The 121,896-nt window shown below is 41.4% G+C and overlaps 3 protein-coding genes and 1 long non-coding RNA gene across 5 annotated transcripts; 1 reads left to right on the top strand and 3 right to left on the bottom strand.

The window, feature by feature from the left end:
• Positions 1–6,911: 6,911 nt before the first annotated feature.
• Positions 6,912–15,874, bottom strand: LOC117523842 (cytochrome c oxidase subunit 5B, mitochondrial). Its single transcript, XM_034185457.1, has 4 exons — positions 15,718–15,874; positions 9,454–9,524; positions 7,204–7,303; positions 6,912–7,104 (listed from the first exon to the last, which is right to left on the bottom strand). The coding sequence occupies exons 1-4, from the start codon at positions 15,815–15,817 to the stop codon at positions 6,992–6,994; spliced, it is 384 nt and encodes a 127-aa protein (XP_034041348.1). The 5' UTR covers positions 15,818–15,874; the 3' UTR covers positions 6,912–6,991.
• A 15,066-nt stretch (positions 15,875–30,940) lies between these two features.
• dnajc12 (DnaJ (Hsp40) homolog, subfamily C, member 12) lies at positions 30,941–58,073 on the bottom strand. 2 transcript variants are annotated; one of them, XM_034185490.1, is made up of 5 exons: positions 57,919–58,073; positions 51,525–51,603; positions 51,094–51,233; positions 39,074–39,218; positions 30,941–31,164 (listed from the first exon to the last, which is right to left on the bottom strand). In XM_034185490.1, the coding sequence occupies exons 1-5, from the start codon at positions 57,994–57,996 to the stop codon at positions 31,082–31,084; spliced, it is 525 nt and encodes a 174-aa protein (XP_034041381.1). In that variant the 5' UTR covers positions 57,997–58,073; the 3' UTR covers positions 30,941–31,081. The 2 variants fall into 2 exon arrangements, with proteins under 2 accessions (XP_034041381.1, XP_034041382.1); XM_034185491.1 differs by having other exon boundaries at positions 30,941–31,161.
• A 2,788-nt stretch (positions 58,074–60,861) lies between these two features.
• LOC117523184 lies at positions 60,862–62,639 on the bottom strand. The gene is made up of 3 exons (XR_004564440.1): positions 62,526–62,639; positions 61,302–61,304; positions 60,862–60,873 (listed from the first exon to the last, which is right to left on the bottom strand). It is a non-coding gene; the product is annotated as an uncharacterized LOC117523184 (long non-coding RNA).
• Positions 62,640–64,540: 1,901 nt separating this feature from the next.
• Positions 64,541–97,309, top strand: sirt1 (sirtuin 1). The gene is made up of 9 exons (XM_034184923.1): positions 64,541–64,862; positions 65,597–65,716; positions 69,254–69,489; positions 81,227–81,379; positions 87,169–87,316; positions 87,397–87,476; positions 87,812–87,995; positions 88,098–88,604; positions 95,753–97,309. Exons 1-9 carry the CDS (start codon positions 64,541–64,543, stop codon positions 96,034–96,036), a joined length of 2,034 nt encoding a protein of 677 aa, XP_034040814.1. The 3' UTR covers positions 96,037–97,309.
• The last annotated feature ends 24,587 nt before the right edge of the window (positions 97,310–121,896 follow it).

Genomic DNA, 121,896 nt, shown 5'->3' with positions numbered 1-121,896 from the left:
ATTTCATTTTGTCTTTAAGCATCAGTTTTATGATCGACCGTCTGTATTTTTTGTGGTTAACAGACCCAGAAACAAGCTCACTTCAAGCAGCATGTTACTTCAAAGAGAGAGATGGGGAATGTTTCTTTTGTATGCAGTCGTACAAATCCTTCCTGCTGAGTTGTGACTGAATGAAACGGCTGTTAATCAGTTAAAAAAATAACACTATTTCTTTGATTTGGTACCTTTGTGTGGTAACCACACCTGCTTCTAATCCATCATCAGTCTAGCTTCTACTCCCCATGCACCGTGGCAGACATGTCTATGGCATATTGCAAAGGCATAATAAAGTTAATTAGTAGTTTTATTTTTGTTCGTGGTCAGGAAATAGAACAGTGATCTGTAATTACCTCCTGTGTTTAACACTGGTACCAACACACTTAATGTCGAGGTCCAGTCAGAAGTCGTCTTCTCAAACACATTAACCATGAGATAGTGAGATGCGGTTTTTGGCAGACTGTTGCTCTCAGACTAACAGTGACATCACATAATTACTTGTACTTCAAGCAAAGTTGAACAATTAGCTTGCAGCAGGGAGACACTAAGACTCTGCCTGCCTCATTTTGTCTAACCACCACGTGGACCAACGGGAAGAACATGATGATGTTCACCAGCAGTTTGTGGGATCAGCTCTTCATGGGCATCATCTTGCTCACAGTGGACTTTTAGCAGGTCCAACATGCTGTCCATAGCTCGGTGGGTATCCTGCATCCTAAGACGATGGTGATGTAATCCCCCCCCCCCCCCCCCCCAACACAGTTATTATTTTTAGCCATTTTCTTTAGAATGTTTTATTCTTGAAATACTCATTCCTATTGTCTGCACAAGTTATAAAAAGATGTGCAGAATGGTCGTTGTGTGTTTTGTGTACGTCCATTCTTGTGTTGACTGGTGCCGTGTTGAGGTGTCCCCCACTGTACAGCAGTGCCTGGCTATAACTGAGGTGGCTGATGAGGGTTAACTCCTGAAACATGCTTTCCTGAGCAAAGGATCACCGTCTTCCACTGCTGTGGAGGAAGCTGGTAAAACTCCATACTGCAGTGACAGTGCCATCTTGAGGTGGGAAATATATTGTACAGTGACAGCGCTTCACTTTTCCTTTTTTTTTTTTTTTTTTTAATGTTACAGCCTTATTCCAAAAGGAATGAAATTCATCCCCCCCTCCCCCCCTTAAAATTCTACACTTCTTTTCCTTTCGGCTCTTCCCGTTAGGCGGCGCCACAGCAGATCAATCGTTTCCATCTCGCCCTGTCCTCTGTATCTTCCTCTGTCACACCAACCACCTGCATGTCTTCCCTCTCCTCCTCTTCTTCGTCATCTTCACCCAGCAGTAGCCCAATTTCCACCAGCACCCTGTTGGGCAACAGCACCGGTGGCGGACGTTGTTAACCCGGGCCTCAACCAATCCAGTATGGAAATTCGATTTTTATTCTGCATAGTTGGGTTGGCTTGTTCTATGCCGGATGCCCTTCCTGACGCAACCCTCCTCATTTATCCGGGCTTGGGATCAGCACTCAGAATGTACTGGCTGCACACCCCATGTGGCTGAGTTCTTAAAATTCTACACACAATACCCCATAATTACAGTGTGAAAAGGATTCTTTTTTTAATTTTTGCAAATTTATTATGTAAAAATTAAGAAATCACATGTACATAAGTACCTCCTGTTTCCACTGATCATCCTTGAGATGTTTCTGCAGCTTAATTGGAGTCCACCTGGGGTAAATTCAGTTGATTGGACATGATTTGGAAAGACACACACCTGTGTACATGTGAGGTCCCACAGTTGACAGCACAAACCAAGCATGAAGTCAAAGGAATTGTCTGTAGACTGCTGAGACAGGATTGTCTGGAGGCACAAATCTGGGGAAGGGTACAGAAACATTTCTGCTGCTTTGAAGGTCCCAATGAGCACAGTGGTCTCCACCAACCATATTAGTACTTTTAATGGTTCTCATAATCCCCCTGCACTCCCCAGAATGCACCACGGCGCCAGCAGAGTTCCGGTGTTTCAAAGCCATATAAACATTGGCTAGCGAGGATGTGGATGACATTGATTCAGCGAGTTCACGAGCGATTATGATAATGACACGGTCTATCTAGAGGAGGTGTAGCACCTGTGAAAAACTTCTGCTGTGCCCAGATGGTGCTGAAAAGGGCCTCTCGTGTAAGTCACGGACCACGATACAACTGCAAAACTACAAATGGAAGAAGTTCAAATCCACCAGGACTCTTCCTAGAGCTGACCACCTGTTTAAACTGAGAGATCGGGGGAGAAGAACCTGATGGTCACTCTGTCAGAACTGAAGCATTACTCTGTGGAGAGAGGAGAACTTTCCAGAAGCCACTCCTTAGTAAAAGGCACATGGCAGCCCACCTGGAGTTTGCCAAAAGGCACCTGAAGGGCTCGCACCAGGAAAAACAAAATTCTCTGGTCTGGTGAGACAGGTGTGTCTTATCAAATCCTGTCCAATCAACTGAATTTATCCCAGGTGGACTCCAAGTAAGCTGTAGAAACATCAAGAATGATCAGTGGAAACAGGAGGCACCTGAGCTCAATTTTGAGCTTAATGGGAAAGACTGAATACTTGTGATTTCTGTTTTTTTAATGCTTAATAAATTCACAAAAATCTGAAATAATTTACCTCTGCCAACAAAGTTGGAGATTGTTTTCACCTATGTTTGTCTGTTTGTGAACAGCCTGTAACCCACAATTTTTCCACGTATCATTATGAAATTTTTACTGATAGGCAACTGATTCAGTTTTCAAGGTCAAAGTCAGTAAAAATTTTGGAAAAATCCTTGTTTTTAGCATTTAACGAATTTTCAAAAAATAACTTGTCAAAAATCATCAAATTTCTTTCATATTTGAGAGCATTATGTAGGATGGTGTCCTTTATCAGCTGACAGTTTGATCCGGATCTGATTCAGATTATAGATTTTGTGGCCATTTAAATTTAACATTGAAAACCACATTTAATGTGTAATTTACATATCAAGTGTCTCAATCACTCATTTTTGATAATGAGGTGCAAACTGTCACTGTCTGAATAGACTGTTTGATCCGCATCTGATCCATATTGCAGATATTTTATTTCAACATTGAAAAGGATTCATATCCTGATAGGCAAGAAATGATTCACTTTACAAGGTCATAGGTCAAAGTCAGGAAAAATCTTGGAAAAATCCCTGGTTTTTTAACATTGAACTAATTTTCAAAAATTCATAACTTGCCAAACTGATCAAATTTCTTTCATATTTGAGAGCGTTATGTAGCTTGGTATCCTTCATCAACTGACCAAGTTTGATCCAGTGTCACCGACCAACCAGGACTCTGACCTGGAAAAGTTTTCCAAGGTAAAAATTTTGTGTAATTTGAAACAGGTGTTGGTGGCTGTGCTCTATTTTCACATCATTATGGGTTACGAGTAGAATTTGGGGGCGGGGGGTTTCAACCATGTTGGAATAAGGCTGTAACATAAAATGTGGAAAAGGTTCAGTGCTGTGAATATTTTCTGGACACATATTGTTGATCCCAGCTTTATGTCCAGGGTCAGAATATTAACAGCAGAATGAAAGATTTTACAACCACAGTGGTTCTTTTTGGCTTAAAACCAACATACAACCACATTGTAGTGTTGGATAAGGATATGATTCCTTCTTTGTGTTCTCCAATGCCATATACCAACACAGGGCAGAGTAGCTACCTAAACTCTGAGTGAGATAGATTATCTCGTCAATAGTTTTACATCCTCATTGCCTCAACACTGCATTTAATCTATTATTAGACTCTATTGGCTTTGCTCAAAAAGTAAATGAGTCCACCCACCACTTTAATCATATCTTAGATCTTGTTCTGACTTATGGTATGGAAATAGAAGACTTAACAGTATTCCCTGAAAACTCCCTTCTGTCTGATTATTTCTTAATAACATTTACATTTACTCTGATGGACTACCCAGCAGTGGGGAATAAGTTTCATTACACTAGACGTCTTTCAGAAAGCGCTGTAACTAGGTTTAAGGATATGATTCCTTCTTTATGTTCTCTAATGCCATATACCAACACAGTGCAGAGTAGCTACCTAAACTCTGTAAGTGAGATAGAGTATCTCGTCAATAGTTTTACATCCTCATTGAAGACAACTTTGGATGCTGTAGCTCCTCTAAAAAAGAGAGCTTTAAATCAGAAGTGCCTGACTCCGTGGTATAACTCACAAACTCGTAGCTTAAAGCAGATAACCCGTAAGTTGGAGAGGAAATGGCATCTCACTAATTTAGAAGATCTTCACTTAGCCTGGAAAAAGAGTCTGTTGCTCTATAAAAAAGCCCTCCGTAAAGCTAGGACATCTTACTACTCATCACTAATTGAAGAAAATAAGAACAACCCCAGGTTTCTTTTCAGCACTGTAGCCAGGCTGACAGAGTCAGAGCTCTATTGAGCCGAGTATTCCTTTAACTTTAACTAGTAATGACTTCATGACTTTCTTTGCTAATAAAATTTTAACTATTAGAGAAAAAATTACTCATAACCATCCCAAAGACATATCGTTATCTTTGGCTGCTTTCAGTGATGCCAGTATTTGGTTAGACTCTTTCTCTCAGATTGTTCTGTCTGAGTTATTTTCATTAGTTACTTCATCCAAACCATCAACATGTCTATTAGACCCCATTCCTACCAGGCTGCTCAAGGAAGCCCTACCATTATTTAATGCTTCGATCTTAAATATGATCAATCTATCTTTATTAGTTGGCTATGTACCACAGGCTTTTAAGGTGGCAGTAATTAAACCATTACTTAAAAAGCCATCACTTGACCCAGCTATCTTAGCTAATTATAGGCCAATCTCCAACCTTCCTTTTCTCTGAAAAATTCTTGAAAGGGTAGTTGTTAAACAGCTAACTGATCTGCAGAGGAATGGTCTATTTGAAGAGTTTCAGGTTTTACAATTCATCATAGTACAGAAACAGCATTAGTGAAGGTTACAAATGATCTTATGGCCTCAGTGGACTCATCTCAGTGCTGCTTTTGATACTGTTGACCATAAAATTTTATTAGAGATTAGAGCATGCCATAGGTACTGCGCTGCGGTGGTTTGAATCATATTTGTCTAATAGATTACAATTTGTTCATGTAAATGGGGAATCTTCTTCACAGACTAAAGTTAATTATGGAGTTCCACAAGGTTCTGTGCTAGGACCAATTTTATTCACTTTATACATGCTTCCCTTAGGCAGTATTATTAGATGGCATTGCTTAAATTTTCATTGTTACGCAGATGATACCCAGCTTTATCTATCCATGAAGCCAGAGGACACACACCAATTAGCTAAACTGCAGGATTGTCTTACAGACATAAGGACATGGATGACCTCTAATTTCCTGCTTTTAAACTCAGATAAAACTTAAGTTATTGTACTTGGCCCCACAAATCTTAAAAACATGGTGTCTAACCAGATCCTTACTCTGGATGGCATTACCCTGACCTCTAGTAATACTGTGAGAAATCTTGGGAGTCATTTTTGATCAGATGTGTCATTCAAAGCGCATATTAAACAAATATGTAAGACTGCTTTTTTGCATTTACGCAATATCTCTAAAATTAGAAAGGTCTTGTCTCAGAGTGATGCTGAAAAACTAATTCATGCATTTATTTCCTCTAGGCTGGACTATTGTAATTCATTATTATCAGGTTGTCCTAAAAGTTCCCTGAAAAGCCTTCAGTTAATTCAAAATGCTGCAGCTAGAGTACTGACGGGGACTAGAAGGAGAGAGCATATCTCACCCATATTGGCCTCTCTTCATTGGCTTCCTGTTAATTCTAGAATAGAATTTAAAATTCTTCTTCTTACTTATAAGGTTTTGAATAATCAGGTCCCTTCTTATCTTAGGGACCTCATAGTACCATATCACCCCAATAGAGCGCTTCACTTTCAGACTGCAGGCTTACTTGTAGTTCCTAGGGTTTGTAAGAGTAGAATAGGAGGCAGAGCCTTCAGCTTTCAGGCTCCTCTCCTGTGGAACCAGCTCCCAATTCAGATCAGGGAGACAGACACCCTCTCTACTTTTAAGATTAGGCTTAAAACTTTCCTTTTTGCTAAAGCTTATAGTTAGGGCTGGATCAGGTGCCCCTGAACCATCCCTTAGTTATGCTGCTATAGACTTAGACTGCTGTTTCTTTCTCTTTTTGCTCTGTATGCACCACTCTGCATTTAATCATTAGTGATTGATCTCTGCTCCCCTCCACAGCATGTCTTTTTCCTGGTTCTCTCCCTCAGCCCCAACCAGTCCCAGCAGAAGACTGCCCCTCCCTGAGCCTGGTTCTGCTGGAGGTTTCTTCCTTTTAAAAGGGAGTTTTTCCTTCCCACTGTCGCCAAGTGCTTGCTCACAGGGGGTCGTTTTGACCATTGGGGTTTTTACATAATTATTGTATGGCCTTGCCTTACAATATAAAGCGCCTTGGGGCAACTGTTTGTTGTGATTTGGCGCTATATAAATAAAATTGATTGATTGATTGACACCAAAGTTAAGCCCATGTGACTGTCCACGGTTCCTGAAACCTGCTCCCGCTGATCAGTCACGGCTCAAAAGGCTCTCCACATTCTGCCGTTTTGAGAAACAGATTTTCAAACTGCGTACAACCAGACTGAAGAGCCTGTGCTGAATCATCTGTGTGACTGGAGCCTGCTTCAGGAAATATTCACAGCATGCTGGTTTGAGGATACAGAGATGACCAAAAAGAGGTGGCGAGGGGTAACTTTAATTTTGGACCACATTTGTCAGGATTCTGTCAGTGTCTCCTCCTACAATGACTCCAAGCAGTGCAGACTACCCTCATGATGTGCTTCTGTTTAATTAAGACTTCAGACAGCTGAGGTTCATATTTTATTGACAGCAAATTGTACATGTGCACACGTTAAAGCAGGTATGTGACGGTGCTGCTCATGTCTCCTCAGTGAGGCAGCTCGTGATGGACCAGCTTGTAGTGGGACCCACAGGAAGGACAGCGCTGAGCTTCTCCCTCGTGGATCCAGAACCACACGATGGTAGCGTTGTCCTCCTCACCTGCACGGGATTACAGCATCACCAGCTTAGTTAAGCAGTTACATGTCAATCAGGGAGGGAGGGAGGTAGAGGACTCCGCCTTCCCCGTCCATTACTTACAGATGCAGCCCACCAGCCTCTTGTGGTAAGCTGAGGGGACAATGTGAGGGTCTTCCTTGGTTCCTGCACACGGCACAGGCTTCATTATACTGTAGGGGTCCTGCAGGATCAATTTTGAGACCAATTAGCACAGTGCCGTACTGGACACAACCATGGATGCTTAAGGTGCGTTTACACATAAGCAAGACGCGTTACGAATGTCTTTTTTCTGTCATTCGTGACACATTCCTGACATTCTTAATGTGACTTAACGCATCTGAATGGGTTTCTTAATAGTGCGTGTTGGTGCGTGATATTCTTGATATTCCTGGAGCATGTTTTTGTCTGTCAAAAATCTTCCACGAATGTCACACACCAACCTCATTTAGTCTCACGTCGTGGAGGTCGCAACTGAGCGTATTGATCCGTCTTGATGAGTATTGATCCTTAATAGAACGTGACAATGTTCATAGTGGTTCCTGTGATGGTTCTTGGAGCCCAAACTGTCACGCGTTATTACGAAGTGACACAAACTGTCAAGTTTTGACACAACTTGTAACGCGGCGTCACATTTCACTGCGCACCACGACGGATCAGTTTTCTGTCACATGCGCACAATTAAACTCAGCTCCAAATGTCGTTCCACAGTTCCTGCTGAAGCTCCTAAGGATGTTGTAACCGATGAGCGGGAGAACGAGTGTGAGCAACTAGAGGAGCGAGAGGAGACTCACATGCAGCCAGACATCTCTGCACCTCCTCCAGTCCGGCGGAAGTAGAAGCGCGCGCACAATTAAACCCTGCTGCACCGCAATCAGTTTGATTGCTGACACCAAGTCGGCTAAAAGTCTAATTTCAGTGCTCTTCAGCGCGCTCCTGCAAGTGTTTCACCTGCTGCATGTGCCTGATGTTTGGGAAAATCTGCGAGACAAGAGCCGCATGAAGCCACACATCTGGGTCTGTCCTCCTCCTCCTCTCTGCACCACTCCATGGCACAGAGCCCAACTATGCATGCAGTCACAGAGTTCTTCTGAAAAACTGGAGCGATCTGAATTTGGTTAGATGAATATGGGTGTGTGTGGAGACAATTCACCTCATTCACAACGTGACAGAACTTAACGATGCGCTGTTACGCGCAATAACGCGGAACACTATTCTTGCCCGTGCGTAATGGCTCCTGATAATTCTCCAGCAACACGTGCCATTAATCGTAACATGTGGTAACAGGTTGCAGCAGTTCCTGAGGACACCTGACGCCTCTGCCCTGAATCATCACATTCGTGATCAGCGGCCAAGAATGTGTACTTCGTGGCATTCGTGACTCGTCGTCGTTATGTGTAAATGCAGCATTAGGAGAAAAAAAAGACAGCAATGTGATTCACCTATAATATAATAATAAAATATAATCTATAATATTCAAGACAGCAAAATTTACCCTGAATGCTATAGGCGTTTGGAAGCCACTGTGTCTTTTTCCCCATGAAAAAAGTCTACATTAATAAAAACTCATTTACATTCTTGTGTAAATTCATGCAGCCTAAATCCATTCAAAGCCGGTCTTTTTTTCCCAATGAAAGAAAGTCGTCACATAATCTTTTCTAAAATCCTGTTTGAACAGCACAATGTTTATTTTCCAGAGAGAGAAAAATTCTTACCGTGTTCCCTGAGAGGGCACAGTTCACTTTTCCCGTTTCTTTTATCTTTCAGGTGTGTTGATGAAGCCAGCGATAATTCCACGGATTCTTGTCCTTATCAGACTTTCAAACCGTCTTTCTCACCATCTTCTCTCTGTCCAACGTCGGTCCATGACGGAAACATGCTGCACAAGTCTTCTTTTAAAAACTTTAGCACTCTAAAGGTTTGCAATGTCCACATGCTACCTTTAGCTTAAGCTACGTGCAGGAGACACACAACGTCGCCGCAGCAACCAACCACTCTCACTTTACGACAACTGTCACAACAGCCAGGCTTTTTTTTTCCTCCAAGTGTGCGCGGACTGCCACGGTCTTATAAAACTTGCACAATGTCGTTAAAAAAAAAAAGAACACTTTGCGATAGACATTTTAAAAACTCAGTGACAATCATGATTACAGAGTAAAACACTAACACCTCCCCCCATGATGAAATCTGCTGAATTTCGCGGATCCACGGATTTTTCACAGCCCTGCATTTCTTTTAGACGGCATGAATTTACAAAAAGACGTAAAACCATCTAAAGATGGCGAATAAGCATCCCTGCACAACATTAACCAGCCTACGTGCACAGTGCATTACCTTCCCCTGCTTCATGGCCTCCAGATTGTGTCGCTCAATTCCAGTGGACTGTTCCTCATCCGTCGGCATTCCTGAAAATGAGACAGTTCATCAAGAAACCAAAAACAAAGTCAACATTCAGCCACAGTCCCCGTGTTGGCAGGTCTGCACGTTACCAGCAACTGAAGGCCGTTTGTTGATGAAGTCACGGACCGTTGTTGACAAATGTTTACACGCTCCTCAGAACCTGTCTGGGAAGCCACTTCAAAACACCAGGAATGGTGAGCAGGTTTCTTCAGGTACAATCGGATTTACAATAAGAAGTTGAACTAAATCCCAGCACAGGTGAGCGGCCTCAAGCACAGGAGCGTCACCTGCCCTGTGAGGGAGCGTCAGCGTTGACGTTTGGACACAAGGCTTGTTTCGCTCTACATGATCCAACACACGGGTGCCTGAGTGTTGAGGACCCCAGTAGCTGGAGAAGACCATGGGGACGTCCATGTTTCACCTGGCTGTGGCAGACAGATGGTTATGTTAGCAATGTGGGAGTGGACCAGTTGTCTGCCTGGGTGGTTATCATCCAGGACACAAGGGGAGTCCGTGGTGCCGTGGATGCTCCCAGAGTTGACTTGTTCACTCTATTCTCCATCCAGTCAGCAAGTGACATTAGACTGTCACTTGCTGACTGGATGAAGAATATCACCACGTCCTTGTAAGTAGCAGCCCTGAAGGAACAGGTAGGGTGGACCCGCCCACTCAAATACAGGTTTGCTCGATGTTGAATAATGTCTTTGTTGGTAACTGGCATTGGAGGAACAATAATTCTTCCTGATCGAGAGGCCTGTGCTGCCATCTGATGTGTAAAACTTTACGTGTCACCACAATGCATTCTGGGAGAAAGGTCAGCATGCCCTGCTAATCTGGTGGGTTTTTAAAGGTGATTTACCCGGTACAGCATTGTTTTCAGACATGAAGCTGCAAAATACTTAATAGTGCAGCAGCTAAGAGAATATTTAGAGCAAAACTGTACAAATGGTCATGGTGAAGAGAGAGCTGAGTAGGGGGCAAAGCTCTCGTTTACCGATCGATCTACGTTCCGATCCTCACCTATGGTCATGAGATTTGGCTCATGACCGAAAGAACGAGATTGCGAGTACAAGCAGCCGAAATGAGTTTCCTCTGCAGGGTGGATGGGCGCTCCCTTAGAGATAGGGTGAGGAGCTCGGTCACTCGGGAGGAGCTCGGAGTTGAGCCGCTGCTCCTCCACGTTGAGGTGGCTCGGGCATCTTTTCCGGATACCCCCTGGACGCCTCGCTGGAGAGGTTTTCCGGGCACGTCCCATTGGGAGGAGGCCCCGGGGAAGACCCAGGACACACTGGAGGGACTACATCTCTCGGCTGGCTTGGGAACGCCTTGGGGTTCCCCCCGGAGGAGCTGAGGGAGGTGTGTGTGGATCGGGAAGTCTGGGCAGCTTTGCTTGAGCTGCTGCCCCCGCGACCCGACTCCGGATAAAGCGGAAGAAAATGAATGGATGGATGGATGGTACAAATGGTGAAACAAGCACCAAAGTTGGCACAAATACTCCTTAGACATTACTCTTTTGAAAAAAACGACTGGCCACTTGAATTTTCAGTAGGCAGCCAGGTCGGGGTCAACTGAAGAATTACACAGGGGTCAAAATTAAAAATGCTCAAATCATTTTGAAAACTAGAAGCACTCAGAGCGCAAACCTCCGCCAAGGCCATAGGGTCACTGACATCACATGGAATACCCTTTGGCAAAGAGACTTATTCCATATCATTTCACGCATCTACCGTCATGTTTCAGATTCAGTGGTTAACCCTCTGGGGTCCGAGGGCATTTTTTTGGACAGTTCACTCGCCTGGCATAAATGTTTTATTATTGCTGTTAACAGCTCTCCCTGCATCCCACAATCAAGTTTGTCTCTTTTTTCAGGACAACCTGTACTTTCAAAATATATATGCTATAGTTGTGTTTTATAAATGTAAAAGGTTTACAATCAGAAACAAGAAAGGAAAAAGTAAAGCGGAAATAATTTTCCACACATTTATTCAAAACACACAGCAAACTATAATAAACAACTGTTTTGACACTTTATAAAGGTCATTTGTGACACAAACAAAAGGTACAAACAATAAACACAAATGTACATTTTGAACAATATATACAAAATGGTCTACGCATTTTGTTTGTCTTCATCTCAAAGCAATTTCTGTCTGCTATTACACAAACTTCTACTACTAAGTTGACTGTGTGTTTGTTCTCTCCTGCTCTGAAAGCAACATTCACACTTCTAGGCTCATTCAGTTTGAGGAGCGGCCCCTCCCCCCTTGCTCCATTGATATGGTAAACAGTGCTTTACCCCGGAGCGAGAGAGCTTGCCACAGGCTTATCCAGTAACATTCACAGGAAAACTAGTTGAGCAGTCCTGATACTCACACACTGTTTGAGCATGTGAGATTATATGAGAGGCTCTCCGCCTGCTCACTTTCACTGTGCGTAATGGTGCAGGGCGCATTGGAGCCAGCAGCCAGGGGGCTATTCAAACGGGCCATCTAGTAACACATCACTCCTAAAAACAAACTTTGGTGTGTCATGTGAGGTGAATCTGCCCTACGATTGGATTTTGGAAAACCATGTGACAGTGATTCAATTCCGATTGGACACTCACATTGCTCACGTCATCACACAGCTTCTATAAGGAGTACAAAGATGGTGGACGGTGGCTCGAAAGTCCGTGGAGTTAACTTTTCAGCAAAAAGAAAAGTAAGTTTCTATCTCATATCATTAAAAAGTTATTTATAATTTAGTAAAGCTTGGTCTCAGCTGTCGTATACGACGGCGTCGGCCCCAGAAGATTAAACCCTTAGATCTTCAGCAAATGTATTTATAAAGAGAAACTGCATGAACTACACAAGTTTTTTATTTTCTAATAAGTTTATTTAATGGGAAGAAACAAATGCTAAATTATTGTGTCGTAACTTAATTTTTGTTCAGCCTTTGTGACCCGTCTTCATGAACTTGGATGCAAAAATGTTGAAATTGGCCCTATCCTGCAATGATAAAGAATCCTTAAAAAAAAAAAAAAAAAAAAAATTACTGGATCCGGATCGCCAAGATACATCCCTTGTAAAAATTTCATTGAAATCCGTTGAGGATTTTTTGAGTAATCCTGCAAACAAACCAACCAACAAACAAACGGACGCAACCAAAAACACAACCTCTTTGGCGGAGGTAACCACCACATTATTTGTCTGATTTTGTAAAGATTCCTAAAAGGTACAGTTTGGACTATCTATGAGAAGTTACGGGGGAAAAAAAACAGCAAAAATGTCAGTTTCAGTTTGTACAGGGGTCAAAAGTTAAAGTTGCTCCAATTTTGGTAAAAAATGATGAAATTATTATTTGAGTTAACAGGTTTTAAAAGGAATAGTTTGGAGCATGTATCACGCTTAGTTATCACGTTACGGCAGGGGTGGGCAATCGTGCCATAAAGGGCCGAGACACTGCAGGTTTTCCGTGCAACCAGTCACCTCAGCAGGTGATTTCATTAATGATCAGGTGTCTCAGCAGGTGATTTCATTGACAACCAGGTGTTTATGTTCAGAGGAGAAGCTCATCAGCAACCCACCTGCTGAGGTGAATGGTTGCATGGAAAACCTGCAGTGTCCCGGCCCTCGATGCCCACCCCTGCATTACGGAGTAACATGTCACGTCATAGAATCCAATGGACGTTGACCTTGTTTGACCTTTACTGGAGACCAAACGTTCAACACAATCAAAACTATTCCATTTATTAATCCTATTAGCTCGACCAATAATTTGCATCACTTTTTACCAAAATTGAAGGAACTTTAACTTTTGACCCTTGTACAAACTGAAACTGACCTTTGTCACCATTTTTGCCGTTTTTACCCCATAACTCCTGATCATTCAGTCATAGATAGTCCAAACTATACCTTTTTGTAATCTTTAGTTTTTTTTTTTTGTTGTTTTTTAAAGGACGTCACATTATTTAACGTCCCAGTTGGCAACACAAAGTACTCATGATTGTAAGTCTATCTGCGCACATGCAATAATAAGTGGTTGCTGTAGTATTTTATTGCTAATTATTCTTCTTGCTTGGCGACTGAGCAGGTGCATTTTAAGTGGAGGCTGAACAAGTCTCAGTCTGCGAGTCATAACCACAAGATTAATGAGTAAAAAGCAGAAGAATGAGTGACTGATATCACCCTCAGAGAGAGACACAAGTCGGTCAGGGACAGAGACGACAGCCGATGTCATCAAGCAGACACACTCAGTCTGATATTCTTCACTTTTGGATAAACACACCCAGTTTGAGCAACAGAGCTTCTGCAAATTTGACTGAGGTGAGTAGTAATCTGAAAATAAATGTGATGTTAGTGCATCGCTGACGTTTTAGCAACGTTAGCTAATGTTAGCAATGTTAGCTTAGCCTTTAGCTGCAGGATGTTTAATAATCGCAGTCGAGCTGAGTGAACATTTTGTATTTGTAAATGGTTTGATCTATTTTTATTTTTTACCAAATAAAGCTACAGTTTTTAATGGTTACTGTTCTGACTACAAGAAAAGTCTCAACTTAGATTTTTCTATTTTAAATTTTTTTTAACTATCTAGTAATCTGACTTTTAAAGAAAACGGCACAGCACTGTTCCTTTACATTTTAAGGAATATACTTCTTCACTTGCCCCACATCAGGAACATTTCAACATTTGCTGTGCAAAGAACCTTGTGAATACAGATGCACTTCCAAACCTTCCAGTGATAGAGCTGAACACCAAATGAATGAATCTACAAGACTTAAAAATGTACATATTACTTTTGTTAGGGTTGGGTATAGAGAACTGGTTCTTTTTGGGTACTGTTAAGATATTTTTCGATCCACCAATATCAATAGCCTTTTTGCTTATTGATTCCCCTATTGGTCCTTCAGAGCAGCCGTTGTTTTTGAGGGCATTTGTCGGGGAAATTGATCATTTCTCTACGTTGATTACAGACCCTGCAGCAGGTCTGTAATCAACAGTTTCTGCAGTGCAAGTCCAGTTTGAAGAGTGAACCAATGAAGCAGTGCTTCATTCCGCTGGCTCGTTGGTTCTTTGATTCGCTGCTCTTCAGAAGCAGCAAGTCCGCTTCTTAACCCCTCTCAAAGCCATTAAAATATGTCAATTGTGAGTCAGTTTTGTGTGGATTAAAGTCACTAACTGGGACTCTACAGTCAAGAAACGAGAATCGTCCTCCGTTCCGTTGGCACATCTCCAGACGCTGCACGGCTCTCTGCTGAGACAGAGTCCGGTCAAATTAATAACTTCAAAACGAATTGCCGCTTTAAATAAAATTACACCTCTTTCCAAACGCTGTAATACAGACAAACTACAATCGACTAACATGTTTTTTCCTCCCAAAATGAGGCGTCCTGCATTCTTTACAAATTACATCCTGACGTGCAGCACAGCCGACTGCAAGAGCTCAGCTCAGAGGTATGGAAAGACATTCATGCCAATAATGTATGACAGGAAATGCTTTTGAGAAAAACTACAGATCTTGTTTATTTCTATTTATGTCCAGAGTTTAAGGATCCAGTGACCAATTTCAGATTTATTTAAGACTCAATAAAATGTTGACATAGAAAACCTGTAAAGCCTATTTTTAGTACACAGAAAATTAGGATCGATAAGCGGAATCGATAATGGTATTGATAGATAATCTTAATAACCATCCCTACTTTTGATGCCATTTTATTTGTCTAAAAATAAATGTCCAAGGTTCCTTATAATGATAATCAAGAAATCATCTAACCTGAAACAACAACAACAGATAAGTTATGGTTTAATTTACAGATGGACATCAAAGACTTCTAAAGAGTTTATTATTTTAATTACAAGTGTTCTTTTGTAATTATGACAAAACAAAATTCAATCAATCAAGCAAATAGGAAAATGAGAAACGAGTAAATTTACGAAACCTGGCAACATGAAAAATGGGACCTGGCAACACCAGGGAGGCGGGGATCATGAAGGCCTCAACCCGAGCATAAACCCGAATGACCTTCAGCAAACAGTCTTCAATTCTTCAATACTAAGTACTGCACCAGAACACACAGGCAGCGTGACCGTTCATGTGAAATATCTTAGCTAAAAAGTATTATCAAAACGTAAAACAGCTCCTGTCGTAAGACTAAATGACTCAGTTAGGGCGCATTTCCTGCTAGTGTCCGGGCCTGTCGGAAGACGAACTCTTTCTTACCTTTGGTGCTCGCAGCCCGTTGAATCGGTCTGGCCGTTACACTGGACCTCATTAAGCTCAAAGTTGTTCTACAAGAGCGGAGGAGAAGACGAGCCGCCATTCTGCACTGACCATAAACTGTATCTCTGACTTCAAACTACGGAGAATGACCTGGAAGAAATCTGCCCGCCGACCAAAAATCACCCTGACAACACTTTGAGTGACAGTGAAATACGGCCAATAATATCAGGGGTACAGCTGCGTTTAACCAATGAAAATACGCACGCAAGACAAACCGGAAATTCTTAAAAAAAAAAAAAAAGCAAGCACATCTTATTCACGGATATTTGTATGTTTTCTTTCATTATTGTGGGTCTCAAAGATTGTTGCTATTTCTTTAATCTGGAAAAAACAGCGACAGACAAGAAAATAGTATTTATAGCAATTTGTATGAATCCCGTTTTTCTGAGAAAAATGTCTTCAGTTTTTAAGGAAAATTAGAGAACAAAATAAGATAATGGGTGATGATTTGAAAAACTATGGAGGAAAAGCTGTAAATTGGAGAGCTAGAAAGTGCAGTTGCAGATGTCTGATGGTAAATCACCTGGAACAGATGGTCTAACCGTTGAGTTCTATACATTTTTTGAAGGATATTAGAGAGCTGCTCTACAATGCCTTTATAAAATGCATTTCAACCAATAATCTTGAAACATCTTGAACACTGAAACAGGGTCTCATCGAACTAATCCCAAAACCAAACAAAGATATACTTTTATTGGACAATTGGAGACCAATAACCTTACTGCATAATGATTACAAATTACTGGCACATGCTTATGCAAAGTGATAAAATGAGGGCTTCAAGCAAATAATAGATGAGTGTCAATCAGCCTTTATGAAAGGTAGAAGTATACACAGTCATTCCAGGTTGATATTAGAAATGTTTCACTATAAAGTCCTTATTGATACTGATAGTTTGGTGTTATTTCATAACTTTTATAAGGTTTTCAATACTATTGAGCATTGTTTTTTTCTAGAAGCGCTGCACTTCATAGGCTTTGGTAAAAAATTTAGGAATATTATCACATCCATTTGGGAGGAGGCCCCAGGCAAGACCTAGGGCACGCTAGAGAGATTATATTTCCCAGCTGGCTTGGGAACAACTTGGATCCCCTGGAAGAGTTACAGGACTTGGCTGAGGATAAGGAAGTGTGGGTTGAGCTGCTTGCTTTGCTTCCACCGCGACCCGGACCTGGATAAATGGTTGAAAATGAATGAATGCAAACCTGGGCACGTAATATCATGAAGTACACTCCAGTGACATCTATTGGTGAGTATCTGCAGCTGTGGCTGTATGACTGTTTTTGTGTCTATTAAGAAACTATAAATAGCATCAGAAGAGAGAGAGAGATGTCAGAGTCCATGTCAGAGGATTGAAACAATTAATACATGAGCCCAAGCCAACTTTGACCTAATCGGAGCCCCTTTAAAATTGTCCAAACAGTGCTTACAATCCAGCCTGAGTGCACATGGCCTACAGAAAACTGTGGTGGCAGCTACAGCTGTAGAGGTCACTGAAGGATTACACAGGGGTCAACATTTAAAAATGCTCCAGTCTTGTTGAAAAGTATGCCACATTATTTGTGTGATCAGAAAGATTCCAAAAAGGTATAGTTTGGACTATATGGCTGAGTGTTATGGATAAAACCAGCAAAAATGCTGACAAAGGATAATTTCTGTTTGTACAGGGCTCAAAAGTTAAAAATTTCTCCAGTTTTGGTTAATAAATAAATAAATGATGCAAATTACTGGTTGAGCTCACAAAATCAGTAAATGGAATAGTTTGATTGTGCTGAATGCTTCGAGGTTGGCACGGTCACAGCAAGAAGTCCCAGGTTTGCGTCCCACTTGGTCCTTTCTATTTGGAGTTTGCATATTCTCCCCGTGTTTACGTGGGTTTCTTCCTGGTGCTTCGGCTTCTTCTCACCTCCAGTGACATGCGCGTTAGGCAAACAGAAAACTTTAAATAAACCGTAGATGTGAATGTGTTTGTTTGTGACTATGTGTCAGTCCTGTGATGGACACAGTGTCCTGTCCAGGGTGCACCCTGCCTCTCACCTCATGACCACTGGGATAGGCTCCAGACGCCTGTGACCCCTAACTGGTTTAAGTGGGTACAGAAAATAAATTAATGAAAGTTTGGTCTCCAAAGTAATAGTCAAACAAGGTCAACGTACATTGGATTCTATGACACGTTGTTACCTGTAACATAACACATGGTGCAAACTGTTCCTTTTTGAAAACATATTAGCTCAACCAATACTGTAATTTGGATCACTTCTTCTTTTTGCTTGGCCCATGGATTAAGTGTCTGGGCATGCTTTGAACAAGAGGGGTGGGGGGGAGCTATTTTATGTTATTTATTTATTTTTGGTAAAGATTTGTCAGCAAACTCTGATTTATTCATGTCATTGTTTGGTAATTTTTGATAACTGTACTTGTCTGTTCTTAGCATCAATAAGTTTAAGTTTATCCACAAACTTGAACCATATAACATCACATCTACCAAACTAAAAGTTTGAATGTTGTATGAGAATCATTGAACTTCTAAAGTTTTGATTGCTGGACAGTAATTGAGCTCATGCTATCAGGTAAAGTACAGTCAAAAAGTTAAAGGTTTTACTGATTTTAAAGTCACTCATGGATTTGATCCACCCACACCCCCAGATCTACTGGGAAAAAGTTGTACAAAATGTTGAATTATGTGATGTTTTAATTGGAAATGCAATTTGTTGAGAACTTTAGTTGTGAAAAATTCATTAAGGTGATGCACGTCCAAGTTGAAGCTCACCGATTTGAACATAATGTTTTGGTTGTTGTATAAGGGTCCAGACTTTACAATTCCGAACTATTGGCAACAGCACTCCGAGTTCAGGAGTCAAGTGTAGGAATTTGGGTTGATGATCAGCAGTTCCACTGCTTCCTGCTATACTCCACGCTAGAGCCCGACCGATATATCGGCCGGCTGATATTATCGGCCGATATAAGCCCTTTTCAAAGTACTCACTATCGGCCGAAATTTTGCAGATAGAACGCCGATAATTTCTCATAAACAGAACAGTTACTGAAATAATGTTTGTGTCGGCAATGTAAAATGTCCTTGCACCGTTTATCCATTAGATGGAGCTCTGACTCCATTCTACTGAGAGCTGCTTACACCCCTACTTAAATGTGTTCATCACCGGTCCCCGTAGTTCGCCATCACACTGCACTGATCGGCTGACAAAAGCATACAACTAAGTTTATAAGGATGTTGTTTGTAATAACTTTGCGATTACATTCACCCCACATTTCTCCCATTTCAGTTCAACTGTTTGTTTAACTCAGTTTGTAGTAATGTGTCAAATGTGCTTCATTGCATCTATCACACTTTTTATTAAGCCCACGTTGTGTAGACCTTATTTCTAGCATAAAAAAACTTTCGTTTACTGCTAAGAGGTTGAAACATTCAGATTCACTGGTCGTCCGGAAGGGTTCTGGGAATTACTGCCATTCGCCATTAACCCTCTGGGACCGATGCCATCGTATACGACAGCTGGGACCAAGCTTTACTAAATAAATAAATAACTTAAATAACTTTTTAATGATATGAGATAGAAACTTACTCTTTTTTTGCTGAAAAGTTAACTCCGTGGACTTTCGACGCACCGTCGGCCATCTTGGTACTCCTCATAGAAGATGTGTGATGGCGTGCGCAATGTGAGCGTGCAATCGGAATTGGTTCTCCATCACATGGAATCATGAAAAACAAAAAAATGCTCCAACACATCACTAGTATTTTGTTGCACCATCTCTGGCTTTTATAACAGCTTGCAGTCTCTGAGGCATGGACTTAATGAGTGACAAACAGTACTCTTCATCAGTCTGGCTCCAACTTTCTCTGATTGCTGTTGCCAGATCAACTTTGCAGGTTAGAGCCTTGTCATGGACCATTTTCTTCAACTTCCACCAAAGATTTTCAATTGGATTAAGATCTGGACTATTTGCAGGCCATGACATTGACCCTATGTGTCTTTTTGCAAGGAATGTTTTCACAGTTTTTGCTCTATGGCAAGATGCATTATCATCTTGAAAAATGATTTCATCATCCCCAAACATCCTTTCAATTGATGGGATAAAAAAGTGTCCAAAATATCAACGTAAACTTGTGCATTTATTGATGATGTAATGACAGCCATCTCCCCAGTGCCTTTACCTGACATGCAGCCCCATATCATCAATGACTGTGGAAATTTACATGTTCTCTTCAGGCAGTCATCTTTATAAATCTCATTGGAATGGCACCAAACAAAAGTTCCAGCATCATCACCTTGCCCAATGCAGATTCGAGATTCATCACTGAATATGACTTTCATCCAGTCATCCACAGTCCACGATTGCTTTTCCTTAGCCCATTGTAACCTTGTTTTTTTCTGTTTAGGTGTTAATGATGGCTTTCGTTTAGCTTTTCTGTATGTAAATCCCATTTCCTTTAGGCGGTTTCTTACAGTTCGGTCACAGATGTTGACTCCAGTTTCCTCCCATTCGTTCCTCATTTGTTTTGTTGTGCATTTTCGATTTTTGAGACATAGTGCTTTAAGTTTTCTGTCTTGACGCTTTGATGTCTTCCTTGGTCTACCAGTATGTTTGCCTTTAACAACCTTCCCATGTTGTTTGTATTTGGTCCAGAGTTTAGACACAGCTGACTGTGAACAACCAACATCTTTTGCAACATTGCGTGATGATTTACCCTCTATTAAGAGTTTGATAATCCTCTCCTTTGTTTCAATTGACATCTCTCGTGTTGGAGCCATGATTCATGTCAGTCCACTTGGTGCAACAGCTCTCCAAGGTATGATCACTCCTTTTTAGATGCAGACTAACCAGCAGATCTGATTTGATGCAGGTGTTAGTTTTGGGGATGAAAATTTACAGGGTGATTCCATAATTTATTCCTCAGAATTGAGTGAGTCCATATTTTTTCCCCTCTGCTTGGTCTAAAAACGTAACCGTTACTGACTGCCACAATTTTTTTTCCTGATTTCTTATAGTGTTTCTTAAAGCCAGAAAGTTAAAAGTGAAATGACTTTAGTTTTGTGTCATGTCTGTGATCTGCTTTTTTTCTACAAAATTAAACAACTGAATGAACATCCTCCGAGGCCGGTGATTCCATAATTTTTGCCAGGGGTTGTATAAGTCAAGTGACAGGGACGTCTCCGTGGCACTCCCTGCTAATAGCTGTTGCCTCCTGTGGCTGTAATTTGGTGTTAGATGTTTTTCCCCAACACTTGTCCTTCCTCCTCAGCCAGAGCCAGAAGCTGCCTTTTTCTGCCTCCTCTGCCAGTTTTCTCACTGCTTTCTTCAATTTCCATCCGGTCGCTCCTGCCTCCCTCAGTAGACGTATGGTTGACAGCCCCACAAAGCCTCGGTATCCCACCTTGACTGGGTAGATGGTGATCTTCCAGCCAGCCTCACGACATTCAGCAGCCAGCTCGGCACACTTGGCCTTTATACACTTGAACTCAGCCTCAGTCTCTTCCTCCTACTAAATTTTAGATGACCCAAGTGATTTTGTTTCAAGCTTGTTCTTGGAAAAGATCTTATCTACTGATCATCTACACTGTCTATTGTATACACTTGAATTTACACCGAAAACCTTTTTGTAATGATGCCACTGCGCATCAGCACAATACAACTGAAATGAAAGAATGTGCTTGTAGTGTAGATGTTCAAACTTTAATTCAGTGGGTTTAACAAAAATATCATGTTAGACATTAATGAATTACAGACATTTATATATAGAGTCCTTCCATTTTCAGAGTCCATTAGTAATGGGACAAACTCCTAAATACACCATAGGGATTATTGTTAATAAAAGTCATCATTTTACAACCAGTTTTCATTAGACAACTCAGGTGGACACATGAACATTTCTAAATCACTGAATATGTCTTGTTTATCATCAATCAAAATAATCTGATTTGTCTGCAACTTTTTCCTGTTCCACCACCAGCCACAGTCTCATGGTGGAGTCCCACACGGCAGGACTTTAACAAAGACAACAGATCAACATCATGTGCTTTCTGGAAAATGTGTTTGAAATTCAATCTCGACACTATGTCCACATAATCTGTTTACTGATCTTTCATGCTAGCAGTCCTGTATATAAGTTATCCTATGACAAAATTTTATATAAAATTACATTATTTTAAACATGTTTTAATGACTGTGTTCAATACAATAAGCCACTTCAGCATTACCAACATGTGTGCACTGTAACCGTGTCAAATCTTCCCGTCAAAGTTCACGATTACACACTTTAGTAAACAAAGCTGTGTTACTTGAATGTGTGATCCATTTATCTTTAGCCCTTAAAAGTTTAATTACTATATTTAAGCAGTGTTAAAACAGTAACCAGGTCCACAGTGTTCCGTGGCTGGTTGTCAGTACGTGTAGGCTGCACAAGTGGAAACAGCTAAATCACCCAGTACACGAGTGCAAACAAGGCACTGCACATTGTATTTGCGATCTGCCATACGTAATCACACCTTTTCTAGCGGAACTGCAAGACCTCGAAGGACGATGCTGAGTGGACTAAATTAGTAAGTTAGAATTATTATTTTTATTTGTTACATATCCAAACATTTGATAACGTCTATATTGCAGTACTATCGTATAGATCTGAAGATTCACTGTGTGTACAGAATATAGACTACGAGGTCTGTCCATAAAGTATAGGTCCTTTTTATTTTTTTCAAAAACTATATGGATTTCATTCATATGTTTTTACGTCAGACATGCTTGAACCCTCGTGCGCATGCGTGAGTTTTTCCACGCCTGTCGGTGACATCATTCGCCTGTGAGCACTCCTTGTGGGAGGAGTCGTCCAGCCCCTCGTCGGAATTCCTTTGTCTGAGAAGTTGCTGAGAGACTGGCGCTTTGTTTGATCAAAATTTTTTCTAAACCTGTGAGACACATCGAAGTGGACATGGTTCGAAAAATTAAGCTGGTTTTCAGTGAAAATTTTAACGGCTGATGAGAGATTTTGAGGTGACACTGTCGCTTTAAGGACTTCCCACAGTGCAAGACGTCGCACAGCGCTCTCAGGCGGCGTCATCAGCCTGTTTCAAGCTGAAAACCTCCACATTTCAGGCTCTATTGATCCAGGACGTCGTGAGAGAACAGAGAAGTTTCAGAAGAAGTCGGTTTCAGCATTTTATCTGGATATTCCACTGTTAAAGGAGATTTTTTTAATGAAAGACGTGCGGACGGGTCCGCGCGTCGGCTCGCAGCCGCCGCGGCGCTCCGCCACAGGAAAAACACCTCTGTTGGAAGCCTTAAGGACAAGTTGGAACATGTCCAGCTGTTAAACAATTTCTCATATACTCACTCCACTGAAAGCCATCAAAAGCCGCCTGGATTTTACAAATGGTTATCAACACGGAGGTGTTTTTCCTGTGCCGCCGCACCGCGCCGGCTGCGTCATTAAAAAAATCTCCTTTAACGACGTCCTGGATCAATAGAGCCTGAAATGTGGAGGTTTTCAGCTTGAAACAGGCTGATGACGCCGCCTGAGAGCGCAGCGCGACGTCTCGCACCGTGGGAAGTCCTTAAAGCGACAGTGTCACCTCAAAATCTCTCATCAGCCGTTAAAATTTTCACTGAAAACCAGCTTAATTTTTCGAACCGTGTCCACTTCGATGTGTCTCACAGGTTTAGAAAAAATTTTGATCAAACAAAGCGCCAGTCTCTCAGCAACTTCTCAGACAAAGGAATTCCGACAAGGGGCTGGACGGCTCCTCCCACAAGGAGTGCTCACAGGCGAATGACGTCACCGACAGGCGTGGAAAAACTCACGCATGCGCACGAGGGTTCAAGCATGTCTGACGTAAAAACATATGAATGAAATCCATATAGTTTTTGAAAAAAATAAAAAGGACCTATACTTTATGGACAGCCCTCGTATATTTTAAAAAACCTAGAAATGGACATGTCTCAGTCTGTTTTGTTCTTCTTTCCATATGAGATACTCGTTAATATCTACATACTTGCAGGGCGGCTGTTTGCTTGTTGCCAATGTTTTATTTTTGTCAACCATATTGACAGTTGTAATGGACTGAGAAAAGTGAACTGACAACCGTCAACTTCAAGCATCAGTACAGCCTTATAGTCTTTCTTCACATGCTCCCGATCATCATCTTTAGTTCATACTATGGTTTTTTTCTAGTGTGAGTGCATAAGCTAGGGCCACAAGTTCTTTCATATGCTTCCCACCTATTTTGTAGACCCATTTATGGCAAAAAGCTTTTAAAATATCGACTTCCCAGCTCTCAAAATCCTCAGTATTTCCGCTGCTCTCTGCCATTATCATGTGTAGTTGTGAATTTGACCCCGTCCAGCATGGACTGCACGTACTGAGATGCTGAATTGGCTTATTTATTTTCATTCAGGATCACGGGCAAGGGTGGTGGCCAAGTGGTTAATGCGCTTGGTTTCAATGCAGAATGTTCCGGGTTCAAATCCAACCCTTGCCACATTTCTCCATGTAATGTGGAGTTGCATCAGGAAGGGCATCCGGCGTAAAACCTGTGCCAATTCAACATGCAGATCCACCTTGGATTTGCTGTGGCAACCCCGAGTGTAAACAAGGGAGCAGCTGAAGGGACTTACATTACTTACTATTTTCATTCAGGATCACAGCAGATCCATTTCCATTTGTAGACACAAATGGAAAGTGGGGTGCAGGTCAGGTGCCCTTGAATCTTGAAATGTCAGTACTGAAGGCAAGTATACTACCACTGGCATAATGACATCACAAAAGTACTATATATCAACCTGCTTTGAAAGTGTTGCACAAATAAAACTATGAATTAAAACATTTATTTATTTAAAACTACCCGCCATGTGATCCCAGATACGCAGTTGAAGATGTATATATGTATTTAAATCTATTAATTTTATAAACTATTAACTATTATTAAAGTGTAGGTGACAATGTAGGTTAAAATGTGCACAAATAATCACTAAAAATTATGAAATGTTGGTATTTTAAAAAATCCCAAACAATAAAAGTCGATGGTAAGTGTGCAGGTGAAGGATAAACTACAGCTGTCTGAAGCCTGCGCTCTATTTCACCCCTCAGCCGCGGCCATATTGTTGCTATGTCATTGAAAGAACAGGACCTGCTGATTCAAGCCCAAATCAGTTGTAAACACGGTGGAGATCGAGCTGTTTTCAGACAATTCTTTTTCTAGCGTAGAGCTTTTTTTTTTTTTTTAAGATCAGTCTGAAGGTGTTTCTGAAGAAGCTGTGGAGGACACAGCCTTATGGTTTTAAGCCTTACTTAGCCCACAATGAAGGAGAAGAAACGTTGGAGGAAAACCTTCTGTTGTGTGGGCCGCCGAAGAGGAGGTACTGCTGGCCCACCACCACCAGAGGGCGCCCTGTCTGGAGTGCGGGCTCCAGGCACCAGAGGGCGCTGTCGCCTCACAGGAGCAGCCAGGGTGACAGCTGTCACCCATCACCTGAGACGAGACAGCTGATATCAATCAACAGGGAGGTATATCAGCAGGACGGCATCTCCACCTCATTGCCGAGATATCGCTTTACCAAGGAGGTAACGTATCCAGCCGATTATATAAACCTTAATTACCTTTTGCCTTTATACAGAGAGAGAGAAGAGCAGCAGGAAACAGTATTTGGATAAGTACTCACACTCCTGCACTTTAGTGTTTTCCTGACAAGAGGTGGAGGTGGTGTTCCACCCTGTGTGTTGCTGGGTGCAGCCGCACCCACACCTGACTTTCTGTTCCTTGCCAGCAGTACCGGATCCGACGAGCGGAGGCAGTGGCCACCTGGGGTTCGGGACTTGGCGGCTCCAGTATCCCCGGGGTTCGGTGGCAGAGGAAATCGGGTGGTTCCGGTTCGACTCGGACAGACGTCTCCTATCGTCGAGCCTGCCCACACGACACCTTTGGAATTCGGTTACTGCTGTATTTGTAATCTGTTGTGTTTGTTGTGTGAATTCACAACAGTAAAACTTTGTGATTTGACTTTCTCCATTGTCCGTTCATTTGCGCCCCCTGTTGTGGGTCCGTGTTCCTACACTTTCCCAACACCTTCAGTTTGACAACAGTGATGATATTGGCAGAGTTCAGAACACAGAATGGTGATTATAAAATAAATAATGAAGGCAATATCAGCATGCAGGTGGAGATAAACTGTTTTTGCCAGCTCTTTGGTCATAGTTGGAGTTGGAGAGAAAATGGCGTCTCACTAATTTAGAAGATCTTCACTTAGCCTGGAAAAAGAGTCTGTTGCTCTATAAAAAAGCCCTCCGTAAAGCTAGGACATCTTTCTACTCATCACTAATTGAAGAAAATAAGAACAACCCCAGGTTTCTTTTCAGCACTGTAGCCAGGCTGACAGAGTCAGAGCTCTATTGAGCTGAGTATTCCATTAACTTTAACTAGTAATGACTTCATGACTTTCTTTGCTAACAAAATTTTAACTATTAGAGAAAAAATTACTCATAACCATCCCAAAGACGTATCGTTATCTTTGGCTGCTTTCAGTGATGCCGGTATTTGGTTAGACTCTTTCTCTCCGATTGTTCTGAGTTATTTTCATTAGTTACTTCATCCAAACCATCAACATGTTTATTAGACCCCATTCCTACCAGGCTGCTCAAGGAAGCCCTACCATTATTTAATGCTTCGATCTTAAATATGATCAATCTATCTTTGTTAGTTGGCTATGTACCACAGGCTTTTAAGGTGGCAGTAATTAAACCATTACTTAAAAAGCCATCACTTGACCCAGCTATCTTAGCTAATTATAGGCCAATCTCCAACCTTCCTTTTCTCTCAAAAATTCTTGAAAGGGTAGTTGTAAAACAGCTAACTGATCATCTGCAGAGGAATGGTATATTTGAAGAGTTTCAGTCAGGTTTTAGAATTCATCATAGTACAGAAACAGCATTAGTGAAGGTTACAAATGATCTTCTTATGGCCTCGGACAGTGGACTCATCTCTGTGCTTGTTCTGTTAGACCTCAGTGCTGCTTTTGATACTGTTGACCATAAAATTTTATTAAAGAGATTAGAGCATGCCATAGGTATTAAAGGCACTGCGCTGCGGTGGTCTTAATCATATTTGTCTAATAGATTACAATTTGTTCATGTAAATGGGGAATCTTCTTCACAGACTAAAGTTAATTATGGAGTTCCACAAGGTTCTGTGCTAGGACCAATTTTATTCACTTTATACATGCTTCCCTTAGGCAGTATTATTAGACGGTATTGCTTAAATTTTCATTGTTACGCAGATGATACCCAGCTTTATCTATCCATGAAGCCAGAGGACACACACCAATTAGCTAAACTGCAGGATTGTCTTACAGACATAAAGACATGGATGACCTCTCCTGCTTTTAAACTCAGATAAAACTGAAGTTATTGTACTTGGCCCCACAAATCTTAGAAACATGGTGTCTAACCAGATCCTTACTCTGGATGGCATTACCCTGACCTCTAGTAATACTGTGAGAAATCTTGGAGTCATTTTTGATCAGGATATGTCATTCAAATCGCATATTAAACAAATATGTAGGACTGCTTTTTTGCATTTACGCAATATCTCTAAAATCAGAAAGGTCTTGTCTCAGAGTGATGCTGAAAAACTAATTCATGCATTTATTTCCTCTAGGCTGGACTATTGTAATTCATTATCAGGTTGTCCTAAAAGTTCCCTAAAAAGCCTTCAGTTAATTCAAAATGCTGCAGCTAGAGTACTGACGGGGACTAGAAGGAGAGAGCATATCTCACCCATATTGGCCTCTCTTCATTGGCTTCCTGTTAATTCTAGAATAGAATTTAAAATTCTTCTTCTTATTTATAAAGGTTTTGAATAATCAGGTCCCATCTTATCTTAGGGACCTCGTAGTACCATATCACCCCAATAGAGCGCTTCGCTCTCAGACTGCAGGCTTACTTGTAGTTCCTAGGGTTTGTAAGAGTAGAATGGGAGGCAGAGCCTTCAGCTTTCAGGCTCCTCTCCTCTGGAACCAGCTCCCAATTCAGATCAGGGAGACAGACACCCTCTCTACTTTTAAGATTAGGCTTAAAACTTTCCTTTTTGCTAAAGCTTATAGTTAGGGCTGGATCAGGTGACCCTGAACCATCCCTTAGTTATGCTGCTATAGACGTAGACTGCTGGGGGGTTCCCATGATGCACTGTTTCTTTCTCTTTTTGCTCTGTATGCACCACTCTGCATTTAATCATTAGTGATCGATCTCTGCTCCCCTCCACAGCATGTCTTTTTCCTGGTTCTGTCCCTCAGCCCCAACCAGTCCCAGCAGAAGACTGCCCCTCCCTGAGCCTGGTTCTGCTGGAGGTTTCTTCCTGTTAAAAGGGAGTTTTTCCTTCCCACTGTAGCCAAGTGCTTGCTCACAGGGGGTCGTTTTGACCGTTGGGGTTTTACATAATTATTGTATGGCCTTGCCTTACAATATAAAGCGCCTTGGGGCAACTGTTTGTTGTGATTTGGCGCTATATAAAAAAAATTGATTGATAGTCAACTGATAAAAAAGAAAAAAAATAGTTTGTTTTACAACCTCAGTTCCAATGAAGTTGGGACATTGTGTAAACTGTAAATAAAAACAGAATACAATGATTTGCAAATCCTCTTCAACCTATATTCAATTGAATACACCACAAAGACAAGATATTTAATGTTTAAACTGATAAACTTTATTGTTTTTGTGCAAATATTTGCTCATTTTGAAATGGATGCCTGCAACACATTTCCAAAAATCTGGGACAGTGGTATGTTTACCACTGTGTTACATCACCTTTCCTTCTAACAACACTCAATAAGCGTTTGGGAACTGAGGACACTAACTGTGAGTGTCATGAGTGGGTATAAAAGGAGCTTCCCCAAAAGGCTCAGCCATTCACAAGCAAAGATGGGGTGAGGATCACCACTTTGTGAACAACTGCATAAAAAAAAAAGTTCGCGGCAAGGCCGAAAACCAACATTGAATGCCCATGACCTTCGATCCCTCAGGCGGCACTGCATTAAAAACTAACATCATTGTGTAAAGGATCTTACCGTGTGGGCTCAGGAACACTTCAGAAAACCACTGTCAGTTAACACAGTTCCTCACTACATCTACAAGTGCAAGTTAAAACTCTACCATGCAAAGTGAAAGACATACATCAACAACATCCAGAAATACCGCAGTCTTCTCTGGGCCCGAGCTCATTTGAAATGGACAGACACAAAGTGGAAAAGTGTGCTGTTGTCTGATGAGTCCACATTTCAAATTGTTTTTGGAAATCATGGATGTCGTGTCCTGTGGACAAAAGAGGAAAAAGACCATCCAGATTGTTACCAGCACAAAGTTCAAAAGCCAGCATCTGTGATGGTATGGGGGTGTGTTAGTGCCCATGGCATGGACAACTTACACATCTGTGATGGCACCATCAATGCTGAAAGGTACATCCAGGTTTTGGCGCAACACATGCTGCCATCCAAGCAACGTCTTTTTCAGGGACGTCCCTGCTTATTTCAGCAAGACAATGCCAAGCCACATTCTGCACGTGTTACAACAGCGTGGCTTCGTAGTAAAAGAGTGCGGGTACTAGACTGGCCTGCAGTCCAAGCCTATCGCAAATTGAAAATGTGTGACGCATTATGAAGCACAAAATACGACAACAGAGACCCCGGACTGTTGAACAACTGAAGTCATACATCGAGCAAGAATGGGAAAAAATTCCACCTACAAAGCTTCAACAATTAGTGTCCTCAGTTCCCAAACGCTTATTGAGTGTTGTTAGAAGGAAAGGTGAAGTAACACAGTGGCAAACATACCACTGTCCCAACTTTTTTGAAACATGTTGCAGGCATCCATTTTAAAATGAGCAAATATTTGCACAAAAACAATAAAGTTTATCAGTTTGAACATTAAATATCTTGTCTTTGTGGTGTTTTCAATTGAATATAGGTTGAAGAGGATTTGCAAATCATTGTATTCTGTTTTTATTCACTGTTTACACAATGTCCCAACTTCACTGGAATTGGGGTTGTAATATCTTTGACATCAGAAAAAAGTGGACTTTTTATTTGTTTTTGTTTTTTCTTAGAAACAGGTACATACATTTAAAATCTGAAAAATGACACAAGGTACTGAAAATATCAGCTATTTTTAAAATAAGTCTTGTTTCCTACTTGAATACCATTAGTGTACTGTACATTAGTAGCGTAACATGTTATTATTAAATATTAAAATCATTCACACAAGGAGTAAATAATATAGTCTTCCCTGTCCGTTTCGGTGAGATCATCTTCAATCTGATGAAAACGTCTGAAAATAATGTAATTCCTTGTCCTGGCTGAAGAAAAGTCCATTTGTCACATGTGAGTTTTGTGCCAGGTTACAGTGCCGGCGGTAATCCATTAATTGCAGCTGATGGTTTGAGTCTCTGCTGTGAACGGAGCCTCCTCTTCTTCCACTGCGGACCGCTTTGTGCCGCAAGTTGAAAGACTCGCAGCCCCTCATCTGCTCATAACGTCTCCGTCTACATGCGATGAAATTATCCCATGAGTCACAAAACCTTAAAATAAAATAATGTAAAAATACTCAGTTTTGCCTCTGTGTGGAGTGAAGCTGCAGACACCGTGTGTGCATGCTTGTCAATGTAAATGTTCCTCCTGCCAAACAAAAGGATTCTGCTGGCGAGAATTAACCGTTCTGACACATATACAAACATCCATCACCGACCCAAACCACTCGGTGGAAAAGGGGCTGTCATTAGCCTGTAAAAATCCATAAATTAATGGGACTATTAAGATAATGTTCTCGTGCTGATGTCACTTCCTCCTTCTTCTCCAATGTCGGGACTCACCTGGACGTTCCTGGTTTTTAGTGGCACCCAGTTCAAAATCTGAATATTTATCTCTTCAGTAATTGCGCACCAGGAAAGGAAAAGGATAAATTTCAAACTGTTGTTATAGTCTTATAGTCTTTATAGTCTTAAATACGAAAAAAATTACATATCGTGTCACCTACACTTTAAGACTGCACAGATGTAAAATATATAGAACATCTCAGTTTTATTTCAAACAAGCACTCTGAAGGAAACAGAAAAACAAAAACAAAAAAAATCACAATCAGCAACAGGGCAACACAAATAAACATTCACATTATCCACTTCACAACTCACATTTTCAGCATTCTGAACGTGAAGCACATTTACTAATAGCAGTTTCAGCACATCACAGCTGTATTACAGATGGTAAAGTGACACAAACACCAACATTTCAACAAGCCTATCTGTGGCTGCGTTTAAATTTCATAATTTCTGAACTTCTGCAGCAGGCTGGGTGGAGACTCGGTAGTCCCGCGGAAACGTCGGTAGCAGTAATCTGCTAAGAAATAATCAGAAATCTCTGTTTAGATTAACAACAGCAATAAAGTGCCCTCGTTCATACGTAAAGAGAACATAGCAGAATAAGAAGAACTCATCTCCTTCATAACTGTTCAAATGCAAAGCAGCACCTATGCTGTAAATCCACATTTTGAGTCCTAGTGTGTTGGCTGGGTTTGGTTTTTGTTGCGATATTAAAGGTGATAGAGAGAGGTTGAATGGGGCATTAATCCTTGTTCTGTGATGTGATATGTAGCCCAAAAAAAATTGGTTGGGTCTGTAATGGCTCAGAACCTTCCTAAAAGGCTCTCTGAAACAGCTATGTTACTATGCTGGGTTTAGAATGCGTCATTTGCCCTTAATGACGTCGTTTCGGAGCTTATTTGGCAACCTCATTATGAAATGCACGTAGGTGTTGGCGCTGATTGGTTGCCGTTGTTTGATTGGCTGCCCTTGCTCTCACTGAAAAGAAAGCGCGGAGGATCAGCTGTTTTTAACAGCAGATGCGGAGCGGCTCGGAGAAAAAAAAGCATAAAAATGTCTTTGTAAAGCTCAGTGCCGTTACCGGCATCACTGGTAGTTGTTGGCGCTCTTTTTTCTTCTGGGCGAAAAGGTTCTTATAAAGAGACACACGCAGAACACAATGCGCGTGCTCTCCCTTCGCGGCGCCGCGACCGGCTGCTTGATGAGGACGTAAAAAAAAAAACATGCAAAATTGGACAAAAAAAAAAAATCCCGCGAAACTTCATTTGTTTTGTTTTACTACGGTTACTGTGACTTCCAAAGGTTATGCATTGAAATAAGCAAGCTGCCCTTTGCAGACTTACTTGCTGCCAGCATAATAATGCAAATAGCTAGCTGCTAAGGGGTTAGCTCATTCCCTTTAGAGGAACAAACCAGAGTTAACGTGTCATTCTAACGTGCAATTCTTACAACAGGAATATGGCGCAACACAAATTTAAAACAAAAGAAAATGTGATACTTACAGGCTGTACTGATTGCTGGGGTTGATTTTGTCGCAAAGTCGGAACTGACCCTCTGAGTATTAAATTCCGACTGAAGCCAGCTCGAAATTGTGCAAGGTTTGTGAAACAGTCCTCCGTGAAATGCGCAGAGCAAAGAAATAGTCGGTGGTTGTATGTCTTGGGGATGAGGTTAAAAATGAATAAAAGCCAGTGATCGCGTACATTGCTTTCCGTAATGTAAAGCATATGTAAAGATCGTAGTCCGCTATGACAGCCTGGGAAAGTACACCTGTAGCTCACCATTGCTCCTCTTCCAGTGGTAGGAATGGGTGGGCACAACCTTATGAATAATTAATTTCGAAGGGGCGTGTGTGAAAGGGGGTGGGTGTGGGTGTGTGTGTGGGGGGGCTATTGGTGAAAAAGTGACGTAAGTTTTCTCTCAAACACGGATTGGCCTGTTTTCTAGGGGCAATTCAAAAAAGGAGAAATACTTGAAATAGAGGTTCTGAAACTTGCTGGCACTTCGTGTGTTTTCCCCACAGCGGGGAGACTCTGAACTAACACCAAAAACATGAAAAAGATGATTTTGATTCTCTATCCCCTTTAATTAAAAAACAAAAGTCTTGCAGTGATAATTCAGATCTGAAGGTGCTGTTTTTCACCTGAATAGTTATAACAAGAGTTTCAGTCATAAAAACAAAGAAGAGTAGAAAATAAATGTCAGAACTACAGCAAACTGAAGTCATTGTGATAGCTATTCATGTCAGTATAAATAAATAAATGAAAATGGAACACAACTGCGAGCTAATCCAATCAGGGATATGACTTATGCTGTTGTTAACAATGCTACACACTTAACACTGTAAAATTCACTGGTTCATGACATTTGTTCATCACAAAACATGATCATATTTAAACAAAAGTAATCATTTTGACATTTTAATCAATAATTGGTTTACTCAGTGCTTGTTGTTTATCTTTCAGTTCCCAAATTTGTTTGTGAATGATTTATGTAACTGTTTATGTTGTTTGGTCAGGATCTCAGATTTGAATTTGCATGTAATCTGGGTGGACGACTTGCTGACATGGACATGATAAACGATCCTAAAGGAATGAGAGAGTCAGTCAATAGAAATCATATGTAGGCAGGCGGAGAGTTCACTGGAGTCACTGCTGTTCACAAAAGAAGGTGTGGTTTCACACCTGAACGATTAGAAAATACAGCAGCACAGTCTTAGGGCCCCTTCACACATAGTACGAATAAGTACAAATCAGGACCAATCATGGCGGAACAGCTTGTATGAGTGAAACACGAAAATATCAAGCCGACGGGCAGGCGTGAACGATCCCGCTGCAAGGGATCCCGCATTTGACAGTGTCGTGCACGCTCGTGCACTTAGACAATTTTCATATCCAGCTCGAAGGTGATTGTCTGCTGACTGTTTTTGTGCTGACAGCGCGACTGGCCACATATTTTCTAAGTGCCAAGCGAGCCGTGTTGGATGTTGTAGTGACAGCAGTACGAGGCGTTAGAGGCAGCTCCGATTTGTAGCAACAGCTGTATGTGGCATTACAGGCGGCTCCGATTTTACACAAATTGCATAAGTTTCCTGCTTCGTGCACAATTCGACCACATTCATACTATGTGTGAAGGGGCCCTTACTCAGGTAAATTTACCATATTTTCTAGTCTATATGTCATCTATTAAAAAAAAATACATTTTTAAAAACTAGTTGAGGTTCTGTGACATATTTTGATGGGCTTTATTTATGACAAAAAGCCGCACTATAATCTATGGCCACAAGATGGCACTGTCTCCATGCATGACAAGCTGTGCACTGACTTCGTACTTAAAAAAAAAAAAAAAAAAAAAGGACTGTGTAGTTCCTCAGTCAGCTTTTCATCTGAACAGCTAGCTCTTCAATGCATCCAGACAGCTTACAGCAGAGTGGATTTGTGTGTGTGTGTGTGTGTGTGTGTGTGTGTGTGTGTGTGTGTGTGTGTGTAAAACTGTGTATTGAATAATGTACTGTGATTCACACTCTGGAGCAGAAGGTGGCAGACTGGCAGTAATGCACAATTAAGCTGGATGCCAACCACCATAAAACAAGAAGAAGGAGGTGTGATTGTGATGCTGTGTCTTACAGAACAATTTAATAATAAATCATGCTCTCAAAATGAAAGTCCATACTCGAATAAAGAGAGAGAATATAACTTTCATACTACTCAGCACTCCACTTGTTTGGCCTGTGTGAGGCCAGAAGAACAGGAGAAAAAAACAGGACTGCTGGTCTAAGGTAAGACTATTGTGTTTTTATAAATGTCTTACTCAAGACTTTTCAAACATTTAATTATACATACAGAGCTGTTCAATGGCCACACCAAGCTGTTTTGTGCCTGATACAGTAACATCAATTAGCCTGTTAGCTTCTGCTCACTAACGCAGTGCTTGCATTTTAAACAAATAATGCAGTTTTCAAAAGTTTACTTATAGTGCATGTTTACCTCACCTATGACTGTTCAGTGGCCACAACAAGTAGTTTACTCAGTTTGTTTTTATGACTAGTACAATAAATTAATCATTAACTTTTATATAATGGCCGAGTGGATCCTTGTCATTTGATTGGTGTTTTGTATGTCACATGACATGGGTTATTCGTCCCATTTGCGTTGCATTGCACTTAGAGTGTGATCTGGTTCCATATGTTTGATACCATTGCACTCTGCGCGCGCGCGCGCACATACACACGCACATGCACATATGCATATGCACTCACAATACAAATCCACTGCACTGTAAACTGTCCGGAGGCTGTTAGCAGGAAGTTAGAATGAAAAGTTGGACTAATTTCTCTGATTTTTTTTTTTTTCCCGCTGCACTGAGGAAATACAGTCCATTTTTTTGGGTAGTGACACAAATGACGACGATTTGATTGAGCTAACTAATGGTGCTAATTCTTCCAACACACACACACACATAAATCCACTCTGCTGTAAGATGTCTGGATGCATTGAAGAGCTGTTCAGATGAAAAGCTGACTGAGGAACTACACAGTCTTTTTTTTCTTTTTTTTTTTTTTGAAGTACAAAGTCACTGCACAGCATCACCAGTTTGTGTTGGACTTTAGCAGCAGTGTAACACCAAAATGTAAGTCCCTTTTCTGTTGTTTATATATTAAATAAATATCAAATGACAAGGATCTACAACCCCTGGCAAAAATGATGGAATCACCGGCCTCGGAGGATGTTCATTCAGTTGTTTAATTTTGTAGAAAAAAAGCAGATCACAGACATGACACAAAACTAAAGTCATTTCAAATGGCAACTTTCTGGCTTTAAGAAACACTATAAGAAATCAAGAAAAAAATTGTGGCAGTCAGTAACGGTTACTTTTTTAGACCAAGCAGAGGGAAAAAAATATGGACTCACTCAATTCTGAGGAAAAAATTATGGAATCACCCTGTAAATTTTCATCCCCAAAACTAACACCTGCATCGAATCAGATCTGCTTGTTAGTCTGCATCTAAAAAGGAGTGATCACACCTTGGAGAGCTGTTGCACCAAGTGGACTGACATGAATCCTGGCTCCAACACGAGAGATGTCAATTGAAACAAAGGAGAGGATTATCAAACTCTTAAAAGAGGGTAAATCATCACGCAATGTTGCAAAAGATGTTGGTTGTTCACAGTCAGCTGTGTCTAAACTCTGGACCAAATACAAACAACATGGGAAGGTTGTTAAAGGCAAACATACTGGTAGACCAAGGAAGACATCAAAGCGTCAAGACAGAAAACTTAAAGCAATATGTCTCAAAAATCGAAAATGCACAACAAAACAAATGAGGAACGAATGGGAGGAAACTGGAGTCAACATCTGTGACCGAACTGTAAGAAACCGCCTAAAGGAAATGGGATTTACATACAGAAAAGCTAAACAAAAGCCATCATTAACACCTAAACAGAAAAAACAAGGTTACAATGGTCTAAGGAAAAGCAGTCGTGGACTGTGGATGACTGGATGAAAGTCATATTCAGTGATGAATCTGGAATCTGCATTGGGCAAGGTGATGATGCTGGAACTTTTGTTTGGTGCCGTTCCAATGAGATTTATAAAGATGACTGCCTGAAGAGAACATGTAAATTTCCACAGTCATTGATGATATGGGGCTGCATGTCAGGTAAAGGCACTGGGGAGATGACTGTCATTACATCATCAATAAATGCACAAGTTTACGTTGATATTTTGGACACTTTTCTTATCCCATCAATTGAAAGGATGTTTGGGGATGACGAAATCATTTTTCAAGATGATAATGCATCTTGCTATAGAGCAAAAACTGTGAAAACATTCCCTGCAAAAAGACACATAGGGTCAATGTCATGGCCTGCAAATAGTCCGGATCTTAATCCAATTGAAAATCTTTGGTGGAAGTTGAAGAAAATGGTCCATGACAAGGCTCCAACCTGCAAAGCTGATCTGGCAACAGCAATCAGAGAAAGTTGGAGCCAGATTGATGAAGAGTACTGTTTGTCACTCATTAAGTCCATGCCTCAGAGACTGCAAGCTGTTATAAAAGCCAGAGGTGGTACAACAAAATACTAGTGATGTGTTGGAGCTTTTTTTTTTGTTTTTCATGATTCCATAATTTTTTCCTCAGAATTGAGTGATTCCATATTTTTTCCCTCTGCTTGGTCTAAAAAAGTAACCGTTGCTGACTGCCACAATTTTTTTTCCTGATTTCTTATTGTGTTTCTTAAAGCCAGAAAGTTGCCATTTGAAATGACTTTAGTTTTGTGTCATGTCTGTGATCTGCTTTTTTTCTACAAAATTAAACAACTGAATGAACATCCTCCGAGGCCGGTGATTCCATAATTTTTGCCAGGGGTTGTATTTTAGCGGTTATTTAAAAAAGATAATGAATGTTTTTACATTCTTTCTTTTACATTCTTTCAATGGTATGAATATTTCATGAGGTGAAAGCTGGAACATACCATTCAACGAGGTGAAGCTGAGTTGAATGGTATCTAATGTGGTGTTTGGGTTATAAAAAATTACGCACTGATTAAAATAATTATTTTGCTTGTTGTTGCACTTCCATCAATTTGCTTCTTGCTGCATCACCACATTTCAAAAATAAATAGTGTGACTTGCATGCATTTTTCCTTCTTTAAGATACATTTTTGGACAGAAAAGTGTGGAAAATCCAGTAATTACATTACTGTTTGTTTCTTTTCCTCCTCTTTAATGGGTGATTACAACCTGTCTCAACTTCCTGTAACTGGTACGAAAGTCTAAACTCCAAGAAAACCAAACCAAGAAGTTTTTTTCACAATCCAGATCATGTTTCAGTTTGACCCGGACTGCGATCACCTCTTTTGGTCAGACCAAATTTTAATCCTTTGGTCTGGACCATGATCCTTCAAATGCTATTTTGGTTTGGACCAAATTGAAACGTTCAAAGGTCTGGACCCGTACTGTATTGGCCAGTAGGCTAGGGTAAGTGGTTTTGTACAACAGGGGTTGAACTACTAATCTCTAGAAACTGGAGTTTGGTGCCAGGTGTCCTGCAGACTGTGTTCTTGAACAACACACTTCATCTCCATTTGTCTCAGTCCACCAAGCTGTAAACAGCCACTGGCCTGAGCTGGGGAAGCAACTTGCAATGGACTGGAGTCCAATCTGTGGTTGATGCAGAGCTCAAGAGTGCAGAAAAGTAAATATGTAACAAGGCCACAGTTTATTAAGCACTCAAATATTACTGTGCATACAAGACAGTTTTTCCTACGTTTAAGTACTCGCACGCATAAGTATCAGCACTGTGCCAGTTTACCGTGCACAGACTTGAGACAGATGTTTCTAGCACTTTGATGAGTTTATGTAAGTAAGTCCCTTCGGCTGCTCCCTTGTTTGCACTCGGGGTCGCCAAAGCAAATCCAAGGTGGATCTGCATGTTGAATTGGCACAGGTTTTACGCCGGATGCCCTTCCTGACGCAACTCCACATTACATGGAGAAATGTGACAGGGGTGGGATTTGAACCCGGAACCTTCTGCACTGAAACCAAGCGCATTAACCACTTGGCCACCACCCCTGCTTTTGATGAGTTTATGTCATGATGAATTAAGGCAGCTAAGAACCTTCTAAAGGCAAAAAGGAGTCCAAACCAGTGGTAGTAAGATGTATTTTATTATTTTAATTAATTTATTTATTTATATAGCGCCAAATCACAAACAGTTGCCCCAAGTACAACTTGCCACTTACTGACTGCCACTTAATGTACTACATAAAGTGCATAATAACATTCAATGTTGGGGTTTTGGTAAAGCTATCTGCTCTCTGCATGCCCTTATAGTTAATCTTTACTTTTTAAAATTCTTTTGTGAAATACTTTGTCACACTGGTTTTGCAAAGCATAGGGGGGGTGATGGTCTAGTGGTTAAGTGTCGGGCTTGAGACCAGAGGATCCTTGGTTCAAATCCCGGCCTGACCAGAAAGTCACTAAGGGCCCTTGGGCAAGGTCCTTAATCCCCTAGTTGCTCCCAGTGTGTAGTGAGCACCTTGTATGGCAGCACCCTCACATTGGGGTGAATGTGAGGCATTATTGTAAAGCTCTTTGAATGTCTGATACAGATGGAAAAGTACTATATAAATGCAGTCCATTTACCATATTAAGAATTTCTTCTCTTGCTTTCTAAAGCTTTGTAAAGACTGGAATATAAATTATCTCGGCACAGTCTGGTCTGCTTGAGGCGTAATCCTACCACCAAAAAACACTGCTGCCAGTGTTCTTGCTGATGGGGTAGGTAAGGTCTAAACCTTACATTTGTGTGTCATGTCTTGAGGTGCCTTTGTTATGATGTGGCACTGTATGAACTGGACTAAATAGAAAAGCTGTGTTTTTCAGTTCAGAAACACAAAGTTTACACAGAGAGATGATGTACTTACTTGCAGTTGATGTGGATTCGTATGAAGAGTTTGACGGTGCGTCATCATCGCAGGAAGAGGCCTCTGCCTGAGAGCTGACAGGACTTTCTGCGCTGGCACCTTCCAACATCGGTTCCTTCTTGTTTCTCACAACCCAGTGCATCGACTGCAAAGACATTATACCCAAGTGTCACCAAATCAATCCAAGTACAGCGTAAGCCCCGATCACACGGAGAGAGCATATCTCACCCATATTGGCCTCTCTTCATTGGCTTCCTGTTAATTCTAGAATAGAATTTAAAATTCTTCTTCTTATAAGGTTTTGAATAATCAGGTCCCATCTTATCTTAGGGACCTCGTAGTACCATATCACCCCAATAGAGCGCTTCGCTGTCAGACTGCAGGCTTACTTGTAGTTCCTAGGGTTTGTAAGAGTAGAATGGGAGACAGAGCATTCAGCTTTCAGGCTCCTCTCCTGTGGAACCAGCTCCCAATTCAGATCAGGGAGACAGACACCCTCTATACTTTTAAGATTAGGCTTAAAACTTTCCTTTTTGCTAAAGCTTATAGTTAGGGCTGGATCAGGTGACCCTGAACCATCCCTTAGTTATGCTGCTATAGACGTAGACTGCTGGGGGGTTCCCATGATGCACTGTTTCTTTCTCTTTTTGCTCTGTATGCACCACTCTGCATTTAATCATTAGTGATCGATCTCTGCTCCCCTCCACAGCATGTCTTTTTCCTGGTTCTCTCCCTCAGCCCCAACCAGTCCCAGCAGAAGACTGCCCCTCCCTGAGCCTGGTTCTGCTGGAGGTTTCTTCCTGTTAAAAGGGAGTTTTTCCTTCCCACTGTAGCCAAGTGCTTGCTCACAGGGGGTCGTTTTGACCGTTGGGGTTTTACATAATTATTGTATGGCCTTGCCTTACAATATAAAGCGCCTTGGGGCAACTGTTTGTTGTGATTTGGCGCTATATAAAAAAAATTGATTGATTGATTGAAGGACACCAAAGCCAAAACGAAACAAGCAATCTGGACTTACGTTGACTTTTGGAGATGTCGTCCAGCTTTGTTTCTGTAGCTGGCACTTAATCAGAATTTTCAAACTGTTGAAAAATGTGAACGAATCCTGACGACAACCTCAATTTGTCTTTATTTAATTTAATTTTGCTTTCTGTCTTGACGGTTCCTCATCGTTTGCGCAGTTCCCATACCGTCAGCATTCCATTTGATTGTCGTCCAACTTTGTCCAACCTCCAGCCTATCAACGTCTCTTGAGTGCGACGTGCGTGTGCGTGCACACATAATACAGCTGCAGGTGGCTGTAGACAGCACAGACTCGCTGCAGAAATGATCACACATTCAGCCAGAAAGTCAGCTCTCTACCAATCACAACGCTCCGGTCAGGTGAAGGTCTTGGAAAATAAAGGAGTGCTGACTTATGGTTTGGTGTGAATACTGATAGAATAACTCCATTAATGTCAATTCTCTCATTTGTACAAAGTTAAAATATAACATATATCTTTTAATGTTGAATAATGCACTAATTCTGAGGTTTAGTAACAAACACAGACAGATCGCAAAGGATTCTGGGTAAAAGTGCCTCTGCTAAACACTGATTGGTTCAGTCATTCATTATGTAAACCGACACATTAATGTGATGTGTGTCGTGTGTTGGTGTTTACAGATAAATGTGCTTTTGTAAAATATTCCATTTTGTATTTGAAAAAAACAGGCATTTTTACGGAGCCCTGGAAGTGTCATCGCAAAATGTTTTGCATGTGGAGAGAATGTGCGCTCATTTTATTAGTTCCGTGCGCACGTTTTATGATGTTGTAAAATGTGCACTTAATATTGTCTTGACACATAAATGTTGGCTTTACACTGTGTGAGTTTTGGCCCTTTTTCAGATGATTTTTCATTCGTGCAAGAATTTTTTGGACCGCGTTTCAGGTTAATAGCGCGTCCTGCATCGTGTAGTGTACATGGAGTAACAAGCTGCGTTTAACATCTCACGACCACCTCCTGATCACCTCCTCCTATTCTGGTCGGCCGTCGTGAGGGTATCCTGCTGCTGAGGAGCAACAAGCATCCAACCGCTCGCACTGTGCATGTGGAAACACCGCAGACCTGTCTTGTTTTTTTTTTTGTCATTTTGTTTTTAAACTTTGATGTCTCCCATCGAGAGTTTTTGTAAATTAAGTTTGAAAAAACTTAACTTGTGATTAAAAATATCATACAGCGTCTGCTCAGCTTCAGGACAAATACTGCCATGAACTGCCATGAACACTACTGGCCAGTAGATGGCAGTAGAGGCCTTGAAAACCTGCCAAAACAAAATTCCAGATAATCCGTGTCTGCTACATTTAAGATGCATGGAATTTAACAAACGCAAATACAATAACGTCTATAAACCCAGAGAATATATTCACGAGAGTTTTAGGCACTAGAGTTTAATGCTGTTGTCCGTGGAGCCTGAACAGAGTGTCTGAAATGCATTTGTCCTGTCGTGGACGTACTGAGATTACCCTATCCTACCCATAATGCACTGCTGGGCACAGCATGTGCTCACTAAAACCTTAAGAATTAGCACATTACTTTAAAACTAAAACATATATCTGATATTTTCACTTTATAAAACTTCAGACATGACAGTAATTTTAAATAACTTGTCCAAAATTAGTTTGGTTAAAATTTGAACCATAAGTTAAAAATGTATGCCTCTGGATGACTTGGGTGATATTGGCAGCGTATCAGTATGGTGTTAAAAGAAATGTTTTTTGTTTTTTTTGTGACTGGTTCTATTTGCCTGCAAATGCTAGAGCAGTTTCTGACAGAAGCAGCTCTCTTCTGTTTGCAGAGGGTAGAACTATACATCTGTTAGGAAATGTTTAACAAGTAGGTGCTCAATGATTTTAAATTTTGAAAATGTTTGCCACTGTTCAGCTTTGTTTACTACGTTATCGGTCTAAAAGTTATTGGACAAAAATTTATCGGACGATAATTAGTCCGATAATGGTTTTTAAAGTTATCTAAAAAGATAATCCGATAGTGAAAATATTATCTTCGATAATTATCTGTTATCGGATTATCGGAACTGTGCCCACCACTGTTCAGGTGTGTTGGAGCAGGGAGACAACTAAGAATGTCAGGAAGGTAGATCTCGAGGACCAAACTTGGGTACCCCTGCCATAGACAAAATTCATTCACGCAGGAAGACCACTCAAATTCCACACAGAAAGGGCCAGGTGGGACGTGATCCCCTGACCTTCGTGCTGTGAGGCAACAGTGCTAACCACTATGCCACTGTGCAGCCTTAAATTTGAAATGATTCAAAATGATTCGTTTCAAAATGATTCGTTTCTCTTATGATAAAAAATCTAATCCACAAAAAATTTCTGCCGCTCGCCAAAAGGCAGATGGGAGACTCGAGTTTAGATTTAATGTGTTTTTGTCTTAAACAGTCCTTCTTTGTGCCATTTTACCATGAACCTTAACTGGTGAAGCAACAGGCAAAATTTCTCTAATCTCAATGTCTCTAATCACATACACAGAAGCTTGCATCTTCTGAGTTCCCATTTAGCATACCTCAAGCGACTCTGTTTGTGATGTGTACGCAGAAAAGGCTTCCTCTGCATTATTCTCTCATCCAGCATCTCCTTGTGCAAAGTGCGCTGTATAGTTGAATAATGCACAGCGACACTATCTGCAGCAAAATCATGTTGAAAGGTCTTTGGAGCAGGTTTGTGGGTTGACTATGACTGTTCTCACCATCCTTCGCTTCAGCTTATCTGAGATTTTTCTTGGCGTGCCACTTCGGGCCTTAACTAGTACTGTGCCTGTGGTCTTCCATTTCCTCACTATGTTCCTCACAGTGGAAACTGACAGCTGAAAACTCTGAGGTAGCTTTTTGTTAGAGGTGCACCAATCAGGATTTTTTTAGGCCGATCACCGATCACTGAAATTTTGATTGGCCGATACCGATCAAGGCTGATACCGATCAAGTACATATTTGGATCATGCCCAAAATAATAATAAATTAATATATAAACAAAAATAAATTTAAGAAATATTACAATTTGAAAACAAATGCACCCGAACGTGATGACAGCTGCAAATGCGTAATGCTAATTTTTAACACTGAAAATGCCATAGACATGCTAACGCATTAGCATCGCTCCCGTTTTTAAGTTATAAAATACATCTATCAACTGTATCAGAAGACCATAACAGGTCGGTTTAACATAGAAAAGGTAAATAATACTCACAGACACATGCTCTTTAGGGTTTTAGCGGGGGAAAAATTAAGCGAAAGAAAGAAAGTATAAACGAAGCAACAGGCTTGAAGCATTGCTTCAATCTGAGAACCACTGGTTTGACTGGTTCAAGGTTCAGAGCAAAGCCGTGTTGCAGAAAAGTTGATCACAGACCCGCTGCAGGGTCTGTAATCAATGTAGAGAAATGATCAGTTTCCTGACAAACACACCAAGCGCTCCCTGCGCTACTGCCTGCACTGTTGTGATCGGTCCTTCTGATCGGCGCATTTTGCCGATCACCGATCAAACCGATCAAGGTGTGATTGGCCGATAATGATCGGTGGCTGATCGATCGGTGCACCTCTACTTTTTGTATCCTTCCCCTAAACCTTGATGTTGAACAATCTTTGTTTTCAGGTCATTTGAGAGTTGTTTAGAGCCTCCCATGTTGCCATTCATTAGAAGAGATGCAAAGAGGAGAAACATTTCCAAATGGCCACCTTAAATACTCTCTCATGATTGGATTCATCTGTGTGAGGAGGTCAAGGGTCAATGAGCTTACCAAACCAATTTTGTTTTCCAATAATTAGTGCTAAATGAATTCAAATCAATAAAATGACAAGGGTGCCCAAATTTATGCACCTGCCTAATTTTGTTTAAATAATTATTGCACACTTTCTGTAAATACTAGAAACTTCATTTCACTTCTCAAATATCAGTGTGTTCATCTGCTATATGATATATTTAACTGAAATTTCTGATCCAGACAACCAATGATTTATAAAGGAAAATCATGGAAATTATCAGGGGTGCCCAAACCTTTGCATACAACTGTATAGACATATGTTAATGTAGAAACGAGATCTGGTAGAATCGTCTGTACCAGTAGAGATTGCGACGTCAAAGTAGTTCTCGGAAGAACATGTAACTAAAGTGTCATGCCCGGCCATGATTTAGGCTTTAATCCTTATTTTGCCTCTTTCTTTAGTTCATCTACATCTGCCCCAGCTTTGTTTTATTAGTTGTTATTTTCATGATGTGATTAATCTCTGTTCTATTTTGCTTTGTCATTTTGTTTCTTTGTTACTTTTATTCTTTGGCTATATGTTCAGTTCCGTTCTAGTTTTCTCCAGCCGGTTTGTGTTCACATTATGGATCATTTAGTTATCATCTGTTTAGTTTTGCTGTTTTCATTTCTGTCATATTCTGCTGTACTTTAATATCGGGTTTTGCTTTCTGTTTATTATGTAGTCTTTGCTTGGTTATCTTTATTGTATTCTTATGTCATTAGTCAGTTCCAGTTTAGTTTTGTCTTTGTGTTCACGCTCCTATTATTTTTCTGATCAGTTCTTATGTTGTTTTGTCTTTTGTACTTATTATCTCTTGGTTCTCTTTTAGTTCTCATGACTCATGCTCTGTTCAAGTTCCGGTTCATAGTTGTATTTTATTCTGCCCTGGGTTTCTGTTGTAGCTCGGTTCTCAGTTTTTCCCCATAGTCATTTGTCCGTTTCCACGCCTCACCCATGCACCTGCCATCATGTCCTCATCCCTCATGTCCTGCTGATTATGTCTTGTCTTTGTCTCTTTCATCAGTCCTCCCTCAACTATCTTGCAAAGTACACTATCCTGGTCCACTAGCCACACCCCCTTTCTAGAATCTTCCCTCCACACATGCACCTTGTTACCTAATCAGTCTGCACATGCACCTCGGTTACACCTCCTGTTATTTAAGCCCTCAGTCTCACAGCTCACTGCCAGATTGTTGTCTTTGTGCACTTTCAAGCCTTTGATCACAGTCATGAGTTTGCCAAGCCGTGTTCCGATTTCTGCTCTCTTCTCCTTGACTATGCGTCTTGCCTCTCCCCGGATGTCCGTGTTTGCTCGTGCCACAGAACCCTGCTTGTCCATTACTGCGTATCTGCCTGACCCTGCTTGTACCTCTGCCTCGCTGACTGATCACATGTGTACCGTAACAAAGCCGGGAATAAAAACCATGATTTCATTCACACCTGAGCCTAGTCTGGGAGTCTGTATTGCGGGTCCAGCCGCTCCTGGTGCCGGGCCGCCGACCACCCTGACATACAGTTACATTACTGAGTTTGAAACCAAAATTTTTGAAAATGCTCCACTTCACACTTGAAATATACAATGTTTGGTGATGCAGAACTACAACACTATTTTAATTGCTGTATATATCAAAATATGACTATGACTTCCCAAATGATATTTTAATACATTTCTATCAATGTTTCCTTTTTTCAAGTATAGTTGATCTCTGTTGTTGCAGTCTCTTCTGGTAAAATCTCTGATCCAAATGTTGTCATAGTAGTACTCAGAGTAATTAAAGGCAAAATGGAGTTTCTGCTGGTTGAGATTGTGATCACAGTCTCTACCAGCAGAAACTCGGATCACAATCTCTACTGGTGGAATTGCAGTTTCTACCTTGACACACACACATATATAAGGGCGCATCAAAAAATTTTTTTTTTTTTTCGAAACATTGATCTGTCTGGGTGTTGAAAGTGTTCCATTTCAAATGGTTATAATACCAGTAAATTAATTTGACAATCCTTGGTGATCTAGAGGTCCAACATCACATCAGATTGTGTGGCTCAGTGGATTACTAGCAGTATTAACTGTTTTGTGTGTTCCAAGGTTGGTGAACCATCGTTATGTTGATCTTCTAGTTTATTTTCAATTTGTGTGTCAAGTGAGCCCTCACATCCCTAGTATTCATTAGTAATATACTTTTTATATGGTTCAGTCCACACCTATGGCCATGGCACAAGATGAAGCACACAACGTCATGGTATTTGACAGGCCAGATGCTGCCCCTGGCACTGTTCACAGTATGACTTGGCATGCACCAGCTGCAGATTGATCCAGCATTCCTCTCGACAACATCGATAAACCTTGGATCACTAAGGGACTTCAGAATGCATGTAAAAAGAATATTTTTTTTTGTATAAGCAGTTTAAAAGTTTAGAACAAAAGAAGCTGAGAGAAGATAAGATATAAAAACAAACTAACATTATGCAATCTTGTAAAAGGCAGTACGATAGTGATTTATTGGAAAAAAATAAAACAAATATAAAGAGTACTTGGAAGTTTTTAAATGAAATCATAAATAAGAAAAACATTGTTCAAAAATATCCTGCTTATTTTTATATAAATACTGACACAATTGTGAAAGAAAACAAAGCTATAGCAGATCATTTTAATGGTTATTTTGTTAACGTGGGTAAAAATTTGTCAAATTCAATTGTATCTTCTAAAACGGGCTCTTTGGATCACAGCAAATCAATTACTACAGTTCTGGATTCAATGTTCATTAAAAGAACGGGTGAAAAAAAATTATTGACATAGTTCATAAACTTAAGGGAAAAAAAATCAACTGATAGTAACAACTTTGGCTAAAAATGTTATTGACTGTATTGTTAAGACTTTAACGTATATCTGTAATTTGTCATTAATGACTGGGAAGTTTCCGTTCAAAATGAATTACCTAAAGTGATACCGCTGTCTAAATCTGGTGACAAACATGTTATTTCAAACTGTAGGCCAATCTCCCTCTTATCACAATTTTCTAAAAATTTGGAAAAGGTATTTGTAATGAGGTTAAATGATTTCTTAACTAAACATCATATCCTTAGCAAGCAGCAATACGGTTTTAGAAGGAATTGCACTACTTCACTGGTTGTATTGGATTTCGTTGAACAAATTTCCAGCACGATTGATAATAAGCAATATACTGTAGGGATTTTTTTTTTTTTTTTTTTTTTTACAGAAATTTCATACTAGAGATCATACTTTACTATTGGACAAACTACAGAAGCATGTTATCAGGGGACTGGCACATGATTGGATAACAAGCTACTTACACAATAGGTATCAGTGTGTCCACATCGGTGGGACAAATTCTGAGTTCTTGAAGATTGCATGTGGGGTGCCCCAGGGTTCAGTCCTTGGACCATTGCTGTTTCTTTTGTATATTAATGATATATGCTTGGTTTCCACGTCCGTAAGTTGCATTTTGTTTGCTGATGATGCGACTGTGTTTTGTAGCGGGGATCATTTGGGATAGCTCCTGGACACGATGGAGAATGAATTACAGAAATGTAAACAATGGTTCGATTCAAACAAATTATTGATCCATTTTGGTAAAACTAAGTGTATCATATTTGGGAATACGTCCAGGAACCTAAGCAGAAACATATTATTACATGATACTGAAATTGACATAACAGATACAAAATTTCTTTGTGTTTATATTGATGATAAATTAAGCTGGAAAACACACTAATTATGTTCAATCTAAAATGGGACTCCAGCTACAATTTGAGAGGAATATTACTATTTGAGAAATTAAGGATCCGAACTACCATAAAAAGTCATTGTGTTTCCGTCAAAGGTGTTGAAATTTGGAATAATTGTCCTGATAACATTAAATTACTTGGTACCTTAGTCGGCTTTAAAAGGCTTTACAAAAACAATATATTTACCTGTTAAAGTTTGAAGAATTAGGTTTACCGATTTTGTTATTGTGCTTGGGATTGTTTGGTTGTTTTGAAATTTTAGTACAATGATTAAGTTATTTGGTTCATGCACATTTCTTTTGTATTGTTGTTATTGTTATTGTTGTTATTGTTATTGTTGTTATAAGTGTGTGTGTGTGTGTTATTTTTTATGGTATAAGGGGAGGGTATTTATAAGCTTTGCTTCTGCCTTCATCCCTTCGGCCACACAGATTCACTGTACGTTGTTCTTTTTATGTGTTTTGTTATTGTCTTTTTCATCTGTGTGGCGTAAAAATTCATTCATGACTGGTCTACCAGTGCCACCTTCCATGCAAGTGTATGCTTGCAATCAACCTCATCATTGACTCGGCCGAGCGTGGAATAAAACTCACATCAGACTTTGTGGCAGCAGCCAGGAGGGAGCAGCACCTGCAAAATGGGCTGCAGGTCACTCAGCACGAGCGCTCTTCACGGCCAAACCTTTGCTGCAGTAAGCCAAAGCAAAGCTGAACACAGACCAGGACTAAGACATTAAAATGTTCAAATGTTCTCCAGAACTATTTCTGAATATACGTTTTATCAAAGATTGGTTTTGTTTTCTTACATACACTTTCTTTTGTTTTATTTGCAAAATGTTTTTCTCAAAACATTTCTTGCTTTTTTATGCCTGCCTTATCAAACAGTTGGGAGTTAAAAATACCAGAAAATATCATTTTTCGCTAAATTCCATATGTCTGGTTGCAGACAACAAATTTTTCTTTTTTATATGGAGTGGATCAAAATGCCAACCCAGTTTAAAATGTTGACTTTAAAAATTTGCCTTATATTTTGATGCACCCTTATACTGATATATATATATATATCGAGGTCTATTAGAAAAGTATCCGACCTTATTATTTTTTTCAAAAACCATATGGATTTGAATCACGTGTGATTACATTAGACATGCTGGAACCCTCGTGGGCATGCGAGAGTTTTTTCACGCCTGTCGGTTACGTCATTCGCCTGTGGGCAGTCTTTGAGTGAGGAGTCGCCCACCCTCTCGTCGATTTTTCATTGTTTAGGAATGGCTCAGAGACTGCTGCTTTGTTTGATCAAAATTTTTTCAAAACTGTAAGGCACAACTGAGTGGACACCATTCGATAAATTCAGCTGGTTTTCGGTAAAAATTTTAACGGCTGATGAGAGATTTTGGTCTGGTAGTGTTGCCGTAAGGACGGCCCACGGTGCCTGACGGCGATCTGCGCTTCGAGGCTGCAGCGTCTCGCCATTTCAAGTTGAAAACTTCCACATTTCAGGCTCTGTTGACCCAGGAAGTCGTCAGAGAACAGAGAACTTTCAGAAGAAGTCGGCATGAGGAGTTTATTCGGACATTCCATTGTTAACGGACATTTTGTAATGAAAAAACGTGCGGGCAGAGTCGCATGTCGGGCCAGACCCGACCGCGGGGGGTCGCGACAGGAAAAACACCTCCGTTGGAAACCTTAACGGGCAAGTTGGAACATGCCCAAGCTGTTAAACAATTTCTCAGTTACTCACTTGTTGAAAGCCATCAAAAGCCGCCTGAATTTTACAAATGGTTTTCAACACGGAGGTGTTTTTCCTGTCGCGGCGCAGACGGATTCACTGAGTCGTCACGGAAATTACTCGGCGAATTTGCGCGCACGTCTTTCGTTAAAAAATGTCCTTAAACAGTGGAATGTCCGCATAAAGTCCTCATGCCGGCCTCTTCTGAATCTTCTTTGTTCTCTCACGACGTCCTGGGTGAATTAAGCCTTAAATTAGGATGTTTTCAGGTCGAAACAGGCCGATGACGGCGCCTGGAAGCGCTGCGCGACGTCCCGCTCCGTGGGAAGTCCTTACAGCGACAGAAACACCCCATAATCTCTCATCAGCCGTTAAACTTTTCACCGAAAACCAGCTTAATTTCTCGAATAGTGTCCACTCGGATATTCCTCACAGGTCCAGAAAAAATTTTGATAAAGCAACGCGCGCCGTCTCGAGCAGTGTGTGAAACAAAGGAATTCAGCCGAGAGGGCGGGACCACATCTCACTCAAGGCCTGCCCACAGGGAAATGACGTCACTGACACGCGTGAAAAAACACACGCACGAGGGTTCAAGCATGATTGGTGTAATCGCACGTCATTCAAATCCATATAGTTAAAAAAAATAAAAGTGTCGGTTTCTTATCTAATAGACCTTGTGTGTATATGTATATATATATATATATATATATATACACACTACATTGCCGGTAGTAAGTCAAACCTGTTTCCAGTGCACGTTGGCCTCTGCCAGGGCTGCCCTTTGTCACCGGTTCTGTTCATTATCTTTATGGACAAATTTTCTAGGTGCAGCCAGGGTGTAGAGGGGGTCTGGTTTGGGAACCACAGAATCTCGTCTCTGCTGTTTGCGGACGATGTGGTTCTGTTCGCTTCGTCAAACCAGGACCTTCAGCGTGCACTGGGGCGGTTTGCAGCCGAGTGTGAAGCGTCCAGGATGAAAATCAGCACCTCCAAATCTGAGGCCATGGTTCTCGACCGGAAAAAGGTGCCTTGCCCTCTTCAGGTCGGTGGAGTGTCCTTGCCTCAAGTGGAGGAGTTTAAGTATTTCGGGGTCTTGTTCACGAGTGAGGGACGGATGGAGCGTGAGATCGATAGATGGATTGGTGCAGCATCTGCAGTGATGCAGTCGCTATATTGGACCGTCGTGGTGAAGAGAGAGCTGAGTAGGGGGGCAAAGCTCTTGATTTACCGATCGATCTACGTTCCGATCGTCACCTATGGTCATGAGATTTGCTCATGACCGAAAGAACGAGATCACGAGTACAAGCAGCCAAGATGATGTTCCTCCGCAGGGTGGCTGGGCGCTCCCTTAGAGATAGGGTGAGGAGTTTGGTCACTCGGGAGGAGCTCGGAGTCGAGCCGCTGCTCCTCCACGTCGAAAGGAGCCAGTTGAGGTGGCTTGGGCATCTTTTCCGGATGCCCCCTGGACGCCTCGCTGGAGAGGTGTTCTGGGCACATCCCATCGGGAGGAGGCCCCGGGGAAGACCAAGGACATGCTGGAGGGACTACGTCTCTCGGCTGGCTTGGGAACGCCTTGGGGTTCCCCTTGAGGAGCTGGGGGAGGTGTGTGTGGATCAGAAGGTCTGGACGGCTTTGCTTGAGCTGCTGCCCCCGTGACCCGACTCCGGATAAAGCGGAAGAAAATGGATGGATGGATGGATATATATATATAAAGGCGATAGATAAGACAAAAATTAATACCTACTGTTTTTACTGAGTCCTGTAACACTTGCCAGTCATGGAATGGAATTGTAACTCCACTTCTCCTCCAAAGATCATAGTTTTTTCTTTTACTTTCATCACATAAAACCTCTTTGGCTTCTTGAAGCTTCTGGAAATTTGCCACTATCAAAAAAGAAAAACTATCATAAGAAATAACATCATCTGCATGTGCAGGTGGAAGCAGTCAACTGCCATAATGTATTTTTCCAAATCAAGAGAGGCACATAAGCTTTAATGGAGATAAAATAGTATAACTGTTTAAGAAACAGCTCATTTTTACTTTAAACTTTGATGTCAAATCATACTTTTCACTATAAAATGCCTTTCTTAGAAAAAAAATTGTCAAAGTGCCAGTATTTCAAATAACTGCAAAAACACAAAAGAAAAACATCAAATACACACACACACACCTACCTGCACTCGGACATTCTAAGTTTTTGTCTGGGTGACATGCCAAGGCTCGGATCTTGAATTCATTCAGAATCTGTTCAGTCTGCATGGAATAAAAAAACAAACAAACAGATCATTGTCAGGCTTAAATCCAGAGGTGATAGAGCCTTTTCTGTGGCAGCACCACGACTCTGGAATGATCTTCCACTGACTGTCAGGTCCTCAGAGTCTGTGGGACAGTTTAAGTCCAGACTGAAAACTCATCTCTCCTCCCTTCAACACTGGCTAAGTGGTGTTTGCTTTGCTCTGCTATTTTGCTTTGTATTTTTAGATTATTTATTTATTTATTTTATTCTTTTCCTTAAATATTTTACACTTTTGTATTGCTATTATTGTGAAGCACTTTGGTCAGCTGCAGCTGTGTTTTAAATGTGCTATATAAATAAATTTGAATTTGAATTGTCAACACACTGTTCTATCAATTTTTATCAGGACGGCTTTGAGATGGCGTTCAGACAGCTGTCGGTGGTTTTTCCATCGAGTGATTATCTGAGAAATTGTGGATGTGCCTGGACATGCCAGAACATGTCCCGTGAGGCTTCATCACGGCGTTGCTGTGCCCCATGCGGCACTGCCGCGACGTGTGGAATTCCTCCGCACGTCTGTCTCAATGTGCCGAAAAAGTGCTGATGTCCACGTCTTTTCACAATTCCTGTGCTAGTCAGACGACGTCCCGGATAAAACACAGCGTCCAGTCTGGAAATGAACAGCACATTCCACTGTTACAGGAGTTTTTGTCATGGAAAGAGGAGCGGAGGCTTTGCATGTTGCGGCGGTGCCGCATGGCGCAAAGCCACGCCGTGATGAAGCCTCACAGGACATGTTCTGGCATGTCCAGGCACATCCACAATTTCTCGGATAATCACTCGATGGAAAAACCACCGACAGCTGTCTGAACGCCATCTCAAAGCTGTCCTGTGAGACCAAAACGGAGGTGGTTTTGTCTCGCTCCAGTAGCGAATCCATCGTGATGCGCGAGCCTCCGCTCGGCTTTCCATGACAAAATTTCTTGTTAAAAGTGAAATCTTCTGGAAAATGGTTGATGTCCAGCTCTTGTGATAACCAGAGAAATGGGACACGATGGTCACGGATCCAGACAGCCATCCATTTAGAAATGAAATGGTCGTTCCGCCTGTCGATGGCGGCTTCGGAGCGCGGCGCGCCCCACAGCCGCTGGGGGCCGTCCTTAAAGCGACAGTAACACTCCTTATTCTCTACCAAGCCCATAACATTTTCACCGAAAGCCAGATAAATTTTTCTAATGGTTTCCAGCTGCCTGTCTCTAACGGTTTCTGAAAAAATTCTGATGGAAAAAAAAGCCCAAATCATTCCGCCATTTCCTGGCAATGAAAATCCGACGAGGGGGCTGGACCACTCCTCACTCAAAGCCTGCTCACAGGCAAATGACGCAACCAACAGGCGTGGAAAAACTCACGCATGCGCACGAGGGTTCAAGCTTGTCTGATGCAATCACACGTGATTCAAATCCATATGGTTTTTGAAAAAAAATAATAAGGTCGGATACTTTTCTAATAGACCTCGTATTCTTATAAAAAAAAAATTATTTGCACACTGGATATACCTCTTTCATTTGGTTAAATTTTGTTTATTTTTCTTTTCTTCTCCAGACCTTTCAAGTCTGCGTGTGGTTTACTTAGGGTTATATTTGCACTGTAAGGCTGCACCTTACCTTTTGTTGTACTTGTTACAATGACAGTAAAGAATCTGTATCTGCAGACCTTTTTTCTTGGGTTGGGGGACATTGGGACAGGAGTATTATTTGTTGTATTCAAATTCAGATTTAATCACTCGTCTATTCTTATTACATGGCGAGTCGTCTGTTGGAGTAGCAGTGGCCAGTGACCGCAACCCTTTCAGATCCAGAGGTCACGCAGCGAGGAAAGCACTACCTAGATCTGAAAAGTGACCAGTGGACTCTACTGGAAGAACTAGAGCATGACCTCAAGTCCTTTGAGCGGGCAACCGTCTTCCTGAGTGGAGATGCTTATCTTACCATCTCTGCTGTACCTCCATTGGTAAAGGGCCTACAAAGGTCCACACAGACAACATCATTTGAGTCTGCTCCTGTCAACTCTTTTCAAACAGCTGCTGCACAGGAGATAGCTTCAAGGTGGCAGGGTGAGACTGTACTCAGAGCAGATGATAAAAACACGTCATTGCTGCTGCCCTGGATCCCAGGTTCCGCAAGCTGAAGTTCCTGTCATCAGATGCAGAGGTGTCAAGTAACGAAGTACAAATACTTCGTTACTGTACTTAAGTCCGGTGGATGTGCGCTGACGCCTCAGCGCACATCCACCGGAAGCTCGAGGTGCCAGCGCACATCCACCGGCGCGGCTTTACCGAGGTGCCAGCGCGGATTTATCTGACCATGGGTCCGAAGAAGGCACTGACGGCGGAGGAGGGAGACGATATCAAGAAGTCCCTGGACTTTTTGTCTGAGGAAATCTCTGTTGTTAAAATGCAGCAGAAATCCATTATGGAGCTGGTGGAAGAAGTGAAGGCTCTCCGGATCCAGAATGCTGAGAAAGACCGGCGTCTGGTGCACCTGGAGAACCGTGTTGCAGAGTTGGAACAGTACACAAGGATGAACGACGTTATTATTACAGGAATTCATATTAAACCTCGATCCTACGCACGGGCGGTGTCAGAAGACAGCGGAGGGGAGGCCAGTGAGCAGGAGGCCAGCTCAGTGGAACAACAGGTGGCTGACTTCCTGCAATCTAAAGGTATTCAATTGGACTGTAATAACATTGAAGCGTGCCACCCCCTGCCCAGGAGAGAGGATGGAGACAAGCGAGCAGTTATAATGAGGTTTGTCAACAGAAAACAGAAAACGGCATTGTTAAAACAGGGACGGAAACTCAAAGGAACAAACGTATTCATCAATGAACATCTGACCAAAAGAAACGCAGACATCGCCAGGAAAGCTTGTCTCTTAAAAAAGCAGGGAAAAATTCAACAGACATGGACATCCAACTGCAAAACATTCATCAAACTGAACGGAACACCAGAACAAGCGAAGGTTATGGTAATCAGGAACATCAAGGAACTGGACAAATACGACCAATAAGGTATGAGGACACAAACACATCACAACACCATGACACAGACCAGAGGAACCTATTCATCTACTACATCATCTACATCTGGAGACAAGAAGGATATAACTCAAAGGATTGCTGATCATGGAAAACTAGAACTGAGAACATTTAAATACACAGACCACAATGTACTGGACTTGGAGCACGATATAGACCCGGACAATAATTTCTTCTCAAATATTAATGACAGTTGTTGCTATTATACAGATGAACAGTTTAATCGGATCATTAAAACGGATAACAAATTATCAATAATCCATTTCAACAGCAGAAGTCTGTATGCAAACTTTAACAACATTAAAGAATATTGAAGTCGATTTAAAAAAAAAATTAACATAATTGCTATATCAGAAACATGGATCAATGAAGATAAAGGAATGGATTTTGAACCAGTCGAAGCAGTGGTTTGCAGATTGAAGCAATGCTTCAACCTATTGTTTCGTTTATTCTTTCTTTCTTTCGCTTAATTTTCCCCCCGCTAAAACCCTAAAGAGCATACTTCTGGGAGTATTATTTACCTATTCTATGTTAAACCGACCTGTTATGGTCTTCTGAAACAGTTGATAGATGTATTTTATAACTTAAAAATGGGAGCGACGCTAACACGTTAGCATGTCTATGGCATTTTCAATGTTAAAAGTTAGCATGAAGCAGTTCCAGCTGTCTTCACGTTCGGGTGCATTTGTTTTCAAATTGTAATATTTCTTAAATTTATTTTTGTTTATATATTAATAATCTAATGATAATTATTATATACAATTTCAGAGAAAGAGACAAAAAGAACCTGAATAGAAACACAACAGAAAATAAAATATAAAAGCAACTAACAATGAACATAAATAAATACAGAAATAAATAAGTGTTTCCTGTGAACACCTAGTGACTCTTACACCTCCATTTCATCCCTGTTTTATTTAAGTTTAATGACAGTTTGTTTTGGTCAAACCATATTTTCAGTTTGTTAATTTCTTCAGTGATTTCCTCCAGAACTTTCTGCCAAACTAGAAAACTGCTGCATCCTAGTAAGAGCAGAATACTACTGGAATGAATCTGAATAAGGAAAGTTTTTTTTTTTTCTCACTAAATGGATGCTGCACTCACTGCAGTTTATTGTCTGGAATAGTCCCAGATTGCATTTCAGAGCTTCTAGAATTGAAACATCTTCGTGCAGGTGGTGTTGGGGGGTAATTTTGGGTTTTGGGTTTTGGGCCACATGTAGAACGAATCAGTTTTTAAATTAAGCTTTCAATTCATATAGTGGCATCTACCTTTTTTTTTTTTTTTTTTTTTTTTTTTAAGGTTACTTTATACTTTTATACTTTAAGTAGGTTTTGGAGCACATACTTTTTCACTTTTACTTGAGTAAAGAGGTTAAGTTGATACTTCAACTTTTACCAGAGTGTTTTTAAACTGCAGTATCTATACTTCTACTTAAGTAACAAATGTGTGTACTTTTGACACCACTGATCAGATGATATCCTCAAAGTGCAAGTCAAATTTTCCACTTTTGCACTTCAAGCCAAAAGAAGTGAGAAGGAACAGCTTCAACAGGCAAGTGTACAGCAGGATGACACAGCCAGCGCCCAGCCACAGGTTTCAAAGAGGAGGACAATGTCTGTGCTGGACCAAATGTTGGGCTCAGATTCAGAGGTGCACAGCAATGAGGAAGACACTGGCCAGGATGAAGATGGTGTTGGCAATGAAATGGTGAGGAATGAGGTACTCATGTATTTTGGTGAACAATGTATTGCAAAGGGGGCAGCACGGTGGCTTAGTGGTTAGCATTGTTGCCTCACAGCGACAAGGTTGTGGGTTCAATTCCCGTGGCCTTTCTGTGTGGAGTTTGCATGTTCTCCCTGTGTTTGCATAGGTTTCCTCCGGGTGCTCCGGTTTCCTCCCACATCCAAAGACATGTGGGTTAGGTGGATAGACTGGCGTCCTGTCCTGGCTGTACCCCGCCTCACGCTCTATGACTGCTGGGACAGGCTCCAGCCCCCCGCGACCCTTAATTGGACTAAGCGGTAGAAGATGAATGAATGTATTGCAAGGGATAAGAGCTCACTGTAATGGTGGAAGGAGAACGCAGCAAGGTTCCCCACCCTGGCTATTCTGGCCAAATCATACCTGTCTGTCCCAGCAACATCGACTCCATCTGAGTGCCTCTTTTCAGCAGCTGGGGGGAAGATTGTGACCAAAAAAGAGCAAGCATGACCTCAGAGCATGTAGATATGCTCAAATTCAACTATAATGCCTATATTCTTGCAGTCTACACATCTCAGGACACATGGACACCCATGCCGGTGGGGGGAGGGCTGTTGTATGTTGGTATGTTTCCAATTGTAGTAGTTTTTGTTATTTCTATCAGGAAAAAGGTTTACAGCAGCCAAAATAAGAAGATATTACATCCACTTCTTTTTTTTTTCTTCCCTGGTGAGTGGGGGAGATGAAGTCTGTTCTCTCTCCCGCAGACATGTAGGTGTCTAAGCCAGCAAACCTCTTTCAAAATAAGTCCATTCAGGCCTAAAGACAGTTTACAACACGAGAATTACAACTTGGATGTTTAATATAAAACATAACTAAATAAAGCTATTTTACCCCTTTCAAACAGCTTCAACTGGTTTTAGATGATTAAATTTGAAAGGAGTTGCTTTTTAACCCATTTTGAAAGGTTATATATTAAAAATAAAAATGTTAGGGTGATTTAAACCACTTCAAAGCACATAGTTTTTAAAATGGTTTCTGATACTTGATGAGGGTTAAGTTTAAAATAAAGCGGGTTTGACTCGTTTATTTTAAACAACTGAATGGGATTTTTGATTGCTGGTTAGGTAAAACAAATGTCTTTAGGATCTGAGAAGTTATTTATTTATTGTTGTTAATCTGAAAAGATACCATCAAATATAACTTTTTGCACTCGTTAATACTTCGTGTGTACGCTGTGGCTGCTATGGATATGATGACATATTTTATTGTCCACAATGGATAATTCAGACTTTTTCTGTACGAGATCGAACAGCGTCAACAGGTCTCAATGGGTACAGACTAATTCCCGGTGCACACCGTACATATTATACTAAATATTTGATTTGATACGAAGTTACTTTCGCGTGACTCTGTGATAGTGTGTCACATAATTACCGTGGACAATTTAAAACGCAGTCATTTTCCACGCGTGACGTGTGGAATATTACCTTCCAGCAATTACACTGACCCCAACCTTATTGATCCGAACTTACCGACGACAATTCATCACATCCTAATAAACTGTAATAATCTTCCAAGTCCTCTGCTTTGCATTTCAGAATAGCCTCCATAAGTTTAAACGTCAGTAATTTTTTTAAACGTCAGTGTTTAGTAGAGAATGACGTCAACGTCTGCGGTGAGTTCACGGACTCCTACTGAGCTCTGACCTCTCATAGCCCTACTTTGCTGCGTTCATAACCATCGGACATTCGGCATTTCCCTTAAAAAAAAATACTTCCGCAAAAAGTGTGTTGAAGCTTACCTCACAGACTTACGAGATAGGGTCGAGCTGTACAAAAGGCCTGCCCCGAGCGGATCGCGGCCCCGCCATCTTGGAAGGTTGAAGCATTGCACAGCTGTCAGTGGAAAAAATGCATGCTCTGCCCTTGTAATCACTGTCGATTCTCTAGCCAACTTCTCCGCCGTTATTTACATTTGAGACGTAAAAACTTGTGCTTAGGTCATTTCAGATACATAGATTCAATTTCTGAAGTCAGATTCATCATAACTGTTGATCAGTTCTCTCTATAAGGCTGCGAATGGAGCGTAAAGTGGAGCTCCTGTCAATAAAAAACTCATCGCATCAGTCAACCCTCTGGCTGATTCGACCGCCAATATCCCCGAACCAGCCGGTAATGCCACTCATGATCTCCTCGCCATTGCGGACAGCCAGCTGCAGGTGACATGGAATGATTCAAGTCTTCTCACTGTCCCGAGCAGCGTCACTGGCCAGCTCGAGGATCCCAGTGGCCAGACACTCAAGCACAGCTGCCAGGTAAACGGGGTTTCCAGCACCCACACACCCGCACAGAACCCCCCCCCCCCCCCAGCAGACGGTGGACACTGCTGACTGGAAACTGCAATCCAGCATGGGAGGAGCGAGTCTTTGCCTTGGCTCTGGCTTTACTGCCTGTTTTGGCTATTTCGCACATGATTTCATTCTAATCCTTCGCTGTCAAAGCATGGAGAAAAAAAAAAAGAAGAGGAATCAGCCAAAGAGTTGACTGATGACATGAGTTTTCTATTGACAGGAGCCCCACTTTACGTTCCGTTCGCAGCCTTATAGGGTGAAAGGATTGACAGTTATGGTCCTTCTGACTTCAGAAATCAAATCTACGTATCTGAATTGACCTAAGCACAAGTTTTCACATCTTAAATGGAAATAATGGCAGAGAAGCCGGCCAGAGAATCGAAGGTGATTACAAGTGCAGAGCATGCATTTTCTACTGACAGCGCGAGACCGCTGCAGCGCTTCAACCTTCCAAGATGGGTGGCTCAGCGCTCCCGATCATGTGACCAAATTACTTGTCTGTTTTGGGACGTCTATGGCTTACCTCATTTCAGTCATCAGCTAAAGGCTGGAGAAATTCAAACTAATCTTGAATCCAGAAAAATCCAAAATAATGTTTTTCTCTAAATCACCTGTTTCCTTAGAGAACAAGGGGATTGACTATTGACAATGAGCTCTCTTTTAAAGTTCAATTTAAACACTTGATCACTAAATTAAGGGTGAAAATGGGCTTCCTTTACAGAAACAAGTCATGCTTCTCCTTAAGTGCTCAGAAGCTCCTGATAACTGCTACCTTCCTGCCCTTATTGGACTATGGCGATGTTGTGTATAGATGAGCTTCATCCAATTGTCTACAGTCTTTGACCCCACTGTATCACTGTGCCTTGAGATTCATCACTGGTTATAGTCGCCTCACTCACTACTGTGAGTTGTACGCCAAAGCTGGCACGCCGTCTTTGTCTGTAAGGCAAGATACACACCAGATGATTCTGGTTTACAAAACTCTTATTGGCCTGGTTCCGACCTCTTTATCCAGCTTACTTCAGAGATCTGAAAGCCTCTATGCTCTGCGCTCAAATGATGTTATGTTTTCATGTACCTCATGTCTGCAGGAAAGAATGCCTTTCGTTTTTCAGCTTCCTCTGACTGGAATGTTCTCCAATCCAAACTAAAACTGTCCACACTGACTTCCTTAAACACTTTCTGGTCTATTTTACAAGATTGTGAAAGGGATTCTTTTTTGCAATGCCTATGTTTCTAAAGCCCCTTTCACATCAGGCTTGCATACAGTTGCACTGTGATGCGTATAGAGTACGCTGGAAAATTGCACAGATTTGGCGTAGTCTCTGTGTAGGCTGTTGCATATGGTTGCTTACTGTATGCTTAATGTCACGTATGTAGCCCTTGCCGCTATTTTTCTGCCTCTCACAGTCCACTCCGGCCTACTTTTTTGGTTTTGTTTGGGGGTTTTTTGGCATTGTGGAAATGCATTCTGTTGTCAAAATGTTACAACACCAATTCCAGTGAAGTTGGGACGTTGTGTAAAATGTAAATAAAAACAGAATACAATGATCTGCAAATCCTCTTCAACCTATATTCAATTGAATACACCACAAAGACAAGATATTTAATGTTCAAACTGATAAACGTTTTTGTTTTTTGCAAATATTTGCTCATTTTGAAATGGATGCCTGCAACACGTTTCAAAAAAGCTGGGACGGGGCAACAAAAGACTGGAAATGTTGATGAATACTCAAACAACACCTAATTCTAAACAGGTGAGTGTCATGATTGGGTATAAAAGGACCATCCCCAAAAGGCTCAGCCATTCACAAGCAAAGATGGGGTGAGGATCACCACTTTGTGAACAACTGCGTGAAAAAATAGTCCAACAATTTAAGAACAATGTTTCTCAATGTTCAATTGCAAGGAATTTAGGGATTCCATCATCTACAGTCCATAATATAATCAGAAGATTCAGAGAATCTGGAGAACTTTCTACATGTAAGTGACAAGGCTGAAAACCAACACTGAATGCCCATGACCTTCGATCCCTCAGGTGGCACTACATTAAAAACCAACATCATTGTGTAAAGGATCTTACTGCGTGGGCTCAGGAACACTTTAGAAAACCATTGTCAGTTAACACAGTTCCTCACTGCATCTACAAGTGCAAGTTAAAACTCTACCATGCAAAGCAAAAGCCATACATCAACAACATCCAGAAACACCGCCACCTTCTCTGGGCCCGAGCTCATTTGAAATGGACAGACGCAAAGTGGAAAAGTGTGCTGTGGTCTGATGAGTCCACATTTCAAATTGTTTTTGGAAATCATGGACGTCGTGTCCTCTGGACAAAAGAGGAAAAAGACCATCCAGATTGTTACCAGTGCAAAGTTCAAAAGCCAGCATCTGTGATGGTATGGGGGTGTGTTAGTGCCCATTGCATGGACAACTTACACATCTGTGATGGCACCATCAATGCTGAAAGGCAGATCCAGGTTTTGGAGCAACACATGCTGCCATCCAAGCAACGTCTTTTTCAGGGACGTCCCTGCTTATTTCAGCAAGACAATGCCAAGACACATTCTGCACGTGTTCCAACAGTGTGGCTTCATAGTAAAAGAGTGCAGGTACTAGACTGGCCTGCAGTCCAGACCTGTCGCCCATTGAAAATGTGTGGCGCATTATGAAGCACAAAATACGACAACGGAGACCCCGAACTGTTGAACAACTGAAGTTGTACATCAAGCAAGAATGGGAAAGAATTCCACCTACAAAGCTTCAACAATTAGTGTCCTCGGTTCCAAAACACTTAGGAAGGAAGGAAAGGTGATGTAACACAGTGTTAAACATACCACTGTCCCAACTTTTTTGAAAAATAATAAAGTTTATCAGTTTGAACATTAAATATCTTGTCTTTGTGGTGTATTCAATTGAATATAGGATGAAGAGGATTTGCAAATCATTGTATTCTGTTTTTATTTACATTTTACACAATGTCCCAACTTCACTGGAATTGGGGTTTTATAAGAAAAGCAAATGGCACTCATGTTTCCAGACATACAGCGGGACACTGCTGCCTCGTCATGGCTGCGTAGTTGCGCACACACAGAGAGAGAGAGAGAGAGAGAGAGAGAGAGAGAGAGAGAGAGAGAGAGAGAGAGAGAGAGAGAGAGAGAGAGAGAGAGAGAGAGAGAGAGATTGCCTGGACACGCAGATGGATTTGATACATGGGAAAAAGTCAGAATACAATCCAGTATTTTCAGGACTTAATGGACTTTATTAACGTGCCACAATCATGAGAGAACTTAAGAAGGTGAAAGTGCCTTGGAGCGGCCGCTGGCAATCGCACATGCGTTTTGTCCATGAGGAGTGACAGTGGACATGTCCTCTCGTTCACCATCCATCCGTGAGGAGTTATAGTGGACAGTGGACATGTCCTCTTGCTGGGGATCGGTCAGTGAGCAGGAGTTAATGGACTATATTTAACTTGCCACAATTTTGAGAGAACTGGAGGAGGCGAAAGAAAGATTTGCCAGTGTTTAATCTAAACGGTGAAGTACTGAAAGCAGCTGAAAAATGTAGATACCTCAGACACATAATCAGTAATGACCAAAGTGATAATCTTGATATAGCCAGTCAATGCAGGCAGCTATATGCTCAAGGGAATATGATCCTATACAAATTTCATATGTGCAGTTTCATACCTGTAATCTTGATGTTAAGTTAACCCTGTTTTGTTCATACCGCTCTCCTATGTACACAGCTTTACTTTGATGGAACTACAAGAAATCATCCATAAAAAACTGTATGTGTCCTATCATAACATCTTTAAATTATTCATTGGATTTTCCAAATATGAGAGTACAAGTACACTCTGCACAGTCTTTGACATACAGTGTTGTTAGGTTGTAATCAGGAATTTGGTATATTGGTTCATGCAGTATTTAGACAAGTCTGTGAATCCCATCGTATGTGCTTTTCTTGACACCAGCTTAAATTACCGGTCCAGGATCAGGACCCACTGGTTACAGATGTTACATATGAACTTTTCTGGATAAGTCTGCAACTGCCCAGATATGGACCTATGTACACATCATCATGCGTATGTTAACTCGGGTACCTCGGGTTGCTCAATTTCCTCATGAGTTTGCAAATGAAATTTTCATCCCAATGTAGCATTCAAGGCATTTTTTTCCCCAAGCTAGAGTTTGGAAACTCCGAACTTCCGAAGGTTCTGAATGCAGCTCTAGTTCCACTACCGTTCACTACAGAAACAATGAAACAGTTATTGCTTGACAAAAGCTACACATTTACATTACCCATTACCCGTTCTACTCACGGGTAACAGAGAAGTATTTTATCCATGTCACTGTATATTTCATGTCCCTTTAGTTAAGGTGCAGTAAGTTACATTGCATTGTTTGTATGTTGTCATCATTAATTTTCATGGAGCGATTTGTGACATTCATGAGACTCAAGTGAATGATGATAAAAGGTGAAGCAGGTCATATCACTGCAACGCTCTGGCAGCCGCACACAACAGGTACATTTTAATTGAAAACGTGCACCTTAACTCATACGCAGTGCACGCTGGCCCATTCAGATTGTAATTAAAGTGCACCCTCGCCAGCTGCGACTGTGTAGTAAGTCAGGGGTAGGCAACTTGTTCCAGAAAGGGCCAAGAGGGTGCAGGGGTTTTTTTTGCAGCCACTGACTCCACCAGGTGATTTTACTGATTAACTGATTCCATCTGCTCAAAGCTCCAGCTGATTAATATCTGCTCGATATTAATCAGTGAAATCACCTGGTGGAGTCAGTGGCTGCAAAGAAAACCTGCATCCTCTTGGCCCTATCTGAAACAAGTCCCCCCCCCCCCCCCCCCCAGTAAGTAAAGTGTGATGCTGCTACCTGACCTGAGTACAATGTGAACTGTGAAAATAAGGGCTCCAGTCAGCGGGTCATGATCTAATATATAAGGCTGACCGTGTGCGTGTTTGCTTGCACATGTACACTTAGGGCTCCAGTGACCTCCCCCTTGGGGCCCCCAGTCACCATACCAAGTTTGGTATTGATTGCTTAATTGCTGTGGCTATGCATAGTGAACACACACGTGTGCGTGTGGATGGACATGCAGTCAGCTTTATATATTAGATTCATTCATTCATTTTTTATATCTGGTTACTCCAATTAAAAATTAGGGGCGGGGCTTGAAACTAACCCAGCAGTCATCGGGCAAGAAATGGGGAGGGCATACACCTAGAGTCCCTTAATTGAGATCTCAATTAATGTCAGTTAGGTACATCCTGGACAGCATGATGGCCTATCACAGGTTCTTGTGAAATTACTCTGTTTTAAATGTTTGTATTGCATTTTACTACAATAAATAATACATATTGTCCTCATGTCTTCCACAATCTCATATAACACTTTCAAATATGCACAAAAATATATGCACAAAGTGCGACAATAAAATGCCACCATTTGAAACACAGTAATTAAAAAGGAAACTAATGATAGAGAAAAAGCATTAAGATTAAGCCATTGCATCAGGCACTTTAAAATATAATAACAACAACAATAATGATGTTTGCGGGGTTCGCACGTCACGTGACTTTCCGAAGAAACGGCCTTCGTGAGTTCCACAGATCCAGCGGTCTCTAAGCTGGAGCGTCAAAGCAGACGTCATCGGTGGTGTACGTCAAGGATGTTTGACGCTCCGAGCGTGTGATTGGTGGAGAGACGCGTACGTGCTGTATGCAAATGAGCCAGCTGTCTGCGGGAGAAGAGCAGCAGTCTCTCTGCTGTTCAACGGGATAAAGATGGCGGACGGAGACAGTAGTTTCGGGACGGCCTTTTTAGACACCTCCGATATGGGGGAACCATTCAGCAAGCGGTCTAAAATTAGTCCGGCAACCAATTACGGATTCAAAGTCGCTGATTCAGAGCAATTCTCGTGCGTATCTGGAGCGGCAGAGAGCGCGGAGGCAGCGGAGAGCTGTGCGCAGCGAGCGGCCGAAGCCGAGCCGGTGATGGCGGTAGAACAGGCCGCGACAGGCCGAGACAACAATGGACCGGGACCGCTCCGAACGCTGTCCAGACTGGACGACACCGCCTTCTACGGACCAAGCCAGGACACTGTCGGTGCGTAAAGGAATGGGGACTGATCAGAGCGCCCTGTTTTCAGCTCAACCGGCAAGCTAACTCTGCTAATAATATAAATTAAACCATTAAATAACTGTAGGCTGAGAGGAAGGAAAGTTAAACTTTAGACAAAAATTAAAGTCGGTCGCTCTGTTCCTTATCCTTTGGGGATTTAACCCTGATTTACTCAAATCAAAAGTTTGGCCGTAAACTTGACTGCCGGTTCACAACTCATTCTGTAAAGACCACCGACAACAGTAATATTTAGAAATGTCCATCTTTCCCTCCTTCGTGCTTATATTAAACGTGAAGAAAACTACCTTACATTTATGTTGAACACAATATGAAAGACTTAAATCAAGATGGATTTGTGCGCAGTTTTCACTTTTGTTGTTGCTAAGCAACATGGCAGCCAGTGCGCCGACTGAGCGTCGTGGTTCTTCCATCAAAACAAATGCCGTGCTGCTGTTAACACATTGGCTTTAAAATGCTGCTTCTGCAACAGATTTTCAGGTTGATTTTATTAAATTATTATTTTTTAATTAATATTGATGTGTTATCCATGAGCTTTGTGCAGAGATGTGCTTTGGCATACCTTTTTCAATATATAACTAGTCATTTTTTACAAATTGTTCTGGTAAATTTCAGCAGAGAGCAGCTTCTATTAGTTCATGAAAATACCTCTAAGAATTATTTTTATTTATTTTTTCTTGTTCAAACTTTTGTATTTACAGATTTTCTTGGACATAGCGACATTCTCTCCAACGGTCTGGCTGTCACACCTGATCACATTGACGAAGACGACAGATCCTCACGTGCAAGCTCGAGTGATTGGACACCACAACCACAAATAGGTAACTTAATGGAACAGTGTTCCAGCTAGCTGTCAAAAAGAGCAGGGTGCTGGCAGGAAATGAGGGCACTTTTACATGTGACATGTAGGCAGCTACAAACGCATCTGTTTTATAATAGGCAAGTGGCTTTTGTGTGCACATATGCGTGTGTGTGTGTGTAGGACTTCAGTCAGAGAGAAACTGGAGAGCTGGCATTTGCCGTTTGATATGCTTATGTATTTTGAGTCAAGGATGAATGCTGCAACCATGGAAAGTTGATAGGACTAATTTGGAGAAATGAGTGACATTAGCTAACAGCAGTGAACAAATGGACATGCTGCAATGCATTATGGGAGTTAAGGGTTTTGCAGGTTTAAATGTTATTGTGGTTCATGTTAGTTTAACAGTGTGCTTAGTGTTATTAATTTGTGTTTTTGTAGTTCAGTTGGTTTAGTCAGTTTAGTTGTGTGTCGTGTAGATAGTTTGTCTTCTGCCACTATCTCTGTTTGTGGGTGTGTAAAAATAAAAGCGCCTGCTTACAGCAGAATGTAGAAAAGACAAAATGCTCTGTGTACATGTATAATTTCGATTACAGACAAACTGGGGAGACCTGACATTTGCCATTTGGTATGCTTATGTATTTTATGTATGCTTATTTATATTTTATGGATGGACGCTGCCAAAACGGAATGTTGATAGGACTAATATTTTGGAGAAACTACAGATATTATCTAATAACACTAAACAATGGACATTAATTACATTCTGGACTCACACTCCATTCCAGCAGGGGTTGGTAAATCATCTGTATACTAAAAGTGTGCGCGCGTGATTTTATTCGGTAAGTACATAATATAATGGTAAATATGTTAAAATACATGGATGATACAAGAAAGGGAAAACACTTATTTCCATTGTGGTCCATTTAAAAATCAAATGACAAAATAGAAGTAATAATAACATAAAATAACAGTGTGTGTATGAAAACAATAACATAAACAAATTATACATACATTAAGACAGTACATAATATAAAAAAATTACATAATTTTATTTCCATAACAGGAAACAAAAGGGTTGAGTTCTTAAAACTGTTGAGTTCTAAGATTCTAAAAACATTCTGGACTCACACACCATTCCAACTCATTATAAAACTTTGTGTAATTTATTACCACCCATGACAAAATGTCATCTGCCTATTTTATAAACACGACCCAATCTATAGCTCACAGATCCCCACGGGCAACACATTATCTGTTAATCAATAAAAAAAAAAGTGTAGAAGTATTATAATAACAACTTACTACAAAATGAAGTATCAGCCTTTATTTAATTTTTCTTTGCACTTGAAGTAAATTGAGCAATGCTAAAAAACACTAGTAGTATTATTATACTTAAAAGTTGAGCCAAAGACATTGTCAGAAAGCTGGTGTGCAAAAACTTAAAAACAGTCTAGAATTATTGTTTGGAGATTAGAAGACTAGGCACTGAATCTACAATCATCCACTGGTTTCACATCAGAACAATGGTACACTGTAGCTGCACATCAGCACACTTGGCACAAAATTATTTCCAAGGCTTTAGCTAATTCTGAAATGTCACTGAGATCAGTTTTTGTCACTTTTTTGTATCTATTTTAAGAGCCACATATTGAGCCAACTTAAGTTCAAGTTAAATATGATGGAAATGTTATTTCATTATTTTGTGTTATATTTCATGTCATTTGATGTTATACATGGGTCATAAATAATATTAAAACTAGAGTCCGACCGATATGGATTTTTTGAGGCCGATGCCGATAACGATATTTGGATGAAAAAAACCCCGCAGATAATCGATAAATCGGCTGATTTGCTGATAGCCGATAAATCAGCCGATATATTTCTTTTTTTTATGAATAAAATGTTCTTTTTTTGGACCCTTAACAAAAAAAGGTATGAGCTAAACGCTGAACCTTTGTCCTCATATTGATTAACTCTATAACAGAGAAGAATTTTCAAGTTCAAAAAATGCAAAAATGCAATTGGAGCAGTTAGGGGGCTAACTAGTAAGATATCACTCCTGAAAACGATCTTTGCCATATCACATGAGGCTTAATAATGAAGCACGCAATGAAGCACATTTGACACATTACTGCATAAACTGAGTTAATCAAACTGAGTTGAACTGAAACGGGAGAAATATGGGGTGAATGTAATCGCAAAGTTATTACAAACAACATCCTTCTAAACTTACTTGTATGCTTTTGTCAGCCAATCAGTGCAGTGTGACAGTGAACTACGGGGGCTGGTGATGAACACATTTAAGCAGGGGTGTGTCTAAGCAGCTCTCAGTTGAATGGAGTCAGATCTCCATTTACTGGAAAAACGGTGCAAGGACATTTTACATTGCCGACACAAACATTATTTCAGTAACTATTCTGTTTATGAGAAATTATCGGCGTTCTATTGGCAGAATTTTGGCTGATAGTGAGTACTTTGAAAAGGGCTTATATCAGCCAATAATATCGGACGGCCGATATATCGGTCGGGCTCTAATTAAAGCACATTAATATTGGATGGATATAGAATTCACTCCTGTATTCAAAAATGTGCAAACAGTACCTTTTAATCTGCGAACAGCACAGAACTTTGTCAGGCACTTTAACATCCTGAGGCAGAGTAAGTGGAAATTCTCTTTTTCTTGAAATGTTTTTTGATTTGAATTACAGCCCTTGTCACTGACATCAGATGAATAATAGCACAGCACAGGTTTTGTTTTTTGACCCAACGTGCAACATGTCAATCCACACTACCTTCAATATTTTGTCAATTTTAAGTTTGTTTAAATTTTGCACAAATGACAGTATCTCATAAAACCTCACTTTGTACAGATTAAACATCATCATAGGCAGTGCCACCATTGGCAAAACATCCCATCTGTGAAATCTTAAATTGAATCACATAAAATGTTAATGTTTGTAGGCAGTGCCACCATTGGCAAAACATCCCATCTGTGAAATCTTAAATTGAATCACATAAAATGTTAATGTTTGTAATAATTGGGTGGTTTTGTTGAGTGCTCCTCACACGCAGAGCATGCTAATCCCGCCTTGTAACTTCCTAACATGGCGCAAATTATTGTATGAAAGCTGAGAAGGTCACACAGCAGCAACTACATTCAGGGCAGTCAGGCAAAATCAGTTTTTGAAAATTTTGAATCGTAAAGGATGGCAGGAGGACAGTTGGTGAAACCGATGTGGGGGGGTAAAAACACAGGAAGTGCAAGACAGGTCGAGTTTGTGGGAGGCATGGGAGAGCAAGTCTGATGGCAGGGCTCAGCACCCTCCAAAATCAGGCTAGCTTGAACACAGTGGAAGTAGATTCAGTAAATCCCTGTGTCATTTCTGTGATTTCGTGCCACGAGGAAGATCTGTCTAGTGGCATGATGTAAAAATTTTGCTTACCTACAAGTTAAACCTTATGTCCTTAATGTTCAGTTGGTGAGTTGTACATCATTTGTAAGTCTGTAGCTTCCCATTGTTCAGTCATTTATTCCTGTTGTCTTGTTCTTGCTTAGGCTCCTACAGTTTCATCCAGCAGCACATCAGAGAGGCTGACCCAAGGAGTATTTTGAGGGATTTGCTTCCTGAGACTATACTACCACCTGATTTGGATGACATGACCATGTGGCAGATCATTATTAACATATCGGAACCGCCAAAAAGAAGGAAGAGGAAGGATATTAACACCTTGGAAGATGTTGTCAGGATACTTCATGAAAGTAAAAAGATCCTTGTGCTGACTGGTGCTGGGGTAGGTACCGTTACTCTGAGTTTTTAAAACATGGGGTCATTACCCTGTCAGTCATAAACGTCTTTATCATGTTCAACAGTGAATGTACAGTATACTATATTGTGCTAATACGTGACTGTGCATATATGGTGGTTGGCTCTCACTGCGGTATTGTATCACTTCCTGTTCCGGAGCACAGCGGTGTTTTGCTGTATCTGTTAGCTGTTTAATCTGCGCAGTTAGATTGATCTAGTTATCTAGATTGCGATTTGTTTCCCAGTGTAATCTTTACGTGCCTTAACTAAAGCACTCCTTCTGCTGAATCACCTCTAAATTATTTACACATTATTCACTTTGCGTGTTTTTAGGAATCCGCTAGCTTAGCGTAGCTACTAGCTCTTAGCCGATTTAGCATGGCGGCTTCTCCTGTCTCTCCTGCACTTTTCTGCTCTGGGTGTGAAATGTTTAGTTATTCCTCAGCCTCCTTTAGCAGTAACGGTACTTGTAATAAGTGTAGCTTATTCGTAGCTTTGGAGGCCAGGCTGGGCGAATTGGAGACTCAGCTCCGCACCGTGGAAAATTCTACAGCTAGCCAGGCCTCTGTAGTCGGTGCGGACCAAGGTATCTTAGCCGCCGTTAGTTACCCCCTGGCAGATCCCGAGCAGCCGGGAAAGCAGGCCGACTGGGTGACTGTGAGGAGGAAGCGTAGTCCTAAACAGAAGCCCCGTGTACACCGCCAACCCGTTCACATTTCTAACCGTTTTTCCCCACTCGACGACACACCCGCCGAGGATCAAACTCTGGTTATTGGCGACTCTGTTTTGCGAAATGTGAAGTTAGCGACACCAGCAACCATAGTCAATTGTCTTCCGGGGGCCAGAGCAGGCGACATTGAAGGAAATTTGAAACTGCTGGCTAAGGCTAAGCGTAAATTTGGTAAGATTGTAATTCACGTTGGCAGTAATGACACCCGGTTACGCCAATCGGAGGTCACTAAAATTAACATTGAATCGGTGTGTAACTTTGCAAAAACAATGTCGGACTCTGTAGTTTTCTCTGGGCCCCTCCCCAATCAGACCGGGAGTGACATGTTTAGCCGCATGTTCTCCTTGAATTGCTGGCTGTCTGAGTGGTGTCCAAAAAATGAGGTGGGCTTCATAGATAATTGGCAAAGCTTCTGGGGAAAACCTGGTCTTGTTAGGAGAGACGGCATCCATCCCACTTTGGATGGAGCAGCTCTCATTTCTAGAAATCTGGCCAATTTTCTTAAATCCTCCAAACCGTGACTATCCAGGGTTGGGACCAGGAAGCAGAGTTGTAGTCTTACACACCTCTCTGCAGCTTCTCTCCCCCTGCCATCCCCTCATTACCCCATCCCCGTAGAGACAGTGCCTGCTCCCAGACTACCAATAACCAGCAAAAATCTATTTAAGCATAAAAATTTAAAAAGAAAAAATAATATAGCACCTTCAACTGCACCACAGACTAAAACAGTTAAATGTGGTCTATTAAACATTAGGTCTCTCTCTTCTAAGTCCCTGTTGGTAAATGATATAATAATTGATCAACATATTGATTTATTCTGCCTTACAGAAACCTGATTACAGCAGGATGAATATGTTAGTTTAAATGAGTCAACACCCCCGAGTCACACTAACTGTCAGAATGCTCGTAGCACGGGCCGAGGCGCAGGATTAGCAGCAATCTTCCATTCCAGCTTATTAATTAATCAAAAACCCAGACAGAGCTTTAATTCATTTGAAAGCTTGACTCTTAGTCTTGTCCATCCAAATTGGAAGTCCCAAAAACCAGTGTTATTTGTTATTATCTATCGTCCACCTGGTCGTTACTGTGAGTTTCTCTGTGAATTTTCAGACCTTTTGTCTGACTTAGTGCTTAGCTCAGATAAGATAATTATAGTGGGCGATTTTAACATCCACACAGATGCTGAGAATGACAGCCTCAACACTGCATTTAATCTATTATTAGACTCTATTGGCTTTGCTCAAAAAGTAAATGAGTCCACCCACCACTTTAATCATATCTTAGATCTTGTTCTGACTTATGGTATGGAAATAGAAGACTTAACAGTATTCCCTGAAAACTCCCTTCTGTCTGATCATTTCTTAATAACATTTACATTTACTCTGATGGACTACCCAGCAGTGGGGAATAAGTTTCATTACACTAGAAGTCTTTCAGAAAGCGCTGTAACTAGGTTTAAGGATATGATTCCTTCTTTATGTTCTCTAATGCCATATACCAACACAGTGCAGAGTAGCTACCTAAACTCTGTAAGTGAGATAGAGTATCTCGTCAATAGTTTTACATCCTCATTGAAGACAACTTTGGATGCTGTAGCTCCTCTAAAAAAGAGAGCTTTAAATCAGAAGTGCCTGACTCCGTGGTATAACTCACAAACAGGTAGCTTAAAGCAGATAACCCGTAAGTTGGAGAGGAAATGGCGTCTCACTAATTTAGAAGATCTTCACTTAGCCTGGAAAAAGAGTCTGTTGCTCTATAAAAAAGCCCTCCGTAAAGCTAGGACATCTTTCTACTCATCACTAATTGAAGAAAATAAGAACAACCCCAGATTTCTTTTCAGCACTGTAGCCAGGCTGACAAAGAGTCAGAGCTCTATTGAGCTGAGTATTCCATTAACTTTAACTAGTAATGACTTCATGACTTTCTTTGCTAACAAAATTTTAACTATTAGAGAAAAAATTACTCATAACCATCCCAAAGACGTATCGTTATCTTTGGCTGCTTTCAGTGATGCCGGTATTTGGTTAGACTTTCTCTCCGATTGTTCTGTCTGAGTTATTTTCATTAGTTACTTCATCCAAACCATCAACATGTTTATTAGACCCCATTCCTACCAGGCTGCTCAAGGAAGCCCTACCATTATTTAATGCTTCGATCTTAAATATGATCAATCTATCTTTGTTAGTTGGCTATGTACCACAGGCTTTTAAGGTGGCAGTAATTAAACCAATACTTAAAAAGCCATCACTTGACCCAGCTATCTTAGCTAATTATAGGCCAATCTCCAACCTTCCTTTTCTCTCAAAAATTCTTGAAAGGGTAGTTGTAAAACAGCTAACTGATCATCTGCAGAGGAATGGTCTATTTGAAGAGTTTCAGTCAGGTTTTAGAATTCATCATAGTACAGAAACAGCATTAGTGAAGGTTACAAATGATCTTCTTATGGCCTCGGACAGTGGACTCATCTCTGTGCTTGTTCTGTTAGACCTCAGTGCTGCTTTTGATACTGTTGACCATAAAATTTTATTACAGAGATTAGAGCATGCCATAGGTATTAAAGGCACTGCGCTGCGGTGGTTTGAATCATATTTGTCTAATAGATTACAGTTTGTTCATGTAAATGGGGAATCTTCTTCACAGACTAAAGTTAATTATGGAGTTCCACAAGGTTCTGTGCTAGGACCAATTTTATTCACTTTATACATGCTTCCCTTAGGCAGTATTATTAGACGGTATTGCTTAAATTTTCATTGTTACGCAGATGATACCCAGCTTTATCTATCCATGAAGCCAGAGGACACACACCAATTAGCTAAACTGCAGGATTGTCTTACAGACATAAAGACATGGATGACCTCTAATTTCCTGCTTTTAAACTCAGATAAAACTGAAGTTATTGTACTTGGCCCCACAAATCTTAGAAACATGGTGTCTAACCAGATCCTTACTCTGGATGGCATTACCCTGACCTCTAGTAATACTGTGAGAAATCTTGGAGTCATTTTTGATCAGGATATGTCATTCAAAGCGCATATTAAACAAATATGTAGGACTGCTTTTTTGCATTTACGCAATATCTCTAAAATCAGAAAGGTCTTGTCTCAGAGTGATGCTGAAAAACTAATTCATGCATTTATTTCCTCTAGGCTGGACTATTGTAATTCATTATTATCAGGTTGTCCTAAAAGTTCCCTAAAAAGCCTTCAGTTAATTCAAAATGCTGCAGCTAGAGTACTGACGGGGACTAGAAGGAGAGAGCATATCTCACCCATATTGGCCTCTCTTCATTGGCTTCCTGTTAATTCTAGAATAGAATTTAAAATTCTTCTTCTTGCTTATAAGGTTTTGAATAATCAGGTCCCATCTTATCTTAGGGACCTCGTAGTACCATATCACCCCAATAGAGCGCTTCGCTCTCAGACTGCAGGCTTACGTGTAGTTCCTAGGGTTTGTAAGAGTAGAATGGGAGGCAGAGCCTTCAGCTTTCAGGCTCCTCTCCTGTGGAACCAGCTCCCAATTCAGATCAGGGAGACAGACACCCTCTATACTTTTAAGATTAGGCTTAAAACTTTCCTTTTTGCTAAAGCTTATAGTTAGGGCTGGATCAGGTGACCCTGAACCATCCCTTAGTTATGCTGCTATAGACGTAGACTGCTGGGGGGTTCCCATGATGCACTGTTTCTTTCTCTTTTTGCTCTGTATGCACCAATCTGCATTTAATCATTAGTGATCGATCTCTGCTCCCCTCCACAGCATGTCTTTTTCCTGGTTCTCTCCCTCAGCCCCAACCAGTCCCAGCAGAAGACTGCCCCTCCCTGAGCCTGGTTCTGCTGGAGGTTTCTTCCTGTTAAAAGGGAGTTTTTCCTTCCCACTGTAGCCAAGTGCTTGCTCACAGGGGGTCGTTTTGACCGTTGTGGTTTTACATAATTATTGTATGGCCTTGCCTTACAATATAAAGCGCCTTGGGGCAACTGTTTGTTGTGATTTGGCGCTATATAAAAAAATTGATTGATTGATTGATATGCCTGTCTTGAGGGACGGCATCTGTCAGCATCCTCTATGTTTGTTTCAATCCAGTACCATTGTATGGTAGAAGTTAGGTCCTCCTGAGTGTCATTTTTGCCAGTGCTTATCTCTGGATTCCACTGCATGAAGTGGACGAAAGTCTACAACTCTCCGTGGACAGGATGTCAGTTGGACGCACGCAGGTTACTTCCACAGCCAATGCTGGTTCCCATTTACAGCTGGATGGACTGAGCCCATGTAGATTAAGTGTCTTGTCCAAGGACACAGACGGGTAGCATGAGTGGGCTTACCTGTACCCTGACCATACCCAGGTCTCTATATTGGCAGGCTAGCTCCTTATTCATTCAGCTACTTTTTCTGCATAAGCACCGCTCAAATTTCCATGAAGTACAGTGATGGAAGCCACCTAAGAAGTGTTGCAGACAATTCTGCTGTTCTGTGTTGCTGCAGGCAGTAAGTGAATTGTGTAAAGTTAACTTCTCTTCCTGAATCTGGTACACAATCAAAGCATTTTAATATCAAAGAAGTGGAAGGTGCACCATAGTTCTCACTAGCGTTATAACAGAGTAACGGCTGATTATGCTGCTGCCTGAAAAATTACGCTACCTTTGGGCTGTTACGTTGTTTTCGAGGGTGTGGAGTTGTAGAAAATGATCATTTCTATACGTTGATTGTAGACCCGCTGCTTCTGATTCATAAGCAGCGGAACTGCAATTTATTCATCAAACTCCATCAAAGCCATTTATAGATGTCAGTCGTTACTCACCTTTCTGCTGATTAAAGTCGCTAACTGGGACTCTTGGTCTGTTGTTGGGGGCAGGAAACGAGAAACGTTCACTGTTTCACACCAGACAGTTTTTATTCATTCCTAAGGGCCCCTTCACACATAACACATTTGAAGCCGAGTGGTGCACGAAGGACGAATTGCATGCCACTTATGAAAAATCGGAGCCACCTCGTACAGCTGTCACCACAACCATTTGCACACACCAGCTCCCGAAAGACATCGAGTGCCCATTCGACCCCTCTCATGGGAGGTGTCTGTCAAATTGCAGGTGCCACACATGAGCATCCAACACGCCTCGGTGGGCACTTAGAAAAGGCGTGGCTATTCACACTCCCGGTGTTGCCGACCGACCGGTCCCCCTTAAAAATCAGTCCACCTTTTGCATCTATGCATGCCTCATTAGCCACGGTTCATGGATTAAAACCTCATTTCTGCTTAAAAGTGCACTCCAGTCATCATCTATCTCAGCGACATAACTAAAGCTTTTGTACAACAATCATTTAATTTTTGTACAACAATCATAAATTCAGCATTATTTCATTATAAAACATGGAGGAAGTGATCAGAGTGCCACGACTAAACAAGCTTCTAGCTGATGCATTCACTGCGTGTCAGTCATTTCAAAGCATCATGGAATTTTGCTGTTTCTGCTTAAAATGGCCTCCTTTCTACTTAAAACTGACTTTTGAATGATAAGAGGTTTTACCTTTATCATCTGATGGTTAATAATCCCATTAATCCATTTTATTGCTTTGGGTGAAGAGACTCCATTTCAGATGTGCTACTGTGGTTCGTCACCGGCACTAGGGTAGAGTTCAGCATTTGGGGCTCTTATTAATGTGCCTTTTTTGTGGGGCAATACGCAACAGTTCTCTTGCATGGACTGGACCATTAATGTCTCCTGCTTCGCCGGTTCATAAACTGAAGTTATGGTCCCTCAGGTAAAGGAAAAGAAATAATAATAATAATATTCTCCATTTGTGTTATGGGACTTGATTGATTAAACATCGTTCCACCTAATGCTCCAGCTCTCTGCCAAGTAAAGTTGGAAGGCTATTCAAAAATTCTGGAATCAATAACTTCAAAGCGGATCACTTTTGTAAAGCAATTGACACCTCTGGTTGTACTACAGAGGATCGAAGAAACTGTTATTACAAAGGAACAGTTTACGAGGTCTGTCCATAAAGTATCGTACCTTTTTATTATTTTTTTTAAACTATATGGATTTGATTCACATTTTCACGTCAGACAAGCTTGAACCCTTGTGTGCATGCGTGAGTTTTTCCACGCCTCTTGGTGACGTCATTCGCCTATGAGCACGCCTTGTGGAAGGAGTGGTCCCGCCCCGTCGGCGGATTTTCATTGTCTGGAAATGGCGGAATGATTTGGGGTTTTTTTCCATCAGAATTTTTTCAGAAGCTGTTAGAGACTGGCACCTGGAAACCATTCGAAAAATTTATCTGGCTTTCGGTGAAAATTTTACGGGCTTCACAGAGAATAAGGACTATTACTACAGCTTTAAGGATGGCCCACAATGGCACTCGGCGCGCCGGGTTCCGAGTCGCGACGACAGGCACGAACCAACGGATCATTTCTAAATGGATGGCTGTGTGGAGCTGGGACCGTCGTGTGCACTTTCTCTGGTTATCACAAGAGCTGGACATCAACCATTTTCTGGCAGATTTCACTTTTAACAAGAGATTTTGTCGTGGAAAGCCCAGCTCTCCACAATTTCTCTTATAACTCACTCGACTGGTAAGCATTGAAAGCCGAGATAGGCATGTCCGAACTTGTCCTCTGGCATGCCGAAACGGAGGTGTTCCTTTGTCTCGCTTCCAAAGGGAATCGGTCGTGACGTGTGAAGCCTCCGCGCGGCTTTCCATGACAAAATCTCTTGTTAAAAGTGAAATCTGCCGGAAAATGGCTGATGTCCAGTACTTGTGATAACCAGAAAAAGAGCACACGACGGTCTCGTATCCACAGAGCCATCCGTTTAGAAATGGTCCGGTGGCTTGTGCCGCGTTGTCGCAGCTTGGTGTGCCGAGCGTCCTTAAAGGGGTCCTTAAAGCTGTACTAACAGACCTTATTCTCTGTGAAGCCCGTAAAATTTGCACCGAAAGCCAGATAAATTTTTCGAATGGTTTCCAGGTGCCAGTCTCTAACAGCTTCTGAAAAAATTTTGATGCGGGAAAAAAAACCCAAATCATTCCACCATTTCCAGACAATGAAAATCTGACGACGGGGCGGGACCACTCCTTCCACAAGGCGTGCTCACAGGCGAATGACATCACCAACAGGCGTGGAAAAACTCACGCATGCGCACGAGGGTTCAAGCTTGTCTGTCGTGAAAACATATGAATCAAAATCCATATAGTTAAAAAAATAAAAAGGTACGATACTTTATGGACAGACATCATATAGTTTTCAGGTGAGGTTAGACAGATCTGGGTTCTCAAAGGACAGAGCTTGTGCGGGAGCACCATCCAAAAAGGACCTCAAACACAATTTACAATTATGTTTTATAGAATCATAGACTGCTCTTGTTACAATGGGTGGACCCAGATTTCTATTGGCTTACAGCAATCAAGAGGCGGTTCTCCAATGTCATGTGCTTGGCACGTAATAAAAAGGTTATGTCATGTTTTTAGGCCATGTACTAACTAGGTCAAAACTTGAAAGATGCAAAAACAAGACCTTGGGTTGGCGATTCAATTGACGAACCACTACCTGTTCATACATCTTTCATATGATAAGTGAAGGCTTGTAGTTACAAGATGTGCTTCTGTGCAGATAAAAGATTTTAACAAGAACACTGGGAATCACTGTGCAGATATAAGATTTCAGGAAGAACATATTGACCCAGTGCAAAGTTGCTGACTGTCATCGTTCCTCACCTCGCCTTCAGCAGGAATGTAATAAAGTATTATCATGGGTTAAAGTGTTGTAATCAATAATATTATATAATATACATGTTTCTAAGATAGATATTAACAATAATTTCAGGGATTTTCTGCTGTAATTATGGCATCAGATTAGTGCCAAAAGCACTTGCACAATAAAACGTGCATTTGGGCATATTATATTATTTCACACGTGTAGATAATAATCGCGAGTGTGCAAATTATCTCATGCACATGCCTGTACTCAGAGGAAACTACTCCCTGAGTGAGGGAAATAGTGCTGCTTGCGAGGAGGAATATGTGACCAGCGCTTCCCCGCCCTCTTGAAGTGCACTTGACTGCCCTCCTCTCAGACACGGAGGTCTGCTGAAATGAAGAAGACAATGGCGTCTGGGCAGAGGCATACACAGAAGAAGAAGAAGAGGTTCTTATTTAATGTGGGTAGCCAACAAAAGCCCTAAGCTTGTTTCCAGAAGGGCCCTCAGCCCATGTCTCGCATTCCTCCCCAGCACTCCTGTTGAAAGTGCCAGTTGGGAGCTTGGCTGCAGTCGGGAAGTGAATCACGGTCTGATTTGTCCCCCTGTCCGTTCAGACCCCCTACTTTCACTGCGCACGCGTCATTTCGGAACATCATTAGCATTTAACTGATTATCGCCTTGTTTCTGCTAAAAACTGCACTCCAGTCATCATCTATCTCAGCGTCAGATCTCTGAAGCTTTTCTACAACAATCATGTCCACATAAATTCAGCATTATTTAATAGTAAATGACAAAGTCCTAAAAATTGCTTTACATTAATAAAACCTGGTTTGTCTGACACTATACACCCAAACCGATCAAAGGGAATTGTGTTTATTAACTGTCAGATGACAAAGTAAAACCTCTTGAATCATGTGCAAACCATTACGCCACCACCTCCCTGAAGAAGACAACAGCGTCTGGGCAGAGGTCCTTGCCCAGATGTTGTCCGTGTCAGAGAGGAAGGCTGTCAATCAACTCTCGCTCTTCAGAAATGACCAATCACAGCAGAGCCAGTGCCGGCCGTGGTTTCCTCCCCCATAGTGCGGTGCCTTCAGCCCCTTGGTATTTCACACATTTTAATTTATTTATGCCATTTCAAATACAAAAAGGAAATCAGGCTTCTCAATATAAAAATTCCTGAAATTCCCTTCCTTAAACTCAAAGCAGATCTTTACAACTTGATATAAATTAATTAAAAATATAAAATTCAAGATGATGGGTTGCATAAGTAATGGGACACTTTGGTATAATACCTGTAAATAATCAGTTTTAATACCAGTTTTCTTCAGACAAGTCGAGGGATGGATATATGAACATTTCCAAGTCACTGAATATGTCTTGGACTTTATTTACATCAGTCATGAAGAAATACAAACAGTGTGATGCTGTATGGTAAATCTGTGTGGAGTAGACAGTTCTCAAAAACTGAGTGACTCTCTGGCTGTGATTGGAGAAATTCTGCATAGCACATGTTTTGCATTTTGTGTCCCCAGTTATACAGCTTCATGATGAGGTGGTATAGAGGAGGAGTTTCTTAAAAAGAAGACTTCAAAGTTCAGCTACCATTTACCAAAAGGTATATCTGAGATGCAAGCGTAGATTTGATGTTTTGGTTAAAGAAAATCCTCCTCTGTACCGCTTCATCATGAAGCTGTATAAGCTGTATAACGTATCTCTTCATAAAACAGTTAGTTTAGTTAGTTTAAATAACTTTGTCTTTTCATAGTGTTTTTTGTGGAGTGATACATTAGTTTAAAGTTATTTAAACTAAGGTGTCACTGCATAAAGCAAATTTTAAAAAATTATGGAGTGATACATTCCTTTAAACAACTTTAAACTAATATATTGCTCCATAAAAGAAATTCAAACATTTTTATGGATTGATTCTTTAGTTTGAAGATTGAAACACGCAACAAGTCAGACTCCAGAAACAATTTCAATTAAGTTGTCTGCTTTTTGTGAACAATCAAGAGAAATTTCTAGGATTATTTCATCATCACTACACTCACAGCATGAAGCTCTGCATTTTAAAGCTCATACTACAACCCAAACACTCACTTATGATTTTAAGTTCTTTCATAATTTAGACATCAAAAACACCTACAGACATAATTTTAACAAGAAACTTCAACCACCACAGCAATAGCATAAAACATTGTAATCTGCAGAATAAAGACTCATTTATTTGTCAGTACATTTTACCCCGAATGCATTGCAGTGGTCTAACTTGAAGTGGTGGCCTGTGATTGTTCACATTTCAGCGCATGTGCATTGGTATGCTAATCATGTGAATGATGTAGTGGGTACGGACTTTCTGATTGGCTGAGGATTTACATACTACCAGAAATATCCTACGAATAAAATACTCATGTCCTGGAAATGAAAACCACTAGACAACAATGGCTCATTGCTACTTCAGATGTCTTCACAGGAAGTGTCAGCCATAATTGCTTCTATAGTAGCGCCGTCAGGAATAAGGTGGATAGTTACTAAGAAAGCTAAGGCTAACATGCTAACTTTGTTTTGGATGTTGGATTGTTTTTTTTTTTTGTCTTTTTTTCAGACTGGGCAGTGGTTGTCATATTGGGTGGCCTGGGTGCAGGTATTAACTATGACTGGCATATTATAGGGGTGGGCAATATGACCTAAAATTAATAATGTATATTTTTCATTTTGTGAACGGACTGTTTTAGATTACTGTATTAAGGTTGCTGAATGTTTCAATTTTCAATTTATTTTCATTTATATAGCGCCAAATTACAAAAAAAGTTGGTCAAGGCGCTTTACATAATTAAGGTCTAACCTTACCAACCCCCAGAGCAAGCACACGGGCAACAGCGGCAAGGAAAAGCTCCCTCTGATGATTTGAGGAAGAAACCTCAAGCAGACCAGACTCAAAGGGGTGACCCTCTGTTTTGGCCATGCTACCGGCACAATTTACAACCTGACCTTTTAGTGCCGTAGCTTTAGCTTTTATTCAGGAAATTTTTCCATAATCATTTCTGGTCCAGTAGTCTGTGATATTGTATGGAGTTGTGGTCAGCTGATATGGAAACGGTTGACTGAAACAAACATGGGCAAAATAAGTAAAAATGAAACTGAGATTCACTCATTGAGTCAAAGTTCCTGGGAAATGGGAGCATACTTCAGCTTTGTTGACAGAATGAAACCTCATGGGACTATGTAGTTGAAACATCCACTGAGATCCGGCCTCTTACCTCCAGTATTTTAAAACAGAACTGCTTGTGTGTCTTTGTCAGGTGTCCGTCTCATGTGGAATACCAGATTTTCGCTCCAGAGATGGAATTTATGCACGACTTGCTGTCGACTTTCCTGATCTTCCAGACCCTCAATCTATGTTTGACATAGAATACTTCAGGAAAGACCCACGACCCTTTTTCAAGTTTGCTAAGGTTGGTTTCCTCTTTGAAATTATTTGAATGAATGAATGCAGCATCTGCAGTGATAAATAGTGATGTAAAGTTGAATTAATATATAGGATAGTTATGGTGTTTTTGCAACTGAATGAATATCGCTACTAGAAGAATGATTTTAGGAGGGTAGTCCGGACTTTACATTTTTGAATCCATCGCATCTGGGTGAAGTCTGAGTCACATATTAAGGTCTATTTCTGTGAGATTAGTCTTATATGGAGAGGTGGAGTAATGTAATTTTTATCACAGGACGTTTTGGCTGATTGGCACATAAGAAATCTTAACATAAATGACGGAGATGGGAGAGGCTGCTAGGGGTGGTGGGAAATTGATTTCTTAGATGCATTATGATGTGGACGTGGATGATTCAGAATCTATTCAAAAAATTTGAATATCTTTTAGAAACAGTAATTTCAGGGGTCTGCTGGCTATTGTTAAGGAGCACTTTTTATGTTCCTTATGTACAGATGAGAAAATTATTATTCCTCTATGGAATGTCACATTTTCTTCAAAATTTTACCGTGATTTATTTATACAAAATTATACAAAATGAATTAAAAGATCAAAAGACACAATAAAAGAGTAAAAACATAAGCGTAAAAAGAATAAAAAAGCACATAAAAACATAATATACTAACGATAAGACTGGGAAAACAGGTAGGTCTTAAGTCTAGACTTAAAGGTCTCCAAAGAATCCGACAGCCTTATTTGCACAGGGAGATCATTCCACAGAACAGGGGCACGATAAGAAAAAGCTCTGCAACCTGCAGACATTTAATTCACCTTAGGAACACAAACAAGTCCTGCACCCTGCGAACGCAAGACCCGAGCCGGTACGTAGGGCTCAACCAGGTCAATCAATCAATCAATCAATTTTTTTATATAGCGCCAAATCACAACAAACAGTTGCCCCAAGGCGCTTTATATTGTAAGGCAAGGCCATACAATAATTATGTAAAACCCCAACGGTCAAAACGACCCCCTGTGAGCAAGCACTTGGCTACAGTGGGAAGGAAAAACTCCCTTTTAACAGGAAGAAACCTCCAGCAGAACCAGGCTCAGGGAGGGGCAGTCTTCTGCTGGGACTGGTTGGGGCTGAGGGAGAGAACCAGGAAAAAGACATGCTGTGGAGGGGAGCAGAGATCGATCACTAATGATTAAATGCAGAGTGGTGCATACAGAGCAAAAAGAGAAAGAAACAGTGCATCATGGGAACCCCCCAGCAGTCTACGTCTATAGCAGCATAACTAAGGGATGGTTCAGGGTCACCTGATCCAGCCCTAACTATAAGCTTTAGCAAAAAGGAAAGTTTTAAGCCTAATCTTAAAAGTAGAGAGGGTGTCTGTCTCCCTGATCTGAATTGGGAGCTGGTTCCACAGGAGAGGAGCCTGAAAGCTGAAGGCTCTGCCTCCCATTCTACTCTTACAAACCCTAGGAACTACAAGTAAGCCTGCAGTCTGAGAGCGAAGCGCTCTATTGGGGTGATATGGTACTACGAGGTCCCTAAGATAAGATGGGACCTGATTATTCAAAACCTTATAAGTAAGAAGAAGAATTTTAAATTCTATTCTAGAATTAAAAGGAAGCCAATGAAGAGAGGCCAATATGGGTGAGATATGCTCTCTCCTTCTAGTCCCCGTCAGTACTCGAGCTGCAGAATTTTGAATTAACTGAAGGCTTTTTAGGGAACTTTTAGGACAACCTGATAATAATGAATTACAATAGTCCAGCCTAGAGGAAATAAATGCATGAATTAGTTTTTCAGCATCACTCTGAGACAAGACCTTTCTGATTTTAGAGATATTGCGTAAATGCAAAAAAGCAGTCCTACATATTTGTTTAATATGCGCTTTGAATGACATATCCTGATCAAAAATGACTCCAAGATTTCTCACAGTATTACTAGAGGTCAGGGTAATGCCATCCAGAGTAAGGATCTGGTTAGACACCATGTTTCTAAGATTTGTGGGGCCAAGTACAATAACTTCAGTTTTATCTGAGTTTAAAAGCAGGAAATTAGAGGTCATCCATGTCTTTATGTCTGTAAGACAATCCTGCAGTTTAGCTAATTGGTGTGTGTCCTCTGGCTTCATGGATAGATAAAGCTGGGTATCATCTGCGTAACAATGAAAATTTAAGCAATACCGTCTAATAATACTGCCTAAGGGAAGCATGTATAAAGTGAATAAAATTGGTCCTAGCACAGAACCTTGTGGAACTCCATAATTAACTTTAGTCTGTGAAGAAGATTCCCCATTTACATGAACAAATTGTAATCTATTAGACAAATATGATTCAAACCACCGCAGCGCAGTGCCTTTAATACCTATGGCATGCTCTAATCTCTGTAATAAAATTTTATGGTCAACAGTATCAAAAGCAGCACTGAGGTCTAACAGAACAAGCACAGATGAGTCCACTGTCCGAGGCCATAAGAAGATCATTTGTAACCTTCACTAATGCTGTTTCTGTACTATGATGAATTCTAAAACCTGACTGAAACTCTTCAAATAGACCATTCCTCTGCAGATGATCAGTTAGCTGTTTTACAACTACCCTTTCAAGAATTTTTGAGAGAAAAGGAAGGTTGGAGATTGGCCTATAATTAGCTAAGATAGCTGGGTCAAGTGATGGCTTTTTAAGTAATGGTTTAATTACTGCCACCTTAAAAGCCTGTGGTACATAGCCAACTAACAAAGATAGATTGATCATATTTAAGATCGAAGCATTAAATAATGGTAGGGCTTCCTTGAGCAGCCTGGTAGGAATGGGGTCTAATAAACATGTTGATGGTTTGGATGAAGTAACTAATGAAAATAACTCAGACAGAACAATCGGAGAGAAAGAGTCTAACCAAATACCGGCATCACTGAAAGCAGCCAAAGATAACGATACGTCTTTGGGATGGTTATGAGTAATTTTTTCTCTAATAGTTAAAATTTTGTTAGCAAAGAAAGTCATGAAGTCATTACTAGTTAAAGTTAATGGAATACTCAGCTCAATAGAGCTCTGACTCTTTGTCAGCCTGGCTACAGTGCTGAAAAGAAACCTGGGGTTGTTCTTATTTTCTTCAATTAGTGATGAGTAGAAAGATGTCCTAGCTTTACGGAGGGCTTTTTTATAGAGCAACAGACTCTTTTTCCAGGCTAAGTGAAGATCTTCTAAATTAGTGAGACGCCATTTCCTCTCCAACTTACGGGTTATCTGCTTTAAGCTACGAGTTTGTGAGTTATACCACGGAGTCAGACACTTCTGATTTAAAGCTCTCTCTTTCAGAGGAGCTACAGCATCCAAAGTTGTCTTCAATGAGGATGTAAAACTACTGACGAGATACTCTATCTCCCTTACAGAGTTTAGGTAGCTACTCTGCACTGTGTTGGTATATGGCATTAGAGAACATAAAGAAGGAATCATATCCTTAAACCTAGTTACAGCGCTTTCTGAAAGACTTCTAGTGTAATGAAACTTATTCCCCACTGCTGGGTAGTCCATCAGAGTAAATGTAAATGTCATTAAGAAATGATCAGACAGAAGGGAGTTTTCAGGGAATACTGTTAAGTCTTCTATTTCCATACCATAAGTCAGAAAAAGATCTAAGATATGATTAAAGTGGTGGGTGGACTCATTTACTTTTTGAGCAAAGCCAATAGAGTCTAATAATAGATTAAATGCAGTGTTGAGGCTGTCATTCTCAGCATCTGTGTGGATGTTAAAATCGCCCACTATAATTATCTTATCTGAGCTAAGCACTAAGTCAGACAAAAGGTCTGAAAATTCACAGAGAAACTCACAGTAACGACCAGGTGGACGATAGATAATAACAAATAAAACTGGTTTTTGGGACTTCCAATTTGGATGGACAAGACTAAGAGACAAGCTTTCAAATGAATTAAAGCTCTGTCTGGGTTTTTGATTAATTAATAAGCTGGAATGGAAGATTGCTGCTAATCCTCCGCCCCGGCCCGTGCTACGAGCATTCTGACAGTTAGTGTGACTCGGGGGTGTTGACTCATTTAAACTAACATATTCATCCTGCTGTAACCAGGTTTCTGTTAGGCAGAATAAATCAATATGTTGATCAATTATTATATCATTTACCAACAGGGACTTAGAAGAGAGAGACCTAATGTTTAATAGACCACATTTAACTGTTTTAGTCTGTGGTGCAGTTGAAGGTGCTATATTATTTTTTCTTTTTGAATTTTTATGCTTAAATAGATTTTTGCTGGTTATTGGTAGTCTGGGAGCAGGCACCGTCTCTACGGGGATGGGGTAATGAGGGGATGGCAGGGGGAGAGAAGCTGCAGAGAGGTGTGTAAGACTACAACTCTGCTTCCTGGTCCCAACCCTGGATAGTCACGGTTTGGAGGATTTAAGAAAATTGGCCAGATTTCTAGAAATGAGAGCTGCTCCATCCAAAGTGGGATGGATGCCGTCTCTCCTAACAAGACCAGGTTTTCCCCAGAAGCTTTGCCAATTATCTATGAAGCCCACCTCATTTTTTGGACACCACTCAGACAGCCAGCAATTCAAGGAGAACATGCGGCTAAACATGTCACTCCCGGTCCGATTGGGGAGGGGCCCAGAGAAAACTACAGAGTCCGACATTGTTTTTGCAAAGTTACACACCGATTTAATGTTAATTTTAGTGACCTCCGATTGGCGTAACCGGGTGTCATTACTGCCGACGTGAATTACAATCTTACCAAATTTACGCTTAGCCTTAGCCAGCAGTTTCAAATTTCCTTCAATGTCGCCTGCTCTGGCCCCCGGAAGACAATTGACTATGGTTGCTGGTGTCGCTAACTTCACATTTCTCAAAACAGAGTCGCCAATAACCAGAGTTTGATCCTCGGCGGGTGTGTCGTCGAGTGGGGAAAAACGGTTAGAGATGTGAACGGGTTGGCGGTGTACACGGGGCTTCTGTTTAGGGCTACGCTTCCTCCTCACAGTCACCCAGTCGGCCTGCTTTCCTGGCTGCTCAGGATCTGCCAGGGGGTAACTAACGGCGGCTAAGCTACTTTGGTCCGCACCGACTACAGGGGCCTGGCTAGCTGTAGAATTTTCCACGGTGCGGAGCCGAGTCTCCAATTCGCCCAGCCTGGCCTCCAAAGCTACGAATAAGCTACACTTATTACAAGTACCGTTACTGCTAAAGGAGGCCGAGGAATAACTAAACATTTCACACCCAGAGCAGAAAAGTGCGGGAGAGACAGGAGAAGCCGCCATGCTAAATCGGCTAAGAGCTAGTAGCTACGCTAAGCTAGCGGATTCCTAAAAACACGCAAAGTGAATAATGTGTAAATAATTTAGAGGTGATTCAGCAGAAGGAGTGCTTTAGTTAAGGCACGTAAAGATTACACTGGGAAACAAATCGTAATCTAGATAACTAGATCAATCTAACTGCGCAGATTAAACAGCTAACAGATACAGAAAAACACCGCTGTGCTCCGGAACAGGAAATGAAAACTGTCAACCTACAGAGGGCTGAATTCAAAGACATCCTAAAAATCAAAGTGAAAAAATGATGCAGCAGGGCATGTCCATTTTGCTAAAATGTCATTGCAGCAACTCAAAATGGTACTCGGTAGTAAAAAGTGTTTTTTTTTGGTTTTTGTTTTTTTTTATTGATTGATTGATTGTGGTGTGTATTAAAGCTAGTATGGTAACTGCTTTACATATATGAGTACAGTGCAAAGAAAAGTCTTTCTTGGACAACTTTATAGCAAGCTTGACAAATCCTTGTTTGGGTTGGTTCTTCCTTACAGGAGATCTATCCTGGCCAGTTCCAGCCTTCACCCTGTCACAAGTTCATTTCTTTGCTGGATAAACATGGGAAGCTGCTGCGCAACTACACACAGAACATCGATACGTTAGAACAAGTGGCTGGTGTTCAGCGGATTATCCAGTGCCATGGTAAGTGCTTTCTCTAAAGATGTCTCTCTTTTTGGTCTTTTTCTTTTTTAAATATATAAGGTAAATAACTTTTTTTTCAGGGTCGTTTGCAACTGCATCGTGTCTCGTCTGTAAACATAAAGTGGATTGTGAGGCTATAAGGGAAGACGTCTTGAACCAGGTATTTGCTGAACTATTAAATGTGAATGACACTTCACATTTAATTGCAATATTTAGCACTGCATTCTCAAAAAGCCACGACATATTGTATGAAGCAAAGCAAACACAAGGTTTAGCTGTAGTGCAAACTGATTTGTGTTGATGCGGTCAGGCTGAGACAGTGAAATTTTACATGATTGTAGCTTTGTTGCATCACATTGATGCACTAAAATGTCAGCAAATAGAAGTAAAGTACAAAGTAGAACTGCTGCTTTTGTGGATGCTGACTGTAGTTTGACTGCAGTCTCAGTGTTGGAATTTGACCAATATAGAGTTGCCCTTAAAATTTTTCTCCAGGCTGTCCCTCACTGTCCACGGTGTCCAGACATTTCTTTGGCAATCATGAAACCAGACATTGTCTTCTTTGGTGAGAATCTTCCAGAAATGTTTCATAGAGCCATGAAGCAGGACAAAGATGAGGTGGACCTTTTGATAGTCATTGGTTCTTCACTGAAAGTTCGACCGGTTGCCCTGATCCCAAGTATGTTGTAGTCGCACACATTTTTCTCGTTTGTCTCTGTCAGATGCATGCAGCACATTTTATTGTGTTTGTAGTAAATCTGAAGGTGTTTGTTTTGTCCAGATGCCATTCCTCATGACGTGCCTCAGGTCCTCATTAACAGGGAGCAGCTGCCTCACCTCAACTTTGATGTGGAACTGCTTGGGGATTGTGATGTCATTGTCAATGAGCTGTGTCATCGATTGGGTGGAGACTTTGAACAGCTGTGTTTTAACACTGTAAGACTCACTGAGATCACAGAGAAGCCTCCCCGATTACCTGAACAGCCACCACGTGAGGCCTTGTCCACTTCAAGCAATGCAGCACCGGAGGAGCAGAAGCAGTGCAGCACTGGCTCTGTAACCGAGCCTTCAGAGCAGACGGAAAATGTCAGTGTCCATGCTGGTGACCACGTAGCGCCTCCAGAGCCTTGTCCCAATGCTCAGTGTCCCAGCGAAGAGACGGCCGAGCCTTTAGAGTCACCAGCTGAAGATGCCGCTGATGGAAAGAGCCAGAACCCCAACCTTGATTTTCATAGGCGACGTTGGATGAGTCAACTTAACAGAAGTCCAATCAGCAAGCGCCTTGAGAGTAAGCTTTTACATCGTGACGTCTTAACTGAGCTTGAAGTTGCTCTGCGTGCGCAATTATTGGGAAAGCTGTGTTGCTGAGGATTAATCTTATTGGTGAACAAATGCAGTGCTCTCAGTCATTCCAAAATGTTAATAAACCTCAAACCTTAATGTTTAACAAAGCAAAAGTAAGTTTGGGCTTTCTCACGGGAACGTGTGCAGTTAATGGGCAACTATTCTTGTGCAGAATTTTGAAAAATGAAAATTTTACCATCTCACTTATTTATTTTTGTTTATTGGAGTAGGATGACATATCAACAAAACACTTTTGACATTTTCAAACATATTCAGTGACCAGTATGGCCGCCCTTCTTTTTCAGTAACTGTCATGAACCTTCCATCTATGGAGTCTGTCAAATGTCTGTCAAATTCTTGATCGGTTGATCAACATTTTGTGCAGCAGTGATCACAGCCTCCCAGATGGTGTCCAGAGGTGGATTGTTTTCCCTCACTGTAGTGCTCACATTTAACAAGGATCCACAAGTTCTCAGTGGGTTTAAGTCCGATGATGAAGGGGGCCATGTCATGATTCTGTCACCTTTGAGGCCTTTGGTGATTGGCCAAGCAGTGGAGCTTGGATGCATTTTGATGGAGCATTGGCCTTGAATGATAGTCATTTTCCTTGAAGAAAGTATCTTCTAAAAACTGGCAGCAGGTTTGGGAGTTGATTTTTAAGTCTATTTTCAATCTGAAAAGGTCTTAATGAGCTCATGCTTCGTAATAGCGGCCCATACCAGTACCCCTCCCCCGCCTTGCTGGTATTTGAAAGTGGTGCTCTCTGTCCATTTGTGATGCAGCCACTAACCCATCCATCTGGTCCATCAAGAGTCATTCTTATTTCATCTGTCCATAAAACCTTTAAACTGTTTATTATTTTTGGCCCAATCTTGACATTTCATTAGGAGTCTTATTCAGTAGCGGTCATGTTTCAGCGTTCCTTATGTTGGCTGTCTCTGAGCACTGAACACCTTGTACTTCTGGACACTTCAAGTAAGTTGCAGTTCTGAAATATTGTGGCGCTGCTGGATAATTGGTTCCTGGTTGTCATACTTAATTCTTCTTAAGGTATTTGGGGGGTTGGTAAGGTTAGATCCTACTCATATCATGTGAACCGCCTTGAGGCAGCGTTATTGTGATTTGACGCTGCATAGTAAGTTCCGCCAGCTGCTCCCTTGTCTTCCACTTGAGGTCCCCACAGCAGATCCAAGGTAGATCTGCATGTTGATTTGGCACACATTTAATGAATGTCCTTCCTGATCCCTACATTACACAGAGACACGTGGCACGGGTGGGATTTGAACCCTGAACTTTGCACACTGAAACCAAGCGCACTAACTACTCTGCCACCACCCCCCTCATTTGACACTGTATAGATAGAATAAATTGAATTATTTGCAGTTTTCACATTTCACATTTCATGGGAACCTGTTAACTGTTTGCAACAAACCATTGCATTGTTTGGTGATCATGCCCCAATCTCTTTTTGGACCAGTTTTGCCTTAGGGAAAGAAACTGCCTAATAATTATGCACACCTTGATATAAGGTGTTAATCACTTGAGACCACACCCACCATTAGACAAATACAAACCACCTGTATTACAACCCCAATTTTAATGAAGTTGGGACGTTGTGTGAAATGTAAATAAAAACAGAATACAATGAATTGTAAATCCTCTTCAACCTATAATCAGTTGAAAACACCACAAAGACAAGATATGTAATGTTCAAACTGATAGACTTTTATTATTTTTATGCAAATATTTGCTCATTTTAAAATGGATGCCTGCAACACATTTCAAAAAAGTTGGGACAGGGGCAACAAAAGACTCGTAAAGTTGATGAATGCTGAAAGACCACCTGTTTGGAAACGGGTGAGTGTCATGATTGGGTATAAAAGAAGCATTCCCAAAAGGCTCAGTCATTCACAAGCAAAGATGGGGTGAGGATCACCACTTTGTGAACAACTGCATGTAAAAATAGTCCAGCAGTTTAAGAACAATGTTTCTCAAAGTTCAGTTGCAAGGAATTTAGGAATTCCATCATCTACAGTCCATAATATAATCAGAAGGTTCAGAGAATCTGGAGAACTTTCTACACGTAAGCGGCAAGGCCAAAAACCAACACTGAATGCCCGTGACCTTCGATCCCTCAGGTGGCACTGCATTAAAAACCGACATCATTATGTAAAGGATCTTACCGTGTGGGCTCAGGAACACTTCAGAAAACCATTGTCAGTTAACACAGTTCGTCGCGACATCTACAAGTGCAAGTTAAAACTCTACCATGCAAAGTGAAAGACATACATCAACAACATCCAGAAACGCCGCCGCCTTCTCTGGGCCCGAGCTCATTTGAAATGGACAGACACAAAGTGGAAAAGTGTGCTGTGGTCTAAGTCCACATTTCAGATTGTTTTTGGAAATCATGAACGCCATGTCCTCTGGACAAAAGCGGAAAAAGACCATCCAGATTGTTACCAGTGCAAAGTTCAAAAGCCAGCATCTGTGATGGTATGGGGGTGTGTTAGTGCCCATGGCATAGACAACTTACACATCTGTGATGGCACCATCAATGCTGAAAGGTACATCCAGGTTTTGGAGCAACACATGCTGCCATCTAAGCAACGTCTTTTTCAGGGACGTCCCTGCTTATTTCAACAAGACAATGCCAAACCACATTCTGCACGTGTTACAACAGTGTGGCTTCGTAGTAAAAGAGTGCGGGTACTAGACTGGCCTGCCTGCAGTCCAGACCTGTCGCCCATTGAAAATGTGTGGCGCATTATGCTGCAGAAAATGCTGCAGCTAGAGTGCTGACGGGGACTAGAAGGAGAGAGCATATCTCACCCATATTGGCCTCTCTTCATTGGCTTCCTGTTAATTCTAGAATAGAATTTAAAATTCTTCTTCTTACTTATAAGGTTTTGAATAATCAGGTCCCATCTTATCTTAGGGACCTCGTAGTACCATATCACCCCAATAGAGCGCTTCGCTCTCAGACTGCAGGCTTACTTGTAGTTCCTAGGGTTTGTAAGAGTAGAATGGGAGGCAGAGCCTTCAGCTTTCAGGCTCCTCTCCTGTGGAACCAGCTCCCAATTCAGATCAGGGAGACAGACACCCTCTCTACTTTTAAGATTAGGCTTAAAACTTTCCTTTTTGCTAAAGCTTATAGTTAGGGCTGGATCAGGTGACCCTGAACCATCCCTTAGTTATGCTGCTATAGACGTAGACTGCTGGGGGGTTCCCATGATGCACTGTTTCTTTCTCTTTTTGCTCTGTATGCACCACTCTGCATTTAATCATTAGTGATCGATCTCTGCTCCCCTCCACAGCATGTCTTTTTCCTGGTTCTCTCCCTCAGCCCCAACCAGTCCCAGCAGAAGACTGCCCCTCCCTGAGCCTGGTTCTGCTGGAGGTTTCTTCCTGTTAAAAGGGAGTTTTTCCTTCCCACTGTAGCCAAGTGCTTGCTCACAGGGGGTCGTTTTGACCGTTGGGGTTTTACATCATTATTGTATGGCCTTGCCTTACAATATAAAGCGCCTTGGGGCAACTGTTTGTTGTGATTTGGCGCTATATAAAAAAAAATTGATTGATTGATTGATTATGATGCGCAAAATACGACAACGGAGACCCCGGACTGTTGAACAACTGAAGTCGTACATCAAGCAAGAATGGGAAAGAATTCCACCTATAAAGCTTCAACAATTAGTGTCCTCAGTTCCCAAACGCTTATTGAGTGTTGTTAGAAGGAAAGGTGAAGTAACAGTGTTAAACATACCACTGTCCCAGCTTTTTAGAAACATGTTGCAGGCATCCATTTCAAAATGAGCAAATATTTGCACAAAAACAATAAAGTTTATCAGTTTGAACATTAAATATCTTGTCTTTGTGGTGTATTCAAATGAATATAGGTTTAAGAGGATTTGCAAATCAATGTATTATGTTTTTATTTACATTTTACACAATGTCCCAACTTCATTGGAATTGGGGTTGTATACTTGTGTTTTAAACACCAAACTCATCCCGTTCATTAAATCTTTGCTGAACAACTACTTGATCATCTTATGGTGTGATACACAAACATGACCTTGATCTCTTTTTTTTCTTTTTTTTTTTCTGAGCTTTACGTTGATAACAATGTCACTGTTTTAGTGGCTACATGATGCCAGAATAAACAGTTCTATTATCATTAAAACACCTGGAAGCGGTGTCAAAGCCAGGAAAAAAGAAAAATCCTTAGAATGTTTTCCTGTCGTTTCTGCTCACAATCTTTGTGTTGTAGTTTCACTGAGTGCGGGGTTCAGGCAGCTCCACCATATACACACACACACACACACACACTGCACACACTACACACAAAACAGCAACACAAGCTTTTCAGTAGCTCCCGCTGGTTGTCACAGTTGCCAGGCTACTTTATAAAATACCATGGTAACATTTAGTGGCATCACACACCCACACGCATTTTTAAAATACACTCAAAAATATAAATGCAACACTTTTGGTTTTGCTCCCATTTTGTATGAGATGAACTCAAAGATCTAAAACTTTTTCCACATACACAATATCACCATTTCCCTCAAATATTGTTCACAAACCAGTCTAAATCTGTGATAGTGAGCACTTCTCCTTTGCTGAGATAATCCATCCCACCTCACAGGTGTGCCATATCAAGATGCTGATTAGACACCATGATTAGTGTACAGGTGTGCCTTAGACTGCCCACAATAAAAGGCCACTCTGAAAGGTGCAGTTTTGTTTTATTGGGGGGGGGGATACCAGTCAGTATCTGGTGTGACCACCATTTGCCTCATGCAGTGCAACACATCTCCTTCGCATAGAGTTGATCAGGTTGTCAATGTTGGTCCACTCCTCTTCAATGGCTGTGCGAAGTTGCTGGATATTGGCAGGAACTGGTACACGCTGTCGTGTATGCCGGTCCAGAGCATCCCAAACATGCTCAATGGGTGACATGTCTGGTGAGTATGCCGGCCATGCAAGAACTGGGACATTTTCAGCTTCCAAGAATTGTGCACAGATCCTTGCAACATGGAGCCGTGCATTATCCTGCTGCAACATCAGGTGATGTTCTTGGATGTATGGCACAACAATGGGCCTCAGGATCTCGTCACGGTATCTCTGTGCATTCAAAATGCCATCAATAAAATGCACCTGTGTTCTTTGTCCATAACAGACGCCTGCCCATACCATAACCCCACCGCCACCATGGGCCACTCGATCCACAACATTGACATCAGAAAACCGCTCACCCACACGACGCCACACACGCTGTCTGCCATCTGCCCTGGACAGTGTGAACCGGGATTCATCCGTGAAGAGAACACCTCTCCAACGTGCCAAACGCCAGCGAATGTGAGCATTTGCCCACTCAAGTCGGTTACGACGACGAACTGGAGTCAGGTCGAAACCCCGATGAGGACGACGAGCATGCAGATGAGCTTCCCTGAGACGGTTTCTGACAGTTTGGACAGAAATTCTTTGGTTATGCAAACCGATTGTTTCAGCAGCTGTCCAAGTGGCTGGACTCAGACGATCTTGGAGGTGAACATGCTGGATGTGGAGGTCCTGGGCTGGTGTGGTTACACGTGGTCTGCGGTTGTGAGGCCGGTTGGATGTACTGCCAAATTCTCTGAAACGCCTTTGGAGATGGCTTATGGTAGAGAAATGAACATTCAATACACAAGCAACAGCTCTGGTTGACATTCCTGCTGTCAGCATGCCAATTGCACGCTCCCTCAAATCTTGCGACATCTGTGGCATTGTGCTGTGTGATAAAACTGCACCTTTCAGAGTGGCCTTTTACTGTGGGCAGTCTAAGGCACACCTGTGCACTAATCATGGTGTCTAATCAGCATCTTGATATGGCACACCTGTGAGGTGGGATTGATTATCTCAGCAAAGGAAAAGTGCTCACTATCACAGATTTAGATTGGTTTGTGAACAATATTTGAGGGAAATGGTGATATTGTGTATGTGGAAAAAGTTTTAGATCTTTGAGTTCATCTCATACAAAATGGGAGCAAAACCAAAAGTGTTGCATTTATATTTTTGTTGAGTATAGTAACTGAGTAAATCTCAGTGCAGCGTTACATTGACAAATAAGCATTTATGAATGGAGAAGGAGGAGCTGCCCGTTCTCGTGAACACCATGGGGACTGGTGCACGTAGGGTTCTAAATGTGGAAATAATCATTCTGAAATATCAGGAGTTGAGAATGGAATGCGCGCCCTGATGTCATTCAGATCAGTTAGCATGTATCGTGTCTTCATGTTGTCCCGTGATGAGGGCTGGGATCTGCTGGAACTCCACAAGCAGACATCACAATAATTTTAGAGCCAAGTGCAGCTTTAAAACAATATAATCCAATGATAATAAACAATCCCAAACCTATAGTTTATGAACATTCGGAGCCATTTGACTTTGATGTGCTTCAGAAGACAGACTGTTCAGTGCAATTTTGCACAATTCAATAAAGTTTTCAAATGCAAACCACTGAATGGGTTTCAGGCTCACTCGGTGGTGTTGAAACGAAGTGCAGTAGTGATGGATTTATTTGTGATTTGTCTAAGTGGATTCAAACTGTTAATGAATCTCATTTTATTTATAATTAAATGGTTGACATCCAAATTGTCCAGAAGTATGTTTAAACCATTTAATTCATGCACCTGTAGAGATAAACTCATAACAGGAGCGTATGGGATGGGATGGTGGATTAGTGGTTAGCACTGCTGCCTCATAGCAAGAAGATCATGGGATCGATTCCCACATGTGGTCTTTCTGTGTGGAGTTTGCATGTTCTCGTGCTTGTGTGGGTTTCCTCTGGGTGCTCCGGTGTTTGTCTATATGTGGCCCTGCGACAGACTGGCGTCCTGTCCAGGGTGAGCCTGCCTCACGCCCTGTGATTGCTGGGATAGGCTCCAACCCCTACAACTCTGAATTGTATTAAGCAGTTGAAGATGAGTGAGTGAGTGTATCATCTCTGGAACTATGTATCGTCCACTTAAAATATTATGGCGGGTTGAGTGTTACATTAATGTTGAATACATTTATGTACTCACTTGTTTTTGCCCACTTGTGTTTCAACAGCAGGTCAGTACCTTTTTCAAGCGCCAAATCAGTACATCTTCCATGGGGCTGAAGTTTATTCAGACTCTGAGGACGACGCATCCAGCTCTTGCTGCAGCGACAGCGAGGAGTCTGATTGCTGCGCGGATGAAGCCGAAGGCTTTGGCGGATCTGAGGAAGCAAGAGTTCTATCAGCGGATGGCGAAAAGTGCCTCAGAGACAGAGTGGAGCATAACTTTCCTGACGGAGCCTCGATGAGTGTGCAGATGGACAGTAACTCTGAAAGGAGCGTCTCACACCTTTAAATGTGGTGTATCCAGTCAGCACAACACTAACTCTCTGTTTTATATCTGTATATGTTTCATATCATTTAGCCTCATTATCCTGATTTAATGAGGTTGAAATTGGGGACTTTGTTTATATGGATTGCACATTTTTCTTTGTGTCCATTTGATCACACGCAGGGTCTGAAATCCCACAGACTACAATAGGTTGCAGACAGCCCCTCCCAACACGTCTCTCAAGGCGATGTCGTGCATCACCCATATGAGATGTTCGTGGAAGCTCTAGATTGCGGTGAATGCAAAAGTCCAGGAGATGAACTCTTTACTTTGCAGCTAGCAGAAACACGCTTGAAATGTCAGTCACAGTCTCTGTAGCAACAGACCGCGCAGTCTGTGTTTTACAACTGGTCCATGCTAGCGTTGCTTCATAGCTACTGCTTTTCAGACCAATAGTCTTCAGAGGGTTTACTTGAAGGCATCGTCTAATCTGTAAACAGTGTGGGGAAGGAAGACTGCTCTTTAATTTTGACCAAAGAAGACTTTGTCACCTCGTTATATTGTCCTTCCGCTTTCTGTGTTCAAGTAAGAATTTAAGTCTTGGAAACATCTACCTGTTGACAGTTTTCCTTCTGACATGTGGCAGCTACTTTTTATGATCAAACCTCTTATTTTTATACTCTGGTGTGAGAAATGTGCATCAAAGAGTAGATAGTTTTTATCTTTACAAAGATGTAAGTTGTAACAAACCTTAGGAATATATTCTGTGGGTTCATATTGAAGATGTGACAACCCCCCACCCCTTCTTTTGTGTGTTTGTTTTAAATGGAAGTGGTTTTGTTGCCCATGTCAGGTTTCTTAGAACAGCGTCACCATGGTTTATTTAGTCCTGCCTGTGCAGCTGTTGGTACGGACACATCCTTGAGTCTGGTTGTTGAACGCATGTGTTCACCAACAGTTAACGTGTTTTTTTTACAATTTAAGGACATTCTTACGTTGTTAGAATTTTTTTCCCCCAACTGGGGGTTTTCAGTAAAATTACTGAGGAAAAAAAAAAAAATTTGAACATGCATTTATTTCCTACATGGGTAGTTCACATTTGCTGTGTTTATGTCCACCACCTCTGAGCTCATTCATCTGCTTCTTGGATTAATTTAGGGTCAAAATATAAGTTCTTAGGTAACGAATAAGTAGGGGGGACCCATTGAATGAAAAGTAACATTTTATTGGTTTTCAACCTAATTTCTCTATTTATTGTAGCACACAGTTTCCTATAATAAACGCTTAGTTTATTAATTATTGTTTTGTGCTATGACTGGCATACTATATCAAATATAAATTATGCATCTGTAGTATCAAGCATTGAAATGTAGTTTTCAGGGAAAACACCCAGAGTTTTGAATGAATAACTTTAATGCAGCGTGTCAGTTTAGGGGTAGAACAATACATAACGTGGAAATTGCACAGTGGGGCTTGCAATGAATCACATTGGTTTTTTTTGTTTTACGTGATAACGTGGTGCCAGGAAAAGGCAACTACTGCATGGATGAAACGAGCAATTAGAGATTTCTGATGTCCACCAGTCGGGATCCAGATCATCTCCAAAATTAAGTGGACTTTTCCATGGCCTGATATCTATGTGTAGTGCAAAATCTGTGCAGTAAATTTGATGCAATCTTGCTAACAGACAGAGACAAATAAATAAATGGCAACAATTTTATTACTTCGTTGGCAGACACAATAATGGACCTCTTGCCAAAGAATCAGGCAATTTAGAAAATATGCAAGTGGGAAACAATTGCAGTCGGAATCATTTTTCTTCAAACATTCACGACAATATGTAAATAATTACATATTGTAGCAAATAGTGATATTGTAATATTGTACTGTGGAGTTAGTGCCTCAGTCCACCCACAGTAATTTTACCTAAACAGTGGTGTAGGTAGTACAGCACGTTTCTGTGTGGTCAACAATTTTAATGGGGCCAAAACACCAGGACTGATATTGGCCTGAATATGATGCCTTTCCCCAGCTTGGAAATACAAGCGAACAATCTGGGGTCATCTTGCAGTTTTTGAGCAGACGTTTTATATGTCACACTTCTGCAACAGGAGGTTGCAGTTTCAGGACCCTTAATTTTCAGCACAGCACCACCTACCAATTTGAATGACCCCAAAAGTGCAAATAAGATTGTAGTCCACACATAATTCTCTAAAATACTATCTGACGACGTAGTTTTAAAGGTTCGCTAGCGCATTGCCCATGGGGATCCACGGCCTCTAGATTGGGTAGTGTTTATAAAATAGGTAGCTGTAGAGGTCGGGGGTCACCACTGTAGAGGTTCACATTTCATATCATGGTGCACCGATGTGGAAGTTGTGGGTCACCAGTGCGGGTGGTGCTTTGGACCTGCAGCGTGCTGCTGAGCAAGACCTCTACATATCTCAGTGCCGTCAAAGACGGGCCTGAGAGAAAAATGAGTCGACATACCAGAGTGAGCTTCGAAGAGAATAGAATGTTCTTTATTTTCCAGATACACAGCATTACAAGTTGCAAAACAATGAAGCAGGAACTGCTTTGTTTGCATGAGCAAAGAAAGAACAGTAAGACTCAGGTGACGGGCTTCGATCTGTGCCGTTGATCATTGGTCGCTGCCACCTGGGTGACATGAACGAGACCTTCTTCAATGTGTGGATCAAATACGTGTTGCATCTCGGCGTGTTAACACCCGGTCGGACATGAAAAGGCATTAACGTACATAAAGCACAAGTTCCATCAACAGGCATTAATTTTTAGAGGATATTGCAGGCAGAAACCACTGACATCACATATGACTTTGTGCTTGGTGACTGGAAGGTTTTTATGGTGAATTGGTGTCTCAAAGATGTAGCCTGGCTGACATTTTTCAAGGGTGGTAATAAATCACTGGTCAACATGATGTTTTTTTGCATGGAGATTTCCAGTGGATTTTGGGTAATTTGGGGGCACTGAATCCAAATTTTGTTAGTTTTTGCCAATCGCATCACGTTTTTGAGATATGGAAACATATTTCTCATATCACGCACTGAAGCAAAAGCTACAGTCTCACACACCTCTTCTGGACCATAAACAGTTTTACGATTATTGTCCACATTTCACGAACCTGGTTTAAAAACTATGCTTTGAAGGTGCTTTCGTGAATGTTGAGTGAAATCAAACGTGAGTGAATGTACAACTTTTGCATAACCCATCTACAGTGAGGAAAATAAGTATTTGAACACCCTGCAAAAGATTTGGAGAAGATCTGTATGGAGGAGTGGACCAAAATCCCTGATGCAGTGTGTGAAAACTTGGTGAAAAACTACAGGAAACGTTTGACCTCTGTAATTGCAAACAAAGGTTACTGTACCAAACATTAACATTGATTTTCACAGGTGATCAAATACTTATTTGCAGCAGTAACATACAAATAAATTATTTAAAAAAAATCAAACATTCTGATTTCCAGATTTTTTTTTTTTAGATTATGTCTCTCACAGTGGACATGCACCTAAGATGAAAATTTCAGACACCTCCATGATTTCTAAGTGGGAGAACTTGCAAAATTGCAGGGTGTTCAAATACTTATTTTCCTTAATGTATACAGAACATAGGAAAAAGCGTGATGTGATAGAGGGAATCTGAGCTTAGATTTGGATTCAGCACCATAAAATGACGCTAAGTCAGTTCTCAAAGTCCACACACACAAAAAAGATTGTTGTCCACACAAAGCTTCTATAATGAGCTGGAATGGAGTGAGTCATGTACAAACTGTACGTAAAGCCCCTTTCACACTGGGCCTGCATAGAGTTACACTGCTGTGCTGTGTCTCAGAGTGATGCTGAAAAACTAATTCATGCATTTATTTCCTCTAGGCTGGACTATTGTAATTCATTATTATCAGGTTGTCCTAAAAGTTCCCTGAAAAGCCTTCAGTTAATTCAAAACGCTGCAGCTAGAGTGCTGGCAGGGACTAGAAGGAGAGAGCATATCTCACCCATATTGGCCTCTCTTCATTGGCTTCCTGTTAATTCTAGAATAGAATTTAAAATTCTTCTTCTTATAAGGTCTTGAATAATCAGATCCCATCTTATCTTAGGGACCTCATAGTACCATATCACCCCAATAGAGTGCTTCGCTCTCAGACTGCAGGCTTACTTGTAGTTCCTAGGGTTTGTAAGAGTAGAATGGGAGGCAGAGCCTTCAGCTTTCAGGCTCCTCTCCTGTGGAACCAGCTCCCAATTCAGATCAGGGAGACAGACACCCTCTCTACTTTTAAGATTAGGCTTAAAACTTTCCTTTTTGCTAAAGCTTATAGTTAGGGCTGGATCAGGTGACCCTGAACCATCCCTTAGTTATGCTGCTATAGACTTAGACTGCCGGGGGGTTCCCATGATGCACTGAGTGTTTCTTTCTCTTTTTGCTCTGTATGCACCACTCTGCATTTAATCATTAGTGATTGATCTCTGCTCCCCTCCACAGCATGTCTTTTTCCTGGTTCTCTCCCTCAGCCCCAACCAGTCCCAGCAGAAGACTGCCCCTCCCTGAGCCTGGTTCTGCTGGAGGTTTCTTCCTGTTAAAAGGGAGTTTTTCCTTCTCACTGTTGCCAAGTGCTTGCTCACAGGGGGTCGTTTTGACCGTTGGGGTTTTTCCGTAATTATTGTATGGCCTTGCCTTACAATATAAGGTGCCTTGGGGCAACTGTTTGTTGTGATTTGGCGCTATATAAATAAAATTGATTTGATTTGTTTCTAGTACGCAGGAATGGTTGTGTTGCAACTTGGCCTGCCTCTTCTTCCGTGGTTTAGAAGCTTCACTGCCAGCAAAGTTCAGCAGAATCCAGCGGGATGAATAAAATCTAGCAATGCAGGTATGTACTGATCAAAAATCTAAGAGGATTTTTCAGGTACATACAATTAAGGAGGCATGGTGCACAGTAGTGCAGTGTTGTGTAGTCTTCTGGAGAGCTCTGAAAGTCCGTGGAAAAAAATTAAACGTTAAATTTTTTTGCATCAATTTTGCACACCCCTTTGCATCTTTCCCACGTCGGGCTAGATCGACGTAGTCGGTACGCTGCATTAGACAACTCTGCATTGGCCCAGTGTGAAAGGGGCTTAAGACAATAGGATCTTAATAATTAAACAGCTGCAAATTATAGAGAACATAGTTCTCATATGGCCGGGGGGTATATTAGCATTGCATTATATTTTCATGTTATTATTTCATCTGTTGTCATTTGAATTTTAAATGTTAATTTTCTCTAGACGCAATGAAGGCCTTTGATCGTCTGGAATGGCAAGATCTATGGTCTTTACTTCATTCACTAGGCCTTGGATCTGACTTTATAAAAATGATCAAGTGCTTTACAGCAATCCAACAGCTCAGGTACTCACAGGTAAAATATGTTCCTCCACTTTCAACATAGCCATGGGTTCCAGACAGGGCTGCCCTTTAAGACCCCTACTATTTGCGCTTTCTCTGGAGCCTCTGGCCCAATTAATTCCTCTGTCTGATAACATTGCCCCTATAATGGTGAATGACACTAAACATAGTATTTCTTTGTATGTGGATGATGTTCTTCTCTATGTAGGATATGCCCAATCTGTCCGTAATATTTTGACTATGTTCAATAAGTTCAGTAATATATCAGGCTATAAGATCAATTGGGATAAGCCTGCTTTTCTGCCATTAAACGATGCAATGAGAGATATCATCCCTGTTGTTAAACAGTTTACATATCTTGGCACTGAGGTCTGTCCTCCTCTGCACTCTGTTGTTAAAAATAATTATGAAAATGCCTTATCCAGGATTGTAGCTGATTTAGAGAGATGGTCATCTGTGCCCAATTCCCTTAGAGTGCGTGTCTCATCAAAATGAATGTGCTCCCTTGTATTAACTTCTTGAGTTCTATGATCCCACTCCCACCTGCACTTCGTTATTGGGATAGATTACAGAGAGCGATCACTAAATTTATATGGAAGGCAAACTGTCCCCGCTTGAGATTGTCTATGGTTCAGCGCCGTAGGTCAGCAGGGGGTTTATCACTCCTGAACATTATAATTTACCATTGGGCTTTCACCCTGCGACCGTTAGTGGCAAGGTGTAATGATTCAGTGGAAGTGGTGTGGCATTCATTGGAGGAAGCACTGGCAGGCCCATTAAAACTTAAAGAAATTCTATCTTCTAATGTTCCTCAGAATAAATGTGTGGCTCGGTTTGGTCCCATCTTATCTCATACTATTGCGCTGTGTCTGGCGCTGTGTGGTAAAAGCGTGGTGGAATCTAGGTTGAATCCATGTTCTCCCATTTTTAATGATGAAGCTATTCTGATCAATAAAAAATGAGGTGGGCTTCATAGATAATTGGCAAAGCTTCTGGGGAAAACCTGGTCTTGTTAGGAGAGACGGCATCCATCCCTATTCTATTTAAGCATAAGCATGTAGCCAAGTGCTTGCTCACAGGGGGTCGTTTTGACCGTTGGGGTTTTACATAATTATTGTATGGCCTTGCCTTACAATATAAAGCGCCTTGGGGCAACTGTTTGTTGTGATTTGGCGCTATATTAAAAAATTGATTGATTGATTGAATAAATGTTCCATAAAACGGGCCCAATGTAGGCAATGGTGTGATAATGGTGTACGCTCCCTTGGTGATGTGTTTGGTGAGAATGGACCTTTGTCATTTGAGGATCTTCGTGTTCAGTTCAACCTGCAGCGCTCTACTTTCTTTTTCTATCTTCAGTTGAGAACTGCTATGAAAACCTATGGGGTACCATGGTTGACCCACTTAAAGACCACCCACTCCTTAAATTGACGAATAGCACTCATGGATCTAAAGGTCTCATTTCTAGACTTTATGTGCACATTCTTGAGGAGACATATGTCCCATTACAGCTGGATGTTTGCTGGAGAGCCAACGTTCCTAATTTGCCTCCTGATTTTGACAGGGAGGCGGTTTGTTACTCTGCGCTCTGTTCATTCAAGAACCCTGATCACCAGCAAATTCACCTGAACTTCATTCACAGGACATACATGACCGTTCGTAAACTCTACAATATGAAGCTCAAAGGTGACCCGAACTGCACTCTGTGCCACACAAACTCTTTGGGTACATTTTTTCATCTGGTGTGGGACTGTTCAGGTGTGTGTTATTTTTGGGAAGTACTAAGAAAAAGCTTGTTCATGCTGTTACACGTTGATATTCCTTTGTCACCTGTGGTTCTGTTGCTGAATGATCTGTCTCAACTTACACTACATAAAGCTCAAGAAAAGGTCCTTCTGGCCGGTCTAACTGCTGCCGAGAGGATGGTTGCAGTAAGGTGGAAACCCCCACATTCTCTGTCTCACCGTCAGTAAGTGTTGTCTTTTATGGATGTAGCGTATTTGGAGTTGTCCACTGCACGTGTACACTGTGCTAAGGAAGAAACTATCGTCCTCTGGAATCAAGCAGTCGCTGACCTTAAAGACTTTTAGAGACTACCTTTGGTAAAGTGTTGGCAAAAACTTTAGTTATTTTTCACAAGTGTTTAGCTGTGGTACTTTCATTGAGGTTGTCCTGGGCCTGGGTAATTATGTTTAATTTTGTTTGGTGATGTTAGTTCGTGGTGTGTTTTTGTTTGTTATAAAAAATAAGTAAAGATTTGGTCACAAAGAAAATGTTAATTTTAAATTTACTGTCTTATTATCAAAAAAATGTCTTTTATTATTATTATTTTATGTCATTTCTATTTTGTCATTTGATTTTTAAATGTTAATTTACTGTCTTAATGTATTTATAAAATGTTTAGGTTCTTGTTCTATACACACTATTATTATCAGTATTATTATTTTGTTATTATTGCTTATATTTTGTTATTCGATTTTTAAATGGGCCACAATGGAAATAAGTGTTTTCACTTTCTTGTGTCATGTTTATTTTTATCATATTTACAATTATATTATGTACTTATATTGAACTTACTAAATAAAATCATGCACGCATGCACACTCTTAATATATAGATGATTTACTGCCGCCTGCTGGAATGGTGTGTGTGTTCTGAATGTAATTATTAACATCTATTGTTCAGTATTTTTAGCTAATACCCGTAGTTTCTCCAAAAATATTTGTGCTATCAACGTTCCATTTTGGTGGCCTTCATCCTTGACCCAAAATACATAAACATATCATGCTTTTATTTTTACACACATAGAGAGAAGGTGGTGGAATAACAAAATCAAACACACTACAGTTCTCACTCATGGTAACGGTAACATAACACTTAGCAAAACTGACTAAACCAGTTCTGTTTTCATATGATGTTTTGAATGGATTGAATTATTTTCTAGCTCTGTAGCATTCTGTATTTAGGTGAATTCAGGCGGCGGCATCGGTGGAGGCGGTTCATCCAGGCGGCGGCATCGGTGGAGGCGGTTCATCCAGGCAGAGGCATCGGTGGAGGCGGTTCATCCAGGCCCGAGGCGTCGGCTACATCTGAGGCTAGCAGCGGCTACCTCCAAGGCTAGCAGCGGCTACATCCGAGGCTAGCAGCGGCTACATCCGTGGCTGGCGGCGGAGGCATCGGTGGAGGCGGTTCATCCAGGCCGAGGCATTGGTGGCGGCGATACATCCAGGCCCGAGGCGTCGGCTACATCCGAGGCTAACAGCAGCTACGTCCGAGGCTAACAGCGGAGGCATCGGTGGAGGCGGTTCATTCAGGCCCAAGGCATCAGTGGCGGCGGCGATACATCCAGGCCCGAGGCGTCGGCTACATCCGAGGCTAACAGCGGCTACATCCGCGGCTAGCAGCGGCTACATCCGGGGCTGGCGGCGGCTACGACCGTGGCTGGGGCGGCTGTGAACGAGGTTAGCAACGGGGAGGGTTGGGGTGCGGCTACCGGACCTGTGGTGGTGGAGGCTACTGGTGAGAATTGTTTTTGTAATCAATAGTGGCCATACTGAGCCACGACAGTCGGCATGGCACCACCCAGGAAAACAGATAAACTCGAAGATATAGAGGCGATAAAGACCTCATTAAACCATATATCAAAAGACATGTCTAATCTAGACAAACTGATGGTGGAAATTAAAGAACTCCAAAATCTGGTTAAAGAGAAGGACAAGATCATTAAGAAACTTGAGCAACGTGTAGATGAACTTGAACAATTTACTAGAAAAGATGACGTTATAATATCTGGACTAGAAACAAGGCATCGGACATATGCAAGGGTGGTGGATTCTGGTGGAGCCAGTGGGGAGGATGCACCACCTGAAGAAAGACAATCATTGGAACAACAAGTTACAAACTTTTTATATCAAAAAGGTGTTGTCATCCATCAAGACACAATATCAGACTGTTATACAATTCCAACTAAAGATAGAAAAAATAAACTATCTAACATTGTTATACGATTTACAAGCAGAAAATATAAAAATGAGTTATTAAGACAGGCAAAGAATTTGAAAGGAACGAGTGTCTATATAAATGAGCATCTAACAAAAAAAAAAATGCAGATATTGCTAGGGAAGCAAGACTACTAAGAAAACAGAAACATATTGTTGCTACATGGGTCTGGAATTGTAGGGTGTGGATTAGAGTGAAAGAAGGAACAAACGGTATGCAAATCAAAAACATGGAGGACCTTACGAAATACAGACCTGAATAGACAATCAAATATGACGTCTGTTGGTAATTGGACCAACAAAAAATCAGATCAAACATGGAAACAGAGGATAAAATATATGACATAGACACTAATATTGATGAAAGTATATTTGACTTAAAAACAATTGGTTGTGAGTATTATACAGTAGAACAGCTGAATAGTGAAAAAATTGCAGAAGATACCCTGTCACTCATACATATAAACAGTCGAAGCTTGTATTGTAAAATGTCACAAATAAAATATTATTTAAATCAGTTTAAAAATAGATTTAGTATTGTTGCAATCACTGAATCTTGGCTTAAAGATGATCTCATGGATGAAGTTCAAATGGAGGGATATGAGCTGTATTTTGTAAACAGAAGATATAAAAAAGGCGGTGGTATTGCTCTGTATATAAAAACAGATCTGATGTGTACAATTGTTGAAGAAATGACAATTATGAATGATGTCATAGAAATTGTAACAGTGGAACTTGTACATGAAACATCTAAGAATATTCTAATCAGTTGTGTATACAGAGCACCAGATTCTTGTGTTGTGAAATTTACAGATAAAAAAAATAATAGAATTATTCCATCAAATTAAAAACAAAACGCTTTTTATGTGTGGGGACTTTAATATTAACATAGAAAGCTCCAGCTGCCAAAGATTAAGTGATTTTGTGAACTCAATGTATAGTTTGGGGTTATTCCCCTTGATAACAAAACCAACCAGAATTACATCGCAAAGTGCAACGGTAATCGACAATATATTTACAAACAGAACAGATGAAATTATCAAGAATGGGATCTTCATGACAGATATTAGTGATCATTTACCAATTTTTTCAATATTTAAATATAAAAATAGGTACAACAAAAAAACTGATATAAACTTTAAAAGAGATAAGTCAGTAAAAGCCTTAGAGGCATTAAAATATGACCTTAAAAATCAAAACTGGGAAGAAGTTTATGTCAGTGATGTTAATGTAGCATATAACTCATTTATGAAAATATTGATGAAATCATACAATAAAAATTGTAAATTAATTGAAATTAGTAAGAAAAGAGTAAATAAACCATGGCTGACAAAGGGAATAAAAAATGCTTGTGCAAAGAAAAACTATTTATACAGGTGCTTTTTAAAATTGCAAACAAAGGAATCAGAACATAAATACAAAAAATATAAAAATAAACTATTAACAATAATTAGGAAACAAAAAAAGATTATTACAGTGAAAAACTAAATAAGAGTAAAGATAATATGAGGGTAACATGGGGAATTATAAAAAGTGTGATTGATAGTGATGGAATGAAAGAAACTATTCCAAATTACTTTGTTAAGGAAAATAAAGAGATATATGATATAAAAGAAGTTGCAAATGGGTTTAATGATTATTTTTCAAATGTAGGGTCAAGTCTGGTGGGAAATAAACCAATAATAGAAGATAAATTATGTACATTGGTGAATACGGTCAATAGTATTTTCCTGGACAATGTGGAAAAAGATGAAATAAGAAATATTGTAAAAAACTGTGTAAGCAAAAGATCAACTGACCATGAAGATTTACACATGATGACTGTAAAAAGTATAATAGAAATTGTTATTGAACCATTTACTTATATTTGTAATCTGTCTCTGTCAACTGGGGTTTTTCCAGATGAAATGAAAATTGCTAAGGTAGTCCCATTATATAAAAATGGAGACAAACATAATTTTTCTAATTACAGGCCAGTATCATTGCTTCCACAGTTTTCTAAAATTATGGAAAAAGTTTTTGTAACAAGATTGGATAAATTTATTGAGAAACATCATATTTTAAATAATGCTCAGTATGGATTCAGAACAAAACATTCGACAGCTATGGCAATTATGGAACTAATAGAGAAAATATCAACAACAATAGATAATAAGGATTATTTTGTAAGTATTTTTATTGACCTGAAAAAGGCTTTTGATGTTATAGACCACTCAAGATTGCTCCACAAGTTACAACAATATGGAATAAGAGGTGTTGCACATCAGTGGGTAAAAAGCTACTTAGAAAATAGAAAACAGTTTGTTCAGATAAATAATACCAAATCAGAATTGTGTAACATTATTTATGGAGTACCACAAGGATCGGTACTTGGACCCAAACTGTTTATTTTGTATATCAATGATTTTGTGAATGTATCCAATGTGCTTGGCAGCATTTTATTTGCTGATGATACAACGCTGTTTTACTCTGGTTCAGATACACAGGAAGTAGCACAAGTGATAAATACAGAGTTGGAAAAAGTTAAACATTGGTTTGATATAAACAGATTGTCACTAAATATTAATAAGACAAATTTCATATTGTTTAATGATAGAGCGAAAAAAAATAATGTCATTACAAATAGATGGAATGGATATACAAAGGGTAAAAGAAATGAAATTTTTAGGAGTCATGATTGATGAAGATCTTACATGGAAGTCACACATAAATTACATAAAAGGAAAAATAGCGAAAGCCATTGCTGTTTTGCATAAAGTAAAATATTCATTAAATAGTTATGGTTTATTAACATTGTACAATTCATTGATTGTCCCATATTTAACTTACTGTGTAGAAATCTGGGGATCAACATATACAACCTATATACAACCTTTATTTATTTTGCAGAAAAGAGCTTTAAAAGTGATTAGTAACAATGGTTTTAGAGATCCATCTAATCCATTGTTTATTAAGTATAGGGTACTTAAATTTCATGATTTAGTCGATTTGGAAATATTACAAACGATGTACCAAGTTAATAAAAATACTTTACCAACAAACATTCAAAATATGTTTGAAAAAAGAGTAAGTAGTTATAAATTGAAAGGAATAGAAGTCTTTAAAAAACCAAGATTTAGAACCAAAGTAAAGGAAAGGAGTATTGCAGTAAATGGTGTCAAATTATGGAACAATCTTAATAAAGAAATTAAAGAATTAAGGTCGCTTAAATTATTTAAAAAACATATTAAATTAGATGTATTAAGTAAGTATGAAACTATGAAGTAAGTCAGTGGGCTGCAAGAAAGTAAAAAAAAAAAAAAGTAAACTGTTAATAATGTTTGGAGTGTCTTAAGTTTAAATGTAACCTGTCAGTGATGTAATCTATTAATTAATGGTCATAATTATGAAATGGGTCAGTGGTATGTGACAAGTTAAAGAAATGCAATCTGTTAAATAATGTTGACTATGATGCTGTATATTGAAAGATTGTATTGTTAAAAGGGGCAGAAATCATAAGACTTGTTCTTCTTTCTGCTCCTTTTCATTCTGGTATTGTGGTGCTTTTGTTTTTTGCTTTTCTGTTTTTCTTTTAAATGAATGAAATAAATATTAAATTTAAAAAAAAACCACCAACAACAACAACAACACAATAAATCAATAATACTAACAACACTTAAGATAACATGAACCATAATAACATTTAAAACCCTGAACTCCCATGGTGCATTGCAGCACAACATCCATTGTTCACTGTTGTTAGCTAATATTAATTTCTCCAAAAATATTAATCCCATCAGCTTTCTGTTTTCACAGCGTTCATCCTTGAGCCAAAATTCATAAGCACACCAAATGGCAAATGTCAGCTCTTCCCAGTTTCTCAGTGATAGATGCCACTCACACCCACACACCCAAAGGCCACTTGGCTATTATAATACAGATACATTCTTAATAATAAAATAATTATTGTTGGTCTGCTGATTTCCTGATTCTATAAACATTATTTACATGTTTGTTTTCAGATTCTTTTTTAATCTGATGTACAAATGTTCTGTTTTTTTTTTTCCTGAGAAAAAAAGAATGAAGAACCCATATGTCATGATAGTGGAATAAGTCATGCATGCGCAGCGGTCAGCGGCTATCGGGACAAACAAAGCGATGTGCGCAGCTGTCAGTTTCGGAAGCGTATTGCATTCACTGGATGAAAAAAAAAAAAAAACATTTGACCGCTGATCTCGTAATTACGACATCAGGATCTCGTAATTACAAGATCGCTATTTTCTGTTTATTTACTGTGTGTGTGTGTGTGTGTCTGTGTATACACGTCCGTACAATGTGCTTCCGTACTTCCAGTCCCTCAGTAAAGACAAGCGTGAGAATTCCCGAATCATAATCGAAAATCGGCCAATTTGTAACCTCTGACACTGCACTGTGATCCACACCACGGTGCACTCAAAGTGTGGATTTCCCCCTAAACTGTTCCTGGATGAATGAAACTCTTCCAGCGAGGCAGGGCACGGGTGGGAGTGAGTCCCACTGTGTCCCTCAGCGGTCGGTGGGTCTGTGTGAGTGAAAGCTGGAAGACGCCCCGTGTTCCTCCCTGGACATTCATCCGGGAGCACTTCAGGGGAAAATCCATACTTTGTGTTTGATTGCAGTGTGTTATCATCAGCTGAGCTCAGCCCGCGTCTTTACTGAGGGACTGGAAGTACGCAAGAATATACATAAAACAATTTAGACACCTGATCTTTTATAATTACAAGATCCTGATGTCGTAATTATGACATCTTTTCTCGTAATAATGAGATCAGCGGTCAATTTTTATTTATTTTTTTTATCCAGTGAATGCAATACACTTCCGTAACAACACGGTCCAATGTACCGGGAAACATTTATTATGCTTACTTTTGATGAGAAATGCCATGCAGTGAGCGATATTACGTTGAACACGCATCCGCCGTCAAGCAAGTACATTTGTTTGTCCCGATGCCTTCCCATCAGCCCCCGCGTGCCCGAGATGCTGAAGTGGCTTATAGGGCAGTGCCAGCTCACTCTCATTTGAACCCCTGCGTGATATCACGGGATTTGACTACTTCCGATGGCAGCCTGCCGTTACGCAACATAAACACAGCATCACTTCGCATAGAAGGGATCGCTGTTGTTATTTACTTCTGCCTTTCCCGCACATGCGCACACAGACGGCAGGCAGAAAACTCCAGACTCCAAACAGATGCACTGAGAAAACGCACAGGAAGATGACTTCAGATTACATGTCAACTCTTGATCCCGAAGATCGAAAGCAATATTGTGAGGAATTAAATACTGGAGATGACGACCATGAAGGATTTCAAGTTTTTGGAGGCGTACAATTATTTTATCAGTCGTCATGTGAGGGATCACCGTTATCAGCCTGCTGCTGCAGACGATGTCTGTCTGAGCTCTGTCTGCTGTCTGGTCTCGTCTCTGTGGGCTGAGTGCAGCAGCAGTACGTGCTTTGAAGTTGAGGAACTTTTTAAACAGTCCAAAAAAGACACTCCCACAGAGTCTGGCTGGTGTGCGCATCGTGCGTCAGGCTGCAGTACACCTGTGTTACAGTCATTAAATTCAGTTCTGCATATGTGCAAGGTTGGAAAAAAAAGGAGGAAAAACAATGAGCCAAAGGTTTCTCTGCGACCAAAAAAAAAAAAATCGTTTTAATTATATACACCCACACATTGATTACATACACCTGTGGATCACATGACTTCCCAAAAATAAAAATAAAACACAAAAAGATCCACAAACACAAAATCAGCCCGTGTGTGTATTTGTATTCATACATTTATACATTTTAACAACCTGAAAGTCACCAGACCAGCTAGAACTGAACTCTGGGTTCCTGGACAGTCTCCTCTGTGTTTCTTCTCGCTGGTTTTATTTCTTCCGTGACTTACAGTCATTTTGACGCCGTGAGCCCAACTTTACACTTTGTGTTCGTCCGTTTGTCTGCAGAATTGCTCTTTTGCACGTGTTAAACTGTTTGATTTCAAAATAAACTGAAAATCAGATCATTGTTAGTTTGCAGCCCTCATAATAACTTCAGTCACAGTTTACTGCCTAAATGTGGAGTTGCACAGAGAAAACCAAAGGAAAAAAAAAAAAAAAAATACAGACAGGGAGATTTGTTTTTAATGTGATGAGTTTGAACACAGGGTGATCTCATGTGATCCATCTACCACCTGTACTGGACACAATTCTGAGCCAAACCACATCTGATCCTTGAGGCTAAATGCTGCAAAGTGAAAATCTTCCAAACGGATTGTCATCCATCTGGATGTGATGTGTTTTTTTACAGCACTGATCTGTCAGTGTGTGATGAATCACAGAGTGCATGGTTTGAACGGTGACATCTTCAAATATTAGCAGTCAGTGGCTGCATAAGAGCTTTCTGCTTAACGGTGTGGGCCCCACCCAGCGCGTGATGTCATCGTGATTCCTTCTATGGAAAGATGGTGTATTGTTTTGTTTTTGTTGCACACATGAATAATGACATCAGTGTGTTGTGTTTAAGGTTGTTTACTTGAGGGTTCTGTAAAAAACGGACATTTATATTGTGTTACAAAAATTAGATGTTCTGTCCCTAACAGCTTGCATGTTGGACTGGGATGCCAGCAATTCGGGTTCGCTTCATGATCGCAGCCACGCCCCGACTGGCACTCTTAACAACATTGCTGGGGTGGAGTGGGAGACATGTGCCTTAGGCCCTTCTGGAAATACGTTTCGTGCTTTCATCGGTTACTCACGTTAAAGATAATGCTCATTTCATTCCAACTCTGCTGCCCAAAGTACTTCTTCGGCACAACAGTGTGATATTACACACATGACCAAAAATGACATCACAGCTATGGACACTAGTTTTAACCACCATACTTATCTAAATTACATACTAGCCCAGTAGTCTAGCCTTACTATTGTACTTAAACTTAGGCCCAATGGGTTTAAACGATCACACGCAGGAAAACCCGGTGGTTGTTCTCATTAACCAGCAAGCCAGCTTCACTTAGCTTAGCTGCTACATTCATCTCTTTTATCCACGCCACAGATATAACGGCGATAACTGGCTGACGTTCTCACTGTGTTTCCCATAGCTTATTATCTAACTCCTACAAGCTTACCTGTAAAACACGGACATTTAAAAACGAGACGTTCTGTCCTGCTTCCATCTCTGCCGCCCGAAGTACTTCTTCATCACTTGCAACAGAGGTGGGAGCAGCGCTCACCTAAGTAGCTACTCCCCCTACTGTCGCGGTCGGGCTACTGCTCCATTCCTGCAATACCCAGCAACACAGGTCGAGAAAGCACAATTGTAGCAATTATATAAAAGGGAACAAGATAAATGACAGAAAACAGAAGAGTACACAAGGTTATGTAAACAAAGTGGGGGGGAGGGTGGCTTCTTCTTATCCTTACATTTTCGGCTGCAATCACAGAGGCAGTCACAAAAAGTGCAGTTTTTTTATTCACAGTGGAGAAGGGAAGATGAGGCAAATGGGAGAGGTTGTGTTTCTTCTTTCTTCTTCCTTTATCACTTGTTTGGATGCTCACTATTTAACCCTAGCCCTAACCCTAACCCTCCTTTTCTGTTGTACTGTACATTTTATTTTGAATTTTAAAAAAAAAAGGTTGTGTTATTAAGTGTTCGCCTACAGACCTTGATAGAGTAGCTATGTTCTCTCGCCTGCACAACCGCCTCAACACGTTTGACCTCCGGGTCATAAACAAACCACAACACGTGTGCAGTTTCTGCCACATCCTCACTTTTTCTATGCATTTTCACTTTGTTTGGTGTGTAATTTGCCTAAACACTCAGAGAAAGTGCCATGTGTCTGATGGGGACATACGAGCGCCATCCCCGGATGTAGGATTATTGCATCATATTTTAACCCTTTAGTGCCCACCCTCAAATGAGACTATGCTCCCCAGTTACTTGAAATTAAAGACAACGGCCACGGCCCGAGTTAGCACTCTTGTCCGAACACTGAACCTCAGCTGGCTGACACTTTGTATTTATAGAGGAATGTAGCCACAGTGTATTTTTAGAATAAAGTTCTGAAACTATACAGACTTTGTGACAGTCTTTGTACTTTGACCACAGAGATTTTAAAAAAAATTGCAACCGGAGTGGAGTAGTGATTGAGGGCTGGGGGTCAACAAAAACAAACAAAACACTAAAATGGGCTTCGAGCTCGTTTTATGACACTAAATCCACAACACAAGTCAGCAACCTTCAGACACATCTGTAGCATAAAACTGCCAGCTGGTGAGTGTGGAAAATATGAAAACACACACACACACACACAGGTTTCATCATGATGTGTTTGATAGTACAGCTGCAACAAGTAACTGATTATTAATTGGTCACTGGGATAGACTTCCTGGAAAACGCCTGAGGGAGTTTTTTTCCTGACCACTGTCACCTTCCTGTTTTCTTGTTGCATTGGTAAAGTTAGACTTAACACTTGCGAAGCATCTTGGGGTAAATCATGTTAAATATGAGGTTTATTAGAAAAGTATCCTACCTTTTTATTTTTTAAAAAAACTATATGGATTTGAATGACGTGCGATTACACCGATCATGCTTGAACCCTCGTGCGCATGCGTGAGTTTTTTCACGCGTCGGTGACGTCATTTCCCTGTGGGCAGGCCTTGAGTGAGATGTGGTCCAGCCCTCTTGGCTGAATTCCTTTGTTTCACACGCTGCTCGAGACGGCGCACGTTGCTTTATCAACATTTTTTCTGGACCTGTGAGGAATATCCGAGTGGACACTATTCGAAAAATTAAGCTGGTTTTCGGTGAAAAGTTTAACGGCTGATGAGAGATTATGGGGTGTTTCTGTCGGTGTAAGGACTTCCCACGGAGCGGGACGTCGCGCAGCGCTTCCAGGTGCCGTCATCGGCCTGTTTCGAGCTGAAAACATCCTAATTTAAGGCTTAATTCACCCAGGACGTCGTGAGAGAACAGAGAAGATTCAGAAGAGGCCTGCATTAGGACTTTATGCGGACATTCCACTGTTTAAGGACATTTTTTAATGAAAGACATGCGCGCAAATTTGCAGAGTCGTTTCCGTGACGACTCTGCGAATCTGTGTGCGCTGCGACAGGAAAAACACCTCCGTGTTGAAAACCATTTGTAAAATTCAGGCGGCTTTTGATGGCTTTCAACAAGTGAGTAACTGAGAAATTGTTTAACAGCTTGGGCATGTTCCAGCTTGTCCGTTAAGGTTTTCAACGGAGGTGTTTTTCCTGTCGCGACCCCCCGCGGTCGGGTCTGGCCCGACATGCGACTCTGCCCGCACGTTCTTTCATTACAAAATGTCCGTTAACAGTGGAATGTCCGAATAAACTCCTCATGCTGACTTCTTCTGAAAATTCTTTGTTCTCTGATGACTTCCTGGATCAACAGAGCCTGAAATGTGGAAGTTTTCAACTTGAAACGGCGAGACGCTGCCGCCTCGAAGCGCAGATCGCCGTCAGGCACTGTGGGCCGTCCTTAAAGCGACACTACCAGACCAAAATCTCTCATCAGCCGTTAACATTTTTACCAAAAACCAGCTGAATTTATCGAATGGTGTCCACTCAGTTGTGCCTTACAGTTTTGAAAAAATTTTGATCAAAGCTGCAGTCTCTGAGCCATTCCTAAACAATGAAAAAAATCGACGAGAGGGTGGGCGACTCCTCACTCAAAGACTGCCCACAGGCGAATGACGTAACCAACAGGCGTGAAAAAAACTCTTGCATGCCCACGAGGGTTCAAGCATGTCTGATGTAATCACACGTGATTCAAATCCATATGGTTTTTTAAAAAAATAATAAGGTCGGATACTTTTCTAATAGACCTCGTACATCAAATTGAACTGAAAATTCATAGGAGCAAAAATGATGTTGTTGATATCTGTAATATTCTGGACAGTCAACTTTGGCTCATAAATATTCAGATGACAGTTTACCAGCTCTTTGTTAGTTGTTGATCAGTACCACGTGTCTGAACCTCTGGTGCGTTGGATTTCTCTTGTTTCCTGCTGACGTCATGTTTCTGACCTGTCTCCAGTTTTTGGACGATGAGCTCATGCATCACCTCTGATTTAAATTTCTGGATGTCTCCTGAAACTCTGCCTGTATATGTGATTTTGTCAAACCTTGTGTGTTGCCATTTACTCACAATGGGCCTCATGTATCAAAGTTGCGTATGGCGATATTTGAGCGTATATGGGGTGTACGCCAAAACGGCTGCGCTACTTGGCATTTATCAATGTGGTCGTTGGCGTACGCTGCGCTGAAAATATACACCAGGTCGAGAGGTGGCGTAAATATACACCAAAATGAACCAGCACTGGAATCCACATAAAAATGAAGATGATCAACATGATAAACAGTGCCATCATACAAATCAATGCATATGTTACATAAATAACACTTTCCTGATTATACTACATAATAATCAATACAAATCCGGCTTTTGCGGGATTGTTATGGAGCATGATCCGTGGCCACAGCGCTGACTGCAAAGACAGCGCTGCTCGCCCTTTTTCTCCAGACTTCGAGCCTGGAGCCAGAGCAGCGCTGAGCTTAACTTTATGTGGTGTGATCGTTTTAGACTATGAAATTGATAATAACAACTGTAGTTGTTGGGAAGGTGTCGTGACACGGACCCACAACAGGGGGCGCTAAGGAACGGACAATGGATAAGCCAACGAGTAACAATTTAATGTTGTGAAAACACACAACGGAATACAGACAGAAATATGGATTGCCAATAATACACCAGGTGAGGTGTGGGCAGGCTCGAAGATAGAAGACCTCTGGCGAGAGAAGAGCTGATTCCCACACAGCTTCCACCACCAACGGGCCTGAAGAACACCGGAGCCGCCAAGTCCCGAGTCCCCAGGTGGCCTCTGCCTTCGGCTGTCGACCCTGGTACTGCTGGCAGAGAATAGAGAAAGTCCAGGTGAGTGTGAGTCCGCACACTCAGTAGTCCACTCACAGATAATGTTCTTTTATGGAGGGAGCACCTCCACCTCCAATCACACACTCGTGCAGCTCCTGTTTAACCACTTATCTGAGATGGAGCGTGATGTGAAGTCGTCGCGGTCACGCCTTTACGCCGGCTCCAATAAGGACACCACAGGGCAAACGGCTGCAAAGAAGAGTTCAGTTTAGCAGAGAAATTTCAATAGAGACGGTTACCTCGTGGTTGCTGATTTCTCGGCGGGGAGGTGGCGTTGCAGTCCGGCTTTTATGGTGATGTGGATGATGAGTGACAGCTGGTGCTGATGATGAGTGACAGCTGTCGCTCTCTGTTGCTCCAACGCCCTCTCGTGCTTGAAGCCCGCACTTCAAGCAGGGCGCCATCTGGTGGTGGTGGGCCAGCAGTACCTCCTCTTCAGCGGCCCACACAACAGTAGTTTTGTCATTCCCTTAATTCACCCATGCTGCAACCAGGTTTTGTCGTCTCCATTCGGTTGTTACAATAAAATAAATACAGAAATACATTTAAAAAATAAAGAAATCTGACAGAGATTGCTGCATTTAAACCTTGAATGCACAGTGTGTGATTGCCAGAGACTCGACCTTGTGAGCAGACGTGTGAGATCGACGTCAGGAGAACAATCTCACCATCACGGACGCAGAGACCGCTCCAGGTTTGACGCCACAGTCTGTGAAGGAGGATTGGGTGAGGTCTCACGCTCTTCAGCACACTTCCTGAGGTAATTTGGTTTTTGGTGACTTTTATGAAGTAATGACAGTGGATTTGGTGTCCCTCACACCTTGTGTTAGTGAGCTGTCACGTTATGCTGCACGTTATGAGATTTGAACTGAGTTGTTCCGTACCTGCAGGGTAAGACGCTGATGTATAGATTTAAGCCAGGAAGTGTTTGCTGATTGCGTGCACCTTTGAGTTGTGTCTCTCTGTGTGGAGTTGGACTCACCTCATGTTTTCTTTCTTCACAGACTCGGTTTGTCGCGGCCACCTGGGGGGTGTCGGCGGGGTCCCTGGGTCCGAACTGCTGTGGCTCCGGACCGTTTGCGCTGTTGAGAACGCGCCGTGTTTCCACCTCACCAGACCGCGGACTTTTTTAGTTGTTTAAGCACTGCATCTCACTGTTATGTTTATTAAATTCTGTTATCCTTTGAACCGTGCTCTGCTTATTTTATGCTGGGTCCTTCAAACGCTGGATCGGTGCTCCGACCGCGTCCGAAACATAACAGTAGTCTCTGGCCATTTAACAATGGACCAGCGGAAGCAGAGACGGTATTTTTGCCGGGAAGGCTGCAGCAGATGTTGGAGTTGATCCGGGATCAGTTGCGGGTGCTCTCAGCCCGGGTTGTGCGCGTTGGTGCGCGCATGATGGAGTTTACAGCTTGGGTCATGTCGCACCCCGCTGTTACGGCTGTAGCCCCGTCTCCTCCCGTGCAGCTGGCTCCGACGCCTGTTGTAGCAGCCCCGGTGGTATTTAGATTGGACTTTAAGCTGTTTGTTATAACCTCAATCAATCAATCAATCAACTTTTTTCTTGTATAGCGCCAAATCACAACAAACAGTTGCCCCAAGGCGCTCCACACTGCAAGGCAAGGCCATACAATAATTATGAAACACAGTCTACGTCTAAAGCAACATAACCAAGGGATGGTCCAGGGTCACCCGATCCAGCCCTAACTATAAGCCTTAGTGAAAAGGAAAGTTTTAAGCCTAATCTTAAAAGTAGAGAGGGTATCTGTCTCCCTGATCTGAATTGGGAGCTGGTTCCACAGGAGAGGAGCCTGAAAGCTGAAGGCTCTGCCTCCCATTCTACTCTTACAAACCCTAGGAACTACAAGTAAGCCCGCAGTCTGAGAGCGAAGCGCTCCAATGGGGTAATATGGTACTATGAGGTCCCTAAGATAAGATGGGACCTGATTATTCAAAACCTTATAAGTAAGAAGAAGAATTTTAAATTCTATTCTAGCATTAACAGGAAGCCAATGAAGGGAGGCCAACACGGGTGAGATATGCTCTCTCCTGCTAGTCCCCGTCAGTACTCTAGCTGCAGCATTCTGAACCAACTGAAGGCTTTTTAGGGAACTTTTAGGACAACCTGATAATAATGAATTACAATAGTCCAGCCTAGAGGAAACAAATGCATGAATTAGTTTTTCAGCATCACTCTGAGACAAGACCTTTCTGATTTTAGAGATATTGCGTAAATGCAAAAAGGCAGTCCTAACCTGCTGTCGTTTGCAGCAGTGTGAATGGGTTTTACTCTGTTACCACGGGGATTTTCTTATTTGGCACTTTGGCTCCCTCTGTTGGTGACAGAGTCACATTACCGTCCAGGTTCAAAGGATGGAAAACAATGTTTTTCCATTCTTTGCACTTGACGATGTAGGCCAATGGTAGTTTTTTTTATTGGTCTATTATCTGTTTCTTGTTTTAGTATGAGGTGTTTTTATCAGGGGTTAATTTGTTGTTTTTGTGGGTTTTTAAGCACTGTCTGTGGTCTGGTGGAGTTGAAAAGGCAGGCTGTCTGGAGCATAGTTTGACCCAGGTGACTTTATGTTAGTCTGTTAGTCTTTCTTTTTATTTCTTTTGGTTTCACCTCCCAGGGTTTGATGGGACGGTCCTCTGGGGGGTGATGGGGGGGTAATTGGGTTGTTTTTTTCTTTTTTTTGTTTTTGTTGTTCCCTCTCTTCTCCTCTGGCTCCAGCCGTGTGAGTCGTACGTTGTCGGCGTTGCTGGAGTGGTGCAGTTTGGTTATGCTGGGCGTTTCCCAGGTAACCTCTGCACCCGGGAGGGGGGGGGGTTTGGGGTATTTTTTTAAAATTTTTTTTATTCCCTGTCTTCTCCTTCGGCCCCAGCCGTTTGAGCCGTACGTTGTCGCCATTGCTGGGGTGGTGCAGTTTGGTTATGCTGGGCATTTCCCAGGTCACCTCTGCACCCGGTGGTGGGTTTGGGGTATTTTTTTTTAATTCTCTTTACAACCTCCAGCCTTGGCGCGCCTCTGTGCCGTTTGCCATTGGCGTTGCTGGGGTGGTGCAGTTCGGTTATGCTGGGCGTTTCCCAGGTAACCTCTGCACCCAGGTGGGGGCGGTTTAGGGGTGTTTTTTGTTACTTCCCTGTTCCACCTCCGGCTTCAGCGCGCCTTTGAGCCGTACGCCATCAGCGTAGCTGAGGTTTGGGGCAGTGGGATATACCCGCAGCTGGTGGCTGGTTTAAAAGTCGGAGGGGTGGCGCCGTCTTGTGCCGTATGCCATTACCGCTGTTCCACTCCTCCCGGTTGACTTTTGGGGTATAGTCGTGGTTGGTGACACTGGACGTACTTCCAGTTTCCACTGCGCTGAGGGGGTGGGGTTGGGGTTGTTGTTTTGTTTGTATGTTTTTTTTTTGTTTTGTTTTTCCCCCAGTTTCCACCCTCAGGGTGTGACTGTGGTGTCCTCTGGGGGGAAAGGACTGTGGGTCCATCTAGCCGTAGACGGCCGGGGCTGGGTCTGTTAGTCATGAGGGGGGCGTCTCCTGGGGTTTGATGGAACGGTCCTCTGGGAGGCGCTGGGAGTCCCCGTGGGTGACTTTGGATCCCAGAGGGACCTCGGCTGTGGTTATTACTCCTGGAGCTGGCGGGATGTCCTCTGGGGGGTGTTGGTCCCTACATGTCGTCCGGGGGGGGGGGGGGGGTGGGGGGGTGTTAGCGTTTTTTTTTTTTTTGTTTGCAAGCTTAAGTTTGGGTTGTGTTTTTTCTTTTCTCCTCTTCCCGGGGTTTGATGGAACGGTCCTCTGGGGAGGGGGGGTTGGTATGGTTGTTTGTGTTTGTCTTTTTTTTGTTTATGACTAAGCAGACTTTAACACATAGTCGGAAGAAGGCTGAGTGCACAGGTTCAAGAACTCCTGGCCAACATTATGCAAAGTGAACAACTAAAGCAAGAGTTGACAGGAATGAACGCAAAGGTGGAGACTCTAACAGGTTTGCTAAATGAAACAGAGGGCAAGACCATTCAAGTCAACAAAGGATGTCTCTGCACTGGAGTGTCAGCTGCGGAGCAGTCTGCTGCAGACAGGCTCAGGGTGGGAAAGGATGAGCTCCAGGATGAGAGTGATGGTCTCGGCCCGGAGTTCCCTGTTGACAGAGAAGAGGCGGCTGGGAGCGTGCGTTATCCAGCTGAGGGAAGAGCTGGAGAGGCTCAACATTGAGATGATCAATGACTGCATGAAGAGATTAATGTTGCAGGTGGAGCAGCTGATGATGGAGCTGTCGTCAGAGCACAGTAACGCACAGCTCCTGGAGACGGGCCTTTCCCAGCTGGATCGTCAGCACGGGGAGCTGAAGCTGCAGGAGGCGTTTTTTGTTCCCAGCCAGCATTCCAGCCATGGTCCCTGGAGGGGGGCTTTGTTGTTCCTGGCCCAGGTCCGTGTGGTCGCCGGGAGGCTTCTCGTGAGGGTGGGATACTGTTGTGGGCTGGGGTGTTTGGCTGGCTTGGTTTTTGTTTTCTGTTTCTCCCACCAGGTGGTATGCATTCAGGACTGAGTGGCTGTGCATCAGGACCTCACCCTGAACACCTGAGGCTTGTTATCACGTGCAGGTCATCAGGACTCACAGCTGTGGTGTATTTTGTCTTAATCAGAGATTGCTGCATTTAAACCTTGAATGCACAGTGTGTGATTGCCAGAGACTCGACCTTGTGAGCAGACGTGTGAGATCGACGTCAGGAGAACAATCTCACCATCACGGACGCAGAGACCGCTCCAGGTTTGACGCCACAGTCTGTGAAGGAGGATTGGGTGAGGTCTCACGCTCTTCAGCACACTTCCTGAGGTAATTTGGTTTTGGTGACTTTTATGAAGTAATGACAGTGGATTTGGTGTCCCTCACACCTTGTTGTATCGAGCTGTCACGTTATGCTAATTGTCTAATCAGCTTCTGCTGCAGTGGAGATTTGAACTGAATTGTTCCGTGCCTGCAGGGTGAGAAGCTGATATATATATTTAAGCCAGGAAGTGTTTGCTGATTGCGTGCACCTTTGAGTTGTGTCTCTCTGTGTGGAGTTGGACTCACCTCATGTTTTCTTTCTTCACAGACTCGGTTTGTCGCGGCCACCTGGGGGGTGTCGACGGGGTCCCTGGGTCCGAACTGCTGTGGCTCCGGACCGTTTGCGTTGTTGAGAGCACGCCGTGTTTCCACCTCACCAGACCGCAGACTTTTTTTAGTTGTTTAAGCACTGCATCTCACTGTTATGTTTATTAAATTCTGTTATCCTTTGAACCGTGCTCTGCTTATTTTATGCTGGGTCCTTCAAACGCTGGGTCGGTGCTCCGACCGCGTCCGAAACATAACACAAAACAATTGATACGACAGCCGCTTTTGACGCTCTATTGGCACGCGTCGTGATTGGTTAAGTTCTTTTTCATTGCCGTCTTCCCGGCTTCCATGTCGTAAAATGAGGGTGTGTCTGAAGCGGAGTCTGAATATTTATGGATGTGTTTATTATAATTACGATCGTT

This window comes from Thalassophryne amazonica, chromosome 13 (genome assembly GCF_902500255.1).
Source record: "Thalassophryne amazonica chromosome 13, fThaAma1.1, whole genome shotgun sequence".
NCBI classification, from domain to species: Eukaryota; Metazoa; Chordata; class Actinopteri; order Batrachoidiformes; family Batrachoididae; genus Thalassophryne; species Thalassophryne amazonica.
This window is presented reverse-complemented; position numbering and strand designations above follow the sequence as displayed.

Excerpts from the sequence above, each read along its gene's own strand:
- LOC117523842 (XM_034185457.1), bottom strand. The coding sequence starts at position 15,817 with ATGGCGGCTCGTCTTCTCCTCCGCTCTTGTAGAACAACTTTGAGCTTA. Across the intron at positions 9,525-15,717 it reads ACGGGCTGCGAGCACCAAAG|GAATGCCGACGGATGAGGAA; the intron begins GTAAGAAAGAGT and ends TCTCATTTTCAG. Across the intron at positions 7,105-7,203 it reads GAGGCTGGTGGGCTGCATCT|GTGAGGAGGACAACGCTACC; the intron begins GTAAGTAATGGA and ends AATCCCGTGCAG.
- dnajc12 (XM_034185490.1), bottom strand. The coding sequence starts at position 57,996 with ATGGAGGCTATTCTGAAATGCAAAGCAGAGGACTTGGAAGATTATTAC. Across the intron at positions 51,604-57,918 it reads GATGTGATGAATTGTCGTCG|ACTGAACAGATTCTGAATGA; the intron begins GTAAGTTCGGAT and ends TATTCCATGCAG. Across the intron at positions 51,234-51,524 it reads CTTAGAATGTCCGAGTGCAG|TGGCAAATTTCCAGAAGCTT; the intron begins GTAGGTGTGTGT and ends CTTTTTTGATAG.
- sirt1 (XM_034184923.1), top strand. The coding sequence starts at position 64,541 with ATGGCGGACGGAGACAGTAGTTTCGGGACGGCCTTTTTAGACACCTCC. Across the intron at positions 64,863-65,596 it reads ACCAAGCCAGGACACTGTCG|ATTTTCTTGGACATAGCGAC; the intron begins GTGCGTAAAGGA and ends TTGTATTTACAG. Across the intron at positions 87,317-87,396 it reads GCGGATTATCCAGTGCCATG|GGTCGTTTGCAACTGCATCG; the intron begins GTAAGTGCTTTC and ends CTTTTTTTTCAG.